The 122,297-nt window shown below is 41.3% G+C and overlaps 1 long non-coding RNA gene and 1 pseudogene across 3 annotated transcripts; both read right to left on the reverse strand.

Annotated features, from left to right (window-relative positions):
• Window positions 1-15,508: 15,508 nt before the first annotated feature.
• On the reverse strand, window positions 15,509-112,980 carry LOC108350950 (uncharacterized). 3 transcript variants are annotated; one of them, XR_015620785.1, is made up of 3 exons: window positions 112,367-112,980; window positions 111,276-111,388; window positions 15,509-15,899 (listed from the first exon to the last, which is right to left on the reverse strand). It is a non-coding gene; the product is annotated as an uncharacterized LOC108350950 (long non-coding RNA). The 3 variants fall into 3 exon arrangements; XR_015620787.1 differs by lacking the exon at window positions 15,509-15,899 and adding an exon at window positions 105,243-105,680 and having other exon boundaries at window positions 112,367-112,962; XR_015620786.1 differs by lacking the exon at window positions 15,509-15,899 and adding an exon at window positions 110,235-110,456 and having other exon boundaries at window positions 112,367-112,959.
• On the reverse strand, window positions 22,352-23,221 carry LOC148005735 (BCL2/adenovirus E1B 19 kDa protein-interacting protein 2-like; annotated as a pseudogene).
• Window positions 112,981-122,297: the final 9,317 nt, after the last annotated feature.

Below are 122,297 nucleotides of genomic sequence, written 5' to 3' on the forward strand. Positions count from 1 at the left end.
GGACTTGCCAAACCAGCTATCAGCCCCAAGGACACTGACCATCTGTAGCCACCCCCTCCCCTTCCTTCACCCCCCTGAGTGAGATGAGCCACCCTACCTGCCTGCCGAGCTGCTAGAGAGCACGTACTCCTTGCTGATGTAATTTCGCACCGAAAGTAACTGTGCACCATTTGAATTGACCAATCATGTGTAACCGCGAGAATGCCCCTTACCTCCCCTATAAAAACCCCCGAGTTTGGAAGCTCGGGGTCGATTCCTCTGTCTCCTGTGTGAGATACGTGTCGACCCGGGATCCCGCTAAGACCCGGGATCTCGTTAATAAAAGCTACCTTTTGCTGTTACATCAAGAATGGCTTCTCGTGATTCCTGGGGGCACCCCACCCCGCGATCGGAGCGAGAGACGCAGTTCCCCGTTTTGGGGTACGCTCTTTCATTACAATTATGCAAGAGTTGGAGTACAGTCATACCTCAGATATTCTCAGTGTAACAATATGCCAACTGTTCCAGTTGTCTGCTTCTTTGTCTCACTAAAATAGCTATGGGATACTTTCTTGATTAGTAATCTCATGTTACAAAATTCTACCCCTGTGCCAATCACCCCTACATCCAGGCAAAGGAAGTCAGGGCAGCATTTTACTTCATCAAAGTCTATCTTGAAGTAATCACAATGCGGAAATGTATCCGGTCACTCCACTAGGGGATGGTGCATCCTTTCTGCCTACCCATCCCTTGCCTGATCTTTGTCTTTTGGGGCATTCTGCTAAAATTGCAGCTAATTTTGGCATGGTGGTGACAATGACACAGCCACGTTAAAATGCTGATAACCATATAAACTGTTGGAATGTATAGCATAAAGGTTAGAATGATAGATCTACTCTCAAATATGCAACTGAACTGTGTAATACCGAGCTAATAATTTCTATGCGGGCTGAGTCTTGTCCTCTTCCTATGGGGACATGATTAAATGATGTAAAGTGCAGCATGGTACCAGGTTCATATACAAAGTGCCTTTTTAAAAGAATATAAATAATGGTGATAATTTAGCCTCTATAAGCTTTTAGGAGCGGTGTTCTCTTTCTTTTTCCTTGGCGTTGATTAATTCGAAGCCATTTACTGACTACCTTAAGTGTGTGAACATTAAACCAAGCCCTGCGGGGAATGCGAAGCCGTATAGCAGTGCCTGCTGGATAAAGCTTGTAATCCAAGGAGGGATTAGGTGTGGCCCCAAACTATCAACAGAGCAGGCAGGAGAGCCATAAATGCTGTGGGAGGCTGTGGGCAGCAGGAAATGATGAGTCTCAGAGAGGAACTTGGAGTGCTTGGACGATGACGGGCACAAAGGTCCCAAACATGCCTATTTTTGACCCATTACAAAGGGTTCTCTCAACTGGAAAAAACAGTGCTATGAAAAAGGCCAACCAAGTGATTTTTTTTTATGCTTCTGCTATTTATGACTCTGCCAGAGATGTTTAATTGTGTGGTGTACTTTAAGGCTGGGCAAGAGATCCTTTATAGGTACTCATTAATTCAGCCAACCCAAACGAGCTGTAAATGAAACTGACAAATGCTATTATCCTACTCGCCTGAATTTCTCTTTTTCTTTTGGCAGATTATAGCTTGAAGACCTCAAAATTCCTGACACTGAGCACAGAGGCAAAGGGCCACAGATAATTAGTGTGGACTGGAGCTGAAGCCATTTCCTTTTCATATTTATTGTGTAGTAAAAGCCACTGGAATACCCCAGTCCTGAGGCTAGGATTCTGGAGTCTCGGTGCCCTTGAAAGGCATCAGGTTTAATTATCTCCGGCCCCATGCCCCCTTGCTGGTCTCTAGGTGGAAGTGAGAAAATGACTAGGCCCAGAAAGAAGTTAACTTCTTTCCCTACTTCTCCCAGAGAGGGTGAATTATCCTGACCTTGTGAAAGAGGGAGAGAGGGCAAGGAGAGAGAGAGAGAGAGAGAGAGAGAGAGAGAGAGAGAGAGAGAGAGAGAGTGAGTTCTCCTCAAATAAAACACTTAGGTATGAATCTAACAAAGCTTTCATAGCCTCTCTGTGATGGAAACTGCAGAGGCTTGTGAATGAAGTAGAAAATCACAAGACTGACAGATGTGAGCCATGCTGTGCTCATGTCTGAAGGCTCTACAGAGTAAAGACACTGTGCGTCTCAAATTTCTCTACAGCAGCATTTTGGGGGGAGGGAGATGGTAAAAAAAATATCCATACATAAAGTCTAGGACTTAGAGTTATCGAACTATTTTGGGAAACAAAATAAACTTCAGGAAAACACACCATCCAACTTTAAGATTTGCTACAATGCCCTAAAAGAGGGTGGGGGGGGTGCTATGAGAATTCATCTTGGAGATTAGTAAGTAGGAGTGCCCACCACCAGGGCCACACAGTTATGGTTGAGTGATTAGTCACTGGTCAGAGACAATCCACTGGAGAAATGGCAGCCTTTTCAACAAAACAGTCTTTTTAATTTAAAAAATAACTTAAATTATTTTATTATAAAGTACAAGTGAAAGCATCACATAGCTAGACTAAGGTAGCTGCTCACACACCTGACTGGTCCCAAACTCTATCCATAACAACACATTTCTATTCATTTAGAATAGTCATTCTGAAGCTCAAATGATTTAATAGTAAAGATAAAATCATAAACCCTTGGTAGAAAACACAAAAGTCCTCATGAACAGAGGTTAAACTGGATTTCTTTTTAAGAGGAGGGAGTGTTTATTTGACTCATAAGTTCTGGTTATTAAACTGAGAATTTTTACAAATAACAAAAGCAGGATTCAGAATTTAAAAAAAAATGGATAGATTAGGTCTTAACAAAACTTAAACTTTCTACTTACACCCATTAAAAATCCTATCAATAAATGCGTCTAATCGGTCCATAGCCATTCAAGACTCAGAACAGCGACGTGGCCTTCCATTGATACAGAGTTATTAGTCAGCAACGAGAAGACAAAGAAAGGCCAAGACAGGGAATGCTACTGTCTTAGAGCACCACACCCGGTGCAGAAGGAGATGCATTGGAGTTCATTCTCAGTTGTGTCCTCCATAACACCTCAGTGCTGAGCCGCATTACCCGGCGGCACTCGGACTGCATCCGGCTATGCTTCACAGGACCTTCTGGTGCCAAGCGCTGTGTGGCTCTATAATGGGAAAGACAGAGATAGAGCGATGAGGAGCAGCCCAGAGAACCCCAGGGGTTCAGTGGAAGGGTCTGTTCTGCGATGGGTCACTTGGGATGCAGGGAACGCGGGCTGTGGTCTTCATGGAGAAATATGTTAAAACTCACATGACTATGCCCCTGTGTAAATTGCCACTTCCACACTGTGCAACTTTAAGAACTAAAATAAAGTCCAGGGATGCTGGCATGTGCCTGTAGTCTCATAACTCAGAAGGCTGAGACAGGGGGATCACAAGTTTAAGGCCACTGTGGTCTATACAGGTAGACCTCGCTAAAAACAAACAAACAAACAAACAAACAAACAAACAAGCGAATGACAATAGAAAACTTCATCATTCACGTGTTTTAATGCCCTAAGATAGAAAAAGCTTCCACCCCAAAAAGAGTCCTGATTTTATTTTATTTTATTTTATTTTTTTTATTAACTTGAGTATTTCTTATATACATTTCGAGTGTTATTCCCTTTCCCGGTTTCCGGGCAAACATCCCCCTCCCCACCTCCCCTTCCTTATGGGTGTTCCCCTCCCAACCCTCCCCCCATTGCCGCCCTCTCCCCATAGACTAGTTCACTGGGGGTTCAGTCTTAGCAGGACCCAGGGCTTCCCCTTCCACTGGTGCTCTTACTAGGATATTCATTGCTACCTATGGGGTCAGAGTCCAGGGTCAGTCCATGTATAGTCTTTAGGTAGTGGCTTAGTCCCTGGAAGCTCTGGTTGCTTGGCATTGTTGTACTTTTGGGGTCTCGAGCCCCTTCAAGCTCTTCCAGTTCTGTCTCTGATTCCTTCAACAGGGGACCTATTCTCAGTTCAGTGGTTTGCTGCTGGCATTCGCCTCTGTATTTGCTGTATTCTGGCTGTGTCTCTCAGGAGCGATCTATATCCGGCTCCTGTCGGTCTGCACTTCTTTGCTTCATCCATCTTGTCTAATTGGGTGGCTGTATATGTGTGGGCCACATGTGGGGCAGGCTCTGAATGGGTGTTCCTTCAGTCTCTGTTTTAATCTTTGCCTCTCCCTTCCCTGCCAAGGGTATTCTTTTTCCTCATTTAAAGAAGGAGTGAAGCATTCACATTTTGATCATCCGCCTTGAGTTTCGTTTGTTCTAGGGATCTAGGGTAATTCAAGCATTTGGGCTAATAGCCACTTATCAATGAGTGCATACCTGTATGTCTTTCTGTGATTGGGTTAGATCACTCAGGATGATATTTTCCAGTTCCAACCATTTGCCTACGAATTTCATAAACTCGTTGTTTTTGATAGCTGAGTAATATTCCATTGTGTAGATGTACCACATTTTCTGTATCCATTCCTCTGTTGAAGGGCATCTGGGTTCTTTCCAGTTTCTGGCTATTATAAATAAGGCTGCGATGAACATAGTGGAGCACGTGTCTCTTTTATATGTTGAGGCATCTTTTGGGTATATGCCCAAGAGAGGTATAGCTGGATCCTCAGGCAGTTCAATGTCCAATTTTCTGAGGAGCCTCCAGACTGATTTCCAGAATGGTTGTACCAGTCTGCAATCCCACCAACAATGGAGGAGTGTTCCTCTTTCTCCACATCCTCGCCAGCATCTGCTGTCACCTGAGTTTTTGATCTTAGCCATTCTCACTGGTGTAAGGTGAAATCTCAGGGTTGTTTTGATTTGCATTTCCCTTATGACTAAAGATGTTGAACATTTCTTTAGGTGTTTCTCAGCCATTCGGCATTCCTCAGCTGTGAATTCTTTGTTTAGCTCTGAACCCCATTTTTTGATAGGGTTATTTGTTTCCCTGCGGTCTAACTTCTTGAGTTCTTTGTATATTTTGGATATAAGGCCTCTATCTGTTGTAGGATTGGTAAAGATCTTTTCCCAATCTGTTGGTTGCCGTTTTGTCCTAACCACAGTGTCCTTTGCCTTATAGAAGCTTTGCAGTTTTATGAGATCCCATTTGTCGATTCTTGATCTTAGAGCATAAGCCATTGGTGTTTTGTTCAGGAAATTTTTTCCAGTGCCTATGTGTTCCAGATGCTTCCCTAGTTTTTCTTCTATTAGTTTGAGTGTGTCTGGTTTGATGTGGAGGTCCTTGATCCACTTGGACTTAAGCTTTGTACAGGGTGATAAGCATGGATCGATCTGCATTTTTCTACATGTTGCCCTCCAGTTGAACCAGCACCATTTGCTGAAAATGCTATCTTTTTTCCATTGGATGGTTTTGGCTCCTTTGTCAAAAATCAAGTGACCATAGGTGTGTGGGTTCATTTCTGGGTCTTCAATTCTATTCCATTGGTCTATCTGTCTGTCTCTGTACCAATACCATGCAGTTTTTATCACTATTGCTCTGTAATACTGCTTGAGTTCAGGGATAGTGATTCCCCCTGAAGTCCTTTTATTGTTGAGGATAGCTTTAGCTATCCTGGGTTTTTTGTTATTCCAGATGAATTTGCAAATTGTTCTGTCTAACTCTTTGAAGAATTGGATTGGTATTTTGATAGGGATTGCATTGAATCTGTAGATTGCTTTTGGTAAAATGGCCATTTTTACTATATTAATCCTGCCAATCCATGAGCATGGGAGATCTTTCCATCTTCTGAGGTCTTCTTCAATTTCCTTCCTCAGTGTCTTGAAGTTCTTATTGTACAGATCTTTTACTTGCTTGGTTAAAGTCACACCGAGGTACTTTATATTATTTGGGTCTATTATGAAGGGTGTCGTTTCCCTAATTTCTTTCTCGGCTTGTTTCTCTTTTGTATAGAGGAAGGCAACTGATTTATTTGAGTTAATTTTATACCCAGCCACTTTGATGAAGTTGTTTATCAGCTTTAGTAGTTCTCTGGTGGAACTTTTGGGATCACTTAAATATACTATCATGTCATCTGCAAATAGTGATATTTTGACCTCTTCTTTTCTGATCTGTATCCCCTTGATCTCCTTTTGTTGTCTGATTGCTCTGGCTAGAACTTCAAGAACTATATTGAATAAGTAGGGAGAGAGTGGGCAGCCTTGTCTAGTCCCTGATTTTAGTGGGATTGCTTCAAGTTTCTCTCCATTTAGTTTAATGTTAGCAACTGGTTTGCTGTATATGGCTTTTACTATGTTTAGGTATGGGCCTTGAATTCCTATTCTTTCCAGGACTTTTATCATGAAGGGGTGTTGAATTTTGTCAAATGCTTTCTCAGCATCTAATGAAATGATCATGTGGTTCTGTTCTTTCAGTTTGTTTATATAATGGATCACGTTGATGGTTTTCCGTATATTAAACCATCCCTGCATGCCTGGGATGAAGCCTACTTGATCATGGTGGATGATTGTTTTGATGTGCTTTTGAATTCGGTTTGCCAGAATTTTATTGAGTATTTTTGCGTCGATATTCATAAGGGAAATTGGTCTGAAGTTCTCTTTCTTTGTTGTGTCTTTGTGTGGTTTAGGTATAAGAGTAATTGTGGCTTCGTAGAAGGAATTCGGTAGGGCTCCATCTGTTTCAATTTTGTGGAATAGTTTGGATAATATTGGTATGAGGTCTTCTATGAAGGTTTGATAGAATTCTGCACTAAACCCGTCTGGGCCTGGGCTCTTTTTGGTTGGGAGACCTTTAATGACTGCTTCTATTTCCTTAGGAGTTATGGGGTTGTTTAACTGGTTTATCTGTTCCAGATTTAACTTCGATACCTGGTATCTGTCTAGGAAATTGTCCATTTCCTGAAGATTTTCAAATTTTGTTGAATATAGGTTTTTATAGTAAGATCTGATGATTTTTTGAATTTCCTCTGAATCTGTAGTTATGTCTCCCTTTTCACTTCTGATTTTGTTAATTTGGACGCACTCTCTGTGTCCTCTCGTTAGTCTGGCTAAGGGTTTATCTATCTTGTTGATTTTCTCAAAGAACCAACTTTTGGTTCTGTTGATTCTTTCTATGGTCCTTTTTGTTTCTACTTGTTTGATTTCAGCTCTGAGTTTGATTATTTCCTGCCTTCTACTCCTCCTGGGTGTATTTGCTTCTTTTTGTTCTAGAGCTTTTAGGTGTGCTGTCAAGCTGCTGACATATGCTCTTTCCTGTTTCTTTCTGCAGGCACTCAGCGCTATGAGTTTTCCTCTTAGCACAGCTTTCATTGTGTCCCATAAGTTTGGGTATGTTGTATCTTCATTTTCATTAAATTCTAAAAAGTTTTTAATTTCTTTCTTTATTTCTTCCTTGACCAGGTTATCATTGAGTAGAGCATTGTTCAATTTCCACGTATATGTGGGCATTCTTCCCTTACTGTTATTGAAGACCAGTTTTAGGCCGTGGTGGTCCGATAGCACGCATGGGATTATTTCTATCTTTCTGTACCTGTTGAGGCCCGTTTTTTGACCAATTATATGGTCAATTTTGGAGAAAGTACCATGAGGAGCTGAGAAGAAGGTATATCCTTTTGCTTTAGGATAGAATGTTCTATAAATATCCGTTAAGTCCATTTGGCTCATGACTTCTCTTAGTCTGTCGACATCACTGTTTAATTTCTGTTTCCATGATCTGTCCATTGATGAGAGTGGGGTGTTGAAATCTCCCACTATTATTGTGTGAGGTGCATTGTGTGTTTTGAGCTTTAGTAAGGTTTCTTTTACGTATGTAGGTGCCCTTGTATTTGGGGCATAGATATTTAGGATTGAGAGTTCATCTTGGTGGATTTTTCCTTTGATGAATATGAAGTGTCCTTCCTTATCTTTTTTGATGACTTTTAGTTGGAAATTGATTTTATTTGATATTAGAATGGCTACTCCAGCTTGCTTCTTCTGACCATTTGCTTGGAAAGTTGTTTTCCAGCCTTTCACTCTGAGGTAGTGTATGTCTTTGTCTCTGAGGTGTGTTTCCTGTAGGCAGCAGAATGCAGGGTCCTCGTTGCGTATCCAGTTTGTTAATCTATGTCTTTTTATTGGGGAGTTGAGGCCATTGATATTGAGAGATATTAAGGAATAGTGATTATTGTTTCCCTTTATATTCATATTTGGATGTGAGGTTATGTTTGTGTGCTTTCATTCTCTTTGTTTTGTTGCCAAGACGATTAGTTTCTTGCTTCTTCTAGGGTATAGCTTGCCTCCTTATGTTGGGCTTTACCATTTATTATCCTTTGTAGTGCTGGATTTGTAGAAAGATATTGTGTAAATTTGGTTTTGTCATGGAATATCTTGGTTTTTCCATCAATGTTAATTGAGAATTTTACTGGATACAGTAACCTGGGCTGGCATTTGTGTTCTCTTAGGGTCTGTATGACATCAGTCCAGGATCTTCTGGCCTTCATAGTTTCTGGCGAGAAGTCTGGTGTGATTCTGATAGGTCTCCCTTTATATGTTACTTGACCTTTTTCCCTTACTGCTTTTAATATTCTTTCTTTATTTTGTGCGTTTGGTGTTTTGACAATTATGTGACGGGAGGTGTTTCTTTTCTGGTCCAATCTATTTGGAGTTCTGTAGGCTTCTTGTATGTCTATGGGTATCTCTTTTTTTAGGTTAGGGAAGTTTTCTTCTATGATTTTGTTGAAGATATTTACTGGTCCTTTGAGCTGGGAGTCTTCACTCTCTTCTATGCCTATTATCCTTAGGTTTGATCTTCTCATTGAGTCCTGGATTTCCTGTATGTTTTGGACCAGTAGCTTTTTCCGCTTTACATTATCTTTGACAGTTGAGTCAATGATTTCTATGGAATCTTCTGCTCCTGAGATTCTCTCTTCCATATCTTGTATTCTGTTGGTGAAGCTTGTATCTACAGCTCCTTGTCTCTTCTTTTGGTTTTCTATATCCAGGGTTGTTTCCATGTGTTCTTTCTTGATTGCTTCTATTTCCATTTTTAATTCCTTCAACTGTTTGATTGTGTTTTCCTGGAATTCTTTCAGGGATTTTTGTGTCTCCTCTCTATGGGCTTCTACTTGTTTATTTATGTTTTCCTGGAATTCTTTCAGGGATTTTTGCGATTCTTTCAGGCATTTTTGCGATTCCTCTCTGTAGGCTTCTACTTGTTCTCTAAGGGAGTTCTTCACGTCTTTCTTGAAGTCCTCCAGCATCATGATCAAAAATGATTTTGGAACTAGATCTTGCTTTTCTGGTGTGTTTGGATATTCCATGTTTGTTTTGATGGGAGAATTGGGCTCCGATGGTGCCATGTAGCCTTGGTTTCTGTTGCTTGGGTTCCTGCGCTTGCCTCTCGCCATCAGATTATCTCTAGTGTTACTTTGTTCTGCTATTTCTGACAGTGGCTAGACTGTCCTATAAGCCTGTGTGTCAGGAGTGCTGTAGACCGGTTTTCCTCTCTTTCAGTCAGTTATGGGGACAGAGTGTTCTGCTTTCGGGCGTGTAGTTTTTCCTCTCTACAGGTCTTCAGCTGTTCCTGTGGGCCTGTGTCTTGAGTTCACCAGGCAGGTTTCTTGCAGGGGAAAAGTTGGTCTTACCTGTGGTCCCGAGGCTCAAGTTCGCTCTCGGGGTGCTGCCCACGGGCTCTCTGCAGCGGCAGCAACCAGGAAGACCTGTGCCACCCCTTCCGGGAGCTTCAGTGCACCAGGGTTCCAGATGGTCTTTGGATTTTTCCTCTGGCGTCCGAGATGTGTGTGCAGGGAGCAGTCTCTTCTGGTTTCCCAGGCTTGTCTGCCTCTCTGAAGGTTTAGCTCTCCCTCCCACGGGATTTGGGTTTATCCGGTCTGTTTCTATCAGGTTCCGGTGGTGTCTCAGGCAGGGGTCCTGCTGCTCCTGGGCCCTCCCCCACGGGAGCCCAGAGGCCTTATACAGTTTCGTCTTGGGCCAGGGATGTGGGCAGGGGTGAGCAGTGTTGGTGGTCTCTTCCGCTCTGCAGCCTCAGGAGTGCCCACCTGACCAGGTGGTTGGGTCTCTCTCTCACCGGGTCTGGGAGAAGAGAGCTGCTGCGGGCCGGGATCCGCGGGTGTGGGACTTCCGGTAAACACAGAACGTGTCCGGTCCTAGAGAAATTCTGCTTCCGTGTGTCCCAAGCTCACCAGGCAGCTTTCTTGCAGCAGAAAATTTGGTCTTACCTGTGGTCCCGAGGCTCAGGTTCGCTCGTGGGGTGCTGCCCAGGGGCTCTCTGCAGCGGCAGCAACCAGGAAGCCTGATTTGATTTTATAAATCTAATAATTTCTATAAGCCATAAAATATTGAAGGACAAGTGACGGGCTGGGAAAAATGTACCTAGCATATTAAAAACTCATTTATATCAGAGACAAACAAACCGTGTGTGTGTGTGTGTGTGTGTGTGTGTGTGTGTGTGTGTGTGTGTTTTGAAAGGTTGAAATAGGCAGTTCCTAGAATAAAAACCTCAAAGGGCATAAACAAAGACCACTTGAAAAGACACACTGAGTCACAAGAGTTATCACATCAAAGGCAAAGACACTCCTTTCTTCAATCAAATGCAGGACCCTTCTGCTCAACGACTCTACCTGTAGCAATCTTTCCTATGAAAAGATTTTAGTGTCCCATAAACATTTACATATAAGCAAAAGGATGTGTGAGAATACTGTGTTATTGTTTGTGCTAATGAAAACATATTAATAAACTAAATGTTTATTTACTATTGAGTTATGGTAGTCTGTCTTAAGGAATATTATGCAGCCACTAAAAAGAATGACATAAATCAATATTCCTTGACAGGGGAATAACTCCTAACAAATAATAGGGTGGAGGGACTAGTAGCAGGACAATGTGTGTGATATCATGATTATTAGAGATAAAGGTGTGTGCTTCCTTGCATATGTACATATGTGTTGCATGTATACGTGTGTGTGTGTGTGTGTGTGTGTATAAATGCAGGAATATTGCCCCTCTTGTTCATGGCAGCAGCTTCATTTGTGATCTGTGGCTGAAGGCGCAGTATGAGCTTTCTAAAAAAGAAATTAATTACATTAGTTAAATGTGCTTAAGTTGGTATCATCCAAGGCGAGGTTAATAATTCACAAGGCTGTGTGGAAACAGACAGTGTAGGGGCCCACAAGGCTGTTCCTAGCCACAGATCTAAGGAAGTGGCAGGGTAAGGACTTGAGAGGATCTGTGGCATTCAGCCAAGAGATACATCAGGTTAGAAAGTCGCATTTCCTTTTCTTCCGCCCTCCTGAGTTCTTCACTAGCTCATGCTGCTGGCTATCCTAGAACAGGAGGCCTTGAGCAGCCTCTGATCGGTGTCTGAGCAGCGGCTGGGTGGGGACAGGCAGAGAGACACAGGGCAAGCAAAACCTGCCTTGTTCTTTTATCCTCTGTAAATTGCTACTAATAAAATGTGTTATGTTTGGAATTTTTATAAATAAAAAAAGATACAGTTTTCCATCTCATTTTTGGAGCAGGAGCCCTAGTCACACCCTCTCATAGAGGCAAAAGAAAGTCGAGTTCTCACCCTCATAAGTACTGAAGTTGAGCAAGATGTCAGCCAGAATCAAGTCCCCCATCCCTTTTCTAAGGGTTTTCATTTTTGTTCAGGTCCCTTTAATCCCCCACACTTCAAGGCCCCGTTGATCTTCAGGCCTCCTCTCCAGTGATTGGCAGCACGAAAGTCCGTACCCAACCAGTGAGGATAGAGAGAAACCTTGCTTGAGGCAGTTTCAGTGGCTATTCTGAAGACCGTGACAAAAATACCCAATGTTAACAACCTAAAGTAGGAAAAGTTTGTTTTGACTCAGTTTCTGTTCATCAAAATTCGGAACATAAGGTGGTTGTCACTGGTCAGTCATAGACCTGAAGCAGAGACAGACACATGAAAGAACCCAGATAATATACCCCGTGGTCCTGCTTCTGATGACCTGCTTCCTACATCCACGGTTTAATGGAGGTTCCGCAAACTCCCCAACATGATGCCACCAGCAGGGAGTCACATGCTCCAGGATATTAGCCTGTTGGGATATTTCAGACTGAAAACATAACAGAGGTCTCTAAGAAGGTCAGAGAGAGGCTGCACCGGGCCAACAAGGGCTTCTGAAGCCGGTGCCCTTGGCTCACTTCTCTCACAGAGGAAGCCAAGCGCCGAGGTGGGAGGACCCTGGAATCTTGGCTGATTCACGCAGCCATGCGGGGCCTGCAATTCGGCATTGGTTTCCACGATATCTTCTTTTTCTTGGAGCACAGAGGGAATTTTATTTGAGTGCCCCATAGCACTGGTTCCCTTCTGGCAGCTTTCAGGGAAGGTGGCTATTAGACACACCCGCTGACATGCTGGCTTCCCTTGACCTATTTGCATATGTCACGTCCACTGCTTGACAGATGCACTCTCACCAGGCGTGGTGCTCCACCGCACCTCTCCTTCAGAAGCATGGTGCTCCATTACACTGTGTTTCAGTGTATTGAAATCCCGCTTCGCTGCTCAACACGGGACGCGCTCACTCGCTCTCTTTCTCCTTCTTTTCCTTCCTCTGTTATTCCTTCCTTTCGTTCCTGATTCTTTCGTAACAGAAGGCAAATGGAAGGCAAAGGAGGAAAAGGGACAGGTAATTTAATATCCTGATACTGAATCTGAATATTCTTAATTTGAATAGTAAATTGGGATTACGCATCATAGAGAAGAACCCGAGAAGATGGTATCTTCTCCTTTCTGCAGGTGGTGCCTCTCCATCCGAATGTCTTGGCTTTTCCTCTATGCCCAATAGACAGATTCACAAGCATGTTCCTGGACCACGGAGCCCTGACTTTAGTCAGGACTTACGTTAGTATCCATGTCAGTGTGGGAAGGTGGGCTTGCCAGGAAGTCCAGCTTAGCATTCCTGCCAGCAAGTGGGAGGTGCTACCAAGCCATACTTCTGTTAGAGTGGTTGGCTGAGACACTCGTCGGCCACACTCTCATGTCTAGTAACCACAGCGGACTTCAAACACCTCAGTCAGGTGCACAGGTAGTCAGTCAGTCCTTCACACCTGGACTACAAAAAACTAAAAAAAGATCAGTGCTTGGTGGACAGGCTCTCCTCTGTGTAGCTATTCCTCCTACCTCTCTCTTGCCAGCAGGCCTCCACATTGTGACTCCTCTTTCTGTGACAGGGAATAAAGCTGCTCCTAGTTCTTTTCCAGCAACAACACCTTTCAGAAATGGTCCTGCCTCCTTATTGAACAGTGACAAAGACAGTAAAGTTCCAGAGCAAGCATGTTCAAGAATCCCGATTCCAGAGAGCCTCCCTTGGACACTCCCTTGACACTCCGGTTCCATAGTTTCTCCTTTGGATGTTACCCAGTTGCTGCTTAGCTTTTCCTTCCTGTGTGACTTATGCCTGCTTAGTTTATCACTTGGAAAGGACATGTTTTGGTATTCTTTGATTGTATCCTAAGTACTACGGAAACAGATGACGTGCAAGCATTGACTAAACTCAGCTTTCAACCTTTCAGCCTTTACTGGCTCCCCTCTGTGGATTTAAATTATGTTCTAACCGACACAAGAGGGAACTCTTCATATCCACCTAGAGAAGTGACCTATCCACCCCGAGTGACAGTGTAACCTGGCACTTCTTGTTTACTTTTGATTAGGATAAACCTCAAGCATTTCTTTTGCTTTTGCAAGAGACAGTGGCCTTGCATTTATAATAAAAAAACAGAACATACGAGTTACAGCATGGGTCAAAAAGACAAAGCTGAACTTGCTTCTCTGCATGGCAACATTTTCTTTCACTGCACATACAAGCATGCATTTTAAAAATTCACACGCTACAGCCATCTGACTCATAAAATATTCATAAAAATAGAAAATTATCTCTTTTTTTCCTCAGGAAATATCCTCTTTCTCCAACAATTGTAAGGAAGACCATTTGATTATTTCTAAGCTTTCCATGCCACTGAGCATGTCCCCGCAGAGAGGCTTCAGTGCCACCAGCATGGATGAATACTACTACACATTACTGTGAGCAAAGGAAGGCAGGTATCCTAAGTTATGGATCCAGTGGTCTATCTCCAGTGTGACTTCCCTTTGCTTGAATCCTTGAGTTGTTGAACTGAAGTCCATAGTGAGGTTTCGCTGTGGCTGAGGCTTAATGAATAGAGAGATAAGAGAAAACTATAATCCTTGGCCTTGGGACCTGTGTGGAAAATGTGTTTAGTCATCTCAGACATACACTGGAGCCAATTTTGTTAGGCTTGTTTCAAATGCATTTTAATTCTGGTTTCTGAGTTGGCCCCAGTGTGGGAGGTTTTTGTGTGACCGGAAAGGATGACTAACTGCCTGATATCAAAATGGCCATCTGTAGTAGAAAATTCAAGGATTCAAGCAAAGGAATCTGGAAATAAACTACTAGAGAAATGAGTTGTAGGGCTTGTTCTGATACTCGTTTACCTTTGCTTGGCAGTAACATCATGGACAAGGTAATGAGAGATAGGAGCAGGCTTTCTTCCTACTGTCCTGCACCTGTCCTTGGGACTCCATGATGTTGCCCTCTTTCCTTCAATTCCAAGACTCTAGAGATGGCGTGCCTTTCAGTTGTACTAGGTGCCTCTCTACTTCTTGATATGAATTTTATCACTTTTATAATGTGAGAAGAAGCACTGAATATTGTCCTAGACCATTTCCAGACCCAACCCTGGTGAAAATTCACAGCATTCTCAGCAGGAGAGATTGCAACCAAAGGAAATGGGTCTTCTTTTACAGTCTTTCAGGGTTGGTACCAATGGAGCAACCACCCTCAACACTAAAAAAATCTCCTTCAACCTTGAGAGAAAGGGCAGTGGGCAGCCTGGGGCAGAGAAGACAAAGCTGTGGAGAAGCATGCTAACAACAGGAGGGTTTCATGAGGGGACATGCCATTCATCATGATCACCAATGATAGCTAGTCTCCAGAAGGGAATGTAGTGTCTCTAGGAGGTCTGGAATTGTGTACCATTGTAATGGTCACCCCTGCTTCTTAGGTCAAGGGGCACCAGCTCTATTCTGGGGAGATCTAGAAATTGGAGAAGGCAATGTTATTTCAAGACAATGGACACTGTCATTTTCAGGGACAGAATTCTAATTTAAGAACAGCTAAAAATACTAGCTGGCATCTATAACTAACTTAGTATCACAGGTTGAATGTGTCCCTCCAAAATGTTATGTCGAAGCTCTAACCCCAATTATCAGGATATGACTTTTTCTTTTTTTTTGAACTAATGTTTTTTCAGTGCTATCATTAGGTTAGGACTTGATCTAGTATGATTGGTGTATTGTTAAAATTTGAACACAGGTATGAGAGGTCTCCGTAAGCTGAAAGTGGAACGCATCTAGCCAGTCAAGGATTGGCAGAGCTCTTCCCCAAACCACTGGAAGCTCAAAGTGAACCCTAGAATAGATCCTCGGTGGTTTTTTAAATCAACCCAGGTGGCACCATTACCTCAGACAGACCACAGCCTTCAGAGCAGAGAGACAATGTAGTCTTTTGCAATAATTTATTGCAGAACTCCCAGACATTAATACAAGTGGTAAAATAACCTAGAGAAATAATTCAACATGGAATGACGTGTTCCTGGTGAGATTTCTGTTGTGTGGAATTGTGCACTTGATGGATAGGTGAGGAAGAACATATCTGAAGCCACCCTCAAGGTCATAATCACAGAGATCGCTTGTCTTCACACAGGACATTGACAAGGAGTTGGCGAGCGCAGTCACTTTCAGGTGTGACCACAGTGTGCAGGAGTTCCACCATGGAAGCCTCAACTCCGGTTTCGTGCCTTCCACAGTTTACCTCTTTCTTCACCTTGTAGCTTTTCTCTTTCCAAAGGTTATGCCTGCTTTACAGGCGGCACTGTTTCCTTAACTGGCTTCCTAGGTCAGAGCAATGGGGGAAAAGAGAGAAATTATTGTGATTTTTTAGTCTCAAGCTAAGTCTTGATATTATTGTTGTAACCTTAGCCATCCATTTTCCTGTGGTATGAAAGTTTTCACCATCGGGTGAGAGCCACAATTGCCTCCTCCTACCCATTATTATCATATTACCATTATTTTTTTTCCCTTTGAGAGTTTCACTTCTGGTGAGCAGCAGATGATTCGGATGGATGATGAGGACGGTGCGGTTTGCTTTTAGTGGACGGGTTTGAAGGTAATCTGTTTTCATCACACCGAGAGGTCGGCCAGTCAGTTAACACGAAGAAAACATTAAGGGCAATGTTCTTTCATTTAGGTAAGGGAGGAGATAACTCACGAGCTATTTCTTTCCACTTAAACACTAAAGGAAAGCTGTGAATGAAGCTTTGCTGAAGAAGAAATGGGAAGGAAATTGATTTAAAAACAAACAGATGCTGGCGAAATGATCTCTGGGAGGCTGGGAATCTGGTCCACTTAACTCTCATCTCTTCTACCTTCTAGTGAAGTGCCACCCACTTTCCCCCCCCATTTCATTTCAGCCTGTCTTCCAATGCACCATCTGTCTGCTTCATCTGAGAGAGCTCTCAGAGAGAGTAGAAAATAGGGTAAGATAAAGGAGGCCAAATTGTGCTAGAGGGATTTAGCGAAGGTCAGCCGTCCCCTGCCCGTTTCCTTTCTCCACTACTTGAGATCTGGTTTACACAAGTAACCGGTGCCCATGCAGCCCAAGAACCACAGTTCTAGAACCACAATCACCACAGATCTGAGGACACAGACTTCAGTTAGAGTCTCCCCCTCACATGACTAAAGTTTCTCGCTGCTGTAGAAAGTAAGAAGTTCTGTGCACACAAAGGTGAGAACGTGGTGGGCTTGCAAAAGCATCTTGGATGCTGGTGAGGGAGTGGAGCTTACTGACACAGCATGCCATCCCATCCTATAAACGTGGCTGTTCGGCAGTGATAGACATCTGTGGAGCTTCTTATCCCTACACAGTAATCCTGGGACCGCCTTCACTTCATCTATTTCTATAGTTATTCATTCACTCTCTCTGTACACAGCCACTCACAATTTCATGTCATCTTATTAAGGCGAATTAACCCTTCCTAACCTGGAGACTTGTGTTTGTGTACTCCCAGCATGAAAGGATTCACTGTTTGTTCTTTATCCACGATGGATCTCACCAGTCACATCTGTCCTCTCCAGAACATCATCTGTCTGTGGATCCAGCCATAAATAAGTAAAGACTCTCTTCTTAAATGTCTGATGCCTGGAGTTATGCCTCTTAGAGCTGCATTTACATTTCCAATCAGGACATCACATTGAATATTCATCGTGAGCTTTTCATCAGCTATCAATATAGTCTTTTGATGCACTGCTGGGGCTGGCCCCTGATTCCCTCCACCCAGCAGTAATTGGGACTTTCATGTTCTCTTTAAATTGCTACACTCACGTTTACAAATTGTATTATTTTTCTTTTATGTGTAACCTTTAATTTATGCGGGCCTGATTGCCTTCTCACAAACACCTTTTAAAGATATTACCTATTTATTAGGTTTTGTTATTATTATACTTATCGCATTCGATTAATGCTTTGTTATTTTTTAAAGTCTTTCTCTCTCTCTCCCTCTCTCTCTCTCTCTCTCTCCCTCTCTCTCTCTCTCTCTCTCTCTGTCTCTGTCTCTCTCTCTCTCAAGATGCTTTGGCCCTGGAGATGAGGGAACGAACTCCTGTCTCCATGATTAATTAGAAATGCCCCTAGTAGAGGAATCGGTAATGGTACTGAGATGCACATTGAAGTAAAGATAGAGAGAGACACTTAGCAAACAATAGCAACAATTACAGAAACAAAGAGAGAGCCAAGGAATGGCATCCCTGCAGGCTGGGAATTAATTGAACAGGGAAAGCCACAGAAGGACAGGTGAGCACTTCCTGCTCCCCAGCTGCTGTCAGGTCCACAGCATGGCTTTGCTTCCTGGCTTTAAAGTGAGGCTTGGAAAGTCAGAGAGAAAAGAAGAAAAGGGGAAGGAAAATGGGAGGGAGGAAGCATGGGAGGGCATGGGCAAAAGCCATCTATTAACTCATTTGTTGTTGCTCATTCCTAAGCAAAGTGCCTGCGTAACACTTAGGTATCTTTTGAAATCTGCACATGCACTTCCTACCTGCTGTGCTCAATTTCAGAACCCAGAGCTGTCATTAAAGAAAAATAGCAACCTTTGTTCTCTCCCCAAGGCACAACATGCTGTACCAGTTTTTTTTTTTCCAAGAAGAAAACAAATCTCTCTCTCTCTCTCTCTCTCTCTCTCTCTCTCTCTCTCTCTCTCTCCTCTTTCTATCCCCTTTCTCTCCTTTTTCTTTCAAAACTGGTGACCCAGACCCAAGCCTTCAGAGTCCTTTCCTTCCTTTTGTGCAGTGGTGATGGACACACTATTACTGTGGTTCACGAAGCAAGATTTTCTTTCCTCTATTTTCAAGTCCCCCGTGATGACACACCAGGCCACTTTCTGTAATGGATGGTTTTCATTCCTGATGTGATAGAGGTGGCTTTGAAGCTGGCCGAAGCAGGCATTTTCTTCAGAGATGGGAAATCAGCATGGGTAATTCTGGGGCCTTAGTTAGACACAGAGCCAAGTCTGCGAAGACTAGCCAACTCTTTGGGCTTTTAGAAACTTGATTGGGATGCAGAACGATACATTTTACATGGTTTGACTTAGACTGAATTCTATACATTCAAAATTCATATCATTAAATATATAAGACAGGCCAGAGTTATGATCAAAATATGTACTAATAGGGTATAGAAAGCTGCCCACTGAGTTATTGAGATATTTCAGATACAGAGTATACAACTTGGTTATTTTTGTGGTTCCTCCGCAATATGAGAGTTGACTCTACGCCAGAGGTCATTCTTGGATACCCTAGGTTTATAGGAAATGAAATTAGACAGCTAGGCAGAGATTAATATGGCCTTAGGGTCATTGAGGATAGACTCCTCCTTCATGGACAGCTTTAGATTGAGTTTCCCACATCTTTGTAACACTAGAAAGGAAGCCATTACAACTGCCTCATTTAGGCCTTCCAGTCAAAAGAATGAAATACTTCTGACCATGAATGAAGCATTCTGCTTCAAAGATTAGAACATTGTACACTATTGTCTCCTCCCTTAAGAATTAATCTACTTGGGCCTGTCAATCACCTGTCTAGGAGACCATCCTTCATATGAAGTCATACTATAGAGCTGGGAGGAATAATTATCTCTTTAGTGAGGTAATGTACTTAACCTTCCCAGAATCCCCTTCTTCAGTGTAGTCATTTACAGACCCTTCAACATGGAGGCAGAGTTAAACTTGTCTGCCTTTTGAGTTCTAACAACAACAACAACAACAACAGCGACAACAACAGCAGCAGCAGCAGCTTACCTTTCCTTTGTCTTTTGCTCTAGCTTTTTCTTTTAGGCAGTGTCCAAATGGCTGAGCATGCTTTCCACAACACCCTGGGCTTTCTCACTCTTTCTCTGAAGCTCTTCTCCCCTCTGCCATAACAATGCTTGCAGACCTCCATTGCTGAATATGATGGTTTTCTCTGACCCTAACTTGAAAGGGAATGGTTTCTTTTCTTCTTTTTCTCCATCTCTCTCCTTGTGAAAGTTGCTGAGATTATAGCTTGCCTGCCCTGCTGTTTTTTTCCTCCCAAACTCCAATAAAATTATCTTTGAGCTTCCTATTATGTCCACTTTAAAATTTTTATTAGGAAGACTAACACAAAAAGGAGCTATAATTTCTTAGGTAACAGCAACACATCGATTTCACTGTGTGCCTCTAAATCCCAAGTTGAGAGGTTTAAGAGGACTATTAAAGTGGAAACTTTAGGGTTCTTTGGGAAGTCAGTTGTGTGGATGGTGTTTTGCTGGGGCAAACACGTGAAAGAATGTTTCACTGAAGTGGACACAGGTAAAAGACTAAAGCAGACTTATGAAGGAACATTTTGTTTCACTGAAGCAGACACAGGTGAAAGGATGTTCTGCTAAAGCAAGCACACGAAAGGACACATGATGAAAGTTTCTTTGTTAACCACATGCATGTATTGGTCTGCCTTACATTGTGTAGTTGACTTTCATTTGTAGGGACTCTATAGAGAGAAATGCACCAAAAAACTTCTGGTGGTGTGCTGTGGCTTCTAGTAGTGTTAGCTGAGACTGACTCACATGCTGAGGTAAGACACATGCTGAGGTAAGATCCATGGAGAACATGTGATATTTGGAGGGAGTGTTAAAAAGACTCCACAGACAGTGATGGAGGCTGAGGTTGGCTTGCTTGCATAGGCAATGCTTGTTGGTCTTGTGTCTTCACTGATCTTCATTTCTCTGAGAGAGGCACAGTAGAGAACTGCTCCTGATGTCCCTTCCTCCTCCTGCCTAGCTGTTCGTGCTAGGTTGTGCCATCTGCTGCTATCCTGACACTGCTGAACTACAACTGGACTGCTGGTCTATCCATGAAGTGTTTGCAAGTGGATGGAGCTGCTGTGATTTCCTGACAACACAGCAGGAATTTCTCCAAAGAACCTTTCTAAATATGTCCACTCCCCCACCCACTCCCACCCCGTATCCTTTCTTTTCTACTACCTCTGGTGGGTGGTGGGCTAAAAGGGAGATTAAAGCATTTAAGAACCATCATTAAAAATAAGATTTGAAAAGTAGCAGACTATCGTGATGTCACAAAGGATTTCGCCACTTAATCTGCAAGCATAGTTGCACATGGCTTATTCTCTTTTTCCTGGGGCCATGTTAGCTTTGTTCCCATGTCCTAAGCTCTGTCAGCTTCTTCTTCTTGCTGTCAGCTTCTTCTTCTTCTTCTTCTTCTTCTTCTTCTTCTTCTTCTTCTTCTTCTTCTTCTTCTTCTTCTTCTTCTTCTTCTTCTTCTTCTCCTTCTTCCTCCTCCTCCTCCTCCTATTCCTCTTCCTCCTCCTCTTCCTCTTCCTCCTCCTCTTCCTCTTCCTCCTCCTATTCCTCCTCCTCTTCCTCTTCCTCCTCCTATTCCTCCTCCTCTTCCTCCTCCTCCTCCTATTCCTCTTCCTCCTCCTGTTCCTCCTCCTCCTATTCCTCCTCCTGTTCCTCCTCCTCCTATTCCTCCTTCTTCTCTTCCTCCTCCTCTTCCTCTTCCTCCTCCTCCTCTTCCTCCTCCTCCTCTTCCTCCTCCTCCTCTTCCTCCTCCTCCTCCTCTTCCTCCTCCTCCTCTTCCTCCTCCTCCTCCGCCTCTTCTTCTTCTCCTTCTTTTTTGGGGAGGCACAAATATTTATTTCAGTGTTCAGCCAAGGTACTTAACCACATGAACTAAAGGCTTACAAACAGCAAATGCCATCCTGACTGCACAGCAGCAGCACCTCAACACTTACAGAAATGACCCGTGTACAGCACTGTCACACCATCCAACAGCAACATGAACACCCATCTGCTGAGGCCAAATACCACTGTGGTCAAATAGCTGACGATGAGGGAGGAAGAACTCTGGTAAAGTGTCCCACTGTGAGAGCATTGCAATAGCATTCCATGTGCTCTACAGATGTTGCTGACCATGAATGCTCATCGGAGCCTCTGCAGCACCTCAGAGCTTCACACACACAACACCACTCAATGTCACACTGCCGAACGCATCTTAAGAGCTTGCTTTCTTTCTTTTAAAAACAGTTCTGACTTTGGGTAAAGCGCAATGTCCGTTATGTGCAAATATATAAACCCTAATTACTAGCCTTTCAAAATCTCTAGTTCTGGTTCCAACACATCTTTAGAGAGGAAAATAAGTTGTTCACCCACCTGGCCTTCCACCAGGTTAAGAAACACCATGCTTTTAGGTGAGGGGAAGCTCAGGCTACCGCCTACACCACATGCATGACCTTAGGTACTTCTTGGCGTCAGTTTACCTGTTCCTGCTTTAGGATGACCCAGCCTAAGTTACCCAGGAAATGTATCCAGCCATTTACAAAAACAAAGTCTTACATGCTCCTTATATTTAAAATCAGGGTCTTATTTACTTGTATATATTCATCTACAAGATAGATACACACTAAAATATATTTCCTCCATCATAAAAATATGTATTATTTCTTTACTTTGTCAATTATGTATATAAATACTTTACTGAAGATGCATCATTCAAATAAACAAATGTAAAAATTGTTTTTATATAAAGTGTCATTCTTTGCTATTTAGCGATATAAAATGATTACAGTACAATTAGTCACTAAAGAGTTGCAAACCATGACAGCAGTGAACAGTCCCTCGTACAAGAGTCCATTTGGAAAGAAGTCAAGTAAACTTGGTAACAGACTACATAAACACTTGAGCCACAAGTGCACTAGGATGCACTACAGCCCTGCCTTCCTGGTGCTCTTTGTCTCTCTATCTGGGCTGGATGTGGAATTTACTCCTCACTTTTTGGTGGTTCTTGTTTTCCATTAAGCTCTTGATCAACTTGTTTGATGCACTCTGGTATGCCAACGTACTCCATGAGAACAAGCTTCTGTCAGGTCTGCCAAATTAAAGTCTAATTTTCTGACTGAATTTTGAACTGATAAATGGTCTTGTAACAGCCAGAAGTGATTGGATAAACCAAGAGGGATGCACAATGATTAAAGAGTTTAAGTTTTTCCTTAATTATCTGTCAATCTGAGCTATCCCAGACTGGGCATTTTCCTTTGAGTTGTCGCACCGTTTAAGTAAATGATCATCCAGTTCTCTGCTACCAAAAGCTCTAAAGTGCCAATATCATATTTAAAGAGAGTGTCCATCGACAGCAAATACAACAATGGCATTTAAGCCATCCCCATAACAGCCTCCATGGCTAATAACTCTTTTGTGGGGTTTGATTGCCTTCATGTCCACTCACTGGTCCACCTCTCCAATCCTGAACATGTGCCAGTGGCATCTATCTTCTTTTTCTTCTGGCCGTGTATTCAGTAATTGAGCCTTTCCTAATGACGCCAGGAGTTTTGGTTTGGGGAAGATCATCTTCCCACTCAAACTCATCACTGCGTTGTCTAAGCCTTCCAGATCAACTTCTCTGCCTTCATCTAAGTCATGTGACCACAGAGTCTTCACCAGGATTCAGGGTCAGGCTGATGTCTAGGGCCATTAGTTTCTTCCGTACTTTGTTTCCATTAACTTCTAATGAGCCAGGCTGTCTGTCTGGACCAGTTACATCTAGTATATCTGCTTCAATGCTGTCATCTTCTGGTAAAGGTTTTGGAAAATCTTCATCCTGCCATTCTTCCTTCAACTCCACAACTTCCATCGTCAGCCTAGACTCAATGTCAATTTCCGGCTCCTGGCAATCCAGGCAGTCGAGGTCCCCTGAGGAAGCCACAGGCCCGCTCTTCCTCTTTGTCCCTCCAGGCCAGCAACATGGAGCTGATGGCCAGGTCACAGAAAGCAGCTGTGGAGCAGGGCTCAGCTTTTCCCGGATGTTCTTAGCTGCTCTGTCATCTTCTTAAGGGCCTTGTATTTATATAGACCAAGCATGCTCACCATAGTCCCATCCCCTCTCTATCCACTACTTATTTTGACACTTTCTTTTATAACTAGATCTTATATCCATACTTCCTGTGTAGACTGTATGTTGTATCTTTTACTAGTGAGAGGTTTCTTTATTCTTTGATTTCTATCATTGTGAGTTTTATTTGTTACATACTAAAGTTACTGTCTTTCGTAGTTACTGTGTGAAATATCTTTCTAGGAGACAAGTTTTTCTTTTGGCTTTCAGCAGGCTTCAGGCTTTTCCTTCTTTCATCGTGAAATTCCTGAAAAAACTTCCAATGTCTTGTGGGGTACATTGCATCAATAGTTTGATGGCCAGAGGGAAGCGTGCACATGCACACACACACACACACTCACACACACACACACACACACACACACACACACACACAAAGAACCAAACCAAAAATCAATCAAACAAACAAACAAACAAAAAAACCCAAAAATCAGCAATGCAAACAAACAAAATTAAAAAAAAAATCTTCTCCCCAGATACAGCTTACCTAGAATTGAGTTTCTTTATCCATAAGGGTATTTTTCTGCCTGAGGTAAACATTTCCTTTGTAAAACTGTTCTGTTCTAAAAGTCTGGTAGTCTTGAGCCATTTCCTAGGTATTTTATGGTTCATGTATAGGCCCCTTTCTTTCTGCTGTGTTCATATGACTTGTTCTTTGTTTTTAGGGACATTGCCTGACAGAATGACAAGGCAGCTACATCATAAATGCGTAGACAACGAATGAAAAGTAAAGCCTGGTTGAGGCTCCTGGGAAAAGATGAAAATTACTGGGGGGTGGGGCTATAGTGCCAGCCTAGTCTAAGTCATTACTGGGGGTGGGGCTATAGTGCCAGCCCAGTCTAAGTCATTACTGGGGGTGGGGCTATAGTGCCAGCCCAGTCTAAGTCATTACTGGGGGTGGGGCTATAGTGCCAGCCCAGTCTAAGTCATTACTGGGGGTGGGGCTATAGTGTGTGTTTAGTCTAAGTCATAACTGCGGGCATGGTTATGCATATGAGGTGGTGGAAGTCGTATTAAGATTTCTGTGGCCAGAGAAGACTTTGTAATTTGTTACTCTTGTACAGCTCTCTAATAATAAGAAAATGGGCACCATATGCACTCCCATTCTACCTGTGCTTTTCCCCTTGCTTTCCCTGACTCCAGTGCTGTTATACTCTTAAGATGCCGAGTCTTCATGGCGGGGAGACCCTTTCATCTTGAGTGTCTTTCTTATCCCTGCTAGTTTCCTTCATTCTGAAGCTGCATTCATCTAACATTAACACTGCCACTCCTGCCTTCTTAGTGCTATGGTTTGCATGAACGCTCTTCTGTATTTTATTGATTTGTTCTTGTTTCTCAGCTGTCAGGTCTCTTGAATAAAAATGATTGCTTTTCCAGGGTGTCATTTTCTCTTCTTGCCTGTATTTTTGGATGAGTGATTTTTAAAGTTTCATTTTTTTTTATCATGGGTTATTGTTGCAGACTTTTAAATTTTATTATTCATGTTCTACTGGGTAAAAGTTTAAAATATGCAAGGAAAAATGTAACTCTATTGCTTTAAGTCCCTTCCTCCTCCAACAATGACCTGACATCTGACTTTTCCTTTCCGGTGACTCTGTAAGCAGCATAGTTTGGCTGCTAAGTGCTCATTAGAAATTGAAACTTTTCTGATAAAACTATATGTGTCTTGAAATTGCCTTAGAAATTCATATCTGAAGACAAGGATATTGCTTGAAGAGTTGGAAAATCTCCTTTCGGATGAGGCTTCTGTCTGTAACACTGCCTGGGAAAGGTCCTTCAAAGACGGAAAGGAAGAAGGGAGGTGGGGCTGTGGGGTTGACTCCCGTGGAAGAGTACAAGCTGAGAATGCACAAGGCCTGGGTTTAGTTCCCTGTTGCCCATTCGAAAGGCCAAACACATCTGTAATTCTAATCAGAGAAAAGAAATCCTCAGAGCCCATGGTCCAGTCATGGTGAATTGTAGATTCAGTGGGAGGAAACTCCGTCTCACAGAATAAGATCCAGAAGGATCAAGGGACATCTAATGTTGATGTCTGGCCTCCATGCACACACATGTTTGTGCTTCTGCACTCATGTGTTGCTATACTACATGCACACACATTGACATACACCACACATACTCACAAAGGAGGTCGGGGATGAAGAGATGGCTTAGTCAGTGAGTTGCATGCCTTGCAAACATAAGGAACTGATGTGCAGAAACCATTTTTTTAAAAAAATAATACCAGTACTAGTGTGGTTTGTACTTTTAATCCCATCACTGGGATTTCTGGGGCTTGCTGCCCCCTCCCCTGTCCCCTTTCCTAGCCTAGCTTACTTCATAAGTTCCAGGAGGATGAGAAACCCTATCTCAAAATGTAAATGTGACAATTTCTGAGACATGCATTTTAATTTGCCTCCCGGCCTTCACAGGCACAAAATTCTTCTGCCCAAACACACAAGAAATAAAAAATACCAGAGAACGAGAGGTCCTTCATTACTACAGTGTATTGTAGTGTGACTGAATATCACAGATGATAAACTATGAAAAGTCTAGTTTCCTAATTTTACAACTTTACTTAGCTCAAAAGTTTTGGGATTCGGCTTGTAACATATGCATGCATATTTATCTATCTATCTATCTATCTATCTATCTATCTATCTATCTATCTATCTCTATCTATCATCTATCTACTATCTACTATCTATCTATCTACTATCTATCTATCTATCTATCTATCTATCATCTATCTACTATCTATCTATCTATCTATCTATCTATCACTTATCTATCATCTATCATCTATTTATCTATTATCTATCTATCTACTATCTATCTATCTATCTATCTATCTATCTATCATCTATCTACTATCTATCTATCTACTATCTATCTATCTATCTATCTATCTATCTATCTATCTATCTATCATCTATTTATCTATTATCTATCTATCTACTATCTATCTATCTATCATCTATCTACTATCTATCTATCTACTATCTATCTATCTATCTATCTATCTATCTATCTATCATCTATCTATCTATCTATGCAAAGATCAAAAACCTAGGCAGGAGACTGAGAAAATAACATACCATGGAGGCAGCTAGGGGCAGGTACTGAGGGGAAGGGCAAGGGCAGGATAGAGGAGGGAAGAGAAGCTACCAAAACACACGTTCATAACTGCTAGCGTGCCAGCCAAAACCATGTTGCTCAGTGTTAGTGTGACCCAAATCTACACACTCCTGGGAAGAGAGAACTCCAGTCCAAAACCACCTCCATCATATTGGCTTGTGGACATGTCTGTGGTGCATTTCCTCGGTTGCTAGTTAATGTAGGAGGGCCCAGATCACTGCAGACAGTGCCATCCCTGGATCGGTGGGCCTAGGCTATCTAGGAAAGGTAGCCAAGTAAGCCAGCATTAAGCCAGTAAACGAATTTCCTCCATGGTCTGTTCTTCAGTTCCTACTCCAGGTTCCTGCCTTTTCTTCCTTCAATAATAGACTGTAAGCTGCAAGTTGAAATTTTCTTCCCAAGTTGTTCTTAGTAGTGTTTTATCCCAGCAATGGGAAGCAAACTAGACCAGATATTCTTGTATTCTGATTTTTAAAAGTATACACAAACAAGAAAAAAGGCCTGGACTGGGCAGGTGAGATTTATATATTTGCAAATGCACATATCTGCATACAAATATATTTAACAGCAATAATCAGGGAAGAGAGGAAAGTCAATTCGAGAGTGGGAGGGACATGGAAAAGGATGGAGGGAGGGAACCTAGGAGGGGTTCAAAGAAGAAACGGGAAAGGGGAAGTGATATATTTAAATAAAATGTATGAAAGTTAAAAGAGAAAAAAATAAGGCAGACCTGGATGAGGATGTAAAGAGAGAGAGAGAGAGAGAGAGAGAGAGAGAGAGAGAGAGAGATTATGAGAAAAAAAACTCAGTCAAAGCTAAACAGAAAACAAAACACAAAAGGAAACCCATCACACTCTCCCTCAGAGCTCTCCTTGGTCAGTTTATCTGTGGTTATTTTAATGCTGGAACCAGCATGTCCTCCACAATCAGGATTTGCCATGTAACATTTTTTCTATATTCCCCTTAAAACTTTATTTTCTTAGTTATGATATAATTTTAATTGCACTATATATTTAAATAATAACAAACTTATATTTTCATTTCTACATCAGCTACCTCATAGGACAGCCAAAGGGTAAAATTAATATTTCTATAAAAATTGGTTATTAACAGCTATATATTTTGAATCATGGCTATAAGTTTGGCTTTTGTTTAGAGTTTAATAAGGGCAGACTTTGTGCTTATGAACATTTATGCATGTATTTCAAACATCAATCACAAATTCAGTGATTTTTATTTTGTTTTGTTTTTAAGAAAAAAACCCAGACAACCTCAGCATCCTTCTACTTGGTCATATTTCTGTAACAAACAAGTATATCTAGTCCTTCTATCTACAAACTCACAAACAACAAGACTCTTTCATAAGCAAGCAGTCAGTGGCACTGGGTTTGGAAATCCCAGGCTCCATCAGTCGACAGGATCAGGTTTGTGTGGGAAATTCTCATTTATGTAAAACTATTGATGATAGTAAGAAGAAAGAAAGGTGGGTTCCTGGTTCCTAAGGAAAGAATACTTTTAATTTGGAGAGAGGACATTGGCGTAGAAAACCATTGACCCTAAAAAAGCAAATATTCAAATGCCAGAGACTGGGGGACATTTATAATTCAAACTATCACAGTCAAGTATTTTTGTCTCAGCAGCAAGAAATTAACCAATGTAGGTGACATATCTGGATGAATAACATCTCTCTTGTACATGTAGGGATGGCCTTTCTGCCATAGCAGCTAATGGGGTAGAGGACATATTGTAATACCTGCATCTAATAGAGGATGTATTGTAAGTCCTGGAGGCACTCTGGGTTGGGGTCATAAGCAAGGTGCAGTGGCTGTTGGCCCGCCTTTGCTGTTGACATGAGCTGAAACTCAGTTGTCTTCCCAGAAATAACTTGCCCACATAAGGGAGGAATTACAACTGAAAAAGATGTGCTGTCTGCTCATTTAGCCATTGACTAGGCAGGAAAGGTAGAAAAGGGACAGGATGAAAGATGTGTGGTCTTAACATTTTTTAAAATATAGTTAGAAGGACACTGGGGAAGCAAATACAGTAATATCTGTGCTAACGAGAACTTCCCTTGACCCCAAACCTTGAAACCTGTGTTGGTTAGATTTTTGTCAACTTGACACAAGCTAAGGTCGTCAGGGAAGAGGGAATATCAGTAAAGGAACTGTCTCCATCAGACTGGTGGACAAGTAAGTCTGAGGGTGACATTTTCTTGATTGATGTTTGATGTGGGGGAGCAGGCAATTGAGGGCAATGCTATGCCTGGGCAGGTAGCCTTGGGATGTATGAGAAAGCAGGCTAGAAAGCCATGAGCTCCAAGCCAATGATCATTATTCCTTCATGGCTGCTGCTTCAGTTCTTGCCCTTCTCTAAACGGACTGTGAGCTGAGATATGTAAGCCGAATAAATTCCTCCCCAAGTGGCTTTTGGTCGTAGTGTTTTATTATAGCAGTAAAAAGCAAGACAGAACCCATGGGTAGAAATGGACAATGAGGAGGAAGATAATGAGTTTGAAATGACAGAAGATATCCCTCAGATCTGACTTAATTTAGAGGAATAAAAATAAATTCCCTGACTCGGCATGTCCACATGGCTTTAATACTGGCTCATGCAGCAAAGTATAATTAGGAAATACTCTACATTTGAACTGCTTGAGATGAGAAGACTCTAAGTCTGTTTACTTACTTATTTGGTCTTCTTTTCAGCTTTGCTGGCACTTAATGAACTTATCAGTACTGATGATTAAACCCAGGGCCTCACATATACTAACAAGTCCTCAACAGTTGAGCTCTCCCCAGTTCTTGATGCTCAATTAATCCAGAATAAGTGGATTTGTCTTCTAAATGTCTTTCCTCAAAAACAATGAAGAGTGCTTCCTCAGATCTTCCAAGTCTCTCTTAGTTCAGACCCACAATTCCAAAGCACACAGGCATACCAGAAGTTTCTGAGCAAACCATGGGAGACCTGTGTGAGTCTCTTGTATCTCAGTTATCTTATTTTAGTCTAATTTGATTGATTCGACATGTGTCCACGCTTATGGTGGTTGGTGAAAAGTGTATGTAACACATTTGTAACACGTTATTAATACTTTCCTGCCTCAGCTTCCTTTTCGTTTGTTTTGTGTTTGCCTTTTCACAATTAATCTTTGGTCATCTGCCCCCAATTATACTCTCTTACCTTCCTCCCTCCTACTGAGTCCCTTCTTACAAACAAGAATTGAAGAAGAGTTTTAAACAGAAATGACAGACTCTTTCACAGTCTGAGTACTGTGGCATTGAGCAAGATTGCTACCCATTCTTCCTTTAGATAAACCTGAAGCACTGAGAAAATCAGTCCTGGAGAGCCTGGCTCATCTGCTTGGCTTCTGTCTGCTGAGGCCCCACGAGTATCAGGGACTAGAAGGTAACAGAGGAAGTACAAGGATTATTCTAAAAAATGAGGCGTTCGAAAGGTGAAGTGTGAAGCCGACCTTGTTGAGCTATGTGTAGGACTCTGTTCTTAGGAGACTTAAGAAGTTGCAGGTTTCCATTTGTTCTCCTGGTCCTCTGGGCCTCTCTCCTGTCTCACACCTAATCCTGCCCCTTCTTTCCCCTCTCCTTCCCCTCACCCACACAGGTCCCTCCCTCCCTCTGCCTCCTATGACTATTTTGTTCCCCTTCCTAAGTGTAATTCAAGCATCCTTGCTTGGGTCTTCCTTCTTGTTTAACTTCTTTGGATCTGTATCATGGGTATTCTCTAGTTTTTGGCTGAGCACCAACTGGAGAACATGCACAGGCTGGAGGGAGGCCCCGGGCACATATGTAGCAGATGGGCAACTCAGTGTCCATGTGGGTCACCCAATAACTGGATCTGAGGTTCTCCCTAAAGCTGTAGCCTGACTGTGGAATCCGTTCCTCAACAGGACTGTCTTGACTTAGTGGTAGAGGTTGCACCTAATCTTGCAGAGACTGGATACACTAGTGTAGGGGGATGCCCAGAGTGGGGGCCTGCCCTATCGGAGGAGAAGGGGAGAGGAGATGGGGAAAAGAACTCTCTGAGGAAAGAACTGACGGGGCATAGTTTGGGATGTAAATAAGTAAGTAAGTAATAAATAAATAAAGTTAATTCAGTGAGACCTTGGAAATAGTGTCAAGTGTTAATAGCTTTGCTGAACCCCACTGATAGCACCAAAGGGTGCTGTTTTTGCAAGGTAGGAAGGCCCTGGTAGATATGAAGGATTTTGGGACATGTAAAACAGGTTCATAAATTGCTGAAGCAATTAAGAGGGGAATGAGAGAAAAGCAAAACAGACAAAAGGATTCGTTTGGGTCACTGCAAGGTAAATTTGGGAAGATTAATGCTGTACTGGTGTCCTTAGGGGGAGAGTGATAAAAAGCCAACCATTTCGTTGGTGAGCTTCTGTCAGGCTTTGAAGCCCGAGCAGTGGTTCACAGAAGTCACAGGTGATAAAATGGTCCAGGCGAAGGGAATTAAGCTTGTTTTAGGGGTGGTTAGCTCTTGCCCTCTTTAGAATGCTGTGATCATGTAGACCCTGCAAGATGTCCAGCCCAGTGCCCTCTGGCAGCCAGCTGAGACTGACGGAAAGGTGAAGTGCTGGCAGACAGACTGCCACAAGAAGGGAGCTTGCTTCAGCAGCAGACACGGCAGGCTGGAGTGGACCTTAGTGTCCCTTGAGCCTGAGGTGGGCCAGGCGGTACAAGCTAGCCCTGCTGAGGCCATCAAGGACAGGCTGATACACAGTCCTGCAGCAGCATCACCCCAGGATGAGATGAATAGAGAGCCTGCGAAGAATGACTGTGGACTATGGAAGGCTAGATGGGGTAGTGTCTGTCACGTATGTCCAACATACACTTTTGACAGAACAGTTAATGCAAGTGATAGGGTCATTTTGAGCACTTTACTGGACCGGGATAGCATTTCTTTTTCAGTCTCTCCATAGCTATCTAAAACCAATTTGTACATGCTTAGAGCAGAGAGCACTACATCCTCCGAAATATTTTCCACCCTCTCTAAAAGAGGTTGATTTATGTGAGCATCTTTGCAGGCTTGTAAGTTCTGAAGCACGGCAACATTATCAGCTAAGGAGTTTGAATGAAGGTACTTTGTGTGAGTGCAAAGGGTACTCACAGAAGCCATTGAACGAAAATAGCAGAGCCAGGTTTGGACTGCTTCCATGTGGGCTGTTGGACAAGGGAGATCGCGAAGTTCCTCAAAATCTGTTGTCACTACTCGTGGTCGCATGTCAGAACTAGATTGTAAGTCTTTATTGCTAAAGGCGCACTTTGGCTATACGATGGGAAGAAACTAGCTCAGCTTGTGATTGGAAAGCTTCAAATGCCGACCAGCTTCAAAGCGTTTGAAGGTGGATGTGGCAGTTTGAATGAAAATGGCCCCATAGGCTCATAGGGACTGCCACTGTTGAGTGGCATTGCCATGTTGTGGTAGGTGTGGTCTTGTTGGAGGAAGTGTATCACTGGCAGTGGACTTTGGGGTTTCAGGTGCTCAAGTCAGGCCCAGTGTGGCAACTAAACCAAATGCAAAACTCTAAACTTCTCCAGCACCATGTCTGACTGCATGCCTCCATGTTTCCCGCCATGGTGGTAATAGATTAAACCTCTGAAATGGTAAGCCAGACCCAATTAAGTGTTTTCCTCTATAAGAGTTGTAGTAGTCACGCTATCTCTTCATAACAATAACTGAGATGGTGGGTTCACGGGGAATAAATGGCACCAGCAAACTTTCTTTGCCATGGATTCTACATACTACAGTGACAACATGTCTGGCAATATGTATCAAATGGTGTGTTAGTGACCTCAATGGTAAGGGTGCAACCAATTCCTTTCCAATTGTATTTAAGATCCACTCCACAGGAAACAATATATGTCAAATACTCTAATTCAGGGCAAAGTTCCATGGCTTAGGAGGTCAGAGGTCTCAGTGGAGAAGCAACAATTATTGTATTGTTGAGTGACTGTTATGTATTCATCAAATTGCCCTCTAGACATTTCTGTTTATGCCCAGAAATTATGCTGTTGCCAGTCAGGTTGAGCATGGAGGGAAGTTTTCTGTGCAATGAGGAGTGTATTGTGCAGACTCATTTTGGGTCAATCTCCCAAAAAGAAATGATGTTTGTTGTGATATGATGACCCAATATACACAGCCACAAAGGGAGGAGGGGTGGACAAAAGGTAGAGCTGGAGGGAGAAGTTGAGTGTTGAGTAGCGATTCCTTTGAAATGAAACATTCTTTAAGGAGAAGGTTCATAACAATTAGAAAACTCATGAAATTTCTAATCCTAGGAAGCACACAAAATTTATAAGGCTCAGAAGCTATGAAGTTACAATAGCCTCAAGGCCACTCTTCAAGATGATAAAGTCAGTAAACAGTTGTTGGGCAGAGTAGGCTGTTAGCCAGCTGAACTGCCTGAAAGTTGTGCTGGGAGATTGAGATACAACTCTTCTGAGTCATCACCTATGCTAAGACAGGCTTTTCAGTTACAAAACTATCTTTGGATCACCCATGTTCCTGTAAGCAGCCACCCACCTATCCTTTAGTAAGTAACCCCAATAAACTCACTAGCTCACTGAGCTGACTTGTATGCTATTAGATTTTGTTTGCTTATTATCAATGTGCCCTGTCCTGGAGTGAATAGACATTTGTTAATGTATTTCCAAGGAAGAACAAACACATGTACACACACACACACACACACACACACACACACACACACACACACACACACACACACTGTTGCATAGTAAAGTATCCATAATCAATGAGATTGTGAGAATTTAGTAGTATGTTTTGGTCTTCTAAGTTTTCTGCATTATTTAGATTTCCCCTCCCCCAACACTCTCCATGTTTGGTTCAGGGCCTCTCTCATGTTAAACACATGCTTTGCCACAGTGTTATACTCCTAGTTATATATTCTGTTTCTACAAAGAACAGGCGTTACTTTTAACAATTTTAACACATTATTCCTTTTTTTAAACAACGAAAACCAACTAAAGCAGTTAATCTGGATAGCAGTTATGATTCTTTTGTTTCCTTGTATGTCTTATCCAATCTATCTGAAAACACTGTCGATTTATCTTTCAAAATATACACCCCCACTCTGTCTGCCCATACACTAGTGTAAGCAGGACCCATTCTTTTGTACCTGATGGCTATGCTTAAGTCCAGGACCTTGGCCCCTCCCTTTTCCTCTGGTTTCATCTTCTACTGGTTTCATCTTCTACTACTTGCTTCCTTATCCCCACCATGCAAAGATTCCTCTTACCAACGATCAGGCGACTCCTGTCCCCAAGCATTGGAACTTAGCAGTTATGCCTGACATGTGTCCTTTCCTGGATAGCCAGTTACTTCCCCCTGCCCATCTCTACTTTCTTACCCATCCTTAGTTTCTGTCCTCCAGGCAGTGGTAGTACACGCCTTTTAACCCCAACATTGGGAAGGCAGAGGCAGGCCAATCTCTGTGAGGTCAAGGCCAGCCTGGTCTACAAAGTGAGTTCTGGGACAGCCAGGCTTACATAGAAAGACCCTATCTTGAAAAAAAAATTCTGTTTCCTCAGAGAAACATTCTGTTTTCTCCAAAGCCATGGTCCCAGGCAACATGTGGCTCTGGAATTAGGAAGGGAATGCTTGCAGTCACAAACAACCCTAAGACACCATTTTTCCCTCTGAGAATCCCGGTCTAGTTGCTAATATTGTCTACACCCCATTACCTCTATTATTCTGTATTCATTATTAGTGGAGAAAATTAAGGCCAAAGAAATGATTCTGTCAAGTACCCAAACACAAAAGAAAGTCCGAAAGGCTTCAGAGCTGTATGCCATGAAAATGAACACTCACGGCACAAGGAAATGTCTATTTTTCTTTCCACCAAATTTAATATTTTTCATCTACTTTATTATTTAGCATGTGCGTATGAGTGTATATGAGTGTGTGTGAGTGTGTGTGAGTGTGTGCGAGTGTGTGTGTGTGTGTGTGTGTGTGTGTGTGTGTGTGTACCATATGTATTCAGGTACCCATGAAGGCCAGAAAAGGTATCAGGTCCCCTGTAACTGGAGTTGCATGTGGTTTTGAGCTCCTTAATGTGTGCGCTGAGAACAGACTCAGGTTGTCTGGAAAAGCTGCAAGCTCTCAGCCACTGAGTCATCCTTCTAGCATTCTCTTTCCCACATTCTGACTCTTTTAAGGAAACTGATACCCTTTCAAAAAGTAAATTATCATTATCTGTATCTACAGTTACTTTAATATCAAAAGCGCCAAATCCCTTCTGAGACTCAAGGCAGTCTTTTAACTGTGACACCACTTATAAAAAACAATGACATGTGGTATGCATGTTGGGCTCCAGCTGCGGTCAGTGTCCTCACTTTCATACTGGGCTGGAAGGATGAAGCAGAGTCTGGAATCAGTGGGGTCGGCAGGATCCTGGTCTGACTGCTCTTAGAAGATCTTAGCTTGTGGGCTTGTAAGAGTAAACTTTACTTGGGGTCAATCAGGGTTATATATGAACCTTGGAGAGTGGGAAGGCACTCTTCTTAGGATGAAGTTCCATTGGCTAGAGTTTAAAGTAATGTGGATGCCTCATTTGTATGGAGAGGCATTCCAGGAATCCCAGGTACTTCCTGGATAGGTTTTTATGGCAATGTGGATTGAATTCATGGGTTTGCAAAGGACTCTGTGACCTTCCTCAGGTAGAAGATTGGGGCTCAGGTTCCCCATATCAGGCAGGGAAAGAGGAAGCCCCACTAAGAAAGGGGAGTCCTCCATTTTGTGCCAAAAATGGCTCTCAGAGGAGCTATCTGGACGTGCATGACAAACTACAACCTTAGCAGTGAGGTGCATCTCATTCTTCTCTCATACAATGACAGAAAATATACATTACCACCTCCAAAGGGAGTAAAGGAGGCAGGGTGAGAAAATACGGATCAAAGCAAGACCCATCAGGACAAACAAGAGATCCTTAATTCTATACAGGACGTCTGGGCTTTAGTTTTGAAGAACTGCGAAGGTTCCCATCTCCAGCTTTGTTATCTCTTGGGCAGGCTCCTCTCTGTGTATGCAGCTTTCTTTAGCAGATGTCTTTTGTGGTTCTGGAATCTCCAACACTTTGGTTAAGCACAGGTTTAGCCTCCATAGCGTCATTCAGTGACATCTCACAGTCGTCTCACAGAGACTTCAGTCATGTCACACATCTCCTATCCTTAAGAACTCTCTGGAACCATGGAGGAAGGATCCACAGAACTCCTCACATATGTGTCTTTTATGTCTCCAAGGCCAGTACCACATGGACTACCACCATTCAGCTGTTGACTTAGGTTGAATTTTTGCCTCCTTGGATTAAATTTGCAGCAGCTTTTGTTTTCTAGGAGCAGAAAACCCTTTATGCTCTCTTTCACAAAGAGGAGGCTTAGTGGGTGGAGTCTTGCCCTGAGAGCAAAATATTTTCTTTAATGGAGCTAATTTCCTTGAAAACAACAACTTCTCATTTATCAGGGGCTTTGTCTAAAGCACTAAAGCTTCCTGTGGTCTTTTCCTTTCCAAACTGTATATTATTTGTTTGTTTGTGCCCTCACTTGTTGTTTTTCACCTGGAGACATGTGTAAGAGCAATCTCTAATGTCTATGATACATATTTAACGTTATGCTGACTTAAAATGACCTCCACAACATAATTAGTTCATTACTTTTAAATTTAGCCCCAGGCAAGTTCTTAGGACATGGGTAGAATGCAGCCAAAGTCTTTGCCAAAATATCAAACGAATGCCTTCTAGTACAGTTGCTAATAAACTGTGTTTCTGCCCGAAGATTCACAATACATATTTTTTTTTTTTGGTTCTTTTTTTTTGGAGCTGGGGACCGAACCCAGGGCCTTGCGCTTCCTAGGTAAGTGCTCTACCACTGAGCTAAATCCCCAGCCCACAATACATATTTTTATTATTTGTCCTACTTGAAGCTCTACTGTCTTCTAGACTTCTACTAGAAAAATCTCTGCTTACAGCAAAGCAGCAAACACCTGCTTTATGGAATTTAAGTAAGGCCCTGCCAGTAACCGAGGCTCAGTTATGTCTCCCCCACCCCTCTAAGGTACAGAGACTTATCACATGCCAGCCAGGGCAAAAGAAGGACCTATTGCTGAACCCCTTGTAACATATGGAGAAAGAAAAGCAACAACAACAACAATAACAACAGCAACAAAAACCTCAGGATCAAACAGAGCAGTTGTATAATACACAGAGTTGTAACAATTGTCTTTCTGCAGGTCTCACAATCCATGGGATCGTGGACTTGAAGAAACCATTATTAATAATGTTATTAGTTAGTAAAAGTAATATACATTCTTCACATAATATCTTATTTGATTCTCTAACAAACCTGTCACACATGTATGGCACTTGTTTAGTTTTGTCTTGTCATCTTCTAACAATTTTCATGGTTGTAGTGCCCACATGGGAATGGAGAAATAATGGCAGTATGTATAAAATACATAATAGGGGTGGGGACATGCTCCAGTCAGTAAAGGTATTACAGTACAGTCATAAAGTCCTGAGTTTGGATTCCTAGAATGCTGTGAATGGTGTGGATGGTGTGGATGGTGTGGTGTGGATGGTGTGGATGGTGTGGATGGTGTGGATGGTGTGGATGGTGTGGATGGTGTGGATGCTGAGGATGCAGCTGTAACCCTGAATTAAGAGTTATGTATACAAGCACATTACTGGAGCTAGCTGGGCAGCCAGTCTTGTCAGTTGGTTAACACTGTGTTCTTTGAGATAACTCTCAAGTGGTAAGGTGAAGAGTGACTAAGGAAGATATCAGAAGTCAATTCTTGCCTTTACATGTGCGCACACACACACACACACACACACACACACACGCGCGCGCGCACACACAAATACTCCACGTGCATATTTATAATACGACATATTATCCATAACTTTGTAATGTAAAACTATTTGTAAATTATAATAATATCCATCATCTATGTTGCAATTGAAAAACTGAAGCTTAGAGACTTTACGTAAGTTGAACAAGTTCACAGTCTGTAAGCAACAGAGTTGAATCTTGGGATCTTATATCAGAAAAAAATATGAGGACGTCATCTATCTATAAAACTGCCAATGTGCCAGAACTGATACATGGTTTCTTCATACCCTATGAGAAGAAGAGTACATGGGCCTTTCATCAGACTAATTCTGCATCCCTCTGGTCCAGTGTAAAAAACAGCTGTTGAGTTAGATGTTTTGAGTTGTAAGAAAGCACTTAATGGGCTCCATCAGGAAAGCGGATGCAAACGAGGCATCAGAGAAAGGGGTTAATGACTCAGGGAGATCTTACCCTCAGGTTCCTTCCCTGTCTTAACCATGCTATTCCTAGCATAAACTTTTTCTTAAATGGCAGTGGACCAGTGATGGCTGCAACGTGCCAAGAGTCCAAAGAGGAGCAGAGCAGAATGCTTCTAGAAGTCCTGTTGCAAGGCCTCTATCTCTATTTATCCTGCTGGTTCTACCAGGATGTAAGCTCATTCCTAAGTGGTTAATGAAGAAAAATCGAATTACCACTTTAGGTGTATGCAGCCTTTTACATTGCAACATGATTTTGGCTGGCACATAGAAAATTTGTACCTGAGAACCATTTGCAAATGGGTTGCACACACACACACACACACACACACACACACACACACACACACAATCTCATAGCATTGTAAGTATGTTTACTTTTACTTTTAAAAACCTAGCTTATAAGGGTATTTAAATGCTTTAACTTCCCCTCTAAACCACCACCCAACGGAGGTAATGGAAAAGGAACTGGGCATAGAGCAACGAGGATGTGGGCCTGCTTAGAAATAGTTCTCTGGGGCGATCCCAGTATCTGTTGTCGGGATAGTAGCAGTTCAGTTCCCAGGAATCAACAGTGGTAGCTTGAGATACTCGCAAACGCTATTCATGGATCAGCAACCTCAATTCGATCAAGAAGAAATTGCATGGCTCTGCCAGTCGGCCCAAGTACACAGAAATGGCAAGAAGCCACCAGAACACCACCAGAAGTTCTTTGGTGAGTTCCTCTCTACGAAGTCATGACAAACAGCTATCAGCAGAGAAAGCAAGGCAAACCAATGTCACAGCATCATCAATGAAGACCAGCAAAGAGTGGCGAGGAAAGCCAATGCCACACAGTGTCACCCTCTGTTTGTTGGATTATATCTAGATACTTTCTGAGCATCACGCATTCTCTCAAGCATCCACTCTAGCAAAACATCACATGTCCTTTGTCCAGGCAGCTTCCAGCAAAACACCACATGTTTGTTCTGAGCAAAACATCCTCCTATGTGTCTGTGTGCTTTAGCCAAACATCCTTTCACAAGATAGTTTCCAGCTGGCGAGGATGTGGAGAAAGAGGAACACTCCTCCATTGTTGGTGGGATTGCAGACTGGTAAAACCATTCTGGAAATCAGTCTGGAGGTTCCTCAGAAAATTGGACATTGAACTGCCTGAGGATCCAGCTATACCTCTCTTGGGCATATACCCAAAAGATGCCTCAACATATAAAAGAGACACGTGCTCCACTATGTTCATCGCAGCCTTATTTATAATAGCCAGAAAATGGAAAGAACCCAGATGCCCTTCAACAGAGGAATGGATACAGAAAATGTGGTACATCTACACAATGGAATATTACTCAGCTATCAAAAACAACGAGTTTATGAAATTCGTAGGCAAATGGTTGGAACTGGAAAATATCATCCTGAGTGAGCTAACCCAATCACAGAAAGACATACATGGTATGCACTCATTGATAAGTGGCTATTAGCCCAAATGCTTGAATTACCCTAGATCCCTAGAACAAACGAAACTCAAGACGGATGATCAAAATGTGAATGCTTCACTCCTTCTTTAAATGAGGAAAAAGAATACCCTTGGCAGGGAAGGGAGAGGCAAAGATTAAAACAGAGACTGAAGGAACACCCATTCAGAGCCTGCCCCACATGTGGCCCATACATAATCAGCCACCCAATTAGACAAGATGGATGAAGCAAAGAAGTGCAGACCGACAGGAGCCGGATGTAGATCGCTCCTGAGAGACACAGCCAGAATACAGCAAATACAGAGGCGAATGCCAGCAGCAAACCACTGAACTGAGAATAGGTCCCCTATTGAAGGAATCAGAGAAAGAACTGAAAGAGCTTGAAGGGGCTCCAGACCCCAAAAGTATAACAATGTCAAGCAACCAGAGCTTCCAGGGACTAAGCCACTACCTAAAGACTATACATGGACTGACCCTGGACTCTGACCCCATAGGTAGCAATGAATATCCTAGTAAGAGCACCAGTGGAAGGGGAAGCCCTGGGTCCTGCTAAGACTGAACCCCCAGTGAACTAGTCTATGGGGGGAGGGCGGCAATGGGGGGAGGGTTGGGAGGGGAACACCCATAAGGAAGGGGAGGGGGGAGGGGGATGTTTGCCCGGAAACCGGGAAAGGGAATAACACTCGAAATGTATATAAGAAATACTCAAGTTAATAAAAAAAAAAAAAAGATAGTTTCCAGACAAACGCCACATGACACAACTGAGTCTCCAAAAACTCAGAAGTTTCTACTCTATATACAATTTTGTATTGGGCTGCATTCATAGTGGGTCACAGATTAGACATGCTTGCAAATGCAGTAGTATTTACAATCAGGGTTTAGGTCAGCTCCTGAGTCACAAGCAATCTCTGTAAGCCAAGGAAAGAAAGTATTCAGAGATGTCGTCTTCATTTAAAAGACGTACCTCAAGGTATGTCATTGGGACCATACTTATCTTTTAATTAGTATCGACATAATTGTTCGCTATGATATATTCTTCCAACTTCTGTTCCAGATACGCCTTACATCAATCCTGCAACTAAACACGACTTCTGAAGTTGCCCTGTGGCTCCACCTCCACGTAACTCTGCAACATTGCTGCAATTAGCGTAAGAGGCTCAAAACTCCAATCACCGAACCAGTAGAAGAAAACAAAACTCAGTTGTATTGAACAAGGAATAGAACCAAGAAGACCTTGGCTGGTTGGTAGCCGGGGGACAGGATTGTATGCGGCAGCTGCACTATTTGATCCATCGTGAGATCACGAGCAGGTTACAGGAAAGACCCCGTGTTCTTTCAGAAGCCATTTAGCAAGAAGCAGAGAGGAATGGAGTTGGACTATGACAAGATAATAGATTTCTCTGTCAGGGAAAAAAAAGCATATGCAGTCATTATTTCAAGGAACAAAGAATGAAAAGAAGACCTTTGTTCTGGAAAGCATTTGTAAGGATTGTGTTAATCCTTAAGCAAAAGCCATGTGTGAGACTACCTGACAAGTCTGACTCCCAACACTAAAGTAACTCTGCTATGTGATATGTGTGTGATCCGCCACTCCCACCGTCCCCACGGACTGCTGGAAACTGGTCAGTTGGAAAACAGCGAAGTTGTATTTTAGAGTAAATGAAGCACTTATCAAGAAGAGTACTCACAAAGCGCTATAAGCAGGAACCTTCCAGAGACATCTTTGTGTTGGAAAAAAGCGACCTTGAACAACAGCCCAACAGAAAGAGGGTAAGGAAGTTAGCAGAGAGTTCACAGGAAAACAATGTGCAGACGCCTGCCTGTATATTCAACTCTGGTAATGCACATATGCACAACAAAAGAAACAAGTTACTTCCCAGATGCGCCACTCTAACAGGAAGACAGCAGCCCCTGGAACAATGGCTGCAAGAGTGGCTGGTCAGTTTTGTGTGACAGGCTGTTAATTTGCCACCTGAGAGCTCCTCACAGTCTCTGCATCTTGTTCCCTTCACGGCAGTGGAGAGTCTGTCAGCTCAGGGTGCTTCACCAGGGAGAGGTGATTTAGTGTGAAGGCACACCTGGAGGTCACGGCTCCTGTTCCTCAGTCTTTCTCTTCCCATTGAATGGTGACCAGATAAAGCAGTTAGCTGATACTACAAAAGAAGTCGATTTGATCCCTGCAGGAAGGAGAATTCCTTCTTCTCCTTGAAAAGTTTATATTTTTTAAGGCGGAATTTGAAGGAGCAAATCTTAGGACAGAAAACAGGTTAAGAGAAAAATCAGGTGGGGTCAGATGCTATTTCACATCGCCCCTCATGGGAGCCCCATTATGACTGTACACATAGTATTTAATTTTGCAAAGATGACTATTGCCACATACAGCAACTATTATACAAGGGCTGGAGGATGTCAGATATCTTTGTGTGATTCTAAAATTTCATTTCTGCTATTTGGTAAAAATAGCTGTTAAGCTCACCAGAACAGACCAACATATGTTGTGCCTTAATATCAGAACGCACGTGATTCAGGAAGATTGCTACCAGGTTTCCTCTGATCATTTTTCTTTGATTTGATAACCTCTCTTGATGCAATTTTTTTAAAATGTTTTCCCCTTTGGGGTGTTGCCTTTCTAAATATCCATGCTATTATCACTGCCAGAGCTCACTGATTGTGCGTGACAGAAAGGACCTTAAAGACGATTATGCATAGCTCTGATCTAGCCCTGGGCACACAAATCAAAGTTCCCTCTGTAGACAAGACACAGTGAAATTGAAAGTAACTACACTTTATATGGAAATTAACTGCTTCTAGAATGCACAATAGCTAAGCATATATCAAACTAAAGACAATGAACATATGAAACATATTTGTACATTTAGACCGCTCCCCTCACTCTTTCTCTATATCTGTGTGTGTGCGTGTGTCTATACATATATGAATGCTTGCACATGTACATACATACATATATATATGTATATATTTCAGTGTTTTATATTACATAAAAATTAGCTTTTTTTTAAAGCATTATCTTGTGTATAGTTGGTATAGTTAAAAGAATTGAGAAATTTTCCTTATAAATTAATTTCATGGAAACATTAAAAATAATTAGGGACTGAAGGAGACTCTGATCCAAACGCATTGTATTCCAAATGCCTTTGGCTGAAATGATCCTTTTTAGAACTGTTTTATTTATTTTAAAGTTTTTGAAACATGGCTTCTCTAACCCAAGTTGGTCTCCATCTCCCAATGAGCCTACATCTCTCAAGTGCTGGCTTCCAAACGAATGATTTAATGAACTCTTTATTTTCTAGAGTAACAAATAAGGGTCTGGAGAAACTGATAGGGCTTTCCTGAATGTCAGACTATAGGCAGCCGAGGGGTTAAAGACACACTGACTTCTTTTCTACCAGCTTCCTGCACACAGGGGAGAGTCTCCTCTGTTTGTCCTCATCGCTTTCTTTCTTCGGTGTGGAAAATGGAAACATTGAGAGAGTAATCTTTTTTAATGCTAGCAAACACTGTGCCATACATTGTTGTGTCTGTGGGTTCTAAAGCTTTACTTTGCATTTCTCCTCCCTGAGTTTCTGACTCTATAGAGTGGGACTGTGAGTGCTTGCGTATAAACCACATGAAGAGAGCCATTATGGATCCTCAGGCTAGGGATAGATGTTTCCCAAATCAAAGATTATATGTATCTGTTTTCTAAAGCCAACCAAAAAGACTGTCTTTTTTATTTTATTCTTTTCCCTTCCATTTCTTGTCTATCAGAGATGCAACAATCAGAACACGCTATTATCAAAGTCTGTCCTTCTCACTTTCAACAGGCCTTGAAGTGTTTTGCAGAAATTCTCCACCTACTTCAGTTCTCTCCTTGACCTTGAGAGAACATCACAGAGTTCCTACTACTGCTGAAAAGGAGAGAAACAGGTTCTTTACTTTTCCGTCTCCTCCCAGAGTAGTTCTGTTGTAGCTGAGGATCTTATGGCCATAAGCTCCCAGCAGTTTCCTTGACACTTTGGAACAAGGACAGACACATTTTAGAGGTGGGTGTGCACATGTACTAGGCTTCGCCAGCCAAATCCAGGACTGTTCTGTCATTTGCTGTTGGTGCCTTCTCAGTTTACGCCATCTATGCAAGGGCTGTAGCTCCCCACAAACCCAGGAATGGCGTTCATGTATACCTACAGGGATAATTATTATCTATGGAAATTGAGGACACTCATATGCACAGAAAATCTATGTACCTGACTGTATAAATCTAGCAAAACAGGTGAAGACTTCTGATATTTAGCTAGTATCCTGTCATCAGGGACACAATTTCCCACCAGTCGAGAAGGTCATACAAGTTGGGAGCCTTCATGTTTATAAACCATCGGAGAATCATATTGTTTGTGCACATTGAAGCACACTGGGAGTTTGGTTTTTCTTGATTCAGAACGGTTCATATTGATCATCCTTACTGGAATAATACAGTATTTAACTTACTTCTGATTTTACAGGAATACACAGTTAAGAGACATTGAGATTTTAGAGATACTTTGGGGGATTTCAGAGAGAATTTCAATATTTTATTTCACTTTTAATGATTTTAATTAACATAGGATTAAATTACAACCCACTCCCTTTCCTGCTAGACCCTCCCAGCCACTCTCCCTCAAACCCTTCCGATACCACCACTCACAAATTGATAGGCTCTTTTTCTTTGATTTTATCACATGCACAGATGTGTGTGTATATATGCACATGCACATACATACACATCCTACTGAGTCTATTTTTGCTGTTGGTTTCAAGATTGACCACTCTTCATTGAACAACTAATAAGGAGGTTTATCCCCAGAAGTTAACTCCCAGAAGTTAATGTTGCCTGTAGTACTTTGTTTAGAAATGGGATCGTGAAGATTTTTCTTCCTCAGTTAATATTGCTTTTGTCCCTGTCTTGTTTATGAGGCCATTTTTAGGAGAGGATGTTTCATAGCAGACTTTCTGGTACTCTGGCTTGTACAATCTTCCCACTCCCTCTTCTGTAATATTTTAGAGACACTGGATGGTTTAGAAAGACTTTGGACTTTAAAACATATTTTGGATATTTTAAAGAGACTTAACTTTTAGAATATTGAAAACTTGAAGACTTATACCTTTACTGTTATACTGTGATTTGAATATGAGATCTTAGGGATGAACAAAAGAGTAAACAAACAAGGGGTCATTGTCCTGGTTAGCCTTTTGTCAATTTGACACAAACTAGAGTCACTTTGGAAGAGGGATTCTCAATTGAGAAAATGGTTCTACCAGACTGGCTGGTGGGAGGATTCATGTGAGAAGGCCCAGCTCAATGTGGGAGGTGTCATCCTGGGCAGGTGGTCTTAGGTGCAGGCTGAGCAAGCCATGAGGAGCAAGCCAGTAAGCAGCACTCCTCCATGGCCTCTGCATGGCTCCTGCCTCCAGGTTCCTGCCTAGAGTTACTTACTGACTTCCTTTGATGAGGGACTGTGGTATATATTGGTAAGCTTGAAATAAACTCATTCTTCCCCAAGTGTCTTTTGGTCATAATGTTTTCTCACAGCAATAGAAATCTAAATGAGATACTAACTCTTGATAAAACAGGGTGAAGCAAGCCGTCTGAAAGCAACTATATTAGAAGCAAGGCATTTCCAGCAGCAAGGCACTGTGTTGCTTCATTGGGAAGCAACAGTCATGATTATCTCAAGATGGAAAGACACAGTCTTGTATCTTTTAAACACATTAACATATAATGTTATTTAAGTAGTTATATAGTTTATAGATAACATATGAACTAATGTATATGAATTAACTGGATCGCACTATAGAAATAAATAACATATTTTTTTAAAAAAATCTTTTCTCTCAACCCTAATGGAGGATAATTTGAGAAAATATGAAGACTCATTTTGGAAAAGAACTACTTGCAAAATTTTAGGCTTATTTATTAGAGAAATTAGCTTTATCTAAGTAAAATATTAAGAGCTATTCAAAAATTAACAAAATATTTTCTCAATTTTATAAAAAGCTGCTTTGTTGGTGGAAATATGTGGCAACCATTTACTGCAGGCAATCAACATAATTGTTAATTTATTTTATAATTTCTGTCATTCAAGATCTGTGCCTTACAAAGGAAGAAAACGATGGGAATAGTGTTTCTTATCTAACCAGGCACTTGTTTCTTCCATTTAATTGCAGCTTGCATTAATAAGTCTAATATGTAGCCTTCATTTTGATTTGAATATAGCTAGTTTGTTTGAAAGTAAATTGATACATGCCTGCGTATATGAGTTTATATGTAGGAGATTGATAGATGATGAATAGATAGACAAATAGCTTGATGATAAATGATAAAAGACTAATGATAGGTAGATAGATGTTAGATAGACAGACAGACAGAGATAGAGATGGTATAGAAATATACCAGAAATTTTAAGACAGAGTTATTTTGAATTTCATTTGTTTCTTTAATGTTTGTATCTAGATCACATAAAAGTAAATCTTAGGTTATCTTATGATGCTGGCACCATAAAATGACTGTTCTAAATTGAAACACATTTTAAAAGAGGAAGTTCATCCTCCTTTTTCTTGGCTAAGGAAAAAGAAGCAGATCCCTGGTGTATTAATCACAGGTCACGCCTCAGACGAGAGAGGTTTTACAAGGACATTTTGTACAGAGGACCATATATTGTGGACAGCTCACCACTGAAACCAACACCACATCGTAACTCTCTCCTTCTCAGTTCTTAAAACAAAGAACTTCAGCATTCTCTTTGGTACTATCTCCCTGCAGAAGAGGGAGTCAGAGTGTAATGTCTACTGTGTACTAGGCAGAAAATAGCTGTGTCAGTTCCTATATGCCAGCCCATGTACACTGGAGGGCTGCTAGATTCTGGTGTTTTTATCAGGACTGACACCCTCAGCAGGTAGGACCCAACAGGCTTGGTTGTTCATATCTCCTCACAGGGAACTAAGCAGGCAGCTATTCAGCCTCCACCTCTACCATGAGCCACAGGAGTGTTTTAGTCTGAAGAAGTCTGTCAGAATGTTCTACTTTTTCTTTCTCCTCCTCCTTGGATGATGACTGTGGGCCCCAGGTGCCAAGCTGTGGAACATAATTGTCTAGTGATGGTGACATCTGGTTTGTTGGCAAGCATCTTCCAGAGTTTTTTCCCAGTGAATAAGTGATAGCTTAGAGCTGGGTGATAATAGAGCTTTGTCTCCTAACATGCTTCGCCAGGTTTATTTCAAATTCATAAGCTTATGTTAAGCATGAACCATGAACTAAAGACCACCGCTTTGCAAGTTATCCTTCAGAAAATCTTGTTGCCATAATTAGCTTGGAATTAATTATACCACTAATGGAGAAAAAATACAAAGCAACAACCTTCCCCTCTATTCCCAAGGATGTAAAAGTAAGGACATTATTAAAAAAAACCACTTTACAAGTTAAAAAATATAATATCAACACTTACAACAGTTAACTGCAAATTCAAAGTAGGCAGAGGGTGAGTTTGTAAAATTTTCTCTAGAGAGAAATGTTACAAGAGAATTGGGAACTTCTATCTAACTCTTCTTTTAATATTATTTTTTTTTTTTGCATTTCCTCTCTAAAAGACATCGACGACATGTCCATTCATTATTACCCATGTCTTGGCCTAAAACTACTAAAATTCGAAGAAAGCTAATGAGTGCTTATGAAAGAGAAGAAGTAAACCAAGTTATTTAAAGATAAAATTTAAGAACTTCTTTCTTTAAGGGAGAGAAAGGTCAAAGTGGTAATTACTCCAGTTGCCAAAGGCTGGCCCAATCCTCCATAGTTAAGGAAGCAAAACTACAGTACAAAGTTTAATACTGATTGATGTTCTCTATTTGCTGAAATGATATGTTCATTGTTTATTCTTTATTAAAAATGAATAAATTATATAAAACTCAACCACATTATGGTGAGTCATTGTCAACAAATAGTTTTTAAAAAGTTAAATTCAGAGAGCTAAAACAGATGATGTTCCAAGGTTTACCGTTAATTCATCTGTACAGATGCATTTAGCTAAACCTTGGTAAATATGTATTGCACTTGCCCTTGGAAAGCCAGGAGAGAAAATGAGATGGTGAGAAAGGTCAGTAGTTGTCATTACTATTCTGGAGTTTTAGGCTAAGCCATACAGCATCAAGGATAATCTTTAACATTCAAACCAAGCTGAGACCTAAACTGATGTACGATTGTAAGCAGAATCTGACCCCAAGAGCTATGCAGATTTTCATGGGAAGAAGTCTAGGGTGAAAGGAGAGAGGAGATAGGAGATTACAAGGCAAGAAATAAAGATGCAACAGACAGCCTTGGTCATGAGGCTGGGGAAGAAGAACATAAATGCATAGTGTTACAGGAAACAAAACATCTAACCTGGCAGCTCTGGGAGCCATAGAAAAGAACAAAATTTAAAGGGAATGCAAGAGTAAGCTTTTGTCATCAAATACTAGGAAGGATGAGGTAGCAGAACTTTTCAATAGTGGTGGTGACTCTGGGGTTGCTTGGCCTGGCTTCTTAGAGCTTCTCCATGACCTGAAGTCCTTTGCCTCTCGTGCTTGGTTCTACTCTGGCTTGTTACATAAAGGCCCACTCTTCCCTTGGTAACTGTTTCTCTTGCATCCCTGTTGGTTATGGGCGTCTAGCGTCTCCTGAGTGTGGCTGCCTCCTTTGGGTTCTGTGGTTTCTCCTACCGCTCAAATACCCCTTTTCTGGCCCCTGGCCTTCCTTTTGCCCCAAGACTACCATTTCTCTTCTCTCCTCTCCATTTTCTTTCATGTAGCCATCACATAATCTCATAATTGCAGGTGCTTTAGTGAAGACAGACCCACGCTCCTACGTAGACCTGCTAGAATGCCTTACTTGGTGCTCCACTGGCTTCAAGCTTAACAGTCTAACAGATAATTATCTTCCTATCACACCCTGCTCTCATCTTTCATTCGGCAACTCTATTAGTCTTACGCTGCCTTCCCCACCACAGTCACCAGGCTCGAAATGACTGATAGCCTAGGATTTCTCCAAAAATTGTCAAATCAATTCTGCCTTTGCACTGACTGTTATTGCCACCGACTCTGTCAAAGATTTTGTGATAACAGTGTTCATCTCGTTCTCTCTGACAACAGCATCTCCCCAGAATGCACGGGAGCAGATTGGCAGACTAAATGGTAGTTCTAATTAATGAAGGTAATCTCCACTTCCATTCAGCCAACAACTATTTGCCTGGTGCCTAAAATAGATAGATAGATAGATAGATAGATAGATAGATAGATAGATAGATAGATAGGTAGATAGATAGGTAGGTAGGTAGATAGATAGATAGATAGATAGATAGATAGATAGATAGATAGATAGATAGATAGGTAGATAGGTAGGTAGGTAGGTAGGTAGGTATATAGATAGGTAGGTAGGTAGATAGATAGGTAGGTAGGTAGATAGATAGGTAGGTAAGTAGGTAGATAGATAGATAGATAGATAGATAGATAGATAGATAAGTAGGTAGGTAGATAGGTAGATAGATAGATAGATAGATAGATAGATAGATAGATAGGTAGGTAGGTATATAGATAGTAGGTAGGTAGGTAGATAGATAGATAGGTAGATAGACAATTGTCAGAATATTAAAAGGGATGAGGTAGTGGCGTTTTCAAAGCGTGGTGCTGACATGAGTTCAGTGAGGAGGAAGAGACAGAATAAAAAGTCTTTAAATTTGTAAGGGATCTCCAAAGTATGCATAAAATTTCACACTACAACTCACCCTTCTCTATGCTAAAAATGAATAAATAGATTTTTTTTAAAAAAAGAATCATTTTTTTCCAAAGGATTCTGTATCTCAAATCTACCAATTTCATAGGTATAATGAATGAAGATGATCATTTATTTGTAGAAAATAAATGTAGCAAAAACACAATTGTAAAAGAAAGTAGTAGAAATACTAATGCTGATATTTGTTAAATAGTGAGATATGATGATAAGATATTCTAATTGCTTATAGATTCTACTCCCCTGAACACTTTTAAGAGTATGATTATTTACGGATGAAATAAACATTAGATTCAGTACTCTTCAAATTGTGCTGACTTTGTTCCTCCTGACCTAGTTATACAAGTCTGTGCTGTTTCTTTATGTTTTTGTCCTGGCATACAGGTCTGCCTGAATCTCTGTGTAGTAGTGGGTAGCAAATGTTTCTATTTTCTTTGCTTTTTGGTATCCAGAAAATGTTGTGGACAGTGCTCAAAGGGAAGTAAATGGTTTTAAGATTCTGTTTTAATACCTTCAGATGTTGGTTCAAATGTTTTTCTGATTAATTCATTATTGAGATTATACTTGTGCTTTCTGAAGATGCCCGAGTTCTACATCAAAGGCAAATTGTTGACTGCACAAGTGTAAACTGACTGTTGGTCACAGGGCAAGGAGGAGGCATCCAAGCCATTTAAGAGAACAGCCTGTTAGCAGCTTTCTGGGTAGAAGAAGTGATTATGGCCTTGCCTTTCATCAAACAGCCTACTTGATTTCTCTCACATGCTCACTCCCAGAAGCTTGCAACAGACAGGGTTCTGTGGAGAAAGCTTAATGGGTTTGTCATCAGTCAGTGGCTGGCCAGTTCTACTCTCTTATTGGGTATATGACTTTTGGCAAGTCAAAATTCTGGCCCTCAGTGTCCTCATTTAAAAATAGACATAATAACAGGTTCCCAGTTCTCAGAGGTTTGAAAATCTCAGGTCATGACAACGAGCCCAGTGACTAAAATCTAAAATGCCTTACATCATTTATCTGTTAACATTTAGAAAGATGTCCAGACTCAAAAGTTAAATTTTTATTTTTTCAGATTTATTCTTGTTACTCTTATTGAGTGTGTGTGTGTGTGTGTGTGTGTGTGTGTGTGTGTGTAAACATATATCACCATACACCATACAAAAGGCAGGAGAGTGTGCAGGATCCCCCCAGGTTCTCAGAGTCAAACGCAGGCCCAACAAGTACTTAACTGCTGAGCCATCTTGCCTGCCCAGAAGTTAGCATTTGTAGTCAAATGTGTGACTGAATACAATTCTGAGAGATGATACATGGGGAACGGAGGTCACAATTGTATCAAATATTTGTTTAATTTCACTGTAGATGGGAATCATTTTGAAACAAGTATTGTGCTTTGAATTTCACCCATAAGCTAGTTTTAAAACACGGGATATCTTTCCTACAGAAACAAGGCTTTGGGGATGAAGGGATGTTTCAGATTTAAGAGTGTGTTTTGTTCTCATTGAGGACCTACATTTGATCCCCAGCAACCATGTGGAATGATGCATAACTACCCTTAACTCCAGCTTCCGAAGATACTAAGCCCCTGTATGGCCACTGCAGGCGCCAGCACATCTGTGTGTCCATGTATACACACATATGTGAGTTTAAACATGCTATCAGTGGTGGCTATTTCCCAGCATAACTGCAGAGACTGTTCACAGGAAATGAAGGTGTTAATCTACGGAGTCGGGTGGGACACTGACCACTCCATAGCATCTCTGTGAAGATGGCTGGGTGCCAGTTGTGTTCCTGCTTCTGTTCTTTGCACCTTGGAAAGGAGACAAGGAAGCTCCCACAATAGTTGCACTCTCTCCCTGTGTCCAATACACTATCAGAAGGAACTGCTCTTTCTTGGGAATCTCTGCTCAGCCACCTACCTCTCACCGTACTCCCTCACCATGCTCTCATGTCAGCATGGGATTCACAGCTCCTCCATTCAACCTACCCTGGCAGCTGTCCTTATCCATAGGTTTGCTCTTCACCTATACTCTCAAGTATAGGAAAAGCATTATGTCTATACTGGATTCGAGTGGGCGTTTCTTTGTAATTAGTCTCCAAACAATGCAAAACAACTACTGCCCTTGCGTTAGGTGGTATAAGGAAACTGGACTGCTTTACTGACTATGGGAGGCTGTGTGGAGTATGTGTGAATACAACAGCATCTCACACAAGGAGCCTCTGTACTTTGATGTCCTGGGACAGCTGTCCGAATGGTTCCTGTAGGTACTGAGAGATGACCAGGCCTCCCGCTCAGGTTGTAGTGTACCCATGAACATAAATCACCAGGAAGGGAAAAACTTGCAATGGGACCCATCTCTTCCTGCTGAGCCAATGGCCACTCTTTTGTTCCATAAGATGTAGCCATTTAGAGAATGGATCAGTGTTGTGGTTCTAAGAAACTCCAGGTCCTGTGGGGAAGGTACAATGGAAAGGCATGAAAGGGCATGAAATATCTCTTCATAAACAGCAGAATAGGAAACCTTGCTCTATAGTAGACTGGACAGACAGACAGACACAGACACAGACACAGACACAGACACAGACACAGACACAGACACAGAGACACACACACACACACACTGGAGTATCTGATGGAAACATGTGAATTAGAAGTATCCATCTAAGAGTCCTTCATTGCAAATTGAGGAATATCTTTGGCTTTTTGATAGGACAATCAAATGAAAGGGACATTTATTAATCTCAGTTATTCTGGCTCAATTCAAAAGTACCATCATTTTGGTGGCTGTAGCAGGATAAGGTGACATAATAAATGAGTTTGTCTTCAAAGAGAGCTTGGCGACTCTTACGATCTCAAATAACAGAGGCACCGAAGGGTCCGTGAAGAATTTATGTGGTTAAGTATGTCTGGGTCAATATTTTGAGCTTGAATTATATTCTAGCAAATAAAAGGTTCTCACTGGTTGTTGTTAGTGGTGAAATACAGTAAGCACCTTTGATAAAGGCTGGTTTGGGTGGGACACATACCTTGATATTTGTGCTACAGTGTAGAATATTTGAGTAGAATATTTGAACAACCACCCTGTTACTAGGTGCCATATTTATTCACCGCTAGCCAGGATAAAAAGATAACCTCAGGGAATATTCTAAGGAAGTTAGTACAACTGTTCTATTAGTCTTTGTTTATTCTACAAAAAACTGACATTTTAAATTTTTACAGGAGAATGTAATGCGTTTGAGTATTAAGGACTACCGAATCATCTTAATCAGACCTAGTAGTGGCAACCGGAAAGGGATTCAACCCTCTCCGAGCACTACTACATACGCACTTCTGGTAGCTTACTGCTTCTCACAGCCCAGAACACAACTTCATTTTATTTAAGCCTCATGACTCTGTGAAGATGGCTATTTCTACATCTGAGGCGTGAGTTGGGGAGGTGGATGACTAATAGCTTTTGCCAGGAGATTTCCTGCTAGATTCCAGCCAGGCTTCCAGCCCTGTAAGACCAGGCTTGTTCTGCATAACCCATAAAAGCATGAGCAAAGCTGGTGGAAAGCAGATCTCTCGGCAACTTGTAAAAAACTAATGTAGTCCACCGAAGACGGGCTCACTTCAACGCACATTTGATGACTTTTGAATGGAATGTCTCAATGAGATTTCTCAGAAGCCTGTTACCACCTTCAATTCCTACAGGCTCCTCTGGCATGACACTTGCCACACTTTGCCACCAAGTATTTGTTTTCGATGACCTGATTAGTGTTCTTCCCAGGTTAGTAGTAGTCCTGTATCTTTGATACTGTTTCTCTGGCCTGGCTCAGAGCAGAGACCCAATGTTTGCTGAGTAAGAACAGCAAGCAAAGGACTTAATGGATCACTAAGCTAAAGAAATTAAAATGCTGATTTAGAATGTTCTACAAAGATATGTCAATTAGCTACATACGTGGGACTAAAGGAGAATCAAGGAAAGGGAAATTGAAATGTTGAATTGTAAAGAACCTCTATCAAATTTGTGATTTGCTTTGGTTGAACTTGTTATCTATATGGGTTTTATATTTACTTATTTATTTATATTATTTGTGTGTGTGTGTGTGTGTGTGTGTGTGTGTGTGTGTGTGTGTGTGTGTAGCCCTTGGAGGCTAGAGAAAACATTCATTCCCTGGAACTGGAGTCAAGGGCAGTCATGACCTGTTCAATATGCCGGTACTGAATTTGGGTCTTCTCAAAGAGTAGCAAGCATTCCTAGCTGATGAACTATCTTTGCCACACCCCAGCACCCCATTCATTTGATTTTATGGCTATGAAACAGTCTATTTAAGGACTGTATCTCATCTAACTATGCTCTGCTAATGGGAAAGATTTTCCACGGTACTGCTGTAGGTCTGACCTCACTGCTTCCTATCCTGTTGACACCCCATCTTTCCACCCATTTCTTCGCTATTCCTTTTTTCTTCCCTTTCATCCTCCTAGTCATCTTCTTAGCTGTCTGTCTCTGCATCCAGACATTCATCCTCCCTTCACCCATCTACCTAATCTTTCCGGTTTTCTTCTTCTGTAGTAAGGGTTAATTGATTGTTGATAAGCAGTGGGCGGGTCTAAAATAGCCCTGGATGTCAAGCCAGCATTTAAATGTGTCACTTCAGGAAAGTTGGAGAGTGATTATGTCACTTATTTTTACGAACCTAACAGTCACCTAGTTAACCAAGAGCACAATGCAGTTCAGAACCAGAAATAGCAGCTGTAATAATTGAGCTCGGTTTAATCAAACTTTCTGTTTACCCTTCGTACTGGAAGTATAAATTATGGAAATGGTCATTTCGGTTTCTGAAAGTACATGAAATCCACCCTGGCTGTCCTCATGAAAGCCTTTCATTATTAATTTTAGAGAATCTATCCACCGCCGCAGTGTCCGGGAAGCATGCTGATTTTCATTACTAAGTTCATATACAGAAGTAATTCCTTCCTTTTGTATTGTGCTTTATAGCTTCCCAGTCGCTTTTTTAAAAAAATCCACCATTCTTAGTTCTCAATTAATGGCTAAGCGTTGTATTTTGCATATGTTCCGCTGAACTTCTTAGATGCAGGTAAGCCTTCCTCCCCCGGGACGCGCCCGGGGGCTGTTTTCATTAACTTCCCCTGGTGTTTGTTTGGATATTCAGATGATGATGAAGTGGATGCTGTTCTCATTATTCTTGCCTCGGGATGTGGTAGATCACCATCTGCAGATGCCGTGTAAGCGATCATCTTGGCACTGACCCATGTCCCACCTTTGCAGTCATGGGTACTCCATCTGAGAGGTGCCATCTGGTTTTCACGCAAGTCGGGGGAAGAGCGGGGGTCTGTGCCTCACCGCGGAGACACGTGTACAGAGAAAACAAAACCCTGAACATCATTTTCTCTCCCACTAGAGACAAGGCATCAGCTGTCGTGCTCCTTCTGTAAGGTTCCCTCCTACCTCACACCTTCATTGATGAGGCTCTGTTTTACAGGACATCTCGCAGAACCCTCGCTACACCGCTTTGGAGCCCGGCTGAGAGTAGGTATGAGGAAATAAGGGGCTTCAACTACGGAGCTAACGTCTCCTGAAATTTAGCCCACTGTAAAGATCCCAACTCCTAGGTTTCCAGATGCAGGGCCTTTCTAAGTTATTGTCTCTATTTACCGCAGGTTTCTATCCAGAAATCTTTACAAAACAGTGCAAAGGACTCCGCCACTATGCCAGCCACTTGTAGGTATCTTACAAATTTTCATCCTGAACAGCTTAGAGAGAAGTGGGTTTTTGTTTGTTTATTTTTTCAAAATCATATACCTATAAGTGCAAGTATGTGTAAATTCAAGGCATTCATTTGCAAGCATAATTATCCCATTCAGAAGGTGAAACACAGATATGATACTATAATCTTAGATAATGTATGACATAAGACCAGTGGTTCTCAACCTGTGGGTCGCAGCCCCCTTGCGGGGCGTCAAATGACCTTTCATAAGGGTCACCTAAGGCCATTAGAAAAACACGGATATTTACATTACAATTCACAACAGCAACGAAATTGCAGTTATGAAGTAGCCACAAAAATTATTTTCACCACAGCATGAGGAGCTGTATTAAAGGGGCACAACATTAGGAAGGTTGGGAAACACTGCTTAAAACCACCAGAGAAGCTTGTTTTTGCAGTAGATAACAATCAGCAGAGACCCACAACTGGTCAGGGTGCAGACTAAAAGACTGCAGAATGCTTAGCCCTAAATGGGACGCATCACACAGTCACTCTCCTCAGAGATCATCTAGAAAGGGCGGATGGGAAGACTGTAGGAGTCAGAAAAAATGGCGGGTGGCTATAGCAGAACTGTTTTCTGGAGATCACAGGCAGGTACACGGAGCCAGTGAGAGCGTGCACGAACTTGTACAAGCTCAAGCCAGATAAAACCCCATTGTGCAGGGGCTATTGGCAATTGGTAGCTTCTGGGGGAGAGACAGTTTTATTTAATGATGGAGCTCCCCACAGGTCAATCCTTCCCTAGCCGATGTTCACGCAACCAGGAGTATATGGACAGCACAAGCGAGACTTGATTCTTTTTTCTTTTTAATTTATTTTTTAAAAAGGACACATGGTTGGGTGAGTAGAAAAGAGGTGTGTGGATCTAGGAGTTAGAGAATGGGGGTGAGCATGATCAAAACACTGTGCAACTTTTAAAAATTTAATGAGATATTTTTAATTGATGCTGAAGTTACAAAACTTTGCCATCTTGTGTCTGACCTTAATAAGGACGATTTCACTGGAAGAAACTGAGAAGAAGGGTGGTCCCATGGGAAGGCCAGCTGTCTCAACTGACCTGGACCCCTAAGATCTCTCAGACCCTGAGCCACCAACCGGGCAGCATATACCAGCTGATACGAGGCCCCCGGCATATATACAGCAGACGATTGCCTGGTCTGGCCTCTGTGAGAGAAGATACACGGAACCCTTGAGAGACTTGAGACCCCAGGGAGTAGGGATGCCTGGTGGGGTGGGGGTGGGGGGAGGGGGGAGAAGCTGGGAGGGAGACGAAGTCTGGACTGTAAGAAAGGATTAAAGAATAAACGTAAATAAATTAAAATAAAAACCTAAACCTTTTAAAAGCAGTTCGTCTTCTCATATGGTCTATTCAGTGGAAACTGTAAGTTTTGAATACTCGCCTTAGACCAGCTAAAATAAACAGAGCGGCAAGAGAACACGGGATGCTTGCTAGACTTTGTCCCATCTCACATGTCACAGATTTGGACACACCCCGTTCTCTCCTCCCTTCTTGAGTCTTAGGCATCCGTCCTGGGCTGAGAGGCACCAGACTACAAATCCTCTTTTTTTTTTTTTTTTTTTTTTTTTTTTTTTTTTGCCAGCCACTACTTAAGCGAGATGGCTTTGTCTTCAAAATTGCTTCTTCTTATTAAGAAGACCGCCAGTCTTTTATTGATCAGACTCCCAAATGGTAGGATTTCAGGTGAACAACATGCTCTCTCAACTTTTAAGAATCTCACTATCGATTTTTTTGGTAGGCCTTTGAAAGACAATGGGAGAAGAAATAAGGATTATCTCAAAAAGCATTCTTTTTTTATCAGTAGATATCTTTTCTATTAGGTTTATCCATTCCAAAAAGGGGAGCTCGAACAATGCAGGAAGCCACTGAGCAGTGCACATACACTTTCCCAGTTCCTGCGTCCTTGTGAATTTTCATTATTTAATGCATTCGGTTTATAATGTCTGTCTGTTTCTACCATTAGAGTTTATTCCTTGCTCACTAATTTATCCAAAGGTCTCAAAACCACAAAGCATAATGATTCAGCCAAATGTTATTTATCTCTTACGTTTGCTTTGCGCTTATAATAGCTAGTCTCTTATTTGTAAACGATATTTTCCTCTAAGATACATTTCTATTTTTTCAAAAAAAATGGTGAAACATTGAGATAAAACACCCCAGTTGGCAGCATAATTAGTTGGTCAACTGGTTTTTTTTATATCACATAAATCACTTTTCTGTCAAGTGACAACAAATGTAATTTGAACTAAGATTAATTACATAATAATTATGCTTAACATAATTGGTTAAATAGAGGAATTTCTTATGAAATGGTATATTTTTAATTTATACAAATAAGACCAGATGGTGAAAAGCTAGTTTTAATTAAATTAGGTTTTATAATTATAGATGATTAATTTTAGATTTGACTGAGATTAGAAAGAATGTATTAAGGGAATTACTTTGGAGTTTTTCAACAGGATGATAACATATTATGATACTTACCAGCTCTGATATCTGGGATCAAATTAATAATCCCCTAATTCCACTTTCACAAATAAAGAGGTTGCGAAGGAAAACGGCAAATGACTTTCTTTGGAGATGTTTAAGATCCAGTGGAATCCCACCCGTGTGTTAAAGCTAGTCATTTTGCTTCCGAGAGATGGGCATCGAGTGGCTTACTGAAGGTGTGTCTAATTCTCAGATGTGGTGACTAAGCCATTGTCACGGCACATTCCACGTACCGAAACGTAAAATTACTTTCGAAAATTGCATCAGGATCTCACAAAATCAAGTGTTGTAGTGGGCAGCCTTCCTTTCTCTCTTTGGGCAGGAGATATTTTCATTTGGCTTGTCATTTCAGCCACGGAGCAGGAGTGTGAGAATTGCTTCTCACCACAGGAGCCATGGTTTGCTCCCCTGAGAAAGACTCTGGATCTAAAAGGATAAAGGATGAGCAGGAGTTGTTCTTACCGCACAGAGGCGTTCAACTGTGCTCTCCTCTTCATTTACACAGTCACTTGTATAGCTTTGCATTGCTTACCTAGTTTATTAGAAATCTGCTTTTGGAGGAAGACAAAAAAGGTGGGGGAGCTCGATTGTTGTAGCCTGATAGTCTCTAGATGATTTGGGCAACACTTCTCTGCTGCTTCTGCTCTTTCTTCTAACAGGCTCACGGAGCTTAGGTCTAACCCTAAATCGATCTTCTGATTAAGTGGCCAGGTTCTTCAAATGGCCCAAACCGGAAGCACAGTGGTAGAGGCAAGGACTGCAGATGAGACTCCACTCATGAAGCCACGTGCGTGTGCTCCTGAGCGTGAGGAGACGGGGGGGGGTGCAGTTTAGGAAAATGTCACCATGGAAGATGGGGAAGAAGGTCCTGACCCACTGACCATAGGACTGATCTTAGTTGTGGCCATAATTCAGCCCTCTCTCTCTCTCTCTCTCTCTCTCTCTCTCTCTCTCTCTCTCTCTCTCACACACACACACACACACACACACACCCCTAAAGAAAGAGATAGACAGAATCAGAAAGGTAAAGACAGAGTGTGTGTGTGTGTGTGTGTGTGTGTGTGTGTGTGTGTGCGCGCGCGCACTACATATAAATACTATTTTCAACTGGTATGAAATAATATGCTTAAAACCTGTTAGGAATAGCCTTTCTGTTTTGAGGTAAATTTACCACATCAGAATAATGCTTTCACAAACATAAAATTAGAATAGGAGTTGAGTTTTAAAAACACTATTAATGATATCTTTATCATACAAGTCATATATAAACATCGCAAAAGTCATAAAATAAGAAGTGGAAGGATAAACAGTGAGAAATATCCTTCAAATATTTTCCCATGTGTATTTGTTTTCATTTTCAAAGCTAGAAGGTAGGTATGCACACCAACTTTAACTTCGCTCCCTCCGCCCCTCTCCCCACTTTCCCTTTTGACTGTGTAATCCAGGCTGGTCTTGAACTTACAACTCTCTTGCCTCATCTTCCTCAACAGTGAGATTAAAGGCATGGTTTATATATAGTATTTGGTAACCATCTCTTTTTCACTGACCATACTGTGATTGCTTTCCTGTGTTATACCTCTTGGAAAGAAACACAGAATTTAAGAAGACAGCCTTTGTTTTATTTGTAGTCATATTCTTATTTTTATACATTAAAAATTGTATTTTAATGTGTGTTATCCTCCTCAGCTCCTCTTGCCCATTGTTGGTGGGTTTTGCTTACGGGAGAGGGGCTTTTCATCTGGGATTGGCAGTATTCATGAAGCAAGTGAATCTACATTCCAACTCTTTTGTACTGTATCCATCTTTCTGTATACTTTCAGTCACCGATTTACTTTTATATAGTAAAATTTTGCTTACTTACATCCTGATGACATAACATAAAATACAGCTTAATTTTACACGTAGACTATTAAAACCACAAGGACTAATAAATTAGTATTGAACATTGATGTTAGTTAGTGGTTCAAAACCTGGACTGCTTCTTACAAGCACCTAGAAGTCTTCTAAAATTCTGTTCCTCAGGCATAGCCATGACCCAGGAAGCACACATTCTCTGGTAAAGGTCAGGTTCTGACAGGTATTGCCAAAGTCACTAGGTAGTTACTATGTATTCAGGGACAGCTAGTTGTACATTGAGTCCTTTTTCTTCTGAACTTTTACATATTACATTGATGGGAGATTGCTCCAAACAGCTATTATCAGATAGAAAAGGGAGTTCATTAGAGAGGCTGCCCCTGACACAAAGAAGGGCAGTTGACTCTGAAATCCAGTGTCTAAAGTCTTGCCGGCCAAAAAAAAAAAAAAAAAAAAAAAAAAAAGAATGAGCTATGCTCCTGATTACATCAATGGTGACAATAGCAGTTGGCTCTGTGGTCACCGAGTCACTCGAATGCTCATGTCAGCTCCATGACGCTGGCACTGTGATCTTATCCAAGTGCACACACATAAGAGAAAAGTCCAGTCCTGCAGTGTAGCCTCTCTCCTTGGCTGTCCAAGCTCAGGCTCTATACACTGTTACCTGCAGGGAAGTAATTAGACTCTCTGTGCTTCAGCACGTGTAATGCTCACACAAGTGAACTACACATCTATAGGTAGGAGACTGGAATATGCAATTTCAAGTCACATAACTTAGAAAGGAGCTGGCATTCTTCAAAACAAAGCAGCAGTGGTCCTCAATGAGAGGTGATTGATTGATGCTGCCATTCTGAGGAAGTTTTGGCCAGCTTGAAGACACTCTGGAGGTGTTGTACTTCATGTCAGGAGTATCGGGGCCAATATGTCCCATAGTGAATATTGGCTAATTGACAATTCGGACATGGAGAAAATAATAGAGAAATGGAACAATTCATTAAGGCATGAGGTGGATCTGAGGACTTCAATCCAGATTGGAAAAAGTAGAGCTGTCTTTACTATGCTATAAGGAGATGACCTGTGGCTGTAAAACGTCAGCCCCATGTTGTAAAGCGTGGGCACTTCTTAATTTTTGCCCCAAGACTTTAAGATGAGGTCAAGGACTGTGGATTGTGGACTAAGTACAGTGTGTGTGTGTGTGTTTGTGTGTGTGTATGTGTGACAGAGAGAGACAGAGACAGAGAGAGAAACAGAGAAAGACAAAGTGGGGGGGAGAGAGAGAAAGAGCAAGAGAGCGAGAGAGAGCGAGAGAGAGAGCGAGAGAGAGAGAGAGAGAGAGAGAGAGAGAGAGAGAGAGAGAGAGAGAGAGAGATGCTGACAGTCTGGTACTCTTCGGAAGAAAACAGGAAATGACTGTGATGTTAAAGACTGGAACAAACATCTTTAAGGGTTTGGGGATCACTAGAAACACATAGATGAATGTGCACCTTTGAAATCTGAACGAGAGGCAGTCATATACCACTCCTGAGAACCTGGAGCCCTTTGCAGAAGTCTCCTAGGTATTTGCTCTAGACAAGCTGTCCATGTATCTTTAACAACATTTCAATGTCTAGGCTACTTCCTGTGGTCTTCAGCAACAGTGAGGAGACAAGAACTGTAATGAACAGGTAACATATTGCCGTGGACTTCCACAGTTCAGACAGTTTAAAAGCCAGCGAAATGAATAAAAGGTACATTAATGCCTGCTTTTTTTTTGTTTGTTTGTTTGTTTTTTTGTTCTGGAGGAAGGGAAGTTGAAGTTGCATAACACCTAGCCTGAAGACTGCGAAAAGGCAGCACTAAGTGACAGACTTCATTTGCAAGTTTATGATCACCTCTAGGTACCTATTACAGACCTCAAGAAAGCCTTCTTAAATTGCATTTCCCCTACAGGTTTCTTGGAGAAGCTCTCAGGCTGGGTCACGGGCAGATGGCCAGCCTGTCCTTGCTTCAGATCCACGCCCCTTTTGTATCTCCCTCACCCAGAAAAGCTCATTGTGCATGAGGCAGCTCTTAATTCAGATCTAATTCTTCACCTGCCTTTTTGTGTGCCGAGAGCAATGCTCTCCCCAGGCCAATCTTTCAGCCACATCAGCTATGTAAATCAGCACATCTTCTTGGATTGATTTTCTTTGTGAGCAGGAGCCATTTGTGGTGTTTCTGCCTGGGAGTGTAATTTGAGCCCTTTCATTGTTGAGCTTCGCAGAGGCTGTTTTAATTTCCATACTGTAGTCACTCTTTTCTCTTTTGCACCAGGTATCTCAGTCTTTCTAAGGAGGATTGAGTCTGCGCTTGGTAATAGCCTCACTTACAGAACACCCTGGTGTGCTCAGATGCGGTAAGTATGAAATGTGTGTGCGGCACGAGAGTTCTCAGCATTTCCGAGAGACACACAATGCTCTAACACCGGAACAGAACTACCTGTCCGGTAAGGATGAAGAAGACGGAGATCACTGCCTTTCCTAATAAAAACGTAACATTTAAATCACAACAATAATAGCACATTGCAAATCATGCATGTCCCCCAAATGGAAAAAAAAAACCCACCACATATGAACTAAAAATGGCAGATAACATAACATTTTATTCCTTTTAAGATATTGAAAAGTGTATATTGGTTAAAGAGGTGGTTTCTTTTTTAAATAGAAATGTAAATACATTTTTCTATAAACATTCTCAAAATCCCTAATAAAAATAATTAAAACATTATAACTTGTTAGAATTGTGCAATAAACTAGTTCCTTACCCAGGAATCACACATTGGGGAATATCATACAAAAATATGTTTTTAGACATTGGTCTACAATTTTTTACTTGCTTAATAACAGTGCAAAAGTGAATGCCTTACATATTTAAATTATTGTATTTATAGTGTACTTAATAAATTAGTTTATATTTTGAGGGTCTTTCACCATACCCACTTATTCTATGTTTGAAAACAGAATGAAAGTGTCATTTGTTGGAAAATAAACTTATCAAGTATTAAAACTAATTATAAATTTTTAATAGGTTTACTCAATTATTAAAAATAATCTAACCTTTGAAGTATTTCATAGAATCAATGGAATGTTCAAGATGAGAAATTTAAAGTAAAAATAATGTTGGTTGTGAGCAGAGATGTTAAGCCTCTACACATAACAATGAATATTAATTTGAAAACAGAAATTCTTGTCTTTAATAGTTACATAATTGCATATTGAAATTGTCAAATATGCAAGAATAAAAACTACATTTTCCCTGTTTAAAACATGAGAAGCAAATGGTTAAAAATTTAAAAACCCAGCCTAAAATTGTAAGAAAAATACAATAAAATGATAACTTGTGATAAACTATAGAAAAGGGATACATATTCCTAGTAACACTATGAACAATATAGTTTAAATTTTATTTTTATTATTGTATGTGTGTGTGTCTGTGTGTATGTGTGCATGCATTTGTGTCTCTCTGTGTGCGCGCATGTGCATTCATTTACCTCTGTGTGTGCACATAAGTACAGGTGGCCGTGGAGGCCAGCAGAGCTGGAATTGCAGAGGGATGTGATCTGCCTGGCCTGGATGTTAGGAGCTGAACTTGAGTCGTCTAGAATGGCGACAAACGCTCTAAACCATCTCTCTAGTTACTATTACTCCATATTTGTGCGAGCATTGCAATGGACTCAATCACACCCAAGATTTCAAGAAAAGAGCTAATACTTTTTAAACCAGCCTGACAGCTGAGAAACGAGATTTTATTATTTATATTTTCTTGATCCTTAACGAAGATGGTTACCTGTTCCGATGGTGACCTGGTGTTTTGTGTTCCCCTTCTGTAAGAACTTTTGCCCATTTTACTATTTTTAAAGCTTCGGTTTTCTATTCATTCGTGGAAGTTCTTTATATGTTTGAAAGCTTGTCGTTGGCTATGTGCACTGGATAAGAGGTGAGGTGTATTGGCAAGCATTGCAATGTGTGCTCGGTGAGCATCCAGAACTGCCTGGGACAGGAAGAAAAACCCGGAATTGAATCTTTAGATCATGCCTCGTTCAGAAAGTGTCAGTCAGTGACAGTGAATTAACATCCTAAAGATCTGTCTTCCGTGTCATTGGCAGAAAATAGCTTATTTGGGATGGGGAATGAAGGGAACAAGTTATTCTAAAGGTTGGCCTTTGTCTCCTAGTCCTGGGGTGCATCTCATCCCGAGGCTTATAGCACCGGGTCTTTCATGCTTCACCGCTTTCTTATGAGCAGGGGTGGTGGGGTTTCCACACAGCAAAGCCATGAGCCTGAAAACTTTATCCTGCATTTCCTCCTAAAGGTTTAAAAGCTCTGTCTTTTACAGTGAAGTCCCTGATCCATTTGAAATCGACTTTCTGTGTGCTGTGAGGGAGAGATGTATTTTCATCTTTTTTTTCTATTAATTAAGGACGTTTTGCCAGCTCTCTCCTCCAAGGTGTCCAACGTGGATGACCTCGTCGTCTCTCTTCCTCAGACACTTTGCCCCCTGCAGTGGTCAGACACCCTCTGTTCACTGTCTCTGTCATCAACGCTGTCTTTACTGTCTTCCCATTGATTTATTTCCATTTCATCTGCTTCTCTTCTAGTGTACTTTAAAAAAAAACACATGCAAGATTTCATATTTTATAGAAATTAGCTCCTAGTCCGTAGGTATCTCTTTGTGCCATGCAGTTTTTTAAAAAATATAGCACCTGGGCCTTTTGACTCATGGATATCATTTACTTCTGAGGATTCAGGGACATTTTTGGTTTGCTCCGCTCCCCTGGCAGTGTTTGGAAGGGGCTTAGTCTCCACAAAGTGGTGGCTGGATCGTAATCACATCCAAGATCTGAAGACCAGACAGCCCACCATTCCGAGTGATGGGCATGATACCAATGGGGGCTGGTGTTTGCATCTTTATACTGTGGGTCGCCCGAAGTGTCACTGACTGAAGGACGGCTGGCTCAGCAGTGGTTACCAGGCTCCAGAGAGTGTGCTCAGTGAATGGATGCTGAGGTTTGCTCATGCTGACGTCATGCCCAAACTGAGTAGGTGGTGACACCATGCCTTCTTCCTGAAATGGCTAGTACCTCCTACCTTAGCCAATTTACCTCCTATTCACAGGTCAGAACCTGCCAGGATCTCTAAGACTCATCTTCTGAGCTAGGACAGGTGCTGGGATTGTTCATAGCAAAAGCAGGTCTAGCCAAAAGCTTCAGAAGCCTTAGGAGGTGGATCAGAGACTGCAAGGAGCCAGTTGTACATAAGAGTAGGCAGCAGGTGCTCAGAGCAGCATATCATGGATGGAAATCTCCTTCCTCGAGGATATGAGAGCTAAATCCCAAAGCTTACTATGGCTGCTCACCAACTCCTTGCCCCCAAATGAAAGGACAACCCTCTCTTCCAGGTCACATATTTTCTACACATAGGTTTGCCCACCTGAGATTCACAGTTGGGAAGTGTTTTGTTTTGTTTTCTAAAGGGCAAAGAGCGCAAGCCTCTCGGGCAGTTTACCTAGTTTAACTGTGCAGGAAATGACTACAATGACCCAACTGTCTCTAATCTCACCATCTGCACTTGAGTGCTGACCCAGAATCTATGCCGTTGATAGTCTTTCCTCGTGTGTTTATCAACATTTAAGGAAGTCTCCTCTGCTCTAAACACCGTGCTAAAGAAAGATAAACCATGCTCGGGGAAATTGGAACAAATACCGTTGCCCACACTGGCCACATACACACAGGTCTTTGAAAGAACGAAGGCGTTTTTATGTGACCAGCACTCTTGCAGAGCTACCTGAAAACGTGAGGTAGAAACAATTTCTTTGCTCTGTGGGTTACTATGTATAAAAAGCTGCTTGATTGACTTTATAAAACCCAGTGCTTTGCCCAAAAGGGTGTCCCAAGTCACAGATGCGCTTGGAAGTGTTAAGGTGAACAGATGAACCAGTGAATCAGAGTCATCTACTGCCTTACACACATCACAGAAAAAGCTACCTCTCTGCAGAGGGCTTGAAAGCATCTTGAAGTCGAGCTGGCAGCGCTGTACATGCACTTGTGCCACAGCTTTGGAGAAGCACTCTCTCTCTCTCTCTCTCTCTCTCTCTCTCTCTCTCTCTCTCTCTCTCTGCACTGTATGTCTGTGGGCTCCACCTTCCATTATTCTCTCATCTTTAATTATTTTAGGAAAGAAGTACTCTTTCATTTGCAGAACCTAAAGCACCAGGGACGAGGTGTTCCTTCTCTTCTAGGACCAAGTTCTTGTCCATTTGAACATGTTTGGTTTGAGACGCATGGCATTTGATATTCAGCTCGGAATTAATAAGTGTTGGGGCACAGCGTCCATGACTGAACATTTCCATAATGGATATTATGTCCTTTGGCTCAGCCATCATCTATAAATTAATATTAAACAATAATTTCCAGGCTGCTGAACACATGGCGAACGTTCATCCTTCATATTCTGACTTAATATCCTTCTAGCTTTTTTCTACCCTTGAGAACCGGTAATGTGCCTCGTGGGACAATAAAACAACCGAGGAATTGACACGGTGTGTTGAAGAGACAGATATTCACTGAATAATTGCATAGCCCACGTAGAATGGTAGAACCAGAATCTCGCCTCGTTATTACAGCTTCTTTCAAACCACCGAGAAAGTAGTTCTAAGTCCTTTTCTGCTCTGTTCTTATCATCGTTCTCATCAGATGTTGGACATTCTTGAAAAACTAATAACTAATTTTAACAGTAAAGTTATTACAGATTTGTAAAATAACTCACTTTTGGAGTTTTGTGTTTATTGTCATAAGTGGAAGAGAAGCTCACCGACTAGCCAACATTTACAGTGGTTTCAAACTGAAGGTTACAGCATAGGCCGGGTCAGAGGATCCTGGCATCTCCATACTGTCAGGAGGTTAGTGATGTATTTCTTCCAGAGCATCTGTCCTACCCAGTTCTCTTTTCCTTTCCAGCACCACCGTGGACTTAGAACTAAATAGAGGACAGAGACTATTTAGAGGAAGAAGAGATGACTTCGAAATTTAGAAAGGTAAATGTATAATTTTATAATGAAAATGCCGGTGAGTGGTTCTATCAATCCAAGGCTATTAATGTGGAGGTAACAGATACAATTCCTTCACCAAATAATGCTTTCATCTAATTTGCCATTTAGAAGAAATATTTAGAGCGAGTTGTATGGTTTAATGCCTTTCGTCTCAGTACTTGGGAGGCTGAGACAGACTGATTACTGAGTATTCTGGGTCAACCTGGGCTATGTTATGAGTCTGTAGTACAGAGGTCAAGGGGGTTGTTATCCTTGAGATGGAGGTGCCAGGCTCTGCAGTAGACGCCAAGCTTCAGTGAGTGTGCTTAGATGCTGTACCACAGTGAATGCCACAGCTCATGGCAGTTCAGACTCCCACGCCAAACTGAGTAGATGATGACGTCATGGCCTTCAATGGCTAGTATCTCCTCACTTGCTCATTTGACCTGCTATGCAAAGGTCAAAGCATGTCAGGATCCCAAAGACTCATCGTCTGAGTGAGGGCTGGGGCTGACATTGTTCATACCAAGCGCAGGCACCCAGTCCTTCTCCCCAACTTCTTACCGTCAAATAAAATACCCCATGGTTGCCCTTTCTTCTACACCACTCATTTTTTTACACATAAGTTGCCCATAGAAATCACAGCTGCTCAGTGTTTTCTTCCTAAAAGGCAAAGGACACAAGCCTCAAGACAGCTTACTTAGTCCCATCGAGCAGCCGAGATCACCCAACTGTTTATGGTACCACCGCTCGCACCTCAGTGCTGACGCAGAGTCCGTGCTGGCTGAATTATTACCCACTCTTTCCTTACGTATCTATCACCACTAAGGACACCTTCTCCATACTAAAAGCTGTGCTGTCCTCCAAGTTTTCGGAGATTTAATTACTGGCTCGTTTGGTTTTGGTTTATGAACTGGGTTCAAACTACGATATTTTTCGAATGCATTGTCCATCCGGTTGCTCTTTGCTACCAATCTCGCTATAAGTTTTTTGCTAAAAGCAGGAGGTAACCGTGCCGTGTTGTCATGAAATTCTCTCTCTCAGATAGCTAGTCTACCCCTTTTAGACTTCAGCTCTCACAGACTCTCAGGGCAGCAGCGTCGTTCAGCGTTGTTGTATTTTCTCAGATGTTGATGAGCATCCCCCACACAGGCTGGAGAGCTGCAACGCCTGTGCTTTCGCTTGGCAACCTCCACACAGATTTCATCCATGGCGTGTGCACTTCCCTCTGTGTGGCTACACTGTCAGTAAAAAGGTTTACACTGTCGAAAGAAATCCATCTTCATGCCAGAAAGTCAAGGGATTGTGCCTTTCTCTTCCTTTGAAGGAATTAACCATGTATTCGGGAATAATAGTCTGCAATTAGAGAGTGTACTTTCTAATCCGTTCATTCTTTTAGGCAGAAAGGTGTATTTAAATCACTTTGCTCATCTAAGAGATTAATGAACTTGAGATTTCTGTTTTTAAAGGTTATTGTCTAATATCGCTGGTGGAATATATGGTAATGCTGTTCCACAGCCATGGCTGCCAAATACAGTCACAATATGACAAGTCATTAAGAATGGAAACGAACTCCGAGTATGCACTGTGTGGATTTACATTAGAGATTTAAGAACCACCTTGCCAAAAGGTATTTTGATTTTTAACAAATGCCATACCCAACAGAGAATAAAGCGTTATACATTTTGACATTTTCTGAATTATTACTTTGTGTATTATTTTATGTGTTGGGCATTATATTACGATAGGATTTAAATGTCAGCATAACAACTGATATCTGCTATTAAGCTAAAAATGTGTTTTATGTGCTTAGAACCCTTTTCTGAACACCCTCATGAGGTACAGCAGTGTTGTCTGCCTTCACTGTCTGGAAGACAGTTATCTGATCATAAGCTTAGGACAAGCTCTATACAACACAGACAGTGAACACTCTCTTTGTTTTACAGCGAATAAGCATGATTAAAATAACATAAAGATCTGACAATATATATCTATCATGGTAGACAACATTGACAATTGTATATATAATCATAAAATCATGACAAGAACCTAACAGCTATTTAATGTGTATAACTGGAGATAATTTTTATCAATCCACTTTAATAGTTAAATATTTTAAATTTTGACTAGTTTTGTAAATTCTGTAATAGATTTTTTTCCTTTGAAGGAATTGACCATGCTTTCAAGAATATTAGTCTAACGGACAAATTAGAGAGTATACTTTTTAGTCCCTTCACTCTAAAATTAATATTTGAAAGCATCAAGCTCAAGCATTCTACCCAAAACAGACTCAGAACTAATCTTTGCACTAATAACATGCAAAGGCCTGTAACCCACCTGTCTAAAATTCAACATTTTGTTTTTAGTTTTAGTTTTTTTTAAAAAATATTTTTTCTGTATTTCAGGAAGAAGGAGGCAGAAGCGTGCAAAAGCAATGGTTATTACATAGTACAGAAATCTCATATTGCATATCAAAGCACTCATTCATACATACACTCATACATATGTTTTAAAAGGCCATGTAAATCATAATTTACAATGGTACAATGTTAGGTACTAGCTTCAGCTCATGAGGAATTGAGTCAGATTGTATCAGACAGTAAGCCCCAGTCATACATGGCTTAGCCCCAGCCTGACAGTTCAGCTTCACCCGCAGAAACAATATCATTGTGTATCAAAACCACCTAGGCTGCTTCCAGTCAAACCACAAAACATGGATGTAACGTCCTGACAGCTGCCCATGTTCGTGTGCACCTGTTTCCCAGCCACGCAGGGCGTGTTCCACAATTGTCTCAAGAAAAGGCTGGGGCCTCTTGCTGTTCCAGTAAGGCAGTCTCGTGGTTTGAAGACCCCTTGGTTCTTGATACTTGATTTGTGCTCTGTGTAAGCCCAGTTTGACCCTGATGCCTTTTGCTCTCATCTAAGTCTTCCTCATATTCCTCTGACTCCTCCCAGACTTTCTGATCTCCAGGCAGAGGGCCCTTTTGATGCTGCCATCCACATACAAGTTCTGTGGGACCAGGCGACCTTCCAGCTGGCTCTGACTCAGAGGTGCCCAAACCAGACCCCAGAAGCTCCAGGAACCTCACTCCTCTGGATCAAAATGTCTCAGAGCTCCTGGGAACCTCCCAAGTTTCTACTGAATGTATGGCTCCCGAAGCCTTGGGAGCCTGGAGACACTCACCTCCTACCTCTCATTTTCTTCCCCAAAACCTAGGGTATGCCTCAAGTGGATTTTGGCAGAAATTCCCATTTTCTTTGTGGCCTGTTTCAATCCTCTGATAGTCAGATTGAGAGACACAGTATCTATTTAGAATATATTTATTTCTTCTTTGCCAAGCTATATTTTAAGGGACACACAGAGGAAAAAGGAAAATCACAAAAAAGGAACAATCATAAAATATAAACATAATAAACTACATAGTTCCTGAAAATCAGCTCAGTCATTAATTTAAATTGTCCTAAATTATCTTGCCTTTAAGGAGGCTTTTATTTTCAATTAAATATATAACTCTTTGCAATTACATTTATAACTAAATTTAATTGCCATAGATAATGAGGCATGTTTGTGCAATGCGACTTCAATCAATTTTCAATTATTTCTCCACAGAGGTTTATGAAATAAAGCAAGGGGGCTTTGGAGTTTCATATATAGATCTTGGCTTTTGTGAACTGGTAAGATAAGAAATATGTTTCTTTGAATAGTTTTCAAATTATTAAAATGATGTGGGAGGGCATTTTCTTCTGAAAAGAGAATAGTTTCTGGCGAAACACATATGTAAACAGAGCCATTAAGCCATACTTTGTCTCCTCTGTCTAAGATTCTGATGAGATGTTCCCTGCTGCTAAAAAATGAGTGTTCTCTGAACAGCTAAGCTCTCTCCATCCATGAATTAAAGACCTTTCTGTTACAATGTAAATGCACCAGCTTGCAGCACTTTACATGCTGTGAGCCAAGACTGGGAGACTTTACCACCTTGTCTTTGGCTTTCCCACAGGAGCATTGAAAGGTGGGGAACTAAACTCCCAAGTGTGGTCCAGATCCACTTCCTGCAGAGGGGAGCAAGAACCCAGTCCTCCACTTCAGCATCACCTCAGAATCGGGAGCCAGAGAAGCAAGAGCTGAGGCAGTGCTTTGGAAGGTCATGGTAGAGAGAAAAAAATGCAGCAGGTGACCAGATCCAGTTTGACTAGGAGTTTGTTTGGAAGTTAGACTGGGTCAGTCTGGAGTTAGGATCAGTTTGGAGAAGGATTTTCTTCTTCCAGAAGCAGGACGTGTCTCAAAGGAGAGACACTTTGGACCAAGAAGCGGAAATGGAATGAAATTAAAGCCCACTGGACTCTCTGTCTCTCTCTGTGTGTCTATCTCTGTCTCTGTGTCTCTGTCTCTGTCTCTCTCTCTCTCTCTCTCTCTCTCTCTCTCTCTCTCTCTCTCTCTCTCTCTCTCTCTCTCCATTTGGTAGGCAGCCAAGAGCAATGACAATGTCCTGTATTGCTCTGGGGCTCTCCAAGACATCTCTAACCAATACCTTGAGGAGAAATATTTCATACTTGGCACTATTTTTTGTTTTTTTGATTGTTTATTTGTTTGTTTTGACATCTATGGTTCTTGAGAGAAACATAATCTCCCATGTAGGGCTTTTCTAAATATGTATATACATACATACGTGCACACACACACACACACACACACACACACACACACACACACACACAAAGTTTAAAAATAATATGTTTCCGCATGGCTACTTCGAATATCCTTAGTTACCACCGCTACCTCTATGTTCCTGTTCGACCCTCCCACCTCTCTCCCCAGTCACACAAAATCTGTTCCATGGTAGAAAACATTTCTGTTTTACTCCTCACTCAACCCGGATTGATAGGTGTTCTAACATTTTCAACACACGAACTCTTGGTTATGGAATCAAAATCTACCTAGCAGATGGAGAAGGAAACAGTCACAGATTCTATTAGAGGTATTTATGAGTCGTTCCTTGGTCCTTCTCAGCACATCCCATTGGTTCAGATTTAGCCGGATAACCTTAAAGAAGAGCTTAGCAATGCAACCAAGCCATGGAAATCCTTTGCTCCTTCCTCTTGCCTTCTCTCCTCCTCTAGTTATTCTTCCTCTTACTTGTCACCCCTCAGTCTCAGTCTCTGTCATCGCTTTCACTCACCAGCTTCCTAATGGTCTTGTGAGCATTATCCTTAGATTGTGAAGGTAAAACTGGGGAGTGCTGGGGTGAACCAGGAGGAAAGACAGGAGGCATACTTACTAGACTGCTTGGAAAAGAGAGAAACAAACAGTTATTCCATAGCCTATATCCTATACCTATGCCCACTTGGCCTAAGTGATGAATGCCCTCCTTTTGTTCCCCCAAAGACCTTCTATATGGTTTTGCCATTTACCACCCGACATGTCAGCCTTCTTGAATACGTTATAGATTATCAAGATCTTTTGCACTGGTATAACCCTTTAATCGGGTTTTTAAATAAGGAAATGCAAAGTGCATTCATTAGTTAATAAATAAACATTAATTTATAATACATAAACATATAAATAAATAATAGAAAACAAATATAATTATGCATAGATAAACAGAATAGATACAATATTTTTGATTGTATATTTTTTAAAATAAATTTAATCTCCAGATATTCTTGGCAGTAGTAATATTTAGAAACCATTAAGGAATAAGTCAAATAATATTACAAAGCATTTTGTATGTGTATATTTTTGTGCACGTACACACAAGCACACACACATCAACAATCCAGTACATGATGGAATACAAGCTTTGGCCTTTCCTTCCAGGCTAGAATATAACTCATATCTTAATAAACAGATATATGCATACATATGTACATAATTTATTTTATTTCAATATATAAATATTTTTTGTTTCAGTAATTGAAGCATATACCATGTCAGCACGAAGAATGGAGTTTGGATGTCCACAATCCATATAATTCCTAGAGGTAATATTGGGCCATCTTAAGTCCAGACCTGGAAAGGAAGAGATGGAGTCCCTGGTGCAAGTTCAGTAGTCATACTTGTTCCATCGCTAAGCTTGTATTCCACTGACAGAGCATGTCTCAGTGAGTGAGTGACCAAGAAAGACTCCCAACATCAACCTTGGAAATGCACAAAATTTGCGTGTGCTCTGTCACACGCATATGTACATGCATTAACACACATGACAATATGTACCCCACACAGATTTATTCTAAGCAATTCACAGAAGCAAGAGTTTACTTTGGCACCTAGTTTGAGGGCCCAGTCCACCGTGGCGGGAATGCCAAGACAGCGGCAGGAGGTTGAAGCAGTCTCTATAGTTTGGGGCAAGAGAACAGTGACTATTCATCCTCAGCCAACTCTTAGCTTTTTATGAAGTCCAGGCTCCAAGCCAAGAGAATGGTGCTACTCACCATGACGGAGGGTCTTCTGGCCACAGTTAACCTAGTCAAGATTATTCTGAGTAAGCAAGCCCAGAAATTGATCTAGTCTAAAGAATCCCTCAGAGGTATCTATCCACAGAGGCCGTCTTCTAGATAATTCAAACCAATGATCAGCAACAACCGTCACATATATAAATGGCTAAAAGGAAAAAAGTGAACTAGAAACAATTTCCTGGCTATTCTCAGGATGGAGTCTCAGCATGTTTATGACCTTGTTTTAATCTGTAGAGACTTGGGGGATATTGGGTCAGTCACTGGTGACATTACGAAAGAGCACCTGGTCTCAGACCCTGAAAAACAGAATACATAAATCACCAGTTTATACAATGCCTAAATCAGCAAGATCGCTCCATTTAGTTTGCCTAGTGTTTCAAGTGAATGCACAGCCTAAATCATCGTCTCCACTGAATACTTTTGATGGTATTCTTTAAGATCTCTAATTAAAGCTAAGCTGTGTGCGTGTACTTTCTACCTCAATTTGATGCTCACTGTGCCATGGAAGCTGAATAGGGAGCCGCTCGAGATCAACACGACATAATTTTCAGACATAGAATTTGAAAGTAGAAAGGGCAATCACTGCGATCATAAAACAACTATAATCACTTTCTTTAAATGTGAGAAGTGGAGAGTACATCATTTTATTACTTCGTGCTGCAAAGATATCAATCAATGGTTGTTTAGTTCAGGAAATCAAGCAGAGAGAAAGAATTTTGAAACTGAAGTGGTTCAACCCTAAGAGTTAGAGCCACACACGACTTTATTGTCCCCTCAAAAGAGACTTTACACACACGCACACACAATTGTCTGATAAATTCTTTCAGTGTGAATTAACTAAATATCTGAAATACCCTGTGGTTAGAAAATGACAAAATTTGAGATGTTTTACAAGAACATTTGGGGAAATACTAAATAGGAGGAAAATTAACACAGCTTCCTTGAAAAGCTACTAGCTGTATAGTTTTTGGCATTTAGCGTTTATATATGCCCTTTATAGAATGGGAGAAGAAAGATCAGACCTTAATGTTTAACCTACAGGTTTCTCATTTACTAGCATTGGACCAAGGCAATTTTCAACACCCAAACATACATAAAGACAAATAGAACTGAAGTGCTAAAAGCAGTATTTACAAAATGGACTCATAGACAAAATATCAACCCTAGAGCTTCATGGTCAGACACACACAGGCAATGCCACATTACCTGCATTCAGATCCTTTTACAAACATACATGTCTATCTAGAACACACAGATCAACACATAAATTCATGCATGACATGCAACAGACACCCAAACATCACTTACTAATACACAGGTAGAAATTGTATGACCGTCACTTGCATGTATCAGGTATACACGTAAAACCACAAGCACATTTGTATACCCAAAATGTGCTATTCTAAGAGACGGAAAGTGTTCACGAGAACATTCACTGCCTCATTACCTCTTCTCTATCCTATTTATAACAAAAAACTTAATTATAATGACTAAGGACATTGACTATTTTTTAAAAACAACTCTGAGATTCTACCGTAAACCCATCAGAATGGTTAAAATAATAATAATAATAATAATAATAATAATAATAATAATAATAATACCTCAAGCAACAGCACATGCTGGTAAGAATGTGCAGCAAAGGGAACACTTTTACATTGTTGGAGGGAGTGTAAACTTGTAAAACTACTCTGGAAATCAATTTGATGGTTTCTCAGAATACTGGGAAGAGTTCTACCCCAAGACCCAGGTATACCACTCCTGGGCGTATACCCAAAAGATACCCCACTATCCCACAAAGATGTTTGCTCAACTATGTTCATAGCAGCTTTACTTGTATTAGCCCCAAACTGGAAACAATATCGATGCTCCTCGAATGAAAAGTGGATAAAGGAAATGTGGTTCATTAACACAATGGAATACTACTCATCTATTTTTTAAAAAAAAAAGAATGAATTTTGCAGGCAAATGGATGGAACTAGAAAATACCATCCTGTGTTTCAGTTCTTCTTAAAAGGGGGAACAAAAATATTCATAGGAGGAGATATGGAGACAAAGTTTGGAGCAGAGACTGAAGGAATGGCCATTCAGAGCCTACCCCACCTGGGGATCCAGCCCATACTTATACAGCCACCAAAACTAGACAATATTGATGAAGCCAAGAAATGCATGCTGACAGGATCCTGATATAACTGTCTCAGACAGAGCGTGACAAATACAGAGGCAAATGCTAGCAGCAAACCATTGAACTGAAAACAGCGTCTCCGTTGGAGGAGTTAAGGGAAGGATTAAAGGAGCTGAAGGAGCTTGCAACCCAATAAGAACAACAATACCAACCAACCAGAGCTCCCAGGGACTAAACCGCTACCCAAAGAGTACACATGGACAGACCCATGGCTCCAGCTGCATATGTAGCAGAGGCTGGCCTTGTTGGGCACCAGTGGGAGGAGAAGCCCTTGGTCCTGCCAAGGCTGAACTCCCCCAGTGTAGGGTTATATCAAGGTGGGGAGGTGGAAAGGGGGTTGGTTGGGGAGGGGGAACACACAGAAGAAGGAGAAGGGGGTGGTATAGGGGGCTTATGGATGCGAAACTGGGAAAGGGAATAGCATTTGAAATGTAAATAAAAATAACCAATAAAAAAAGAAAGAAAATACCATCCTGAGTGAGGTAACTCAGACCCAAAAGGACATGGATGGTATGTATGCACTCAACTTATAAGTCGATATTAGCTACAAAATACAAGATAACCATGCTACAATCCACAGACTCAAATTACAAGGAGGGCCCAAGGAAGGCTCATTGAGTCTTTCTCAGAAGGAGAAATAAAAAATAGATAACAGAGGCTGATGGATGGAGGGAACTGGATGGGAAGGGGAGAAGGGTAGTGGATATTAGATACAGGGAGTACAGGGGAGAAAGAATGGAAACTGGCAGTGAGCAAAGTGGGTATTTCTAGGACGTGCCAGAGACCTGGGGACAGGGGTGACTATGGGAGTGGCTCTAACTGAAATTCCTAGCAGTGGGGGATATGGATCTTGAAATGGCTACTTCCTATAGCTAGTGGAGGGATAAGTACAGCAACCCAACCCCAAAACCTTTGTCCTATAAAATGTTTCTAGCGGACAAAAATAGAGCAGAGATGGGGTCGGGGGGATGGCTAGCTAAATGACTGGCTGAGTTGAGACCCATCCAACGGGTAAGAACCAGTCTCTGACACTATTTATAATACTCTGTTATGCTTGCAGACAGGACTACAGCATAACGAAAAGAGGCTCCACCCAACAGCTGACTGAAACAGATGCAAAAACCAACAACCAAACATTAGATAAAGTTTGGGGAGTCTTGTGGAAGAGTTGGGGAGGGACTGAGGGATCCAAATAGGACAGGGACCTTACAGGAGGACCAACAGAGTCAACTAACCTGGACCCTTGAGGACTCCAAGATACTGAAGTGAACCACCATCCAAAGAGTGAGCATGGGCTGGATCTAGGATGACCCTGGCACATATGTAGCAGATGTGTAACTTGGTCTTCATACAGATTCTCCAACAACTGGAGTAGGGGATAGTCCCAAATTTGTTGCCTGCCTGTGGATCCTGTTCCCCTAGTTGGACTGTCTTGTCTGGCCTCAGTGAGAGAGATATGCCTAGTCCTGCAATGACTGATGTGCTGGGGGTGGTGTTGGTGTTGGTTGTGGTAGTGGTGGTACCTGTTAGGTTACTCAGGGGGACTCCCCATTATCAGAGGAGAATGGGAGGAGGGATAAGGGAAGGAGGTTTGAGAGACATGACTGGGAGGAGAGGGGTGCTGGTAGTGGAATGTAAAGTGAATAAGTAAATAAATTAAAAGAGAAATACAATTTGACTCTGAGATTTTAAAACTCCATCCAAATGTACAGGCCATAGTAGAAGAGAGGCAATAGATTTACACGGCACCACTTACCCAACATAAACATGAAGACGTATTGTCCTATTTTTATCTCTGCCATTCTGCTCATTCATTGGCATCAGCTATCTCTCAGATTGATTAAGAATTTATATAGAGCTACATAAGTCTTATGTAACCTCACAGTGGTAAACTGAGCTAGATGTGAGACAAGTGAAGAAGCCAATGGACAATGAGTCAAAATTTCTTGCCAAAGGATTGAATGCCAAAGGGATAGAAAAAAAGTGTTACAGCTCCACACTCAGTGAAAGACATTATCCTATGACTCTTTATGTATGTGGGTCAGTGGGTGATCTCTGTGCTCCGAACTGTTGAATGCTGGGTCTTTAAGTTTTTATGTGTTATAGGAGGGCTGAAGATCCCAAGAGAATAATCATGTGTAGGGGTGTCATTAGTTATAGAAATAATAAGTTGTCTAGTCTATTAAAGCAATCAATAAATGAAAAAATAGAGATTATAGTGATGAAAACAACAACAGGTCAATAAAAACTTCTAAACTGCTCTGCACAGTGCTAGACTTATATTGGCACTTAAGATCATTTGCTATATAAATTAGGTGACACTGAAGAAATTGCAACATTTGTTTCAATAATCTTGCTACCAACATTTCTCAACAGTGTAAGATTTTTCTCCTGTAATAATTCATTTTCTTTTTCACTCCCTCCCCTATTTCTACATCAATACCTCTCTTAGTGTTTTTCTTTATATTGGCTAGTTGATTTATCTTATCTTTAAGCCACACACACACACACACACACACACACACAGACAGACAAACCCCTTCAGTTAAATGATATATTCTAAAGGTTACAAATCCCAATTCTATATATGAACTATACCAAAGCCACACAGAGACTTCCCATACACATATTTCTATATGTAAACCATGCCGCAGACAAAATTAGTATTCAGGAAAGTATGCCATCCAGGAGCAATAGCGACACACATACCTTGGCAGTAACCAACACCTCGCTAATTGGACTTAAGGTCTATTCAACAAGATGGCAATCATTCCTGGTACTGGAAACCTAGACAACTATCCAAGTCTAGTGAAATCATGGATCTTGGGGAAGAATCTTCAGCCACCACTTACCATCATCATCATCATCACCACCATCATCATCATCCCTGGCTTAAAGACAAGATTTATTAAACCAATGTAATTCCTACTACACTCGACATGTTTGTCCTCACTGCTTATCAACAAAACTTCTCTTTAGTACAGACTGAGATCAACCAATCAAAATCTAGACTTGTAGAGCTTGGTCTCAATGGTTACATCTACAAAACAACTTCAGTATCTAAGGTTCAGGGAACATTACGGAAGAGAGGGAAAATACTGTAACAGCCAGAGGATCAGGGAACTTTGCAAACTATGTTTTCTAGTAATCTCAGAAGCCATAAAGTCTGACCTGTACGACTGATCAAACATGAGCTGAACAAGTACATTAGCATGCAAAAGTGAATGGCTTGGCCCTTGAGACCTCAACCTGACACAAAAAATTATAGTTAACTAAGGAACACTTAGAATATGAGAAATAGTCTTCCCTGAGGAAAAGAACACCAATATTGGTGTTAGTCATCAATAGGTTATCTAGTGTCAAATAACCAGTTCTGAAAATATACATAGATGGCCATATTCCTATATAACTTCAAAGAAAATATCTTGGAACAAACCTAACCAAGGAGATGAAAGAGCTCTACAGTAAAAACTTTAAATCTCTAAAGAAAAGGAGCGATAAAAATGCTAGGAAATATAAAGACTTCTCATGCTTATGAGTTGATAGAATTAATATTACAAAAAATGATCATTTACCACAAGCAGCTTACATATTAATTTCAATATCTATCAAAACACTCCTAGAATTCTTCACAGAAATAATGAAAATATTTCTAAAATTCATATGGACCCACAAAAGACTCCAAGTGGTCAATGCAATCCTGAGCAATCAATCAATCAATAAAACAAAGGACTCCCACAATGATGGAGGTGTTACTCCGCAATAGAGGGCTAATATCCAATATATACAAAGAATTCAAGAAGTTAGACTCCAGAGAACCAAATAACCCTATTAAAATGGAGTACAGAGCTAGGCAAAGAATTCCCAACTGAGAAATATCTAATGGTTGAGAAGCACCTAAAGAAATGTTCGACATTCTTAGTCATCAGGGGGATGCAAATCAAAACAACCCTGAGATTTCATCTCACACCAGTCAGAATGCCTAAGATCAAAAACTCAGGTGACAGAAGATGCTGGTGAGGATGTGGAGAAAGAAAAACACTCATCCATTTTTGGTGGGATTGCAGACTGATACAACCTCTCTGGAAATCAGTCTGGAGGTTCCTCAGAAAATTGGACATTGAACTACCTGAGGACCCAGTTATACCTCTCTTGGGCATATATCCAAAAGATGCTCCAACATACAACAAGGACACATGCTCCACTATGTTGATAGCAGAGTTATTTATAATAACTAGAAGCTGGAAAGAACCCAGATGTCCTTCTTCAACAAAGGAATGGATACAGAAAATATGGTATATTTTCACAACAGAGTACTTCTCAGCCATTAAAAACAATGACTTCATGAAATCTATAGGCAAATGGGTGGAACTAGAAAATGTCATCCTTAGTGAGTTAACCCAGTCACAAAAGAACAAACATGGTATGCACTCACTGATAAGTGGATATTAGCCCAAAAGCTCAGAATACCCAAGATACAATCCATATATCACATGAAGCTCAAGAAGAAGGAACACCAAAGTGTGGATGCTTCAGTCCTTCTTAGAACGGGAAACAAAATATGCAAGAGAGGTAGAGCGTGGGAAGGACTTGGCAGGAAGAGAGGAAGGGAAGGGGAAAAAAGCAGGCAGGATTAGGTATGGGAGGAGATGTGGATAATATATAGAGGGTCAGGAATTTGAACAGACATTTGTAGCAATGGGAAATGGGGAACTGGCAGTAGCCACCAGCCAGCCCAAGATGCCAGGAAAGCAAGAGGCTCCCAGGAACCAAGAGAGATGAAAATAGCTAAAATGCCCAACAAAGGGAAGAGAGAACCTGCAGAGACCATATCCAGAGGTTAGGCAAGGCCCCAGGCTGAAGGATGGGGCCACCCACACATCTCCAAAACTTTAACCCAGAATGGCTCCTGTCTGAAGGAAATATGGGGACAAAGTATGGAGCAGAGACTGAAGGAAAGACCATCCAGAGACTGCCCCACCTGGGGATCCATCCCATATACAGACATCAAACCCATACTCTGTTGCTGATGCCAAGAAGTGCTTGCTGACAGGAGCCTGATATAGCTGTGTCCTGAGAGGCTCTGCCAGAGCATGACAAATACAGAGAAGGATGTTTGCAGCCAACCACTGGACTGAGCACACAGTCCCCAGTGGAGGAGTTTAGAGAAGGACTGATGGAGCTGAAGGGGTTTACATGTCCATAGGAAGAACATCAATATCAGCCAACCAGACCCTCCAGAGCTCCCAGGGACTAAACTACCAACCAAAGAGTTTGGACCCAGGTCTCCAAACAAATATGGAGCAGGGGACAGCATTGTCTGGCACCAATATCAATGAGAGGAGAGGACCTTGGTCCTGTCAAGGCTCGATTCCTCAGTGTAAGGGAATGCTAGGGCAGTGAGTTGAAGTGGGTGAGTGCGAGGGGAACACACTCATATGAGCAGGGGAAGGGGGATGAGATAAGAGGTTTCCAGAGGGGAAACCAGGAAAGGAGATAACATTTGAAATGTAAATACATAAAATATCCAATAAAAAAGAAGATCCAAACATGAGTACGTGTGTGTGTGTGTGTGTGTGTGTGTGTGTGTGTGTGTGTGTGTGTGTGTATCAGAGAAGGTAGCATTCCTTAAACGGTGGTGAGAAACTGGATGTCTATATGGATATCTCTAAAATTAGATCTCTATCTATCCACTTGAACAGAAATGAACTCCAATTGGACCAGAAACCTCGATTTGAGTCCTGAAATGCTAGAAGAAAAAAAAACATAGGCAGTGGCCTATAAGATATATTGTATAGGAAAGAACTTTCTGATAAGATTCCATTTGCCTAGGACTTAAGGTCAGCAACTGACAGGTGAAACTGCATAAAACCAAAGTAAACAATCAAGTAAAGAATAGCCCCAGAGATTAGGGAGGCAAAGATTAAAACAGAGGCAGAAGGAACACCCATTCAGAGCCTGCCCCACATGTGGCCCATACATATACAGCCACCCAATTAGACAAGATGGATGAAGCAAAGAAGTGCAGGCCGACAGGAACCGGATGTAGATCTCTCCTGAGAGACACAGCCAGAATACAGCAAATACAGAGGCGAATGCCAGCAGCAAACCACTGAACTGAGAACGGGACCCCTTGAAGGAATCAGAGAAAGGACTGGAAGAGCTTGAAGGGGCTCGAGACCCCATATGAACAACAATGCCAAGCAACCAGAGCTTCCAGGGACTAAGCCACTACCCAAAGACTATACATGGACTGACCCTGGGCTCCAACCTCATAGGTAGCAATGAATATCCTAGTAAGAGCACCAGTGGAAGGGGAAGCCCTTGGTCCTGCCAAGACTGAATCCCCAGTGAACGTGATTGTTGGGGGGAGGGCGGTAATGGGGGGAGCATGGGGAGGGGAACACCCATAAAGAAGGGGAGGGGGACCGGTTAGGGGGGATGTTGGCCCGGAAACCGGGAAAGGGAATAACATTCGAAGTGTAAATAAGAAATACTCAAGTTAATAAAGAAAAAACGGGGAAAAAAAAGAATAGCCCCACAGAGGAAGAGAATGTAGTATCCAGAACATATGAAGAACTCAAAAACCAAGAATCCAAACAAGGAAACAAAAACCCCTTTGAAAATAGGCTCTGGATCTGAACAGAGAATTCTCCAGAGGAAACATAAGCGTCTCAGAAGGTGTTCTTCATCCTTAGCACTTGAGGATGTCAAATCAAAGCAACTTTGAGATTTCGTCTCCTTGCAGTCAGAATGGCTAAGGAAATCAAAACAGCCAAAAGTAAATGTAGGAGAGGATGTGAGTAAAGGGGACGCCTCACTCTCTGTTGTTGGAGTTGTAAATTTGTGCAGCCACCCTGGAAATCAGTGCGAAGAATCCTCAAGAGGCTAAAAATAAAGCCACCTTATACCGTGGCGTTAGCACTCTTCCGCACATGTCTACTCCACAAACACTAGCTCAACTGTGTCACGGTCACTCTGTTCAGTAACTAGGAAATGCAGACAACCCACATGCCCTTCCGCTGATAATTAATAATAAAATACCTGACCCACTTTTGTAGTGTAGGTGAAACACTCTTTGGAGAGCAACAGAGGATCAATAAACGTGCAGGTAAATGAATGGAGCTAGGACGTGCTGCATGAAACGGGGTAACCCGGATGCAGGAAAAGCAAACGCACTTGTTCTTCTGTGCTTCCTACTTCCACATCTTCAGACGTGAGCATATAACCAGGAGTAACCACAGAAACCGAGGAAATAAAAAGCAACCATGGGGCAGGGGATTGAGGGGGAATAGCAGGAGGGAGGTGTTACGCAATTAGTGAGAGATGGGTAATTAGGGAGCAGGCAAGGAGGTTATTACAGGAGAAGGAGGGATAAACTACAGTAAGGAATTTTGCAAAAGCTATAAAAATCATATTTTATATTGACCTAAAATTACATTTATAATATACGTGTGTTTATGTATGTGCATAGTTTAAAATAAGTTTTTCCAATTGGAGTGATAATATTCCTGGGAGCCACAGGCTATCTAATAAAGAACTCAGTATTGTACATGAAAACCTTTCATATTGTTGGTCCAAGACGCCTCAAACAGTACAGACTCTCTGGAGCCAACCGTGGTGCAAGACGCCTTGCCCCTTCATATCTGGAAAAACCAGAACCAAGGTGATGCAGCTATCAAGTTATGCAACTGACTTGCGATGCAGCCTTGCCCACCCTGGAGCACGGTTGTATCAGTCTGTCTGTGGTAACCCTAGAGCAAGCGTTTCCTAGGCAGCTGGTTTCCACCCCTTCAGTAGCACGCTCAGTTTGGGTGCTTATTTAGATGAATTTACATTTTCATAAGATGGAGCCTTTGATGGGTGTGGTCTTGCCTTCAGCAAACCGTCCTGTGACCCAGTACCATGTTTCCAGGTAATGATGTAATGATGCTAATCTTCTCAACGGTTACCTCTGATTCCAAAGCTGCCCCATCTGCAACTTTAAACATGCTAGCACTTTTCTATCAAACTGCATGTTCTTTTCATATCTCTCTGCTCCGATTTTTACTCTCATGCTGTGGTTCTGAATAAGGACAATGAACAAAAACTAAGACAGACTGAATGCTATTCTGTCTGGAAATTTCCTCTACCACTTCCTGAACTGAGCCTTACCCAGATGCTCAGGACATGGGAAGAATGCAGCTAGACTCATTGATTGCCACATACCGCAGGCATGGTCTTTACTCTAGTTCTGGATAGAGTCCTTGTTTCTCTCTGAAACCCCATGAGCCAAAGTGCCCCCGTGACAGTGGGACATTTAGCCCAGTGATGCATGAGGTTTTAACTTCTTTCAAGTCCAAGGTTCTAGACACTTCCATGCTCCTCCCATTAGTCAATCCTAAATTCTCAAGAACTACAAGGTCAGGGTTATCTCAGAAGAATTCCCCACTTCTCTGTATTAGTTTTGTCATTGCTGAGACAAAAACCAAGGAAAAGGAGGGTTGTTTTGGCTCATAGTTTGAGAACACAGTTCGTCAGAGAGAAGTCATGCTAGAAAGAACGGAGGCAGCTGGTCATATAGTATTTGAGTCAGGAAGAAAAGGGGGAGAACATTGGCTCTCACTTTGCACTCTCCTTTCTCTCTCTCTCTCTATATATATATATATATATATATATATGTGTGTGTGTGTGTGTATGTATATATATGTATATGTATATGTATATGTATATGTATAGGTATATATCGCACATAGGTTGGGCCTTTCCACCTCTATTAACATAACCTAGTCGCTCCCTCGCAGACACTGCCAGAGGTTTACCTCTTAGGTGATTCTCAACCCTATCGTCTGACTAAATACATAAAGAGAAACCATGTTTTCTGATTAGAAAGAAGATGTCTCAAATATTTGTCAAAATCTTTTAGACCACCACAATTCCATTCCAAAGAAAAAGAGAAAGGAAGGCAAGCAGGCAGGCAGGCAGGCAGGAAGGAAGGAAGGAAGGAAGGGAGGGAGGGAGGAAGGAAGGAAAAGAAAACTAGTAGAAGAATAGGACACTCAGGAGGAAAGACACAAGTTAAAAGATGGAGGAGGGGTTGGGGATTTAGCTCAGTGATAGAGCGGTTGCCTAGGAAGCACAAGGCCCTGGGTTCGGTCCTCAGCTCCGAAAAAAATAGATAGAGGAGTAGAGTTATGGGAGAATGTGAAGAGAAAAGACATAGACACAGTGGCCATGAGGAGATGAGTGAACGAACGTGAGGACAGAAAAGGGAAGAAGGCTGCAGCTGTGATGGCACAGCTCTGGACCTTGGCTTTGCTGTGCTCCCTTGAGGCTATCAGAGGACATATAAAGGACAAACTCATGTCCAGCAATGACAGCCCACCAGCAATTGCTAAGGATGATGGAAATGCTGTGTTGTTATCGTGAATCACATGGTCTGAGGGAACCTGGAACTATGACAAGCATAGATGAAGAACCAAACTGTAATTGCACTGAGGTTTAATGAACGTAAGTGTAAACAGCCACGTGACTTGTTTATCAGACAGTGGAAGTGGAAGTGTTCAAGCGCAAAGATCCCAGGAACTCCTCTGTCAAAGCCACATTCTACAGGTGCTGACCGAAAGTGCCGGAACTCAGACACTGGATCATCAGGGCAGTGCCGCTGGAACCTGCTTAGTACAGATTATTCATACGTTGAAAACCTAAACCTGACTGGCGAATGCGAGATGGCTAGGTTAAAACGAGGCCCTAGGGAGAGTCCTAACCTTGCTGCTGTTTTTTACAAAAAGGTGAAATTGGGGGGACCTAGGGTTATGGCTCCATGGTAAGGAGCACACATTGCTCTTTTCAGAAGACCTGAGGTTTGTTCCCAGCTCCGAGGTCAGGTATTCCACAACTTCCTGTAACTCCAGTTTCAGGGGATCCAAGGCTTCCGGCACTCATGTGCACACACCCACACACCCACACAAACACATACAGATAACTAAAAGAGAAACAAGCTTTTAAAAAGAGATGGAATTCGATCATTAAGAGACACCAGAAATTTCCTGTAGGGAGGACAAAGGAAGAACTGACAAGAGAGGGTTCTCAGTAAAAGCCAAATTTTGTCTTGAGACTATAAGAAAATTAATTTCTGCCATTTAAGACATCCAATGTGGGGGGTTGGGGATTTAGCTCAGTGGTAGAGCGCTTGCCTAGCAAGAGCAAGGCCCTGGGTTCGGTCCCCAGTTCCGGAAAAAAAAAAGACATCCAATGTGTGGTAATTTTGTTAATAAGACCATAGAAAATTATAATTGTAAGGTAGTTAATATAGCATGATACCCATTTTAAATTTTAATATTAAGTTAAAAGTTTTTGTAATCCACCCCCCCCAATTCCCCTCCTTCTCCATCACTTCCACCTCCTAGTAAAAGTATTTATTTCCTGACCAATTCCTCCAAACTAAGAACTCACAATCGCCACCAAGGATAAGGCTCAGGATTGTGCCAGGGAACATTTAGAGGAGGAAACAAATTATAAACTGCAATTACCTGCTGTTAAGAATTATTTTTACATCCTTTGCAATTTAAATTCTAAAAGCCATATTACTGACAGTTAAGTGGCAGTTCCCGATGAAAAATGACAGGCTTTAAAATGGGACTCCTCTAAGCAAGATGGAAGGGAAATTTCTGGTTACTGGGTCCTGGTTTGGTGCTGTGAAGGTCAGCATTAAGTAGGACATTTGCATAGTATCCGGGCTTTCGAGAGCTGCATAAATTACCTATGCCAGGATCAGCTCTTCCTAAGATAACTGTTAGCAGACAGGGCGAGACTGGGGAGGTAAGCCAGGCTCTCCCTTGTCTTTTTAGTCAACAAAATATGCTATCGTCTTTTATCCCATACATTTTCCCAAGATGGGTGTTGTTTTCAAACATATTTTGTTTTCTGTGATATGCTCCAATTCTTTGTGTGATTGCTGGGCACCATGTGACCTACAACAGTTCTTGGAATCCTGAGGGCACCAGAGCATGACAGTAAGACCGTGGTTTTGCTGCAGTGTGAAAAGTCTTCATAGATTATCTGCTGCAGTAGACATTTTCTATCATTTAGAACAAATGCTGCCTATTTATCAGCAACCTACAAAAAGGCAAATCTTACCAAATATACTTAAGTGGTCCAAATTTATTTACAGAAACTCAGGGAGATCTTCACAGAAACCCATTTCTATTTTTTTAACCATATTACTAATAGGCAGCTCTAATTAGGAACATTTTTTTTTCCTTAAGAAAAATCTCACAGGGGGAAACAGTGTTAAAACTGTCTTCTCGGGCTGGGGATTTAGCTCAGTGGTAGAGCACTTACCTAGGAAGCGCAAGGCCCTGAGTTCGGTCCCCAGCTCCGGAAAAAAAAAAAAAAAAAAAAGAACAACAACAACAAAAAACTGTCTTCTCTAAGAGGAAATTGTGTAGTTGGCAGAATCCGTTTTCTCTTGTGTTACTTGCACAGACATCATGGAGTCAGTTCTTCTGGCAAATCCCTGAGTGCTTTGGACATTCAGGTCTCTTTTTGCATTAACATTTAACTCTGGGGGACCTATGCTTTCTAGATTTTTGTTTACTAAGCAACTCTTGTGAATAGATCAATGGGTTATAATGAAAGTTCATAACCTTTCTAGGTATCTTTTTGACAGGGTTTCAGACTAAGAATGAATGAGAAAAGTTTGACTCTACAGAAGTGTGTGTGTGTGTGTGTGTTTGTAAGTGTATGTGTGTGTTTGTGAGTGTCTGATTGTAAGTGTGTGTGAATGTGTGCATGTGTTTGTGAGTGTGTGTATGTGCAAGTGTATGTCTGTGAGTGTGCATGTGTTTGTGACTGTGTGTGGGTGAATGTGTGTATGTGTTTGTGAATGTGCATATGTGTAAGTGTATGTCTGTGAGTATGTATGTGTTTGTGAGTGTGTGTGTGTGTGTGTGTGTGTGTGTGTGTGTGTGTGTATGTGTGTGTGAGACTGCCTGCCTGTGAGTGAATATGTGTGTCTCTGTGTGCTTGGCTTGTCCTACTTGATGGATCTTTTATTTTCTCTGCAATATTTCCAATAAAACCGTCTAATCTTACTTGCATGAAAGCTTTGTTTCAATGGGGGGAATTTGTTAATTTGGAAAACAGCAATTGGATGGGAAGTATTCTACTGTGGGTAGTCATTACACACATTGCAACACACCACTTGCGATGAATCCGAAACCACAAAATACATTTGTTACGCTTTGAGTTCATACACTTGAAGCTTTATTGCTCTTCTGGAATATTGTCTGTTGAGTTTTTATCGTGTATATTCACTGCACATGTGCTGTTCCCTAGGAATATTTCCACACAGCTGTATTTCCACAGAACAGTGTTCCACACTGAGCACATTCCCCACAATCCTCCTTTCTTTGCCCCATTTGCCCTTTTTGTTTCCCTAGACAGTTTTCCTCTGCATTCATGTCATATACTCATACATAATTATATGCATTATATATATTCTTGGAATCAAAATGAGAAAAAATAGTTATCTTGTCAAAACTGGCTTAATATGATTATTTCTATTTGCATTCATTTTCTTGCATTTGACGTAACTTCATTTTTCTTTATGGCTGAAAACAATTCCATTATGTGGATAGACTGAACTTTCTTTATCTAGTGAGTGATTGTTAGACAGCTTGGATGATTCCATAGCTTAGCTCTTGTTATAGAGCGGCAGTAAACATCAGCGTGCAACTGTCTCTGTGATATGTCACTTTGGAGTCCTTTGGGTCAACACCGAAGTGGTGTAGCTGAGTCATATAGGGTCTATTTTTAGTCTTTTTATGATGCTTCCGGATTCATTTCCACAGTAGCTAGACTAGTTTACCTTGCCACTACTGTCTCCAGTGGTCCATAAAACGTCTGCTTTTGCCAATATCCTTGCCAGTGTCTGTTTATTTTCTGAATACCTGAAACTAGGGTGAGATGCTGCCCTGATTTTTGTTTGTTTGCTCACTTTTTTTTTTGTAAGCTTGACATAAGCTAGAGTTACCTGAAAAGGGGAAAGCACAATTGGGAAAAGGATTCTGTACGACTGGACTGCATGTACGCACGTGGGACATTTTCTTAATTAGTGATTCATGTGGGAGAGCGCAGCCCATTGTGGTGCCCCTCCTGGGGAGGTAGTCCTAGGGTGCATAAAAAGCAGGCTGACTCCTCATGGTACTTTCTCCAAAATTGACCATATAATTGGTCAAAAAACGGGCCTCAACAGGTACAGAAAGATAGAAATAATCCCATGCGTGCTATCAGACCACCACAGCCTAAAACTGGTCTTCAATAACAATAAGGGAAGAATGCCCACATATACGTGGAAATTGAACAATGCTCTACTCAATGATAACCTGGTCAAGGAAGAAATAAAGAAAGAAATTAAAAACTTTTTAGAATTTAATGAAAATGAAGGTACAACATACCCAAACTTATGGGACACAATGAAAGCTGTGCTAAGAGGAAAACTCATAGCGCTGAGTGCCTGCAGAAAGAAACAGGAAAGAGCATATGTCAGCAGCTTGACAGCACACCTAAAAGCTCTAGAACAAAAAGAAGCAAATACACCCAGGAGGAGTAGAAGGCAGGAAATAATCAAACTCAGAGCTGAAATCAACCAAGTAGAAACAAAAAGGACCATAGAAAGAATCAACAGAACCAAAAGTTGGTTCTTTGAGAAAATCAACAAGATAGATAAACCCTTAGCCAGACTAACGAGAGGACACAGAGAGTGCGTCCAAATTAACAAAATCAGAAATGAAAAGGGAGACATAACTACAGATTCAGAGGAAATTCAAAAAATCATCAGATCTTACTATAAAAACCTATATTCAACAAAATTTGAAAATCTTCAGGAAATGGACAATTTCCTAGACAGATACCAGGTATCGAAGTTAAATCAGGAACAGATAAACCAGTTAAACAACCCCATAACTCCTAAGGAAATAGAAGCAGTCATTAAAGGTCTCCCAACCAAAAAGAGCCCAGGTCCAGACGGGTTTAGTGCAGAATTCTATCAAACCTTCATAGAAGACCTCATACCAATATTATCCAAACTATTCCACAAAATTGAAACAGATGAAGCCCTACCGAATTCCTTCTATGAAGCCACAATTACTCTTATACCTAAACCACACAAAGACACAACAAAGAAAGAGAACTTCAGACCAATTTCCCTTATGAATATCGACGCAAAAATACTCAATAAAATTCTGGCAAACCGAATTCAAGAGCACATCAAAACAATCATCCACCATGATCAAGTAGGCTTCATCCCAGGCATGCAGGGATGGTTTAATATACGGAAAACCATCAACGTGATCCATCATATAAACAAACTGAAAGAACAGAACCACATGATCATTTCATTAGATGCTGAGAAAGCATTTGACAAAATTCAACACCCCTTCATGATAAAAGTCCTGGAAAGAATAGGAATTCAAGGCCCATACCTAAACATAGTAAAAGCCATATACAGCAAACCAGTTGCTAACATTAAACTAAATGGAGAGAAACTTGAAGCAATCCCACTAAAATCAGGGACTAGACAAGGCTGCCCACTCTCTCCCTACTTATTCAATATAGTTCTTGAAGTTCTAGCCAGAGCAATCAGACAACAAAAGGAGATCAAGGGGATACAGATCGGAAAAGAAGAGGTCAAAATATCACTATTTGCAGACGACATGATAGTATATTTAAGTGATCCCAAAAGTTCCACCAGAGAACTACTAAAGCTGATAAACAACTTCATCAAAGTGGCTGGGTATAAAATTAACTCAAATAAATCAGTTGCCTTCCTCTATACAAAAGAGAAACAAGCCGAGAAAGAAATTAGGGAAACGACACCCTTCATAATAGACCCAAATAATATAAAGTACCTCGGTGTGACTTTAACCAAGCAAGTAAAAGATCTGTACAATAAGAACTTCAAGACACTGAGGAAAGAAATTGAAGAAGACCTCAGACGATGGAAAGATCTCCCATGCTCATGGATTGGCAGGATTAATATAGTAAAAATGGCCATTTTACCAAAAGCAATCTACAGATTCAATGCAATCCCCATCAAAATACCAATCCAATTCTTCAAAGAGTTAGACAGAACAATTTGCAAATTCATCTGGAATAACAAAAAACCCAGGATAGCTAAAGCTATCCTCAACAATAAAAGGACTTCAGGGGGAATCACTATCCCTGAACTCAAGCAGTATTACAGAGCAATAGTGATAAAAACTCCATGGTATTGGTACAGAGACAGACAGATAGACCAATGGAATAGAATTGAAGACCCAGAAATGAACCCACACACCTACGGTCACTTGATTTTTGACAAAGGAGCCAAAACCATCCAATGGAAAAAAGATAGCATTTTCAGCAAATGGTGCTGGTTCAACTGGAAGGCAACATGTAGAAGAATGCAGATCGATCCATCCTTATCACCCTGTACAAAGCTTAAGTCCAAGTGGATCAAGGACCTCCACATCAAACCAGACACACTCAAACTAATAGAAGAAAAACTAGGGAAGCATCTGGAACACATGGGCACTGGAAAAAATTTCCTGAACAAAACACCAATGGCTTACGCTCTAAGATCAAGAATCGACAAATGGGATCTCATAAAACTGCAAAGCTTCTGTAAGGCAAAGGACACTGTGGTTAGGACAAAACGGCAACCAACAGATTGGGAAAAGATCTTTACCAATCCTACAACAGATAGAGGCCTTATATCCAAAATATACAAAGAACTCAAGAAGTTAGACCGCAGGGAAACAAATAACCCTATTAAAAAATGGGGTTCAGAGCTAAACAAAGAATTCACAGCTGAGGAATGCCGAATGGCTGAGAAACACCTAAAGAAATGTTCAACATCTTTAGTCATAAGGGAAATACAAATCAAAACAACCCTGAGATTTCACCTCACACCAGTGAGAATGACTAAGATCAAAAACTCAGGTGCCAGCAGATGCTGGCGAGGATGTGGAGAAAGAGGAACACTCCTCCATTGTTGGTGGGATTGCAGACTGGTAAAACCATTCTGGAAATCAGTCTGGAGGTTCCTCAGAAAATTGGACATTGAACTGCCTGAGGATCCAGCTATACCTCTCTTGGGCATATACCCAAAAGATTCCTCAACATACAAAAGAGACACATGCTCCACTATGTTCATCGCAGCCTTATTTATAATGAAATGGAAAGAACCCAGATGCCCTTCAACAGAGGAATGGATACAGAAAATGTGGTACATCTACACAATGGAATATTACTCAGCTATCAAAAACAACGAGTTTATGAAATTCGTAGGCAAATGGTTGGAACTGGAAAATATCATCTTGAGTGAGCTAACCCAATCACAGAAAGACATACATGGTATGCACTCATTGATAAGTGGCTATTAGCCCAAATGCTTGAATTACCCTAGATCCCTAGAACAAACGAAACTCAAGACGGACGATCAAAATGTGAATGCTTCACTCCTTCTTTAAATGAGGAAAAAGAATACCCTTGGCAGGGAAGGGAGAGGCAAAGATTAAAACAGAGACTGAAGGAACACCCATTCAGAGCCTGCCCCACATGTGGCCCATACATATACAGCCACCCAATTAGACAAGATGGATGAAGCAAAGAAGTGCAGACCAACAGGAGCCGGATGTAGATCGCTCCTGAGAGACACAGCCAGAATACAGCAAATACAGAGGTGAATGCCAGCAGCAAACCACTGAACTGAGAATAGGTCCCCCGTTGAAGGAATCAGAGAAAGAACTGGAAGAGCTTGAAGGGGCTCGAGACCCCAAAAGTACAACAATGTCAAGCAACCAGAGCTTCCAGGGACTAAGCCACTACCTAAAGACTACACATGGACTGACCCTGGACTCTGACCCCATAGGTAGCAATGAATATCCTAGTAAGAGCACCAGTGGAAGGGGAAGCCCTGGGTCCTGCTAAGACTGAACCCCCAGTGAACTAGACTATGGGGGGAGGGCGGCAATGGGGGGAGGGTTGGGAGGGGAACACCCATAAGGAAGGGGAGGGGGGAGGGGGATGTTTGCCCGGAAACCGTGAAAGGGAATAACACTCGAAATGTATATAAGAAATACTCAAGTTAATAAAAAAAAAAAAAAAGCAGGCTGACTAGGTCAAGAAGAGTAAAGCAGTAGCCAGCGTTTCCCTATGGCTTCTGCTTCAATTTCTGCAGGAATTACACTGACTTCCTGCCTTGATTTCCATAGATAGTGTACTAGTTCTAAACTTAAATAAATCCTTTGTTCCCAAACTTGCTTTTGGTCATGATATTGTATCACAGCAATAGAAACCAGTTACTGATTAGACTGTTTGATTTCTGCTTGTTTTGTCTCTGAGGGCTCTGTCAGGTGTATGCCTATCAAAGATTTCCCTCTTATTTAAAGCCAACTTTATACTTGCTTATCTATTTCCTTTGCTGGTCAGGAGCTTATCCTATTTGACAACTGTTGTCATTATTTCCTGAGCGATTGGAGTCTGCTTCAGAAAGTCCTTGCTTAAGCCTGTGTCCTGAAGTGCTTTTCTGTACTTTCCCCCACTAATGGTTCAGTGTCTGTCTTCTATCTAGGCTTTTGTTCTATCTGTATTTAATTTTTGTGCAAGGTGAGTTATAGAGATATACTTTCATTCTTCTGTGTGAGGATATTCACTTTGCCCAGCACTATATGCTGAGGAGGCCGTCTCTTCTCTATGTGTAGTCTGGCTTTTTTTTTTTTTTTAAAGTGAAGTGGCCATAGCTGTGTGTGGTTAGATCTGTGCCCTCTATTCTGTTCTGTTCATCTGAATGTCTGTTCATGTGTCTGGTGTTGTGCTGTGTCATTCTGGTTTATCTTAAAATCAGGTAAGATGATTCCCCCGGCGTATTCCTTTCACTTGGAATGGCTTTGGTTATCTGGGTGCTTCCATATGTATTTTAAGATTTTTAAGGAATATTTCTGGAAAGAATGACACTGCAATTTAGATGGGGATGTCATTTTCCTGTCACTTTTGGTAATATTTGGAAATACTGATTCTTCCAATCTATGAGCACGGGAGGTCTTTCCATCTTCAATGCCTTCTTCGACTTCTTTCTTTAGTGTTCAAAGTTTTCATTTCAGAGATCTATGTCTTGATGTTTTATTTCAAGAGCTTTTCATCAATATTCCTTCCTTCCTCCCTCCCTCCCTTCCTTCCTCCCTCCCTCCCTTCCTTCCTCCCTTCCTTCCTTCCTTCCTTCCTTCCTTCCTTCCTTCCTTCCTTTCTTCCTCTTCCCTTCCCCTTCTCTCTGAGACTATTATAAACAGGAAGGAATGATTTCTCTCCTAGTATATTTGTTGCTGTTTGTGTAGGAAGGCTGGTGATCTTTGACTCTCCACATCGTATCCTGCCACTCTGCAGAAGTGTTTACCACATCTAAGAGTTTTGTTGTTATTGTTGTTTTTACATTAGTTGGGAATTTTATTTCTGCTTGGAGCAAGGCACAGTTATCAGATCACAGAAGCTCAGTTCTGTGAGAAAAGAAGGGGCTATTTCCAGTCCTGCAAGTATCTATCATGCTACAGTCTCCCTTATTTACAGAGTGGATGGCATGGGACAGGTGGGACTAGTAGGCAGGGCTCCTGCCTAGCACCACAGAGATCTGGGATGGTTCATGGGTCTGCCATATCAGGGATAAGAACTGCACTGGCCTGGTCAGATTGCATGAATAGTTGCCAAAGCAAGGTCACCAGTGGTCATAATATGTAGGGGTCTTAGTTAGGATTTCTATTGCTATGAAAAGACACTATGATCATGGCAACACTTATAAAGAAAAGCATTTAACTGAAGCTGATTCACAGTTTCAGAGTGGTAGTCCATTATCCTCATGGCAAGAAACATAGTGGCATGCAGGCAGCCACAGTGCTAGGCAAGGACCTGAGAGTTCTACATCTTGATCTACAGGCAACAGAAGGGGACTGCCATACTAGGCATGGCTTGTGCATATGAGATCTCGTAGCTCACTTCCACAGTGACACACTTCCTCCAACAAGGGCACACTTTCTAATAATGCCACTTCTATGACCAAGCATTCAACCACATGAGTCTGTGGATGCCATTCCTATTGAAACCGTAATAGGATGCCCAGGGGGATACGGCCAAATGTTCAGGGACTCCATCACTGTGGCCATGAATGGGAGAGTGAATTTCCCAAAACAGAAGCTGGTATACTGCTAGCCAGGGTTGGCCTTAATGAGCCACAGGGGTTGGGGCAGGATATCCTCTGGGTTACTTAGCATTTCTGTATGATCTGTTGATGGAAAAACATACGAGGCCATCCTTGTAGTAATCACTACAAACAAGTTGCTAGGGGGTGGGAGTGGCTATCATGATTCAAAGCTGGTAGGCTGTAGAGACCTCAAAACTGACAACTGGTGGGTCTTGACCACAGCCTGGGAACCAGGAATGGGAGAGGCTCTTCCTGCCTGACATGTGTGTCAGAAGCATGTAAGAAGAAGAAGAAGAAGGAGGAGGAGGAGGGGGAGATGGGAGGGGGAGGGGTAGAGGGAGAGGAAAGGGAGAAGAAGAAGAAGAAGAAAGAAGAAGAAGAAGAAGAAGAAGAAGAAGAAGAAGAAGAAGAAGAAGAAGAAGAAGAAGAAGAAGAAGAAGAAGAAGGAGAGTTTTTCCAACTCTTTTTAGGTTCTCTTACATGTGGAAACGTATGATCTGCAATTAAACTACTTTGAAGTCTTCCTTGCCTACTTGTGTCTTTTTTGTTCCTTCTCCTGTGTTCTTTGCTTTAGGTCAGACTATCCCTGGGTAGTTGGCTAGTTGTCCAGTATCATGAGTGATTTCCCTCCTGTTGAGTTGGCCTTACATCTAATTAGACAGCTATCACTTACTGCATGATCTTAGTACATCTGTCACATCTTTGGGGATATCTTACTGTGTTGTGGTTCTTAGGCTGCTTCCCTTCCTTGACTGTTTATATGCCTTCCTATAATGTGAGAGCTAGTCCTCAGGGAAGAGGCGTTTAGGTCAGATCCAGCTCAGATCCACCAAGTTTTGTGTGCAATATTGTGGTGTTTTCATCATCAGGTAATTAGCTTCAACCCTGGGAGGAAGGAACCAAGGTTTTGGGAGTCTCCTGGACTCCACTGACCAAGTACTTGAAATGGAGTTGCTTAATATTTGGCCATTAAATACATAGTCTATGTCTCTTGAGGGCAACATCGTTGGTTCAAGTAAGATAAATTCACTTAAATATTATGTGTATATGTGTATATGTATATATAGTGGCTATTTCTGGCATCCTTACTGTTATTTTCCCATCTTCTCTCCCTCTCCTATATTGACCCCTTTTACCCTCTCTAATTAAAATCGCCCCCTCATTTTTTCTCATTTGTTCCTTTGCATCACCTATATCCTGTTATTTGCCTTTCTAGAATCCCCCTCCCTCCATTGTCCATTGTTATGTTTCTGGTCCCTGTGGCTCCTACAGGTTATAGATTAAGATCTAGAGATTTGAATCTATAAATCACACATGAGAAAGAACATGCAGCAATCATCTTCCCGGTTTTGAGTTACCTTCCTCAATATAGTATTGTCTAGTTTCATTCAATTACCAGCAAATGGTTTCCATGATTTCATTTTTCTTTGCAGCCAAATAGTATTCCATTAAATATATGTGCCACGGTTTATTACGCTTTATCCCCTGGAGGGCATTTGGGTGATTTCCATCCCCTAGCTATTGTGGATAGAGTAACAGGGAGCATGGCTGATCAGGGATCCATGGAGTAGGATGTGAAGTCCTTCTTGCATGTGTAGGAGAGTGGGAAAGCCAGTCTTATGGTCGATTCATTTTTAGCATCCTGAGAGTTTTCATCAGTGACTTCCAGATGTCACAGGGCTGCACATGTGTGCAATTCCACCAACAAGAGCGAGGCTTCCCCTTTGCCCAGATCCTCTGTAACATTTGTTGGTTATTTTGTTAGCCATTCTAACTAGGGTGAGATGAACTCTCTAAGTTGTTTTGTCTGATGCTGCTGTGTGTCCAAATGCATTTCCCTAACTGTTAAGTGTGATGAACACTATTTGAGATACTCTTTAGTCATTTTTATTTTTTCTGAGAGTCTCTGTTCAGGTCCCAGACCCATTTTTTTTAAAAACAGGGTCACTTTTTAGACTTTTTTTCTGAGTTTTAAAATATATTCTGGATATTAATTATCTGTCAGATGTACAGCTAGGAAAGATTCTCTCCCCTTATGTGAGCTTCCTTTTTGCTTGCTTGATTCCTAGCTGTGCAGAAACTTTTTATTTTTATGAGGACCCACTTATCAATTGCTGGTCTTAAGTCCTGGGCAAATAGAATCCCATTCGGAAAGTCTTTTCTACACCCATACCTTGTAGGGTCCTGCTTATGTTTTGTTCTCAGCATTTTTAGGTTTCAGGTTTAGGCCTTTGATTCATCTGGAGTTAGGTTTTGTGGAAGGTGATATATGTGGGCCTACCATCATTTTTCCACATATAGGCATTCAATTTTTCAAAGAGCAATTCATTGGAGATGTCTTTCTCCAGTGTATGGTTTTTTTTTTGTTGTTGTTTTCTTTTGATTTTGCAGGGGAATCACATATCAGATGATTTTAGTTATACATCCACATTTTAGGGTCTTCTATTTTATTCCATTGATCTACAAGTCTGCTTTATGAAAGTACTATTCTGGTTTTATTATTGGTGCTTTGTGAGGTAACCTTCTCATTTGGAATGATAATTCTTCCAACATTATTATTCTTGCTCAGGATTGCTTTGCTACCCAGGGTTTTTGTATCCCAAATGAATAATATATCTGTGATGAATGAGATGATATTTTGACTAAGATCGTATTAAACCTATAAATAGAATTTTTGACAGAATGGCAATCTTCACACTATTAATATAGCAGTCTGTGAGGATGAGATGCCTTTTCATTTTCCAGTGTCATTCTCAGAGTCTGAGTGTTCATTGTGGAGGTCTTCAACTTCCTCGGTAAGGGGTATTGCTAGGTGTTTATTTTCCACCGGGCCAATGTGAACTAGAGAGAATGTAGGTATGTGATTGTTCTGAGCATATGTTTTTGGAATTTAGAGAAACTGCTGATTTTTAAAAGATGATTTGCATCCTACCACACTCTGAAATTATTAATAATTTCTAGAAGTTTCCTAGTGGAGTTTGGGGGATCTCTTAGGGATAACACCATATCACCTGCAAATAAGGAGTATGGCTTCTTCATTTATTTGCATCCCTGTAATTTCTGACTGTTGACTTATTGCCGAGGCTACTGCATTGTGTGCTACATTGCAAAGAGCGACGCTGGCAGGCAGCCCTTTCTCATCCCTGATTTCAGTGCAATTGTTCTGCTTTATTTAGGGTGAAAGCTGTGGGTTTGTCATATAAAGCCTTTATTATGTTGAGGTGTGTTCCATCCCATTCTGTTTTCTCTTGGACTTTTTTTTTTTTTATCATGAGAACATGTTGGGTTTTGTCAAAGATTTTTGTTGGGGGTTGGTCTGGTGCTGCTATGTATTCAAATGTTAAATACTGTCCTCCAAGATCTGGTTGCTCTCCAAAGAGCAGATCCTCACATATACCAAATGATGCTATATAAACTTTGCTCACCTTATTCTCTGACTGGATAAATAAATGTGGCTAGTTACTGGGGAGAGTAGCAGGGCTTCGTTTTCTGGGCTGGGGGGGGCCACAGGTAGGGACCACCTGGAGAAGGAGAGAGGAGAATGACAGAGCAAAAAGTTGGGAGGAGAAAGAAGGCGAAGGGGAAAGAAGACAGAGAGAACAGGAGGTCTCCATTAGACATGATGTACCAGGATCACATGGCTGAATGAAATGCCCCTTAAGGTTGGTCTGGTGGAGCAGAAATAGCCAGGTAAGACTCAGACAGGAAGTACTTGGGGAGTACAATTGGGGAGTTAACAGTTTAGTGTATAGAAAAAACAGATTAAGGGTAATCTGCCCAGTAATTGTGCTCTGCCTCAATTATTGGGGAGCTGACTGGGTCATGTTAACAACTAATAGAGTTATTAAATAGCATTCAAAAACACTATTGGCATATTTTTCTTTATCTATTGAGATGATCGTTTGATCATCAAGTCATATGATTTATTACATTTATTAACTGATACATGTTGAACATTCTCTGACTTTTGGGATAAAGCCAACTTAGTCATGATGAATAATCTTTTTTTCCCTGTTTTTACAGCTTTTTTAAAAAAAATTTCTTTTATTAGATATATTCCTTTACTTGGATTTCAAATGTTATTCCCCTTCCTGGTTTCCTGTCCATAAGCCCCCATTCCCTCCCCTCCCCCATATGGGTATTCCCCTATACATCCCCCTTATTGCCCCCCCCCATATTCCCCTGCACTGGGGGTCCAACCTTGGCAAGACCAAGGGCTTCCTCTTCCACTGGTGCCCCAATAAGGCAATTCTCTGCTACATATGCAGTTGGAGCCCTGGGTCAGTCCATGTACAGTCTTTAGGTAGTGGTTTAGTCCCTGGAAGCTCTGGTTGGTTGGCATTGTTGTACATATGGGGTTGCAAGCTCCTTCAACTCTCTTAATACTTCCTCTAATTCCCCGCAAGGGGGTCTGACCTATTCTCACTTCAGTGGTTTGCTGCTAGCATTGACCTCTGTATTGGACATGCTCTGAATGTGTCTCTCAGGAGAGATCTATATCTGGTCCCTTTCAGCATGCATTTTTTAGCTTCATCAATCTTATCTAGCTTTGGTGGCTGTTTATATATATAGACCACATGTGTGTCAGGCTCTGAATGGCCATTCCTTGAGTCACTGCTCTAAACTTTGCTTCCATATCCCCTACTATGGATATTTTTTCCCTTTTAAGAAGGAGTGGGAGCATCCTCATTTTGGTCATCCTTCTTCTTGAGCTTCCTGTGGTCTGTGGATTGCAGCTTGGGTAATTTGAGCTTTTTGGCTAACATCCACTTATCAGTGAATGCATACCAAGTGTGTTTTTCTGTGATTGAGTAACCTCACTCAGGATGATATTTTTTAATTCATTCCATTTGCCTATGAATTTCATGAAGACATTATTTTTGAAAGCATTGTGTAGTTGTACCACAATTCTTGAATCCATTCCTCTGTTGAAGGGCATCTGAGTTCTTTCCTGTTTCTGGCTATTATAAATAAGGCTGCTGCATGTGTCTTTTCTGTATGTTGGAGCATCTTTTGGGTTTATGCCCAAGAGAGGTATAGCTGGGTCCTCAGGTAGTGGAATGTCCAATTTTCTGAGGAACCTCCAGACTGATTTCCAGAATGGTTGTACCAGTTTGTAATCCCACCAACAATGGAGGAGTGTTCCTCTTTCTCCGCATCCTCGCCAGCATCTGTTGTCACCTGAGTTTTTTATCTTAGCCATTCTGACTGGTGTGAGGTAGAATCTCAGGGTTGTTTTGATTTGCATTTCCCTGACTAAGGATGTTGAACATTTTTTAGGTGCTTTTTGGCCATTCGATAATCTTCAGCTGAGAATATTTTGTTTAGATCTCTACCCCATTTTTTAATAGGGTTATTTGGCTCTCTGGAATCTAACTTCTTGAGTTCTTTATACATTTTGGATAATAGCCCTCTATCAGATGTAGAATTGGTAAAGATCTTTTCCCAACTGTTGGCTACTGTTTTGTCCTTATGACAGTGTCTTTTGCCTTACAGAAGTTTTGCAGTTTTATGAGGTCCAATTTGTCGATTCTTAATCTTAGAGCATAAGCCATTGGTGTTTTGTTCAGGAAATTTTCCCCAGTGCCCATGTGTTCGACACTCTTCCCCACTTTTTCTTCTATTAGTTTGAGTGTATCTGGTTTAATGTGGAGGTCCTTGATCCACTTGGAATTAAGCTTTGTACAGGGTGATAAGCATGGATTGATCTGCATTCTCTACATGTTGACCTCCAGTTGAACCAACACCATTTGTTGAAAATGCTATCTTTCTTCCATTGGGCGATTTTAGCTCCTTTGTCAAAGATCAAGTGACCATAGGTGTGTGGGTTCATTTCTGGGTCTTCAATTCTATTCCATTGATCTCTCTGCCTATCTCTGTACCAACACCATGCAGTTTTTGTGACTATTGCTCTATAATTCTTGTCAATTTCTTAATATAAGCATTTAGAGCAATACATTTCCCTCAGTGCTGCTTTCAAAGTGTCCCAGTGGGGGGTGGTATTCTTTCTTTGGAATATTTTTTCATCTTTTACTTCTAATGTTATATCTATCTTTGATTTATGGGTACATTTCTTGGAAGCAACAAATAAATAGTTCTTGTTTTTTAAACATGTTTGTAAAAAGTAAACTTTTACTTATTATTTTGATTGTGTTGTATATGGAAGGGTACGTGAGCCAGAGAGTACATGTGGAGCTCACAGAACAATTTTGTAAAATTTGTTCTCCCTTTCCACCTTTTCTGGGGATCTGAAAATTGAATCCGAAATTTTGGAGATTAAATGCACGTCTCCAGGCCTAAGTATCTTTATTCACTGAGAACATCTCACCAGCTTGGGTCCTGGATATTTTTATCCATTGTACTAGTCTATGACTTATTAGATTGGTTATACCACCAATATTCAGTATTACTATAGGAAGGTATACGTTAATCGAGTCATTTAATGTTTTTGTAGTGCATTGTGTCCTCTTATTCCTCATTTTAAAAGTTACTGTTCTATCATGAATTACACGTTTCTTGGGGCTTCATAGATTTGTTTATTTTTGTCTTCACTCTAAAAAAATTCCGTCAGGTATCTTCTTTTTTTATTAAGATTTATTTTCATTTTACATTTGTGAGTATTTGTCCATTTGTATGTACATGCACCACATGTCTTGTGCCTACAGAGGCCAGAAGTGCATTCTGGGTACATTGGAACTGGAAAGAGGAAATAGAGAGCATAAAGAACAGGACGGGTGTGTTTAACTGGCACTGGGCATTAAATATCAGGAAGGGAAGGGCACTGCGTTTGAATATGACGTCTGAACGCAGTTTCATCTTCTTGCTGCTTCTCCTGGCCTAATTCAGGATGTGAGCCCGTGTTCCCCTGCAGAGTCAAGCTCCAGGCAGGTTTCCACCCTGCGTAATGCACACTTAGTTCTGACTCTCTTTCCTTTAGTCAGTCTAGAGGAATTACGTTACTGTAAAAGTACCTTTTCACGTCACTGGCTTGAGGTCTCTCAAGAAAATGGTTTCTGGGAGTAGCAGTTGGGGCAGAAGTATCTAGAGAGGGAAGCCGCTGACTCAGCACAGTGTTTTTAAAAAATCTTTGAATTCTTTGTGCACAAGGTAACTGATTTGCCCACCAGAGCCAATAGGGATATATGAACCAGTTACAGTCAACCTTTAACTTCAGAGTAGGAATTCATAATCTAATTGTGACCCTCAAAACACCTGCATCAATAAGAATAACCAAGGATATGATTCTTGAAGAAACAATCCCAAAATCTTAGTGACACGCTATCATAAAGTTATTTTCAGTGCTGCACCAAATATCCATATGCACAGGCTAGGGGCTTTGCTCCAAATCTCTTCCTCTCAGGAGCCAGATATAGAAACTCATGATTGTATAAAACGTTGTCAACTGCCATGGCAGAGGAATAAGAGCTCTGCAAAGTCTCACACCCACAACAGAATGCTGAGTCAAGAAATAACATGTGTTAGTTCTGTTCATAACTCATTCTCTAAAAGTAATCTGTCCTTCCATGTTTTGTGCCCTGATGCCTCCTTTGCAACTGTTCTTGTGCTGTGGGGTCCTTATTAGGCAGAGTAGGGGTTACCTGAGTGTAAATACTGTGGTATCACTAGAGTGGGTCTGATAGCTGAGGTACCTGCCACACAGTTGATGGGCAGCTAGCACCTTCAGCATGGATACACTGGATAAAAGATGATGCGTGTCTAGAGCAGGACAGAATAGACCCAGATGGTGTGAAATGTCATCATAGTATTCAGAATGATGCACTTTTTAGAACTTAAAAATTATTTATTTCTGAATCTTTCCATTTTGACTGTGGTTGACAAGAAGTAACTGAAACTGGAGAAAATAAAACTGTGACCATGTGATGAATACTGCATGCATTTCTTCTCACTTGCAAAAGCTGCTGTCACAGCTATGCTAAAAACTGCCAGCTTCCTACCCATTCTTCCCAAGTTTTTCTAATAAACTATCCGGTGCTCTCTCTCTCTCTCTCTCTCTCTCTCTCTCTCTCTCTCTCTGTGTGTGTGTGTGTGTGTGTCCTGTAGGTGTACCTGTTCTGGTAGAATGCACTATTCCATTTAAAGACAGTGGACTCACAAGTACGTCCTTTGGGGCACCCTCACACTTCTACATCGTGGAAAGCACCTCTGAGTTCACTCTAGAGAAGGAAAGGACACAGATGAGGTACTACGGAGGAATAATGGACTCTGGCTTTCCCATGGAAACAGCCATGTCCAGGATACAGAACAAGGGCAAGTGATATGGCCTGATCAGGGCAAAGATGCCTGGTTTTCCCTGCTCGGATTTGTACAGTCTTTACGCTTGATCTTCTATGGGATGTCAAAATGTGTCACAGGGGTGCTTCAACTCATTTATGTTCCTTAAGCAATGCGTGTACTAAAAATTCAGTATTTTTACAAGTAAATCCATTATTGTACAGCTTGGCATCTCCCAAACTGAGAAAGAACTCTAAGGAATGTTAAATTAATGTTAATAGCAAGAAAACATTAAGGTAATTTTCTCTGTTCTAATAGCTAATTTGAGGTAACACACTCACTCAACATAACATCAATTCAGATTTCTTCTACCCTAATTACCTTTTTTGTTCAACGTTAAAAACTTGCAGTTATGAGATGTAAAATGCATCGTGAGGGGACTCTGTCCAGGCCAAGCATGGCTCTGTCAGGCCTTGCCCTTCTCCTCCATTCCATCTGCCTTGCTAAAAACCCTTAGATTGCATTCCTAAAGCTAGCCATCAAGGTCTATTCCCTTATTTGGCCACTTCCTCCTCCTTAGGCTGAATACCAAGGTCCAGCTATCCAAGATTGAAACTCCAGCAATCAAAAGCCTCCTTTGACTGCTTTAATTAATCTACTCAATTAAAAATTAAACACCTCATCCTAACACGGAGTTTCACCTTTTACCCTTATAAACTATCATTTGCCTATGGGCCGTGTCTATCTCCTCTCTATTTAGAGGCAGACCTTTGTCCCTCTGGGACAAATATCCTTTCCCCCTCCCTTGTTCCCATTCCCTTCTCCCTCATCCTCTATCTTTTATCTTTGTCTCTTATTCCTTGACCTTTGTCCCTCTGAGGCAAATACACCTCCTTTGTGCCAAGAACTTGGTCTTTGGTTGTCTTGTGCTGAATACCTGTCCCTTCACATAATATGTATCACCAATGCCTATTTAAGTCACTGCAGTTTATATGCTTAGAAATTTATGATGTGCACAGGACCCATTGCTTTCAAATTCTCTTGATCATCAAGAATATTTATAAATTCTTACTTAAGTTATATGTCTTATGCTGTTGACTTTTCTTGGGGATATCTGAGCAAACATTTATTTACCCTAGATTGGATGCTGATGGCAGACCAAGGAAACAATTCTACCCAAGTCTGTCTTAGTTATCCTGTAAGTTTATTGGCATTTTCTTGATTAATGATACATATTGGAGGGTCCGGCTCACTGTGGATAGTGCATTCCTGGGCAGGTATGATATATTGTTTTACGAATCTGTGGTGCTGGTTAGCTGGGTATGAAAAATTATATGGTGAAGAGCATCATTGCAGTGAAATCTTGCCATGTCCTGTACCCCATGGAAGGGATGGTGTGACACAATTCCTGCCCCTGGAGCAGAGCCAGCAAGACATGGGCCCCCACAAGTGCTGATGGTTGCTATAGGTGTAAGGCTTCTTTGCATTATAATGTGTATATCTATCAATCTATATCTATATCTATATCTATATCTATATCTATATCTATATCTATATCTATATCTATATCTATATCTATATCTATCTATATCTATATCTATATCTATATCTATATCTATATCTATATCTATATCTATATCTATATCTATATCTATATCTATATCTATATATCTATATATATATTTCATGTTCCTCCTTTAGGAAATATTCTCCCTGCTAATGTTAATGATTCCATGATAATTTGGAACAGCCTGATTCTGAGAATGTATCTAATGTTGTCAGCAAAATGGTAATGCTCTGACCACCTTCAGAACAGCCCTAAAGGCTGTAGGAAATAATTCTGAAAACATGAGTTCAAAAATACATAGATCAATCTAAGAGCTGTCCTTTACAGGATTTCTCAACTATGCAAAATATAAGATTGCAGTGTGAATTGTTTGAGGGGCTTCACGAATCTAAAAACACAGCAGAGGCAGCTACACTAATGAGTTAGCTTGTCAGAAAGATATTAAGGAAGGAGATAAAGAGATTTAGGGAGTAGTGATCTCAGGGTAAGATCCTACCCAGCTAAACTTATTGTTTGTGCTTACAAAGGCAGGCAGATCTCTGAGTTCATTTGCTATACTAAAAGTGTACTTGTCTTTTTCTAAGAATCAAGGGCCTAAAATCATAAAATGCTGATTTGTGGGATAATAAAAAAAGAAACCTGGGTAAATGATTGAATTGATATGGAAATAAAAGACTGAGCTTTGGTTAGAACTATGTTTCAGGATTATAGTTCCCAAAGAGAACCCAGGAGAGGCTATTATTGAAGATGAAGCATATCTCCACTGAAGACTCCAAAAAATTGGAGAAGCCAGTACACGGGACAACCACCAAAAACCAAGGTCTGCAGCAGCTATGAAGTAGAGCTGGCCTGACCCTAGGAGACAAGCTGTGTGTGCTGCGAAGGGTAGAGCCAGAAAAGTGACCAGGCCCTTCAGAGTCCAGAAGTATGTGAATGAATCACAGGGTTTGGCACTGAGCTCTATAGCCATTGGACTCAGTATTTGATGTGGATGTGACAGTGCTTTTTCCCTCATGGAGTAAGACATTATGTAGCTTTATTTTTGATTTTACATGAGTCCACAGTTAAGAGACTGAATTTTTAAAGAGACTGGGTATTCTAGAAAGACATCAGATAGATTGAGAGAGACTGAATATTTTAGAGAAAATTTGAACTTTGAAGGGGACTTTGGATATTTTAAAGAGCCTGGACTTTTAAAGTGTTTAGATTTTTAAAGACTGCATGACTTTTAAAAGTTGGAATTTTTATTTTTAATAATGTTTAATATTATTTTGATATTAATATTAATATGAGGTCTTGGAGCTAAATGAAAGAGGAATATGAAAAATGGAGATGAATAGTAATGCATTTATATGTCAACTTGATGAAAGCCAGAGTCATTCGAGAGGTGGGAACTGCAATTGAGAAAATGTCCTCACCAGATTAACCTGTGGGCAAGCCTGTGGGGCATTGTTTCGATTATTTATATGGAAGTTCCCGCTCACTGAGAGAAGTTGCTATTCCTAATCTGGTAATTCTGGGTGCTATAAGCAAGTAGGCAGCAGGATGAGCAAACCAGTAAGCAGCACTTCTCCATGATTGTGGCTTCATCATGGCTTCATTTATGACTTCCAGGTTTCTGCCATGAATTGCTGCTCTGACTTCCTTCAGCAATGGAGTACGACCTGAGAATGATAAGCTGGAATAAATCCTTTTCTCCCCATGTTGCTTTTGGTAGTGGTATTTCATCACAGCAATAGAAACTCTAAGACACTGAGCCTTACGAGCTCCCTCATCCCCCCTTTAGGAGGGAATGTTTCAGCTCATATGACAGATCTACACAACACACGCAAATAAGGTTTGTTTTAATAACACTCTTCTAAGGACCTTTGAGGGAAATCCAATATCCAAACTGTTTCAGGGATGGTCAAAAATTTGTCATTCGAAGACTTCTATTGTGGACATTCATTAGTATTTTTGACAGTTTGACAATTTTGTAACGGTATATAAATCAAATTAAAAATAAAACTGTGTGTTGGTTTTCTATTAGTTCATTGAAATATTTATGCTAATTGACTTAGAAAGATAAAAGCTGCTGAACAAGAGAGTGCTGTTGTACATATGCACCCATAGAAGCCAAGGCTGAATGCCCAAGAACCATACAAGGTCAAGTCAGTCTAAGTCCCAGCTTGACAAGAGAGGGAGTCATGAAGCCCACCTCTAGCCAAGAGCTATTGAAAGTTGATGGAGGCTGGGGAAGGGAGAATCAGTTGCCTTCAAGGATGCAGACCCTGAGAAACTACTCCTGCTCAAGTAGAGCTCTACTACAACCATGCACATATAGCCTTAAGCTAATTCAGTGTGTGTGTGTGTGTGTGTGTGTGTGTGTGTGTGTGTTAGTACATGAAGTTGGGAGGGAAAGGAGGTATAGAATGAAAGGGTGTGTTTGAGCAAATATATTACACGCATGTATGAAATTCTCAAATAATAGAAAATAGTCACTTTAGTTTTCATTTGAGTTGATTTTGGCCCATCATTGATCGGTGTGTATCTTCATGCCTATGCTAAGGAAGCATTTCAGAGTAGGAGTGCATGGCGGAACAGCACTGACTTTATCAGGAGTAGTAAACAAGAAGGAAATGGCCAAGGTCCTACCATATCCTTTGAGAGGACACCCTCAAAGATATTGAAGCCAGCCTTTGAGGGGACATTCAATGTTCAAATGATAGATAACATAGTGTTACTCAAAAGTCTGTAATCTTACTGGTTCTATTGTAAACATTTGTCAGGATTTTTAGTACTTCATAGACATTAAGTACTATAGAAAAATTTCATATAGTCAGTAGTCATTAACAGGTGCTAGAAATCCATGATAAAATTTGCTCTGTGCATGAGAACCAGTTCTCTCCCTCCACAGTCTAAGTACCAAGGCTTCCCTGGAACGTGCGTCCATCCAGGTCAAGGTACACTGCCAGGTCTGTAAGCCTGCTTGTCATCAGCACTCCACTGAGTGTACTAGAGTCTACATCACAACAGGAACTGACCAGACTGTGAACACGTATGACGAGTGCCAAGTCTCAAAAGTTACTCCTAGTAACTCTTTTGGCACAATATGCATTATCAGGAGAGAGAAGCCACCACAAACAGTAACCTTTTTCTGGATCCCTCCGTGGATATTTTCTGATGGACTCAAATGAGTCACATGATCCTCTCAATAGGAAGCATTGTCCCTCTGCCAGCCTCCCTGTGGAAGCTCAGTCAATATTAATTGAATGAATGAATGAACTGACATGAAGTATGTGGTAGGTGATGTGGAAAGACTTGCCCATGATGGTCATATGGGCCTCCTGGCACATAAGCAATAGAATTTGGAGGTTGTTATTTTGCCTATTTGGTGGCCAAGACAATGGGTTTGCAATGACAGTGCTTCCACATTAAAAAAAAATCCTTAGCATATTTTCTGCCAGTACTTTTTGAGTTGACATTAAACAGGAATACAAAGTTTCTTTGCATAGTGTTGTTTAAAAGACAAGAAAATGGAAGCTCTACTCTGTTAACCAGACATAAACTTCCTAAGAATTTGGGTTGTGTGTGTGCGCTCGAGCGCGCGCGCGTGTGTGTGTGTGTGTGTGTGTGTGTTTGTGTGTGTGTGTATGTTTTATTTAAAATTACTTTGAGATTATAATATAATTACATCATCCCATTTTCCTTTTCTTTGTCCAAACCCTCCTATATACTCCTCCATTTTCTCTTTCAAATTGATGGCCTTTTTCCATTAATTGCTGTATTTTACATATTTATATGTATATATAATACCTAAATGTAACCAACTCCTTCTGTAAAACATTGCATGTTACATATGTTTTCAGGGCTGACTTTTGGATTTGAATAACCACTTGATGTGCTCTTTTCTGCTCCTGCTCTCAGCATTCCTTAGTTGCCTGTAGTTCTCTGCTCCTGAGGTTCCTTCCTTGCACTTTAGCTTGTCTACTGGTATCCTCATTCAACTCATGTTTCATACTGGTTGACTTAGTAGGAGATACAATCTTACTCCCTGTTCCTCTGGCTCTTAAAATCGTTCTATCCTCCCTTCCGTAATGACCCTTGAATCTTAGATGCAGGAGTTGTGTTTTAGATGTATCAGTTGCTACTGGTCTCCACAATTCTGCATTTTGATTGGCTCTGTTTTCTGCAATGGTCTCCATCTGTTGCAAAGAGATGTTTCCATGATGCTACATATATCTGTGCATGTAAGAACAAATATTTAGCATATCGTTAGGGATAGTGCTGATTTTGTACAGTGGGAGTTGTAGGTTCCCCTCCAAGATCCATGACTTCCCTATCCCTGGATACTTAGCTAGGTTTCCAGTACCAGCCATGATCTTCTTTGTTGAATAGGTCTTAAGGTTGATTAGAGAGCTCTTGGTCACCACAAGGTCTAGGTGCCACTGCTGTAACCTTATTGTTATCATACAATGTTGGTTGTGGTTCATGAGTGTCATATCTGAGTAGGAGTATTGGTTGTTTTCCTCTCAGAAGCTTGCATGGTGCTTTCTGATACTATACATGCTAGTCCTCAGGAGGAGACTTTCAAGCTAATTCCAGCTTAGGGGTCTCTGGACCCTGTATCTGATGTGCATGATGTCTTTGGCAATAGAGACCTACCTTTCATCTTGATGAGGAGAGGACAACCAAGGGCAGGAGCAATAGGCTGTATGTTTGAGGAGTCTCTTGGACAGCCCTGGCCAACAATTCAAAAAGTTTCTCAGGCCCGATATAGGGATTTTGTTAGGTAGTCTTTGGCTCTTGGAGGGAACATTGTCAGCCCAGATGGGAGAATTACTTTTAAACTACATGTGTGTGTTTATACACTGACTTACGTGTATTATAGACAGTTTTAGGTAGTTAATAGTATTTCTTTTTTTTTTCCACGTGGAGAGGTTTAATGAGAGAAGAAGAGGAGAGGAGAGGAAAGGCCGGCCATGAGCACGTGGAGGGAAGAGGTGGAGGTAGAGAGAAAGGACAGGGAAGAGAGGAAGAGCAGGGAAGAGAAGAGAACAAAGAGCGTTAATAGTATTTCTTATGACTCTCAAACATCCTTACTGTCATTTCTCTCCTGTTTCGATATTTATCAACCCCTCCAGAATTGGAACCTTCCCCTTTATTTTTCATGGCATTCATTTCAGTTTTCAAAACAATAACATTTGCCTTCACATTATTTTTGTATGATATGTTTACCTAAGTTGTTTTATTAGAGTAAGTATGACTGTCACCAATCTGTTTGGTGAATGAACACCCTGGTCCTAGGTCAACGACCACAGATAAGAGAAACAGATACATTGGAAGCAGAGAAACTTCAGAATGTGTGGTCCCTCAGCATGTGGTGTGGAGGGAGTAAGAAGATTTGTTTAATGGTGGAAGAAGGGCTAGAGAAATGGCTCAGAAGTTAAGAGCACTGGCTGGTCTTCTAGCGGACCTAGGTTCAATTCTCAGCACCTTCGTGGTAACTCTAACTGCCTATAATATCCAATGCCTACGTGGTCCAATACCTTCATCTGGGTTCTAATGTCCCAGGTAGGCTTGTGGTACATAGACATATAGATAGGTGAAACACACACACACACACACACACACACACACACACACACACACACACACACTCTCTCTCTCTGAATAGAAATAGTATCTCAGAGATTTTAAGAAGATAGGAAAATAAAGTTCCCCCACTATGTTTTCAGAAGATAAGGTGAGATGGACCTAGCAAGTGAAAAAGATCACGGACGGTTTCTGTGGCTCTTCAGAGACTGACTGAGCAGCCCCTCTGATGTCATTTTGTGCCCTGAGTGAATGTTGCTGTATTCATCTGCATTTGTTATCTGCATTCTTCCTCTCTATCTGAGAATCAAGAATTTACTTCCAGGCTTCCTTCTTGGGAACACTTCCACTCTGCTCCCTGACCCTAGAGTACTGTTGTCTTCCTTTTGGACCATATTTCGTCACTAGGGAACATGGGCCAGTTGGTGCTGCTAAGTGGAAATTCAGACTGCATCCAAAGAGCTTGACTATAGTCCCATTAACACAGTGGTACTTCTCAGGCACCAGGCTTTGTTTTTCATTTCTCAATGTATTCCAGAGCTTTCCAAGTTATTAGATACAGACCTCCTTTGCAGGAGGTTGTGATGTGGAGTTAGAACTCTTCCCATTTTAAAGAACTCACAAGTAATAGTTTTCTCAAGAATATGCATGCCTTCAGCAAATTTCTTCCTATTATAGTTTATTTTGTCTGCCTGTGATCCTGGGCTGGTTGACCTCTTTGAAGTATCTCTGTTACTTCCTTTGTAACTTGTGAACACTGAGGTCCCTTCAACTCCATTCTGTGTCCCTTCTGCTGATGCTTAAGTGACAATGGACTGACAAGAACTCCCTTCTGAGGAGGAGTTATTCAACTCCACACAGAGTTTCTGGGGAAAATCAAAGATAATTCCCCCATTAAACAAATAAAGAAGCATTTGACAAGAGCACCCAGAATAAGGTGTTCTTTAACAGCCAATTTTATTCAATACAGATGACTTTCTTATGTAAATTTTGCCTGCCTTTGAAAGAATCCTTGAAACTCAAATAAAGAAGTAATCATTTTGACCACATGTGAAAACTGTAGGGTTTTTTTTTTTCCTTTCTGATTAGAGTTTTATTCTGTAGCCCAGGCTAGCTTGAAACTCATGGAAATCCTCCTGTACTTGCCTTTTAAGGGCTGGAATTTATGAGAATAAACTTATATTTTGTAAAATCTTTTAATAAAAAGTAGTATTAATTGGTCAAAATGCCTTGAATAACCTTTAAGGTAGTCACATTTTTTTTTATTTTGTATTTCTTACCCCAAGTTCCCCAAATACCTTTCCATTAGGGATCCCAACAGGCTAATGATTATGTTTCCTCCCCCTAAAACTACTCACACAGAATCATGTAGAATTGTGTTGGCGTGAATTAACAGAAGGCAATGTTATTTAAGAGAAAGAATGGGGTTATATATCACATATTAGTCCACAGAAATCCTCATTCCTACTGTGCGTGTAACAGAATTCCTCAATTGTCATTTTTCATTTCTGGACAAATGATCTTCTCCTGCTGAGACCTACTGTCACCTCACTGTGTGGTGTTGGCACGACTTCCTGCCATGTGGTCAGATATTTGCCTTCTGTTAGTAGAGATGCCCCCACAGGGCCCACCCCTGTCCAATACACATGCTCCTCCACCATGTGAGCTTGTCTAGGCCCACTCACCTTGCTCTCCAGAGCCTGATTTCTTATGCTGAACTAACTCTTGGTCTGTTGCCCTGAATCCAGTGACCTTTGTGTGCACCTGTTCCAGGGGAGTCGCTGAAGTGGATGGGACTCTGTGGACAAACGTTAGAGAAGGGCAGCTTGAAGTAGAAGACAAAAGGATGCATGTAGGCCTACTACCCAGGATGTAGATGGCTCTGTCACTGTCTCTGTCCCTCTACCCCTTATGGATCCCTCTCTAGTTTCCTTCCTTTCAATTAATAATTTTTTTTCCTATTTTGTATTGGCATAACCAAGATCACAGCTACACAGGTTCCTTAGAGAAAAGGCCTCTGTAAACATCAAATCTAGTGACACACAAGTATGAATTCACGTTCTGAACAAGAACCTAAGACCCAGAGCGAGGACCCATCAGTTCCTGTTGTGGGAACATCTTCTGGGAAGATGCAGGTTTATTGGAAAGTCCAAACAGGAGTATCAACCAAAGGTTTGAATGACAGTTTGAATGATATTGAAAGTCAACAAGAAGTTCTACTTAAGAACTTATGACAGGCAACTAAACAAATAAACCTATGTTGCTGTCTTACGGTTTCTACTGCTGCAGTGAAACACTGTGAATAAAAAGAAAGCTGGGGAGGAAGGGATTTACTGTAATTTCATTTCCACATTGCTATTCATCACCAAAGGAAGTCAGGGCAGGCACTCAAGCAGGTCAGGAAGCAGGAGCTGATGCAGACACCATGGAGGAATGCTCGCTCCCCATGGCTTGCTCAGCCTGCTTCCTTATAAAAGTTAGGACCACGAGCCAAGGGATGGCACCATTCACAGTGGACTGGCTCCTCCTCCATCAATCACTAATTAAGAAAATGCCTTACAGCTGGATCATAAGGAGGCATCTTCTCAGTTAAGGTTCCTTTCAGACAACTCTAGTTTGTACATCAAGTCGACACAAGACTAGCCAGCAGAGGCTAGGCTAGTCATATTGCACTTCCAAGAAAAACAAATCTCCCTCTTGAAGCCATCATCTACTTGGACTGTAAGTGGCTATGTCCACAGGGAAAAAGTCCCATACATCCGTAAGGACTACTTACCTTTTGCTTTGGAAAAGAGTTGGAAAGTTAGCTCAGGCTTTTTGGTAGAAGTCAGAAGATTCCTGGGATCTCCACATTTTTGCCAATGCCTAACTTTACCTAACTTACCAGAATTTATCCCTGTAAAAATCTTGCTAGCTTGCTTATTTGGGGGGCTGATCCTAGCTCAGGAATGACAGTGAGCAAATAAGAATCTGCCACAGAGGAGCGTCAACAGAGGCAGTTATGGGAATCTGTGGTCGAGCCTGTAAGGTAGAGCTCACCGAAGCCATGCCACAGATAGATGGACTAATCCAGCAGTACTCAACTGTGTCACTCTCAGCTAACTGTAGCCCCAAAACTGAGAGCCTGTGCTCCTGCTGAATGAAAAGCCTTTGTGGACCTGTGTTCAAGTACCAGTGCATCCCCACACCCAGGAATGGACTCTAATCACACAGCAGTGCCAAGACCTCAACTCCTCCATGAACTAGCTGGTCCACTCCTCTGTGCCCTGAGCCATCAGTTCAGGTGGACAAGTAAGTGGCTGTGGTTTGAGGTTTTCTCCAACTTTGGCTCTTGTTCTCCACGTAGATTCTTCCTGAAACCTGAAGCAAATTGAAATCCTGTGGACTTTCTTGTTTTTATCACAGAAGGCATCCTTGGTAACCAACAAAAGTTCCAGGTTCTGCGGTAGAACTAGTGCTCAACATGGGGTTTGTGTGGTGATCTGAGAGCTATGACTTAACTGACTAAGAAATATCTGATGTTTCTTCCATGCCTTTACTTCTATTAATGCCTCAGTTCACTCAATTCTGCTCCCAGGTTCTGTGAAGTTGGCAACCCCTAAGAATTTTTTATTCTGTCCTGTGTATGTGGCACAAAACTGAAGATTTCTTGGTGGCATCGTAAAATTATAGTAATTTAAAAATATCAGAAAAAGGGAGTGAGCAAAGTTGGCGTGTAAACAAATACATCAGTTTAGAGGCCCGCCTTTGACAGTTTTAAACTTAGTGTTGAACCTGTATTAGACACTGTGGTTAATGTGACTCTGTGATATATTACTTCTGAAAGATTCACCCCATAAAACCGAGCTGCAATGTTACTGCACACTTAAAACCTCACTTTAGCTCTGATCCATTTTGATCTTTGTGAGTTACCTTAAATATGACAGGTAGGTGACTGTGCTAAGTAGCTTGAAATGACTTTTGATCAAATGTAATAAAATTCTCTGCTGCAGCTTGCTTATCTCATCCCTCTTACCTATCTGGAAGAATTGCCTGTCGGCAGATATTTCTACAGTGGCATTTTATGCCCTATTAGTATCGGTCTTAGTTGTTTAGAAAGGGCTATTGAGCTTCAACAGGTCCCAGCATAAGGGCTGTAGGAGGACAGTACTCTATTACTTTAGTCCACCCTCCCCAGCAGCCCTAACAGTGACTTCAGGATTGGCCCTCTACCTTTCCGTTGTACACAGCGGTCCCCTCCTGTGTGTACGTGTGAGCATGGAGTTAGGGACTGAGCCCAGAGCTTTGCTTTGCACATGGCATGCAAATGTTCTACCGATAACTGCATTCCTGGCCCTTGGTGTCTAGAGACAGGGTCTCACTGAGCCCTGTAGCCTGTTTAGAACTTGCTGTCTTCCAAGGTCTGTCTTCTATGTGTTGGGTTTACAAACCCATTCCTCACATTTTTACTCTGTTATGTCCCCAGCAACGCACACGGGGTGGGGGGAATCATCATGCCATAATCATGCTAGGGATTGTTGAAGATGATTTCTGGTAAAAAATAAATGCCCTATTCTGTCAGCTCTGGCCTCGTATTCAATTTTCTCTGTCCATTTAACAAGTACGGGGCTGATATTTGTTCTGGATGAACACATTGCTAAGCCTTGGGGCACAACAGAATGTGGTTCAGACAGAGGATGCCTTTGTAGCTTACATCTAAGAAAAGGAGAGAAACAGTGAATGATTGTATGAGGAAGAATCCCGAGAGTGAGGGGGTCAGAAGCTTGGAAATCTGAATTTGATTCCTGGAACCCATGTAAATGTAGGAGAGAACCAACACCACAAAACTGTCTTCTAACACACACACACACACACACACACACACACACACACACACATGCACGCACACAAAGAAAAAATAGAAAAATAAAAGCACAAAGGGGCATGGCAATAAATATATGTATAATTGAAAACTGGGAAATCGTTATAAATTACTTTATGGTGTCTCTGGGAAGCTGCATCTGTGGGGGCTGAAGTATGAAAGAATGGAGACAAAATAGAAAGACAGAGAAACATATTATACAAACTCACAGTTAGCTAGCATGGTACTAAAACCAATGTGAGCTTGAATAATTTACATGACCTCTAATTCCTAATTTCTTTAGCAGAGAAATAAAGATGATAACGCCAGCTACCTCTAAAAGCCCTGGGTTTGATCAGATTTATATAAATCACCCAGTACAGAGCAAGTGCTCTGTAAACAGGAGCTGCTAATTATTATTTATTAGGCTGAGGTGTGAAGGCCAGGTGGGGCCAGCCATGCTTAGAGTTGTGAGGAAAAGCATTCCAAGAAGAGAGAACAGTGTATATTCAAAGCCGCGGGAGCTCCTGGGATCTGTGGAAAGGCCAGTGTCGCTAGAACTGTGCAAGTGAGGGAGAACACACTGGAGGATGGTGTGGGTGGGCACCATATGGTGGCTGCGTGAGCGCCAGCCCAGAGAAGGCAGATGCTGGGTTCCTTCAGAGTTGCTTTCCCCCTGGAGAATGTGAAAGGACAGAGGGCAAAGACGTTGAGAACATGTGTAAGAGCGTGGTTCTATAGAAAGTCCGCGCAACCCAAGTGAATCAGGACAGGAGAAAAGATGACCGGGACTGATAGAAGGAAGAAACAGGAGCAGCTGAGTGGGTGGCATCCGCCCCATAGGAAAGGTGCTTCAGGAAACCGGAGTTTTGGGAAGAAAATAGGGTCTTTGGATGTGTTAGATGAGCGTGCCTAATTTCTGCGGCTGACGAGGGCCAGGGAGTGACTCTGAAATCCCATGGCTGAAGTGGGCTGTTGAAGGTAATCATAGTGAGAAGTCAAGCATAGAAGAGTGCGCGTATTGAAGTGATTGCCCGTACAGAGTCCTGCTACCAATCAATATGATGGCATTGCATGGCTTAGGAAACGATACCCCCTTTTCCTATGGCTTTATCGTCATCTACCAGAATCCGTCGGAACATCTTTGCGGAGACACCGATTTATACGATTTATACAGCTGTCGTCTGCATGCTGGACCCAACAAAAATGACAGAAGTCATGGAGGAGGAAGATGGTCCAGGAGCTCAGGCTGGGTGTAACCAAAGGGCATGCACGAGCAGAGTCTGCTGACTGACGCTCAGGGCTGGGGGGAGCAGTGGTGTGGCTCTCCGGGGAGGAAGAGTAACAGTGTTCAAAAGAGAATGGGGTTTCAGCTGCTTGAGGTTTGTGAAGCATGAGGCTCCGCACAGAGGGTCCAGACAAAGGGCAGCTTCCGGGATCGCCCAAGTGCTTTTGTTATTTATTAAAAATGTTACGTGTTGCATTTTGATCATATTCTCTCTCCACCAACTCCTCCCAGATCCTCCCCAACTCCCTGCCTACATGACTTCATATTCTCTCTCTCAAACAAAAACAAATCTATAAAACAATGAAAATAAAACAAAGAAAAAAGAAACCCAGTAACACAAAACAAACAAAAAGCATGTGTGCAGACACACACACCAGAAAAACAAACAAACAAACATGGCGTCTATTTTGTGTGACCTAACTATTCCCGGGCTTTATGGAGATGCCTGGAGTTTGGTTGATACCCCCAGTGTCAGTTCACTGGAGGAAAACCGATCTTCCCTTTCTCAGCAAGTGTCGTTTGTAAATAGCTTCTTGGTTAAGGGTGGGATTTTGCGTCCACTTTCCTTCTCAGTTATAAATTTGTTTCTGGTTTGAACCTGTGAGAGTTCTCTGGCTACTGCCACCATCTCTGTGAGTTCATATGTGCACCGGCTCTGTTGTGCTTGGAAGACACTGTCTCCTCTCTGTGAGTCATCACATCAGGCTCTCACAGTCTTCCTTCCTCCTTTTCTATCTCCTCTCCCCCCCGGATCCCTGAGCACTGAGGGACAGGATTTGCTACAAACCACACATTATTCCGAAGATCCTCAGTCTCTGTACACTGTCAGGTTGTGCGTCTCACGTTGATTCCCACTGACTGGAAGCTTCTCTGATGACAGGTGCATGATACACAAATCTATGGGTAAAAATGTCGGTAGGAGTCATGCCATTGCTATATTACTTTAGCAGAATAAGGTTTAGTTCATCTATTGTCTTTGCAAACTATTTCTGATTTACTCTATTAGATTTCTCCCCCCTCTTTCAAACTTTCCAGTAAATAATTTGTGTCTCATCTCTAGATCTCTGTTTTCCTAAAAGCCACTGGGTAAATTCTTATTTCCCCCAATGGAAAGCGTGCCCTTTAAGGGTGCAACGCTGCCTTGTCTCCTTGTTTATTTAGTCGTGGTTGAGACATAATAGATATGGGATGAGTGAATGAACGGATAAAAATATTTTTGCTCTTGCTATAAAGTCCTAGGAAAGAATAATTGTTTATTCACATGAACTAGCTTTATTTATGCTGCATCTAAGGCCACTTTAAGTGTGAACTTTGGGTACTGCAGAGAGAATAATTTATTGGTGTTGCCTACCTTTTTCTCTTATTAAATAGATCCTTTATTTTGTAGTTGTTTTTAATACTAACAATTTTATTCTATTTTGACTTTAATGGAAGTAATTATTTTTATAGCTTTCAGTCTTGCTAAATGAAAGAAACGTTTTTAATATTTAAATTTATAAGCAACCATCAATTTTGAATTCACAGTTTTCCTTTATTCTACTTTTAAAACTAATATTTTTTTGCTTTGGATATTCAGAAATCTCATATTGTTTCATCACTGACATATATATCATATATATGTATATATGATTTACAATAGCATGCTTTATCTCAGTAAACAAAGCTGAAAACAGCAAAGTCCTTCTCTGTTTTGAAGGCAGTGGCTCTCTGTTTGGAGTACATTCATGGCTATGTGGGAAGAAGACTTAAATTGCTTTGTGATCAATATTGGCATGTTAGGTTTTCTTTGATGATGGTAGGATATATATTTTTTCTTTTCAGGGTAGTAGATGAAAGACTACTTAAAAGTTCCTTTCCTAAAGTATCATTTCAGGGCAGGGAAGATGCCTCACCAAGTAAGGATGACGCTGTTATGTCTGATGACCTGGGATCAACCCTCAGAACCCACATGATGCAATGAGAGAAGACTTTCAAAGTGTTTGCTGAACTTCAAATTATGTGAAATTTCAAGTACATACAAGAATTGAGAGGGAATAAAAATGGAGAGTCTTCAAGGAGAGGTATTCCGCATCGTGACCAACTCTCACACAATCTGTCTCATCTACATCTCTATACACGTTGTCTCAGCTCTGCTGATCACCTGGATGGTTTTGAAACAAATTTTATCTGCAGATATTTCAATATAGAACGACTAAGGAACTCTTTTAAAAGATAGGCATGGATCTGCGAAGATAGATCAGTCAGTAAAATGTTTTGTCTTATGAGCATGAGGCTCTGAGTTTGGTGTTTAAGCACATATCAAATTTCTGGCTATGGTGGCGTATGTTTGTGATCTCAGTGCTGGAGAGGCAGAGACAGGAGGATCTCTGGGGTTCACTGGCCAACAGTCTAGCCTAAGTGGAGAGCTCCAGGACAATGAAAGGTACTACTTCAAAGGAGAAACGCCAGTCCTGGGGATGACACTATATATTTCCTCCTTGTATCTAGGGCAAAGAGGAAGTTCTTTTGCTCTGTTGTGTACGCTGAAGTTCCTTTGCACAAATAAAAAACTGCAAGGAAAACAGAAAAAGGCAAAAACATACATGTCAATGTGTACTTATGCATCCATATACACATGTGTAAACACACATGAACACATATACACACATTAAAATTTTAACCACAATGCTATGATCACATTTAAAAATTCATGCTTTTTACTGTTTTCAAATATCTTATCGACACTTGGACTTCTTTTTTGTTGATCATTTTAAAATAGACACGGAATCATCATCCAAAAGGGTTCATGACTGTGCTTAACTGTGGTCTCAAATCTCACTCATTTTATACCGTTCCCCTTTTCTGTTCCCCTTGTATCTTATTTGTGCAAAAGAACTTCAGTGCACAGAGCAGCACAAAGAACTTCCTCTTTGCCCTAGAGAGATCTAGGTTTTGTTGACTTATTCTACACGGTACTTTATTATGTTCCTATATTCGATGCATGAGGTGTAGTTTGTGACCTGAGGCTATAGAGGCCAGTTGGATCGAGCTGAAGGTTTATGAGCAACAGTTGGTGTTTAGCAGTGTATGCTACCACTGGGAGGCACACAGTACATGGTTGTCTCCGTGATGTTCATATCTCATAGTAATCACTACCAAGCTATCGTTCAGTAAAAATTGTGTTGGCACACGTGTTGCTGCCTTGATCCCAAACTGAAAGTGGAGCCTCATCAAGGAAGTCAGGATACATGTTTTTTTAAAAACAACTTAGAAAGTGCTTGCATCACAAAAGGAGTTTTGGCTAGGTATGACACCATATGAAATAAATATATTTGTAATGCCCTAAGTAGTTTAGTATCTTTTGAAAGAAATACAAAATTGAGTGAACGCTCCGAAGTTGTTGCTGTTGTTAGGCACATAAAATTCTGACGTCCATTTTTGTTTAAAAAAATTTGGAATCCCTATTTTGGAACCTGATATGTACTTGAAAGAACATTTCCTCTCCCTCCTTATTCTTATCCTCCTCCAGACCAAATTGCTCTGTCTCTTCATCTTTAACCTACTAAGGTACCTTGCAACAGACCCACAGCAACAGAACCAACTAATCATGGGCTAGAACTTCCACACCGTGAGCCAAAATCAAACCCTTCCTCTTTTTAAGCTATTTCCAGTATTTTATCATAGTGATGGAAAGTTGATCAATACTGCCAGACTTCCATCAACCTGTGTAGATCTTGTCCTGGGATTGAGGATCCAAAAGAACGGGTGGATTAGAGTCTAATGTTGTAGACAACCTGACTTCAGTTTTGATGCACTTTTATACTTGAATGTAACAAAGAAAGCAATGACCCAAGGAGTAGTGTTTGAGTTCAGAAAAGCATAGTCAGAAAATCATGTAAATGAGCACCCATAAGCACATACTAAATATTGACAGGGCAGCCCTTTCCCAGAACTTTTGTAAGGACAGACCAATTTAAACACAATTGTCTGGCAAGCACCATAGATTGTACCTGAGAAAGTATGAGAGCGAGGCAGAGGGCCATACCCAGACTCCAGGGTACACTGACCAGATAGGGTTCTATAGCTGTGTTCTGGCATCCAACAGGAACAAACATGCCTTATAAATTGAATGTAAACGTTTAACAAAGGAGACACAGAATTCAGGTCCAAGAACAATCCAGGGAACAAAATGCACCTGAGGTAAAAGGCCCTCTGCTTTTTCTCCTGGAGCCTCTCTCACAGTTCCCCAAGGCCTTGTTCACCATGCATCATTCTTTTGATCATGTTCCAACAAACACAGTAGCGAACATTCCAATTCTGATACTCCTTTTATTGGTTGGGATTCTATAAGGTGAATTTTTTATATGTGTCTGTTTTCCTCATATCAGAACAACTGCTTGACTCCCTTTACTTATAAACTTTCAAAATAGTACATTTTCACATTGTGTTGGCTATTTTTGTGTGTCAGCTTGATAGACAGAAGCTGATGACATAGTCATCAGAGAGGAAGGAGCCTCATTTGGGGAAATGCCTCCATAAGATCCAGTAGTAAGGCATTTTCCCCAATTAGTGATCAGTGGTGGAGGACATCCAACCCATTGTGTATGCGGTCATCCCTGGGCCAGTGGTCCTGCGTCTATAAAAGAGCAGGCTGTGTAAGCCTTGGGGAGCAAGCCAGTAAGCAGCATCCCTCCATGGCCTCTGCATCAGTTCCTGCTTCCCAGTTCCTACCCTGCTTCAGTTCTTGTCCTGATTTCCTTTGGTGATGAAGAGATGTAGAAACATAAGCAGAATAAACCCCTTTGTCCCAACTTACTCTTTGGTCATGGTGTTTCATTAGCAGTAATGGAAACCTAACTAAGACACATCTTCCACAATTGACCAGTGACTTTTTATTTTTCCAGTAAATTTTCTTCCCAGTATCATTATCAATTTAAGATTTTGAACATATCTGATGTTCTCCAATTTAAGCACCAACTGTTTGGTTCTATTCCAAGATGACTTCTGAGATCTCTGACAGGAGTTTAATAGGCTCCTAGTTTTCTTGAATGTCATGCCAACTTATCTTGTCCCTCACCTGAAACCAGTCATTTCCTCAAAAACTCTGTTTTTCTTTTTTTTTTTTTTTTATGGAACAAGATTATTCTGAAGCTACAATCTGATTGGCAGAGGTATTCACTGCTATAGCTCAGATACTATTCCTAGGGGTTTTCTATTGAGAGAAAGTATATAAACTATATTTACATAAAAACGCATGTAAGTGAATATAGACTGTGGAGTGGCTCAGTGGGCAGAGGTATTCACTGTTAAGCCTGACAACCAATCCCTGGAACCCTTACATAGTGGAAAGGGAGACCCAATTCCTACAAACTGTGCTCTGACCTCCACACAAAGGCACACGCAGATGCGCACATGCATACACACACACACACACACACACACACACACACTCAAAAATAAATAAATGTTCTATTTGCATGTGTAACTGTCATGGTAGACGTTTTTATTTGTTTCACCCTGGTAATTTGATTTAAAGAACAAACTACTTCCTGTATTCTATTGGGACAACATTGAAATCTTTCAGAATTCAAACTGTATTGGTAGGAGACAGTTTTGAGCAGATGCCTCTGGACAGTTTTCTGATACGAAGTTTAAAGCAAAAGCATGTTTAAAATTTTAGAAACAAAATTGTAAAGTATAGAAATATTCATGGTTTAAAATTATGTTTAAGATTAAATCCAATCGCTCTTTCTAAAAGCAAAGTAGAAAAGTACATATGCCACAAAATAAATTTTGGCTAAGTATGATATCACAGTATACTTTTTAACACTCTGTTGGATTTGGCGTGGGGGGGGGTGGGGGAGGCGTTCAAGACAGGGTTTCTCTGTGTACCTCTGGGTGTCCTGGACCTTGTTCTGTAGACCAGGCTGGCTTCAAATTCCTAAGCATCGTAATTAAAAGTGTGCACCACCACTGCCTGCCAACTTACAGCACTGAATGCTAGCCCATTGAGGTTGTTTTGCTTTATAAGTCTTATTACAGAAGATATGTATACATAAAATCCCAAATCAGTTTTTATCTTATAATTTGAATGTGTATTTGAGAAGCTGTTATCAGAAAGGGAAAATGATTATTTTCTATATCATATATCACAACTGTATTTGACTTGTTTGCTTCATAATAAAATAGGCAGATTATCTTCCATCAGTATTAATGTTACTGGCTATTTCTGTTTGGCGTCGAGTGAAATAATTGTATACATTCCTGCTTTTAAAAACTATTCTGTTGCATCATGCGCACTAGGTGACTAGGTTCAAACTTCGCTGGCATTTTTATTTGCACTAAATGGACGAGAGCAGAGAGGATCTGAAATAGCTTTGCCCTAAAGTCAACTTTCCCATCCGTGCTAATTCAGGAATGTGGAGGAGAGACAAATTATAAAAGTCCCTATTTTTGTCACGGTTTCTTCCTCCCCACCAGTGCCTTCACATCTCTGACGGCTTTTCATCCTGTCATTAAAAGGACACATTTTGGCATTAGATTAGACTCAGAGTTAGGGAGTGAGTTGGTGAACTTATCCTTGACTCTCACAGGAGTCCA

The sequence above is a fragment of the Rattus norvegicus genome, chromosome 5 (genome assembly GCF_021556685.1).
Source record: "Rattus norvegicus strain SHRSP/BbbUtx chromosome 5, alternate assembly SHRSP_T2T, whole genome shotgun sequence".
NCBI lineage: Eukaryota > Metazoa > Chordata > Mammalia > Rodentia > Muridae > Rattus > Rattus norvegicus.